General features: G+C 44.8%; 2 protein-coding genes across 4 annotated transcripts; one reads left to right on the forward strand and one right to left on the reverse strand.

The window, feature by feature from the left end:
* Positions 1-26,197: 26,197 nt before the first annotated feature.
* chst7 (carbohydrate (N-acetylglucosamine 6-O) sulfotransferase 7) lies at positions 26,198-29,640 on the forward strand. Its single transcript, XM_084307393.1, has 2 exons — positions 26,198-27,562; positions 28,983-29,640. Exon 1 carries the CDS (start codon positions 26,269-26,271, stop codon positions 27,535-27,537), a length of 1,269 nt encoding a protein of 422 aa, XP_084163519.1. The 5' UTR covers positions 26,198-26,268; the 3' UTR covers positions 27,538-27,562; positions 28,983-29,640.
* Positions 29,641-33,937: 4,297 nt separating this feature from the next.
* On the reverse strand, positions 33,938-113,050 carry slc9a7 (solute carrier family 9 member 7). 3 transcript variants are annotated; one of them, XM_084307971.1, is made up of 17 exons: positions 112,784-113,050; positions 109,257-109,459; positions 106,679-106,756; positions 81,636-81,712; positions 81,334-81,446; positions 80,988-81,093; positions 77,261-77,402; positions 76,122-76,227; positions 73,579-73,667; positions 70,771-70,884; positions 69,728-69,839; positions 68,180-68,333; positions 63,342-63,398; positions 52,605-52,668; positions 49,091-49,173; positions 45,584-45,689; positions 33,938-36,441 (listed from the first exon to the last, which is right to left on the reverse strand). In XM_084307971.1, the coding sequence occupies exons 1-17, from the start codon at positions 113,010-113,012 to the stop codon at positions 36,184-36,186; spliced, it is 2,091 nt and encodes a 696-aa protein (XP_084164097.1). In that variant the 5' UTR covers positions 113,013-113,050; the 3' UTR covers positions 33,938-36,183. The 3 variants fall into 3 exon arrangements, with proteins under 3 accessions (XP_084164097.1, XP_084164096.1, XP_084164098.1); XM_084307970.1 differs by having other exon boundaries at positions 63,333-63,398; XM_084307972.1 differs by lacking the exon at positions 63,342-63,398 and having other exon boundaries at positions 33,939-36,441.
* Positions 113,051-144,179: the final 31,129 nt, after the last annotated feature.

The raw sequence follows: 144,179 nt of genomic DNA on the forward strand, positions 1-144,179 counted from the left end.
GATTGAAAACTGAAAACCTTAATGCACAGTAACTGAATTCAATATTTTTAAGTTCTGGTAACTTATTATTATAATTTTTTTTACAGTGTAGTCTTGCGATCAATCAAAACATATTTACACGATATACCTCACATTCACCCTCCATTCACATCCTGGTGTTCTCCTGGTGTTCTCCATTAGGCCTGTAGGTGGAGCTATGACAGCACACGTACAGTACACACACCGATGGTGTGTGATGTGTCCAAAAATGAATGGGCAAATGTGAGTGAAATGGTCGCACTGTATGCAGCTGTTTGTCTGCATTGCATCCCCCCCCCCCCAACTCAGATTTAGGGTTGATACAACCATCATAATAATATTGTTAATAATAACAATAACAATAATGATGTAATAATGTAAAAATTATCATTAAAAATACCTGATTATGAGAAAAAAATATTACGATGCATGGAATATTGTTGAGGCACACTAGTTACAACTATATTTCAAACAGGCACTCCATGTCAAAAAGGTTGCTGACCCCTGGGTTAGAGAGTTCCCATGTTTGTAGTGGGCGGAGATGGAGCAATAAATACATGTAGTGAGCATATGTATAATTGCATACATGGTGACAGTAGGATCAGGGCCGCCTCAGGGGGTGTGCGAGCAGTGCGGTCGCACAGGGCCTCGCGGGAAGGGGGGCTTCGCACAAAAAGTAAAAAAAAAAAAATTGCGAGGCCCCCCTTCCCGCAAGGCCCTTTTTCATCACAGACCTAAAATCTAGTTTAGCTTATATGCTTATATATTTCACATTAGACACGTTTGTAGAATGTGTCTGACTTGTTCCTGGCTCTGCGGCTCTGCAGATACACTATTGGAGCTCTGGGGCTCTGCAGCAGACATACTATTGGTTTCAACGAAGGGAGGGCTTACATGTGTACAGTCGGCCGGCGTGCGTCAGCTGCGTCTGACTATTTTGCGCATGCAGCATTGGAGGTTATGCCAGCCAAGACGAAGAGGACGGTCGTTCGGCAGATGGACTGAAGATGAAAGTTGTTGCATGTTAGAAAGTTCAGTCAGGCTAGCCATGTCGGCTTAGCTAAAGGCAGGGACAGCTAGTTAGCTTTAGCTACGTTATAATATCGAGTGCTAACGTGTGGTTCAGTCGGGATAGCCATGTCGGATAGTAGCTTAGCTAAAGGCTAACTAGCGTTAGCTAACCTAGAGAGAGCGCGTGCAGCATTGTTATGCCAAGATGAAGAGGACGGTCGTTCGGCAGATGAACTTCGTCAACTCCACGCGGTTGTCTCCATCCTCTTGGACGTTTGGTGAGTTTTTAATGCACTCTATTCTATTCCCGCCGTGGAAATATCTCTCTCTCTCTCTCTCGGGCCGGCTAGCTATCGTGGCTAACGTTATGTTGGCTAACGTTATGTGGAGCCAGCGGGCCGGCTAGCTATCGTAGCTGACGTTCTGTTGGACCAGCGGGCTGGCTAGCTATCGTAGCTAACCTTATGTTGAGCTAGCGGGCCGGCTAGCTATCGTAGCTAATGTTATGTTGAGCTAGCGGGCCGGCTAGCTGTCGTAGACGTTATGTTGAGCCAAGCGGGCCGGCTAGCTATCGTAGCTAACGTTATATTGAGCCAAGCGGGCCGGCTAGCTGTCGTAGCTAACGTTTTATTGAGCCAAGCGGGCCGGCTAGCTGTCGTAGCTAACGTTATATTGAGCCAAGCGGGCCGGCTAGCTGTCGTAGCTAACGTTCTGTTGAGCTAGCGTCAGTACCTGGCCACTCTATTTGCAGTTAGCCTATTTAGCTGATGTCGGCCGTTGGCTCCTTGCTACTTTGTTTTCTCTGGTATAGACCCTCTTCTCTTTGGATTTAAGTGTTGATCTTTGTCCTTTTGGATCTATGTATATTCATGTTGCCTTTGTGAAGTTATCTTTTCCTTCTGTTTTGTTCTTCCATTAAAAGTTGAATATCCTTTAGGGGCTCATCTTAGCTGTCTTGCTTATTTCTCTCTCTCTCTGTCTGGACCACAGACCCATCTCTCTCTCTCTCTCTCTCTCTCTCTCTCTGTCTGTCTGGACCACAGACTCATCTCTCTCTCTCTCTGGACCACAGACTCTCTCTGTCTGGATCATCACAGACTCTTTCTCTCTCTCTCTCTCTCTCTCTCTCTCTCTCTCTCTCTCTCTCTCTCTCTCTGAGCATTGCATTGCTTATAGTTGTCAATTGTGTCGGTCAGTTCATTGCAATTTTTCCTTCAGTCACATTTAGTTTTATCCTGCACCTGGCCTAAAACAGGTTGGATGTGCACACAGCTGCTCTACTGTGTTTGTAGCAGAGCAACCATACCTGAAGCCTTGTAAACAAAGACATCAACACTAGAGTGTGTACTTCTATCTACACAGTACAGCTAAAGCATTCCCATTGCTAGGCAAAAACTCCACCTGTTTTCTACACTGCTTCTTCCCTTGCTGGATTTTCTGCATTACTGCCACTTGTACATGTGTGTTGTGGAGAAATTTGTACAGTGTTACAAAGTGATAACACTGTATATTGACTGTAGAACGGGAGCTCTCTCTCGCTCTCTCTCTCTCTTGCTATATGTTGACTGTATCATGCCCAGCCTCGGGCAGCGCTATTATTTAAGAATATGTTGACTGTATGAAAAAAAAAAAAAAAATTAACCTTTAGGGGGGGGGGGGGGGGGGGGGCATCACGTTTAAATCTCACACAGGGCCTCGCATTTCTCCCAGGCGGCCCTGAGTAGGATCATAGTATATAAGAAAATTGTGAAATAGAGTAATAGATAGAACTACTGCAAGCGTATGGATACAGAGTGAGATACAAGACAATAGCTCAGGGCTGTATGCCTGAGGAGTCACTCAGAAGGTTCAGCACTGCAGGCCAGACAGAAGGCGGTATGAAGCTGTTCCATGGGACCGGTTGAGACAGAGACAGAGGTTAAAAGGTTCTCCCATGTCTGCAAAAAAGCAGACATGGGAGAAAATAGACATCCTAACTAAACTATACAGATTAATCTAAAGGTCAGTCCCCGACCAGGTGAGATCAGTGTAGGTTGAAGGAGAGAGAGAGAAAAGATGGGTCTAAGCAGGGATTTAAAAGCTTCGACAGAGCAGGCGTCCCTGATGACGGCAGGTAATTTGTTCCACAGGAAGGGAGCGCGGTAGACAAAGGCTCTGTGGGCGGCGGATTTCTTTTTAACCCTAGGAATCGATAGAAGCACCGCATTTTGTGAGCGCAGAGCACGAGCGGGCGAGTATCAGGAGATGAGATCGGATAGATAGAGCGGTGCAAGCCCATTTAAAATTTTGTAGGTGAGGAGTAGCACTTTAAAGTCAGATCGGGCTTGAATAGGAAGCCAGTGTAGGGCGGACAAAACTGGTGTGATGTGATCAAATTTTCTAGTTCTAGTTAGTATCCGTGCAGCCGCATTTTGCACGAGTTGAAGATTTTTGATGCTTGAATTAGGTAGGCCTGAAAAAAGTGCATTACAGTCCAGACGTGATAAGACAAAAGCATGAATCAGGGTTTCAGCATCAGCCAGAGTTAAAAAGGGGGTGCATTTTTGCGATATTACAAAGATGGAAGAAGGCAATTTTGGTGACATTTTTTATATGTGCATTAAATGAGAGGGAGGAATAAAAAATTACTCCAAGGTTTTTTATGGTGGAGCTCTGGGATACATGACAAGTATCAAAGTTGAGGGAGATGTCCTGAAACAGGCCTCTGTGGTTTGGGGGGCCAACAATTAACATCTCAGTTTTATCTGCATTAAGGAGTCGAAAGTTTTGCGACATCCATTTTTTGACGGCAAGCAGGCAGGCCTTAAGATTTTGTAATTGGGAGGAATGATATAATTTGGCTGGGACACCACATTGCACTGGGAGGGTCTCAGATGTTAAATCATTATAGACCATGCAGTGTGTTCTATCAGTTAAATAAGATTTAAACCAAGCAAGTGCGTGACCCCGAATGGGGAACATGTGTAGCTGGACATCTGTGGGGAAATCCACGGCCGTGGTGTTCCCCACCACCAGCGATTCCTGGTGGTCATGTTACATGTTACTTGGAGTGGAGATCATACATGACTCATGTATGATCTCCACTCCAAGTGACCGGAGGTGGTGCCTGTGGGGACAGTGACGTCGCACGTCATGATCCGTATACTGGATGGCCTCTTTGCACACTGGGGGGTGCCTAACGATAGATAACGGCCCTCAGATGACGTCTGTGGAGTTCTCTGACTTTCTTGCCAGCAGGGGTGTCAAACACATCGGAACCGCTTTCTACAACCCACAGGACAATGGTGAAGTAGAGCGTTTCAACGCAACACTGAAGAACGGAATCCGTGCACACCTGGCCCAAGGCTGTGCATTCGAAGAGGCACTCAACCAGACCTTGCTGCACTACAGAGTGAGCCAACTGACGACTGCTGTCAAAGGGACAATGAAGATCCATCAGATCATGAGCACCTCACCAGGCAAAATAAAGTACAGAGACATAACCTGTCTCTGTCAAAAGTAGAATGGGGTTATGGATTGCCCATGCTTTCAGCTCAAAGAAGCAACTCTGTGGCTCCAGATGTCCCTACCACTGAACCCATGTGGCATCCAGAGGTTATTACCAGCGACCATGTTGGGAGGTGGTGTGTTACGAATGAATGAATGAATGAATGAATGAATGACTGAATGACTGACTGAATGAATGAATGAATGAATGAATGAAGGAATGAAAACTTTATTTAACAGATTGCAGAATGGGTACAATACAGTACGGCTCAATACACATAATTGTTAATGGGATGCAGACCAGAGAAAGACGTTTGTCTTGTTTACATTAGGGTCCCCCATTTTCAATTCATAATGACATTTATGACATACATCACAAAAAAGGGAGTACTCGAGGAAAGTCGTTGTTTTTATTTTAATATGCACAATTTGCACAAAACGTTTTCAGCCATCCGGCCTTCATCAGTGTGCAATGATAGTTGTGACAAACAAGCCTTAACTAGGCTGTACTTGACAACATGCAGGTGGGAACAATCAGCAATCAGCAAACAGGCTAGGTTGACGTCATGATCAGTAATTAGCAGGGCTAGATTGACAGGTAGATATTTCATCACAGTATCACATGAATGCGTAATGGCTATACTATGAAACACAATACACATTAATATATACATATTACAATACAATATTTACAATCTGTATGGAACAAAAAAACTGTAGTACATTGGGGGTATCAGGTTGTTTAGACCGTTCTTTAATCAGTGTACTATAGTTATTGTTATACAGTAAACAGCTTAGAATAGGCTCAACTTTCACCTAAAGGAATGGAGCCAAATTGAACTCTTCATTCATACCAGATGGATACATAGATTTGAGCCGATGAATCCATTCACATTCCTGTTGCAAAAGGAGTTGTTCATGGTTACTTACCACCCCTTCTATTAAGATCCTCGAGTGCGGTCCCTACTCCCTTTTTTGTGACCTAATTAATGTTGGACTACGCACCTGTCTGAGCGCAGTGGTTACCCCCTTTTTTTTTATCTACTTTTTCTCCCCATTTTTCAATTTTTCTCCCATCCCAATTTTCGTATTATCCAATTCTTCCCTCCCCTGTCTCGAACGTTGCTAGACCATGCCTCCCACTGGTCGGCTGCAATGTGGACGAAGCCTTGCATCACGTGTCCCCTCCGTAACACGAGGAGGCAGCCGTCGCATCTTTTCACCTGCACAGCGCGATCTCTGTGGCGAGGAGTAGCGCATGGAAGGCTCACGCTGCCCCCGATACTTCCTGATTCTGCTGTACAGGCGCACCAGCCGACCTGTAGGAGTCGCTGTCCACAACGTCCGATCCCCACCCACCGGCTTTCCCACCCCCTAATACTGCCAATTGTATTAGTATGAACGACCAGCCAAGCCGGAAGCAACGCCGAGAGCTGGGCTCGAACCCAGCATCTCCTGCGTTAGTGGCGAGCGCCTTGCCCACTGCGCCACTTAGCTGCCCTGGTTACCCCTTTTAGTCCATGGGCCAGAGGCCAAAATTTCACTTGTCGGTGCCACTCAGGGTGAATAAACTTGCATATCATTTTTTCAAAGATCTATGTCTGTAGATGATATTTTTGTATGATAGCCCTTCCAGAGTGGTAGCTTTATCATAATTATCAAGTCATGAAGTATACCTACCCCCTCAGGAAATTGCATTTCAGATGCTGGTGCATATCCTGCTTTAGACTTACGTAGAGGACATCTGTCAATGTTTCACAATATTGTGTTTCATATCATTTTAAAGGGGACTATGTAATATTTCATTCAAGCTAAGATGTGAATCTTTCTGACCAATATAGAGGTCACTGGAGCTCTTTGAACAGTCAACAACACACATTTCTACACGATTTTCGCCTAAATGATATATTGTCTTTTAGCCTTGTGTCATCTAGGAGCAACAGAGACACAAAATACAATATCTACAACACTCTCAGGACCATAAGGATTCAGGAAATGTATAATATGCCTATACTATTTCATTGTTACAGGTCATTGTGAGCCTTAAATTAGAAAAGCAGTATTAGGCTCCTATTAAACTATACAGAACAGCCACTATAGTCTAGAATGGAAACATACAGTAGGTCCACCTGCATAGGGTGGAATCTTTTCACCACCTGTTTTTTATTAATCCTTGAAGTGTCTATTTTAAGATTCTGACTGGTAACAGGTTGGAATAATGTCCCATGGGGTTTATTTTTTAACCCTTTATTACACCTATCCTGAACCAAAACCTGAAAAATAAGAAAAAGAAAACAGCATAACTTTTGAAGTTAACAACATATAGAGACAAATTAAAACATTTTCCCAAACAAGTTTGACCCAAGGAATTCAGTACAATTGTTATTTTTAAGATTCAAACATCATTAAATTTCAGGACAGAAAAAGCAAACACCTCTATTTTCCCTTTTTACTGAAATGTAGTGCATTGGACGAGATCGATTTAGGTTAATATTGGAAATAATATTGTAATAAAGATTGTCTCCATGCTGTTATGCCCTTAATATTATAGTTTTGCATAAACAATTATATAGAGACAAATTAACACATTTTCCCATGCGATTTTGATCAGTGATTTATTTATTGTTAAGGTTCAAACTATATGTTTTCATATGCACTGGATATCATGGACTGGATATGTTCTTTGTTGACACAACATTCAAGTCTTTTTTTCTATTTGTATTTTGTACCCTAAACTACTAATCATCATCATCACTAAAACAATTGTCAAAGTCTATCTCTTCGATCTCCATCTCTTCCTCCGCCTCATCCATGTTATTTTTTGCGTAATCTGCCTCCTTATCAAGATATTCTTTCTCTTCTGACTCCACTTTCTGGGCCAGTACCTCAACAAGAGAAGGACGGAGGATGGTCCAACCGTCCAGACAGGTTCTAACACCTCCTCATCCATTGTTTTTCCCAGTCCATAAATGATCATAGGCTTTGGGCCTCTTGAATATTGGCTGTTCTGCTCTTTTGTAGCAGGCGACTATGAAGTTGGCTCGCTGTACATGTGGGATGAGACAGACCTTGGGGGGAGGCAGGCGTTCAATGTCTACTTCTACTCATCTGTTAGACTGTTACCAGCGACAATGCGCCAAGCTGACTAAAAGCCTTCTGGAATCTAGGGTTCTTCTGCAGATTATTCAACGGATTCACCTGTCTCTTTTCTTTGAAAGCGCTGGCACAGTCATCCCCAGAAAAGTCATAGTATCCCAGCAGAGTGCTGCAGTACTCTGAGTCCAGAGACTCAGCCAGTTCGGACACATGTATTAGCTTGCAGTGCCAAGGTGCCAGTGCCGTGGTCCAGGTATATGGAGAGGTTGGTCATGCTGACATGGTAGAGGAGGATCATCAGTATATATGGAGGTTGGTCATGCTGACATGGTAGAGGAGGATCATCAGTATATAGAGGTTGGTCATGCTGACATGGTAGAGGAGGATCATCAGTATATAGAGGTTGGTCATGCTGGTAGAGGAGGATCATCATTGTTTGTCTTGGCAAAAAGCCATCGGGAGAGCCAAGTGCATGAGGCGAGAGGGGGTAATGCATGAGTTCTTGGAGGTTGATGGGCATATCCAGATCCAAAGTAGACCTTGAACACCTGCCTCCTCCCAAGGTCTGTCTCATCCCACATGTACAGCGAGTCAACTACCATGTCAGCATGACCAACCTCTCTACTATATACTGATGATCCTCCTCTACCAGCATGCCCATCCTCTCTATATACTGATGATCCTCCTCTACCATGTCAGCATGACCAACCTATCCATACACTGATGATCCTCCTCTACCATGTCAGCATGACCAACCTCTATATACTGATGATCCTCCTCTACCAGCATGACCAACCTCTCCATACACTGATGATCCTCCTATACCATGTCAGCATGACCAACCTCTATATACTGGTGATCCTCCTCTACCATGTCAGCATGACCAACCTCTCTATATACTGATGATCCTCCTCTACCATGTCAGCATGGCCAACCTCTATATACTGATGATCCTCCTCTACCATGTCAGCATGACCAACCTCTCTATATACTGATGATCCTCCTCTACCATGTCAGCATGGCCAACCTCTATATACTGATGATCCTCCTCTACCATGTCAGCATGACCAACCTCTCTATATACTGATGATCCTCCTCTACCATGTCAGCATGGCCAACCTCTATATACTGATGATCCTCCTCTACCATGTCAGCATGACCAACCTCTCTATATACTGATGATCCTCCTCTACCATGTCAGCATGACCAACCTCTATATACTGATGATCCTCCTCTACCATGTCAGCATGACCAACCTCTCCATACACTGATGATCCTCCTCTACCATGTCAGCATGACCAACCTCTCCATATACTGCTGATCCTCCTCTACCATGTCAGCATGACCAACTTCTCCAGATACCTGGACCACGGCACTGGCACCTTGGCACTGCAAGCTAATACATGTGTCTGAACTGGCTGAGTCTCTGGACTCAGAGTACTGCAGCACTCTGCTGGGATACTATGACTTTTCTGGGGATGACTGTGCCAGCACTTTCAAAGAAAAGAGACAGGTGAATCCGTTGAATAATCTGCAGAAGAACCCTAGATTCCAGAAGGCTTTTAGTCAGCTTGGCGCATTGTTGCTGGTAACAGATGAGCTCCAACAGGAGATGGAGTCCTTCACATGCATTATGGATGGCCATAGTCAGATGAAGTCAGTTGATGCTGTGTGAGCCAAGATGCTGCAGAAAATGATGGGTGCTGATAAAGTCTCGGATGCAAACTCCAAAGTAGACATTGAACGCCTGCCTCCCCCCAAGGTATGTCTCATCTCACATGTACAGCGAGCCAACTTCATAGTCGCCTGCTACAAAAGAGCAGAACAGCCCATATTCAAGAGGCCCAAAGCCTATGATCAAAGTATGGACTGGGAAAAACAATGGATGAGGAGGTGTTAGAACCTGTCTGGACGGTTGGACCAATCCTCTGTCCTTGTCTTGTTGAGGTACTGGCCCAGAAAGTGGAGTCAGAAGAGCAAGAAGCTCTTGATAAGGAGGCAGATTACGCAAAAAATAACATGGATGAGGAGGATGGAGAGTACGAGTGTGATGAGGCGGAGGAAGAGATGGTGATCGAAGAGATAGACTTTGACAATAGTTTTAGTGATGATAATGATTAGTAGTTTAGGGTACAAAATACAAATAGAAAAAAATACTTGAATGTTGTGTCAACAAAGAAGATATCCAGTCCATGATATCAAGTGCATATGAAAACATATAGTTTGAACCTTAACAATAAATAAATCACTGATCAAAATCGCATGGGAAGATTTGTTAATTTGTCTCTATATAATTGTTTATGCAAAACTATAATATTTAGGGCATAACAGCATGGAGACAATCTTTATTACAATATTATTTCCAATATTAACCTAAATCAATCTCGTCCAATGCACTACATTTCAGTAAAAAGGGAAAATAGAGATGTGATATACGTTTTTTTCAGCGTTTTTTGCTTTTTCTGTCCTGAAATTTAATCAAGATGTGTTTGAATCTTAAAAATAACAATTGTACTGAATTCCTTGGGTCAAACTTGTTTGGGAAAATGTTTTAATTTGTCTCCATATGTTGTTAACTTCAAAAGTGATGCTGTTTTCTTTTTCTTATTTTTCAGGTTTTGGTTCAGGATAGGTGTAATAAAGGGTTAAAAATAAACCCCATGGGACATTATTCCAACATGTTACCTGTCAGAATCTTAAAATAGACACTTCAAGGATTAATAAAAAAACAGGTGGAGAAAAAAAATCCAACCTATGCAGGTGGACCTATGTTTCCATTCTAGACTATAGTGGCTGTTCTGTATAGTTTAATAGGAGCCTAATACTGCTCTTCTAATTTAAGGCTCACAATGACCTGTAACAATGAAATACTATAGGCATATTATACATTTCCTGAATCCTTATGGTCCTGAGAGTGTTGTAGATATTGTATTTTGTGTCTCTGTTGCTCCTAGATGACACAAGGCTAAAAGATAGTATATCATTTAGGCGAAAATCGTGTAGAAATGTGTGTTGTTGACTGTTCAAAGAGGTCCAGTGACCTCTATATTGATCAGAAAGATTCACATATTAGCTTGAATGAAAGATTACATAGTCCCCTTTAAAATGATACCAAACACAATATTGTGAAACATTGACAGATGTCCTCTACGTGAGTCTAAAGCAGGATATGCACCAGCATCTGAAATGCAATTTTCTGAGGGGGCAGGTATACTTCATGACTTGATAATTATGATAAAGCTACCACTCTGGAAGGGCTATCATACAAAAATATCATCTACAGACATAGATCTTTGAAAAAATTATATGTAAGTTTATTCACCGATATCTGGTCTGGCCCATGGACTATTTTTCTACTTACAATACACAACATACATGACATCATGACAATTATGACAGGGACATACATGACATACTTATATAGTACTGTTACATTTGTGACTTATACGATATGCAAAATATATACATACGATGGGGAGGAGACTGTCCATTAGGAGGGGGTGGGTGGGAGGGGGGGTTTGGACATTTACGGTGGCCAGTTTCGAATTGGAGCCTCCCGTAGGTGCTCTTTGAGAGCGGTTTTGAATGTGGGTAGGGCGTTCCACATTGTTGTGGATAATTGCGAAATGTGTTTAGTCCCTTGTTTGTGCCGAATCTGGGTTGAACATGATTTGTGGAACTCCCTCTGGTGTTGTGGTCATGGTATTCACTGACCTTTGGGAAGTATTTCGACATGTACATGGGTACCTGAGTGGTGTAGTGTATCTTGTAGACCAGGCCCATTGCAAGTACGACGATGACTCCTACCATGGCATCATAATGGTCGTAGAGGAACAACATCAAGGTGAACTACATGCATCGGAATGGTGTCAACTAATTTTTCTGTCCTTGGCCTCACAGAGATCTCAGCTGGTATGTTGACAGTAAGGTACTGTGCCTGATTGAAGAGCCTCAAGCACTAAACAAAAAGTCGGTGCAATTGGATATAGCAACATGGATATACGTTGAAGAATCTATCTGGACAGTGTAGACAGAGGCGGACAGACAGGCAGAGAGATGAATGTAACGAAAACCTTAAATGGATACTTACCTAAAATGTAGTATTGCAATGAATTACAGTTATATATCAACTGGCTTCGCGTCTCGCTCTGCCTTCTGAGATAACCCATTATCGCCAGCACCTAGTGTGCTCCGGGGGAACAAAACAAATGCACCCACTTGCACGTGACCACGCCACTCCCATGCGTCCCCTATATTACGCCGGAAGTGGTCACGCCTCACCCTTCCTCATTCGTTTCCAACGTGGAAGCAGCTCAGATGCACTTCTGAACTGGCGATTGTTATGAAGCTTAAGGAGAAATTACACAATGTTGGGAATTTGCCAGAAGTTCGCCAGCCCCCGGAACAGCGCGGCGGTCCTGTCCTGTGTTTTCCTCGTCGCGTGACAGCGGACTGAGGGACTTCCCGCGACGGTCGGCAGTCGAGCCATGTCGCGCCCAGGTAGGGCCTGCGCTAGCAGGCATTGGTACTGGCATGTGTAATACTGCTCGTTGTCTTGTGAGACGACCGAGTGATGTATTGGTGCAGGGGGCGGGATATTTGGATAAACGTGGTCGTCATGACTCTCTTTTGGATGTTTTTCCAAGTATCCTAGCGCGCACAGCTAATGCTAATGCTAAGATGTTTGGGGCTCGTTCCCATGTGCCCCGCCGGGGTTGTCACCACTCTTCCCTCCTCTTAACCATTTCATTGCTGAAGGTCAATCGGTGTCTAATGTTGAGGGTTTTGCTGAGGCTTTTTGACCCTTTACACGAGTGGATGCGCTGACGACAGGGCTCAGGACAGGTGTGCCGTGCTTAGAAAGGGGAGCAGGTAGCATCGGTCCTTTGCCCTGGCATGGTTGAACGGTATCCCACTCGGAAGCCAACGCCGGAGGGCGAGTCGGCCCGGCAGGTGGCTGAGTGGGCTGATGAAGCTTATACCGCCGCGGGACGGAATTTAGCAGCAACCAATAACATTGCTCAATTGGCTGCTTTTCTGTCCAAAATGGTGTCGGGTGGTGGGGCCTTAGGGCCAGCCGACGTCAAAAACATCGCGCAAGTTTTTGAGGTTATACAGCTTTTGACCCAGCCGCAAGCTATAACCGCAGGGAGGGCTAGGATGCTGTCAACGCTTGTTCACAGGAATCTTTGGTTGGAGCAATCTCCCATTGAGGAGGAGAGGAGACTTCCCCTCCTCAGGACTCCCATCTCCGCAGATGGACTTTTTGGTCTGTCTGCAGGGGCGCGGGCGGTATTTGACCTGGGCTCCACACCGCCCCATACCGCGCAGCCAGAGGTGAGAGCACGGCCTTGCCAGTGGCTGCGGCGAGGCCCCCGGCCAGCGGCCATGTTTCCCCCGCCTGAGATACCCTGGGCACAAAGAAAACAGGTGATCACAAGGCCGACAGCCTCGGCGGCCGAGGGATCGGCTACATTAGATGGGCACGCCCTAAAAAAACGTTGCCATCTAGCTGTGTCTAGCACGCTCTCCAGTTACTCCCCTCCGCTACACTACGGAACACAGGGCTCTGATTTGTCCCCTTTGGCTGCGGGCCGCATTCTTCCAGTAAAGCGCAAGCGGCCCCACATTTCGCTTCTCATGGAGACAGGGGCTGACACCCAGTTGCTAGCTAGGCCTGGGTCTGTCTATGAGAATGCTGTGCTGTCAAGCGGCTCCCACACCACATGTCCTGCGTCTGTGTTTGGTGAGCCTGGTGTTGTGTCTGTCGACGGAGCAGGGTTCCCTTTATCAAAAATGTTTTGTCAGATGGGGAACTCTAGGCCCAGGAGGTCGCAGTGTGGGTTCCCCCAGCCCCGCCCTCGCCAGGCCGGGTATTATGTTAGTGCCTCCCCCAACCGGAAGACTATCGGGCAGCGTGGGGACCACACACCTTGCATGTCCAGCTGCAGAGCAGGCTGTCCTCAGCAGTCTATGCCGGGAAGATGCTCAGCGGGGGAGCCTATGTCACCAGGGGTGATGGCCGCTCTCCCCGTATCAGGCCGGCCCTTTCTGTCGGGGTCCCCCCTTGGGTGCGATTGCCTCGTTGGTAGAGTCAGGGTGCGATATCCCGGCTCCACGAGACACCCTGCTCACGCGGTTGGCGAGTCCAGGGTTGGCAACACACAGCGGGAGGGACCGGGCCTCCTATCTACGGTTCCTGGCGGACCAGCGCCAGTTGGCTGTGGGTGCGCTTTGGGATTATCATTACGTATGGTTACAGGAGTGCCATATGTCGAGGTGGATGGAGAGAACGCTGAGGGAGGGGCTTGTGTTACAGTTTGCACAACCCCACCCTCCGTTTTTGGGTTTGGTACAGACCCTTTTGTCAGGGTCCGCAGCAGTGGCAGTTCTGGCCGACGAGATCCAATCTCTGTTGGTGAAGCAGGCCATCGCCGTGGTCCCAAGGGAGGACGCGATGTGTGGCGTTTACTCCCGGTATTTTCTGGTGCCCAAGAAATCGGGAGGTGTCAGACCTATACTGGACCTGTCCACGTTCAATCGACTGATTGTGGCGAGAAAGTTCAGAATGTTGACCGTCAAACACCTTTTAAGCGCTGTCAGAGTGGAGACTGGTTCACCTCCATAGACCTGAAGGATGCGTATTTTCACATCCCGATCTTCCCTCCTCACAGGAAATTCCTAAGTGTCATGTACAAAGGTCTAAGGACCACACAGAATAATAACTGGAGCCGGCTGCACATGAACAAAAAACAGCCTCTCTCAGTAAATGCGTTTAAACTCAGGCAATGTCCCAGCGGATCACTTCTTTATCCATAGAAAGGATCGGACATCATCAGAGTCCGGTAAACAACGTGGAGGAGGTATTGCCTTCATGTTTAACAAAAATTGGAGTGATCCAACGAACGTGAAGGAATTATCCAACCACTGCTCCCCAGAACTGGAATATATAACCATCAAGTGTCGTCCTTTCTTCCTCCCGAGGGAGTTAACGGCGATCGTCCTGGTCGGAGTGTATATTCCACCGCAAGCCAGCAACAAGGTTGCGCTCTCCAGACTACACGACGAGGTAAATAGAATACAAGTGGCTAACGTTAACGCCGCCATTTTAGTACTGGGAGATTTCAATAGCGCCAATCTGAGAAAGGTATTGCCCGACTTCTATCAGCATGTGACTTGCAACACCAGAGGCGGTAACATCCTAGATCACTGTTACACGCAATTTAAAGGTGGCTACAAGGCTCATTCTGATAGTGGCTTTGGCAAGTCAGATCACGCATCCATTTTCCTTTCACCAAAGTACAGACAGAGAATTAAAAGTACTCCCGTAGTCTCGCGAGAGGTGCAGAAATGGGATCTGACGTCAGAAGAGACGATCCGGTCAGTGTTTCACCACACAGACTGGATTGTGTTCCGCGACACAGATAACATTAATGCCTACACGGAGACAGTGCTGGACTATGTCTGTACTAGGGTGAAAGAAACAATCCCCACTACCAAAATGAAAGTTTACCCAAATCAAAAACCCTGGGTAGACAAATCCGTCCGTGAAGCTCTGAGAGAGCGCACCAAAGCATACAATGACGGCCTAGTGGCAGGCAACATGAATGACCACAAGGTGGCGCGACACAACGTAAGGAGGACAGTGTCAGAGGCCAAACGGCGCTACAGGGATAAAATTGAACTCCAGTTTGAACAAGCTGACTCTAGAGCTATGTGGCAGGGGCTCAAAACGATGACAGACTACAAAGGCGCCTCCCTCAAACTGAACAGTGACATCTCCTTAGCAAACGACCTCAATACCTTCTATGCGAGGTTTGATGCTGGTAATAACAACACCAGCTCACAAGCCTCGGCAATGGGGGGGGGGGGTCGGCTGCTGATGGAGGCGCAGTGTTCAGGGTAACAGAGCATGAGGTGAGGCGGACCTTTAAAAAAGTGAATATCAGGAAGGCAGCAGGTCCGGACGGCATCCCCGGCCGCGTCCTAAAAGTCTGTGCCGACCAACTGGCCCCAGTATTCACTGACATATTTAACCTGTCCTTAGAACAGGCTGTCATCCCCACCTGCCTGAAGAAGTCCACTATTATCCCTGTACCCAAAAAATCCAAGCCTGCTTGCCTCAACGACTACCGCCCTGTAGCTCTCACCTCCATAGCCATGAAGTGCTTTGAGAAGCTAGTAAAGGGCTACATCTGCTCCTCCCTCCCCATCAACATGGACCCCCTGCAATTTGCATACCGCCCCAACAGGTCCACGGAGGACGCCATATCCCATGTGCTGCACACAGCAGCATCACACCTGGACAAGAGGCAGGGGAACTATGTGAGAATGCTATTCATCGACTACAGCTCGGCATTCAATACCATAGTCCCCTCCATACTCATAGCCAAGCTCAGGGACCTGGGCTTGGGCTATGACCTCTGCCAGTGGGTCTTGGACTTCCTGACTGGCAGACCCCAGGTGGTGAGAGCAGGCAACTGCACCTCCTCATCCATCACCCTCAACATAGGGGCCCCCCAGGGCTGTGTTCTGAGTCCCCTCCTCTACTCCCTGTACACACACGACTGTGTGGCTCAGCGGAGTAGCAATACAATCGTCAAATTTACTGACGACACAGTGGTGGTGGGCCTGATCTCTGCCAACGACGAGAGGGCCTACCTGGAAGAGGTCAAGGTCCTGGCGGGATGGTGCCAGGAAAACAGCCTCTCCCTGAACGTCAGCAAAACAAAGGAGATGATTGTGGACTTCAGGAGGTCGGGGGTCAAGGACTACAGCCCCCTCAGCATCGACGGGGCACCGGTTGAGAGAGTCAACAGCTTCAAGTACCTCGGAGCCTACATATCCGAGGACTTGACATGGACCACACACATTAACAGTGTGGTGAAGAAGGCACGACAACGCCTCTACTTCCTCAGGCGCCTAAGGAAGTTCCAAGTCAGCCAGAAGATCCTTAAGAACTTCTACTCATGTACAATAGAGAGCATCTTGACCGGCAACATCACCTCCTGGTTTGGGAATAGCACTGCAAAAGACCAAAGCAGACTACAAAGAGTGACACGTTCAGCCGAACGCACAATTGGAGGGGGGCTCCCCACCCTCCAGAACATTTACTACAAGCGTTGCAAGGGCAAGGCTAAGAGAATCATTAAAGACTCCAGTCACCCGAACAACTGCCTCTTCGAACTGCTGCGGTCAGGCAAGCGATACAGGAGTCTCAAGGCGAGCACAGAAAGACTCAGAAGTAGCTTCTATCCCCAGGCCATCAGGCTGCTAAACGAACAATGAATGAACACTACACAACAACAACCACCAAACGCACATAGCACACACATCCACACGCACACACCCACTTTAAACAAACACACTGTAGCACCCACTCCACACACTTTATAGCACACACCCACTTTAAACAAACACACTGTAGCACCCACTCCCCACACTTTATATTTATGGATGAAGGATTGCACTACAACTCGTACACCTTACTGTAAATTGTACCTAAAATTGTACCTCATCCCATTTCTGCTTTGCACTAGATAGTACTGTACATTAGTACACTGCATAGTATTGTGTATTGTATATTATATGGTAACTCAGAACATTGTACATATGTCTATACCGAACACTGTGACCTCATTTTCTTCTTCTAAATTCATGCTATATTATGTTATTATGTTATTTGATACTATCTTGTCTAGCACAGTCTCTGGAGCGTAACAGTAAGAAGCATTTTGTATGAAAGTATTCTGTACTTCTGTATGACAACTATTAAAGAACTTGAACTTGAACTTGAACTTGAACTTGAGGTAGGTAAGAAAGCCACAACACAAGATGTTTTACAAATAGTAAATTATATATTTATGGTGATAGGGATTGAAACCTCCACCATAATGCACAGGGGAAAAAGGTAGGGGAGAACAAACAAGACATACATATATATAAACAAACACTTAGTAAATAATATAAATGTAACTGTGCCAGTCATGGGACACAAAGAGAAAACCACACGATATCATTCCAAAGCTACAGCTAGGCGAGAAGGCAACCTCCTCACTCCACTCTGGAACGTGGCAGTGATTCAAATGAGGCGCCCCGTGTGTGTGTCATCTTCCAGACTATAACCACTCATTCCACTGACTGCCCACAGGTGCACCAAGCAGGTGCAATCAGCTCAATCAGGGGGATGAGTGGTATCTGGGGAAGGGAGAAAGAAAAACAGAATTAGAAGATGACACATCACACAAACAAAAATAACACAACCCATACTAATTATACTAACCTGATGTTCACATGGTCATCCAAATACAGTAACAATGATAATGACCAACCCACGTACGTCACACCTCCTGTTTCAGGGCATAGCGTACAAGTACCAGAGGCTGCCGTTCGGCTACTCTCTGGCTCCTCGCACATTCACCAAGTGCGTGGAGACCGCACTGGACCCTCTGCGTCGTCAGGGGATATGAATTTTATTCTACCTCGACGACATTCTGGTCCTCAGCCGGTCAGAGGAGATCACCAGGTTTCATACCAGGCTGGTGGTGGAATTCCTCGCCAGTCTGGGTTTTGCTGTGAACTGGAAGAAGAGTACTCCTCTTCCCAGTCAACAGGTGGAGTACTTGGGCTTGGTTCTAAGCTCAAGGCCCATGAGGGCAACCCTCTCAGAGCAGCGGCGGGAGGATATTCTCGGTGCGCTCAGGAGGTTCCGTCCTGGCAGGACGGTTACGGCGCTGTCCGTGATGCGCCTGCTCGGTATGATGGCATCTGCTCACTCTGTGGTCCCTCTTGGCCTCCTCTTCATGAGGAGGATACAGAGGTGGTTTTCCAGGATGAAAATAGACCCGGTGAGAGACAAGTGGAAGCGGCTGAAGGTTCCTGTGTCAGTACTGGGGGATCTCGACCACTGAGGGAGACCTGGTGCCCTCACCAGCGGGGTCCCCATGGGCAGCAGGCTATCACACGTCACGGTCTTCACCAACGCCTCCCTCACGGGATGGGGGGGGACGTGTCAGGCCCACATAGTAGGGGGCAGATCGCAGTACCATGCTGCCCGGTCTGCTCTACATATCAATGTGTTGGAATTGAAGGCAGTCCTTCTGGTCCTCAAGCGGCTCGGCCACCTTGTGGTGGACAAGCATGTTTTGATCAGGACGGACAACACGATGGCAGCGTCGTATATCAACAGACAGGTGGGAGTACGCTCCGCACCGGGTGGCGGTCGAGCTCTGGCTATGGGCGTCTCTCAATCTGCGCAGCCTGAGGGCTCTCCACATCCCCGGCAGGGAGAATGTGGGTGCAGATGTGATGTCGCGGGGCGGTCTTCACCCCGACGAGTGGGGACTACGTCCAGACATAGTCAGACAGGTCTGGGACCGATTCGGGGAGGCCGTGATGGACCTGTTTGCGAGCAGACAGTCCCACCAGTGCCCCTTGTGGTTCTCGGTCAGTCGGAAGGACAACCCCTCTCTGGGGGTAGATGCCTTCTCGATGTATCCGTGGCCGCCCGGGATTCTGTACGCGTTCCCCCCCATACACCTGATAGCTCAGCTGTTGGAGCGGGTACATCGGGAGCACAGGACTTTGATCCTGGCCGCGCCAGACCGGGCCACGGCTGTGTGGTTCCCGGCCCTGATTCAGCTCTTGGTGGCCCCGGCGTGGCCTGTTCCAAGGTCGTCGCAGGCCCTCTCCCAGGCTCACGGGGCGCTGTTTCTGCGTCCTGTTCTGGGGCAGCCATTGATGGTTTGGCTGCTGAAAGGGTGAATCTGGAGGAGATGTGTCTGAACCCTACTGTGGTTAACACCATCCGGAACGCACATGCTCCATCCACTACCACGGTTTACGCTGGGAAGTGGCGTATTTTTCAGGAGTGGTGTGAGGTTGGGGGCATGGACCCAGTGTCTTGCCCCTGGACTCTGTTCTTTCCTTCCTCCAGTCTATCCTGGATAGGCTGTCGGCCTCGACGGTGAGGGTATACGCCGCGGCTATATCCTCTTGTCACGTGGGCTTTGAGGGCGGTACGCTGTTCAGCCACCCTCTGGTGAAACGTTTCCTGCTTGGCGCTCGGCGTCTCAAGCCTGTGGAGCGTTCTCTGTCTCCGAGTTGGGACCTCCAACTGGTCCTGGGTCGGTTGTCGGAGGCCCCGTTTGAGCCTCTTGAGCAGGCGCCATTGGATCGGCTGTCTTTTAAGACCGCGTTCCTTTTGGCCATCACCTCCGCTAAACGCGTGGGTGAGCTGTGTGCTCTCTCGGTGCGGCCTGAGTGCCTGTCTATTGGGGCCGATAGCGGGGCGACTCTGAGGCCTAATCCGGTCTTCGTGCCAAAGAATATCCGGAGCTCTTTTCGCTCCAGGGATATTGTGATTCAGGTGTTTCATCCTCCTCCTCACGCTAGTGGGTTGGAGTCGAGCCTTCACCTGTCGTGTCCTGTCCGTGCACTGGGGGTTTACCTTAGTCGCACGCAGGGTCTCAGGGCTTCCGATCAACTGTTTGTTTGTTTTACGGTGGCCCTCGCGCAGGTGACACTCGCCTGTCACATTGGTTGTGCTAGGGCATTGCCCTATGCTACATGTTGGCTGGACAGGTTCCCCCAGGGGGCGTCAGGGCGCACTCCACTCGTGGTGTGGCGGCCTCTGCTGCCCTGTTAGGGGGGGCCTCGGTGGAGGACATTTGTGCTGTGGCCTCCTGGTCCTCCCCGAGTCCTTTCGTTAGGTTTTACCTCATGGACATGACTGGGGGTTCTGTCTCCCAGGCGGTCCTGAGGTCTGGGACCTCTCCTGTATCCCGCCATCAGCAGGGGTGTGTGGGTGTGGACCGCGGCCCGCGGTGCTGTGTCACACGTGGTCCCGCTTGCGCTGTGCGTTCGGAGGTGCCTGGTTCCCCTTTTTTCGCACTTTGGTGGAGTTGACTGCCTCCCCCCCTTCGTTAGGACGGGCGGGTGGACGGGACTCCCCTCCTCCCTGGCTGGGGTTTACGGGCCCTCAGGGGGTGCATTTGTCGGGGCCACATGTCCACTCTGCCCTTAATCTCAGAAGGCAGAGCGAGACGCGAAGCCAGTTGATATATATATATATAGCGGCGCGGTGGGTAGTGGTTAACACTGTCGCCTCACAGCAAGAAGGTCCAGGGTTCGATTCCCACTTGGGGACCAGGTTTCCATGATGCCAGTTACCCAGGTGGGGTATCTCCCAGGCCTTTCTGTGTGGAGTTTGCATGTTCTCCCCGTGCTCGCAAGGGTTTCCCCCCCGATAAGATAAACCCAATGGAAAAACATGCACAACAATAGATCACTAACGCTGTGGCGTCCTTGACGAAGACGGACAGGAGCACTTGGATTGGTCCCCTGGCGCGGCTCACGTTGACGCCTGTCTGCTCCCGGCTGCCCTTGGGGGGGAAGGACGACGGGATGGGTTAATCGCAGATACGAATTGCATGCATGCATCGCATGTGTGCCGATTGATGACCTCTGAGCAGGTCCTAAATTATTATTATTATTATTATTATTATTATTATATAACGTAAGGTTATCCTATAACCCTAGTTATATGATACTGGCTGAGCGTCTCGCTCTTTAGCGCCCTGAGGTCCCTTGGATGTTTTCCGCTTATGAAAATCAAACTGGGAAGGGTGAGGCGTGACCACTTACGGCGTAATATAGGGGACGCATGGGAGTGGCGTGGTCACGTGCAAGTGGGTGCATTTGTTTTGTTCTCCGGAGCACACTAGGTGCTGGAGATAATGGGTTATCTCAGAAGGCAGAAACAACGAAAACTCTGCGAGCAACGGGTCCAATGGTCTAACATGCTTTGCATCCTTGCCATTCCTGTATACCCATGTTGCACTAAAAACCTTAACTAATGTTAGCTGCTAACTCTAACCTGCTAATGCTAACTACTGTAAGCTATCCCTGGGAACGCTCGGAGGCTTCCAATAGTGAAGGAAGGGGGGGCTGAGAGTCTCTCTCTCTCTAACCTATTTCATTCCAAAGGACGATATTGCACTAAACAGGACTTTAGAGGGGCAGGTGCTCAAAGGCTGAAAAGGGCACTAGGCCTGTGTGCGTGCGAACCGAGCGTGTGCATCGCGCAAGCCGATTTTTGGGGGCCCTTTTTGGGCAGGGGGGCCCCCTTTTTATGCTTTTTGGGGGGTTTTGGTGATCAAATATTGAATATTGAACTATAATAATCAGTGCAGGAGCTCACTTATCCTTGAAAGACACTTTTATCACTGACTTAAGGCCCATACATCTCCATAAATGTTCAGGGGGGAGGGATTAAGTGCTTACCCTAAAGACCCCAAGAAGTGCTGTATATTCTTTATTGTTTAATATAAATGCATTTTTTATTCCAATCCCGATTTGTATTTGAGATTCCCAAGTCCTATCAGACTTGACTTCTTCGTGTCCCTCAGTGAGTGTAATACCAGCATTCAACTGTATGCGCCACAGCGGTGAGGGAAATCGGTGGTTTTTCAATGTATGTGATGTATAGATTGGGGGGAGATGACCACATCTAACGGTGCCGGGTTAGAGAGATCGAAATGTGCATGGTTTGCCTTAGAAGAGGGTGGTGGAAGAGGTGTTTCAGAGCGAGCAGGAGTCACTGAATAGCAGCACACTGACCGAGCAGGGTGTTTGTTTTGAATTCCGATCTAAGACACAACATGCTGATACCGTGGCAGGAGACACAGAGGCAGAGCGCGATGGAGGTTTTGACAGTAATGAAACGTTTAAAATGTGTGAAAGGTTATTAGCAGTTGTCATAACAGCACGTCGCATGACAACCAGAAGAGGGGCGGGCTATCGTTGCTATGACGAAGATCCTATAAAGCGGACAGTGGTTCCGGGTGTAAGCCAGACCAAGAGCGGCTAAGGGCAGACTAAAATCTGACTAGAGACTCTCTCCTCTCATCACGGAGAGGGGGGGGGGGGGGAAGGATGCCACATCATTATTAGCTTCGGCTACCACGAGGATGGTCTTGGCTAACGACCAGGCCTGACCACCATTGGACTGAATAGCAGAAGGACGATAGCAAGGACGATACAATTTGATAACATCTGATTATGAGGTTCTGTTTATTGAATAAACAACGCTCTTCCAAGAAAGGTATTACGCTGTGTCAAAGTGTCGAATTCTTACGAAGGTGGAGGATTATTATGGTTTGTGGATCGCACTAACGGGGAGAGATAAGGATTGTATCAGCCAGTGTATGAGACGTCAGAACCATTAAAAGTACACAACGCAGTTGGGGAGATGATTACACAAGCCAAACAGATGAAGACGTGATACTGGCCGATTGATCAGAATCTAACAGTGGTTTCTTTCATCATCATCATCACCACCCACGCTATGCATAAAATATATAGGTCTGCGGAGAGGCATGCTGAGGAGGCCGTGCAAACTGCAATGGAATACGGGGCATCTCTCTCTCTCTTTACCTAATATTTTGATTCTATCCTGACATTTTTCAGTTGGAAGGGCAGTATATGCGCAACAGTAAAAAAGAAAGAAAAAAAAAGTTCTGTCTCTAATGTGAGTTCTGTCTCTAATGTGAGTTCTGTCTCTAATGTGTTCTGTCTCTAATGTGTGTTCTGTCTCTTCTGTTCTGTCTCTAATGTGAGTTCTGTCTCTAATGTGTGTTCTGTGATGTCTCTACTGTTCTGTCTCTAATGTGAGTTCTGTCTCTAATGTGTGTTCTGTCACTACTGTGAGTTCTGTCTCTAATGTGAGTTCTGTCTCTAATGTGTGTTCTGTCTCTTCTGTTCTGTCAAAGCCACCTTTATGCGGATGACACAGTGCTCTATTGTACTGCTGATTCGGTGCAACTGGCCACTAAATATTTACCACTCTCCTTTGACGCCTTGCACGATGCACTTATTAGTCTAAAACCGGTGCTTAATGCCAGTAAAACTAAATTCATGTTGTTTTCCAAAGCCAACATTTTCTTTTGTAATTACTTGCATAATATATCTACTCTGAATGATCCTGATATCGAGAGAGTTTCAGAATACAAATACCTTGGTATTTGGATTGATGAAGGATTTACATTTAAATATCATGTGGGCGTTCTCGCCAGTAAATTACGGAAAATTATTGGCTTTTTGTATAGAAACACTCTGTGTCCGTGGTCCGACGTCTCCGTAGACTTCGTTACTGCCCTTCCCTTGGAAACACTGTTTTTGAATTGATTGAAAATGTTATTAACAGATTGCAGAATGGGTACAATACAGTACAGCTCAATACACACAATTGTTAAGGGGATGCAGACCAGAGAAAGACTTTCGTCTTGTTTACATAAGGGTCCCCCATTTTCAATTAATCATAACATATATGACATACATGACATACAGATACAGTACTGCTACATCTATACATTTATGACATACCAGATTTGAAACCATACTTGGTCCCAAGAAAAGGGTCTCGTGTATTATTGGGTTAGGACATTTACTGTACATTGAAGGGGGTTGGGTTAGGACATTTACAGGGGCCAGTTTCGAATTGCAGTCTCCCGTAGGTGTTCTTTGAGAGTGGTTTTGAAAGTGGGTAGTGATTCACATTCCTTTACAGCTGTGGGTAAGGCGTTCCACATTGATGTGGCATAATTGCTAAACGTGTTTAGTCCCTTGTTTGAGCCGAATCTGGGTTTAACATGATTTGTGGAGCTCCCTCTGGTGTTGTGGTCGTAGTATTCACTGACCTTTGGGAAGTATTTTGACATGTACATGGGTACCTTAGTCGTGTAGTGTATCTTGTAGACCAGGCCCATTGCAAGTTGCTGTACTCTGTCATCTATCCTAGGTTGTCAAAGTGGGCAGGGGTGAGGTGGGTTCTAGGAGTAAGGTCAAGCAGTAGTCTGACCAGTTTGTTTTGTGATGTTTGTAATTTTGTTTTAGCGCCTTTGAGGTGCTTTGGTACCATGAGGTGCAAGCATAGTCGTAGTACCCTTGAATGAGTGCTCCTGCCAGAGTCTTCAGGGTATTCTTGTTTACCAGAGAGGAGATCCGGTACAAGAATCTAGTTCGTTGGTTGACTTTTTTTATTACCTTGGATGCCATTTTGTCACAGGAAAGATTTGCCTCTAGGATGGAACCTAGGTATGTAATTTCATCTTTCCTTGTGACAATATTGTCACCCACTGTAACTGAGAAGCCGTCGGTCTTGCTGAGTTTGTTATTTGATCTGAAAAGAATGGACTCTGTTTTATCCAGGTGTAATGATAGTTTGTTATCAGCGAGCCAGGTGCAGATTCTGCCGAGTTCTGAGTTGAGGGTTTTTCCAACCTGTAACTTGTTCTTGTCAGAAGGTAATTTGGGGGATTTGTGTTTGTGTCTAGATTATAAACAATATTCAAGCATTTGTAACTATCTTGTAGAGGCCTTTTTTTATTCTCAAAATTACACTGTGCAGCTTTAACAAATATGAATCTATATATTTACCACAACATTTTCAAAGCATATAGGCATATGCTCGATTTGCTTTTGTGGATACAAAAGTTGTGCGACCCTTTTTTGCAGTCTGTTCCTATAATGACTGATTGATTCTGAATATGTATTCCAATGGACAGTGATGGAAATTAATTCAAATAATATACTTGTCGTTGAGAGGGAGGGGAAGAGAAGGAGAGAGAGGGAGGGGGGAAAGGGATGGGGGAGAGGGAGGGAGAAAGAGTGGGGGGGAGGAGAGAGAGGCGTGAAGGAAAGAGAGAAATAATAGGACCTCGTCCACGTTATTTTTTTATATATTATTCTTTACACTTCTGACTGATGTAGCAGATGTGATTACATATAATGTGTTGATATACTCCGTAATACGATTCAGGTACCCTGTTCTGACAACGACAGTAATGGGGAGGGTTGTGGGGGGAGGGAGAGGGTTTATTATTTGGGGGGAGGGGGGTCTGTTATAATTTACATTGTCGTAAATATTAATACTGTCATTGTTATTTTTCTTGTTGTTCTCCTCTGATGCAGAGGCCAAATGTTTATGCTCCAAACACTCCAATGGACTTGGAGGGGGGAGGGAGGGAGAAAAGAGGTGGAAAAAACCTATTCAACTGTTGAGAAATGCAAATAAAAATATATTGGAAAAAAAAGGGGAAAATTATCTGTTTTTGAATATGTCGATATATAGTTGGCAAAACAAAATGTACAAGCCATAGGATACTTAGACTAGGATACATATGTTGATATGTACAAGTGAGAAGTATGTTGGTATTATATTATGTATCCCAAAAGTCTCCCTCACATGCAAAACTTGGAAAATATAAGGAGGAGACACACGGTCACCACTGCGTTGACTGACTCCTCCTTGTTGTTCTTCCTTCGATGCATTGAACTATATAAGACGATCTTAAGTCGGCCATTTTTCCCTAGTAGAAAACCCCTACATTCTTCAATTTATATTATACCCTGATTTGTTTCAATAATTTCTCAAATGCTCCCACATACCTTTAGATCTAGTATGTTTTATATATAATAGATGGGGAAATGGTGATGTCTAATGTATTTTCAGATGTACGTGACAAATGGGGCGTGTCTCTCTCTCTCTCTCCCTCTCTCACTCATAACTTTACCGCTAGGGACAACACTGCTTGCAGAGCGGAGCGGCGCGAACCCCCCAGAGCAGAAGGAGAGCAAAGCCCCTTTTGACGAGAGGAAATGAAGAGGAGGCTACAGAAGAAATACTTGGTTCTAATATTAGGCTATTCTGGTTTACTTCTGCTCATTCCATACGTGTTGGATTACCGGAGCAGGACTGCACACGTTAAACATGGACAGCAACAACAACCCAGATGCCCTGATTTGGAGAACACCATGGCACTGTGGAATAACGGGGACAAGTTCATCAACACCACCGACACGGTGGAAGACAGTTTCAACAGGACCAGGCAGAACCAGTCTCGGATACACATCTACCTCCACGCCACCTGGAGAACGGGTTCTTCTTTTCTCGGGGAATTGTTCAATCAACACCCCGATGTGTTCTACCTCTATGAACCCATGTGGCATATCTGGCAGGCTCTCTATCCGGGGGACGCGGGGAGCCTCCAGGGAGCCGTGCGGGACATGATGAACGCTCTGTACCGCTGCGACTTCTCCGTTCTCAAACTTTACGCCGGGTCTCAAAACATCAGCACGAGTTTTATATTCGGCTGGAAGATGAACAAGGTGATCTGCTCGGAGCCTCTCTGCAGCGCGCACAAGAGGCACGAGATCGGACTGGTGAAAGAGGACGTGTGTGGAAAGTGCCAACGACGGGACATTAAAGACCTGGAGCGGGAGTGCAGAAAGTACCCGGTGATGGTGATCAAGGGCGTGCGCGTACTGGACCTGAGCATACTCGTCCCTCTCATGAAGGACCCCATTGTGAACCTCCAGGTCATTCAGCTGTTCAGAGACCCGCGGGCCGTGCACAACTCGCGGTTGAAGTCGAAACAGGCCCTGGTCAAGGAGAGCATCCAGGTCCTCAGGAGCAAGAAGCAGAGTGAGAAATACAAGCGGCTGCTGGTGCCGAACAGCCGGGTGAACCGCGCGGAGAACTACGTGTCGAGCGCCATGGAGCTGATCTGCGACAACTGGCTCAGCGACGTGGTGCTGGTCGCGCACGCGCCCCCGTGGCTGAGACGCAACTACATCCGAATCCGCTACGAGGACCTGGTCCTGCGGCCCATGGAGGAGCTGAAGAGGCTCTATCGCTTCTCGAACCTCTCCTCCTTCCCCGCGCTCGACAAGTTCGTGTTGAACATGACCCACGGCCAGGGGTACTCGTCGGACAAGCCGTTCCTCATATCGTCGAGGGACGCGAAGGAGGCGATATTCGCCTGGAGAGAACGATTGAACGTTGAGCAGATAAACCAAGTGGAAGCCTACTGCAGTGAAGTCATGCGACAGTTGGGTTATCCGAGACACAGTGGGGATAAAACATAGCCACGGGATCTGAGGAATAACTAAGGTGTGAGATTAGAGATGGTCAAGTATGGCAAAACGCTTCCCCCTTTTCTCACAGTACTAGTATTTTGGCTATCGTACTGCCTTGATCCTTCTCTCACTGTCACTGTATTGTAGGGCCCACAATCACCCAAAATACTAGTCTTTGTGAAACCGCCTCCCTCGTTGCTAGACTTCTTTCTGGAATTTAGCCTGAGAGACTGTACATCATGTACACATTAAGGGTAATACTCCACAGAAGAACATACAGTGCATTTCATATTTTACAGTGTCTCTCATGACATTCACCTGTTGAATATAACTTTATATAACAACGTTTCATCGCTGTTGCTTCATTGCTACATTAGGTGTCGACTGTCGAGTCGACTGATTACAGTGTCTTCAAAGTTTAAACTCTGTTAATTATGGACTCTGTTCTTTCTAGTAGATAGCAGATCTTCTGGAGTCCACATACTCTGTTAATATATCACAATATATTATAATGTGTTTGGGGTCAGTAGTCTTTCACTCTCTCATACACACAAACAAACAAACAACTGTCCTTTTTCCTTATCTCATTGTCTAATAAAACACTTGCTTATGTAAACGCAAGCGAAGGAACCAAGATACACTACTGGTACCGACGACCAAGGTTAGACAATGATGAGACGAGTTAGAATATGAAATAGGCATGTGTGCCAAGTCGACATGGCCATTTGAACACTAATGCCCCTCTATATCAGACTTCGTTGGCATCATCAGTGCCAACTGATGTTGTGGCATTAGAGAGCCTCTGATGGAAAATGGTAGGCAAATATTTTGTCCCACTTTTAATGAGTGACTTATCTGGTGTGTTAATAGAGGACTCATTGTGTTAATCCCTGGCAGCGACGGGCTCCTCATTGATAACTGGGGCTGGCAGTGAGTCACTAGACCTTAGGGCCGCACTGCAGAGAAGGGGATCATTGTATATGCCTGTCCATGAAGGGGTAGAGCTCCATGGGTTACGCCTGTCACCACCAGCCCTGACAAGCAGACCCTTTACTGCCAGGCTGCCTGCAAGCCGTCACAGTGGAGCAGGCAACAGGGTGTGTAGGCCTTGGGGGGGGTCTCTCTAAACGTGGCACACGTCCTGTAAATATCAGTGGTACACTGACAGAGCTGTTAATAGAGATATCTGAAATCCCGATGGAGCACTTTTGTCAGTCCGTTAGGAAACGCGTTAACTATATAGGAGCACGTAGGGTTTGTATCCCCCTGGGAACCCCCCCCCCCCCCCCCCCCCCTTACTAAAAATGTATGCACTCGTATTAGTGTGTTAATGTTTTGGATAAAAGTACCCACAGAATGGCACGTTTTTATCTGCTTCCATATCATGATTCCACAGGGCGTAGCCTTTGCTGAACTTGGAAACCACTGATTTAACACCTTTCTCTGCGTTACAGGGGCCTCGCGTTCACTGGCTTGATGGCAACAGGTGAAACAGTGGAAGGAGTTGCAAACTGGTCTACTGGGAATTCCTAAGCACGACTGCTGGGGGGGGGGGGGGGGGGGGGTCTCCTCAGCAAAGCGTGTGCAATGGACTGGAGGGAATTCGAGTGGATGGACCAACCACTCGGGAGAGACAGAAACTTCTTGAAATGGGGCGGGGAGAGACGGCAACATCTACTACAGTATTCCCTTTTTGTTTCACCTGTAAGGTCCTTGGATACAGAGAGACTAAAGACAAATGAGAGAGAGAGAGAGATCAGAATGGTTTGTGCTGCCATTCCACTGGGCCCTGTCCTGTCCTCTCATCAACACTAATCCCCCTTCAATCCCTCACAGGTCAGGGCCATAAGCCAGACACTGGTTTTGCCCTGGGAGAAGACTTGTCGCCCTGGATCCAGTTGGAGCACTGGTGGCATCAAGTTTAGCTTCACCTATGACCTCTTGCACAGACGGCAGCGGCGGCGTCCGTCCAGCCTATGACTGACTCTTGAGTGTGGCAGTAATCTTGAGCTACTACTGTTACTTAACCTGTACAGTCATTCTGCTCACTAACCGTGTTAATTTAGTTCTTTTTGAAATGCAAAACAGTTTCGAGAGAGAGGAGGCTTGAGTGGGGAGCGATTGTTCTACCACCCCCTCAACCCCCCCCCCCCCCCCCAGGAATCTAGAAGGCTGCAGCTCTCTACTGTTACTGACGAAATGCTCACATCGGTGTGACATTTTCTAACATCCCATGGAGATGTCTGCCGCACCCCCCCCCCCCCCCCCCCCCCCTTGCCAACTAGCAAACTAGCAATGGGAAAGTTCTCATAACAGATCACAAACTTGGCGCCTTAAAGGATGCATATTAATTTAAATGAACACCATGTTACCATTTGACACAGCAATTGTCATGGATTATTAAAAAAAAAAAAAAAAAGTCAGCCGTTATGTTCCTCTTGATCCAATGCAGTGCTGGAGGGTTTAAATGTCTGCAAGATTTTACATGTTCACATTTTGTCTTTGTTCTGGTGAGATGGATATACATGAAGAAGCCATTGTTTTTGTCAATGAAAGAAGAAGCTGGGAAACTAAAAAGACGTCATCATTTTTAAGAATTTATCAAATTCAACCTTGTCTGTGTGACGACACCTCGGAACAGAAATAAAGCAAAACAGGTGGCTCATAAAACATATTTTTAATTGACATATTGACATGCAAAACATTGCAGGTAAATCTTGGCAGCCAGTTGCTACTAGAGACATCAGGTGTACTTTATTTACAGTTAGCTACATCTTGTGTTTCTCGGGGACAGACGGCGTATGTATGGATAGCCAGCGAGATCTACAGACCTAGTGATTGCAAAACAGTCTGGAGAGAAGGGGTCGACACATGACGGTTATATATACGAGTCCCACCGGTCTCCTCAACTTGAGTTAAAGTGCCACAAACATCACTCCTTTGTCCGTCGCTGTCATTTCAGATATCCGTGACGTTGCTATCCATAAAGTGCTCTCATGTCTCGAATAATACTCAAAGAAAAGAAGGTGTTGTCGTCAGCATATCCTAGACATATCTACAACTGAAAGCTTGGGTTATTTTTTCCTTTATATTGAATTTCATTGATACAACAGGCATTGTAATGAGATCCTCATCCACAGACATGTGACACGTGGGCATTTTCACAGTTTTCACCTCTTGGTAATGTGTTTCACCACCCAGAGACACTGCAATGTCTGTGGTCAGTTATACGTGGGGGGTAATTTGAGGCATTGTGCACACTGGCCATAACACTGGATAGAGCTGGTGTAAGCGTCACACGGGAGATGAGAAAGCCGTTAGCACAGCTGCATGGGCACATATCCAGATACAACTCCAGCCTTATCACAACAGCTTTTTTTTGGGGGCAAAATGGCAATTAAGAATGAGTTGACAATAAAATTATTGTTTAAAAAAAAATGCATTGACACAAGGGTTTCAGATGCAGCCATGCCTCATCTTCGTCGAGTGCTATGCTTTTAACATTAGCTTCCACACTCTTCTTGGGAGTTGAAACACTCCCATTGCCCACTACAGTTGGCGGTGGATTGCATAACTACATTAATTTTCCCATTGATTCCCCACAAAAAACACTTCTACAGCCTTTTCTCCATCATGTGTCGTCCGTCTCGGATCCTAGCCGAGATAAATCCTTATACAGACTGCAACACTGTCTCTCACACCACAGCTCATGTACTCATACATTATGCACAGGGTTCCTGCGAGTTTCAACAAGTTGGATTAAAGCCTTTTTTTAAGACCACTTTGAATATAATTTAATACATATTTCACAGCCATACTACAAAAACACACAAAGGATAATTATTATGAAATAAGTTGGGAGGGGGGGGATTGGGTTTAATTATATTTAAACGCAATATAGTTATCACAAGTAACTTCCTGTTCCAATACATGTTTAAGACCTATCAAAATCATATTTAAGGCATGGAATTCCGATCATTGAATGTAAAGGCCCCACAGGAACCCTGTATGCAGGAGCTGAAGCTTTTGTACATTCCAAAGACAAAACACACGTATCATGGAGTGCATTTTCTTTTTTTCCCCTTCTTTAACTTCGTTTTCAAAGCTGAGGCTATATTTATGGATTACGCATTGTGGTAAATGGAACACAGAATGTGCCAGTCTGGAATATAGAACCCACCCGCCCAGAGCATGTCTGGTCAAACTACAGCTCGATTGAGCTAAAGTGCTTGGGTACATTTCCTGTAGTGCACACACAGCTGGCACCCCTCCTACTCTGCACCATAGATCCGGAGGAGGTAAACATGGCTGCCTGATATCTTGCATGGCGACTATTTACAGTTGGGACAGGAAATAATAAAAAAAATAAAAGTCATTCCAGAAATAATATATGGGAGACCATATATTTATTTTCATAATAATAAAGGCCAAGATGAATTCCAAAGGGTGCTCTACATACATACTATACACACACCGGGAGAAAACTCTGCTCAGACGGTCTGGCAACATCAATAATCACTGCAGTATAAATCATTAAAGCTTTCTATAGTTCACATTGCGTCGCGATCTGTAGAGTTGAGTAAATCAATCGGTATTGTTTAGGGAATGGAAACTGTTGTAGCGAGTGGCTTTGGTGAGCTTTAAGTCAAGAGGTCATCGTTTTAGAGCTGAAGAAGAACCTTTTTTTTTTTCTTGAGGTAAAGCAAGGATAGTCAACTTAGCGGTGGTAGGGGCCAAAAAGAGAACATCTGGTTCCCCTTCTCTGGATTACGAAACGGCTTTTTCATAGGGAAGAAAAATCTGGTTACATGTAATTGAGCCTTTAGGGAAGTTGTTTAAGTACCATTATTTGTGTGAAGTAACCATGAGAAATGTTGGACTTGCATAAGGATCGCAGTAGAAATTTAAAATGATTATTTATTCTTATATTTAAAATTTTATTTCAGTCGATATTTGAGTTTTATGAGCCTGCTGATCTTCAAAAGATACGTTTCTGGTGATGCAGTATGATATATAAAAGTACCTTATTTCGCCCATTTTAAATAGTTTCTAATGGTTCTCTTACCTTCAAAAAAGCTAATGTTTGAGAACAAATTATAGGAAGTAATCATAAAGGGAAATGGGTGTGGTAATATTGGATACCTGAACATTGAAGGTACATAAATTACTTGCTGGCATATTGACTTGCTGCAAATCCGAGTAATAGTGAAGTTGTGTTTCTATGAGGAGTTGCATTTTTTAATACCCTTGCTGGAAATATACAGTGGTTTTTTCCTACTTTCTTTGAGGAATATTAGCTTGGGATGATGCATCGGTTAGATAATGGAGCTATTTCAGGGCAGCTAACTGTTATCCCTTCAAATAATGGGTAAGCAAGTCATGGGGGGGGGAAAGCATGGAAAGGTTTTGACTGCTCAACAAGTTATTTTGAAGGTAAGAGAACTTGTTGTAAAACAATGTTAAGTTGAGGCGGTTGGGTGGCGTAGCGGAGATTGCGCTCGTCACCAATGCAAGAGGCTGCGGTCTCGACTCCCGGAGTCAGCATTGTCTGCGGCTTGGGCCGATCGTCATACTAACTCGTTTGGCTGAGTTAGCGGGAGGGAAGTCGTGGGTGGTAATCTGGCGTTGTGGACAGCGACACCTACAGGTCAGGTCTGGGCGCCTGCTCAGCGAAAGGCAGGAAGTGGTGAAGGCAGCGTGACCTCCCACGCGTTACACTTCACCAATGAGAGTCCTCGCTGCCAGGTGAAAAGAGAGCCGCTGGCTGTCTCCGCATGTGTCGGAGGAAGCATGTGGTAGACTTCAGGGTTCCCTTGTACTGACCAGTAGGGGGAACATGCGCACAACGACCAGGTAGGGGAGGGGGGAATTGGCATAACGACTAAATTGGGATGGGAGGAAAACGGAAAAAGAAGGGGGGAAAAGATATATATATAAAAAAAAAGTAGGTTCTCTTTCATTTTAAAAGTGAAAATAAAAATGTAGGTCAGGAGGTACACTTTAGGTCGGTGTTCATAAACAGGCATGGCTCAAACCTACTTAACATGTAAGGACGTTATATTATACACGTTTATATATATAATTCTATGCTTTTGAAGCATTTGGGCTCTGAAAGTATCCCACAGCTGTATTTTTTGATATTACTGAAAGCCAAAAGGAGACTATTGTTTTAGGCAAGTCAACGTATTTCTAAGACCTACAAAAAGACATCTGTGATAGATCCCACTACATAAATATTGGAGAATTATAAGATTTCTCCACATTTATGTTAAATTTGGTTTGAGCTATAGCAAGTATAACTGCAGGTCATAGAGGTTAGTTATTGATCTGGGCGGCATACTGAGGGAGGGGGGGGTCAAGGGAACCGCCAGTTGGCTATCACTGAGGTCGATTCTATACTAGCCCTTATTGACCTCATACTGTATCGACGAGAAGATGGGGAAGACTTTTCACACTCTAATGTTTATAGGGCTTCAGGATTTACATGCAGCTGTTCTAACATGACATGAGACGGGTGATTACCCCCGTGTAATGTAATTTGCGTCCATTCGAAATGAGTACTTCATATCCAATCATCTCGGATGAATGAATATAACTGTTTGGCAATTCAATCATTGTGCTTTGTTATGATATAACCTGCTGTTCCGAATTTAGAAGGTTTTCAGTAGGTTGAAAAAAAACGTTGGTTCTCCTTTAAATCTCAAGCTGTACTAATGCTCAAGCTGTACTCATAACTCATGCAGAGGTTCGCAGACTGTTTTTAACGCCCCAAACACTGAACCCCGTGCTGTCCTCCTGTTGAAATATATAGAATAAAGCAACTGTTGTAAAAGGGTTTGATCACACCAGTCCCTTAATTGAATTACCTTAAAGGGGAACTATTTTACTATTTCTTTCACTATTTGGGCACTTTTACACAATTCCTGAGAGTCTATGGAACACCTCTGTAATATATATATATTTTTTTTATTCATTGTTTTGTATTTCTAATCAAGTCCTCAAAAACAGCATTTTTCTACCTCAAGATCTCGAGCTGTTTTGAGCCTGGGCTCCTAAACCACTGCGCCGGGCCGGCCCCCCTGAACATTAACATGCAGCGGTGACTATATGACATCACATATAGGGCACATTTTCAAATGACTCAGTTCAGTGAGGGTGAATATTGTGAGAGGAGAATTGGAAGAATGCGCCAATATGAGAATTTTGAGACATAGATCATATTAATATAAGTTCACATAGCTAGGAAACAATGCTAAACACTCAAAAAGGCCATTTATAAGATAGTTCCCCTTTAAAATCCTTATCCTTCGACCTTCTAGCCCAGCATTTTTACAGCCCCCCATTCATTTTATTACAGTGCGTTTGCTGGGCACACTTCAGGTCAAACGGCCAATGGGTCTGGAGGCTTTAATAGGGAAGTACACTTTATCTTTAAAAAAGAAAAAAAAAGTACAATAAATGTCAAGAAAGTAATTGTGTTGCTTTTGGCATCTGCCCAGAGTACCAGCGCACATTATACCACATAGCATGAGAAGGAGGTTTTTAAGATCTGAAGAAATCCAAGACACCCCCAGACGACTTGTGTGTCACATACCGCACGCAAAAAAGCTATACATGTCACGACTCACGAGATGTAATTAATTGAAAGGGGCGATTCTGGTCGGGAAGGAAACAAAAGGCGGCGTTGTTTTAACACACTCACTCAAACCCACGTCGATCCGTCTTTCACGGACTACGATGGTAATTTAAGGGGCCAAACATTCTCCAGCCCCCTCCACACATCTCCTATAACCAATCCCCCTTCACTGTTGTGTCTGTCTCCACTACACACAAGCTTTTGTGTGAATGAAAGGAGATCTTCACAACGACGTTCACTCAGCCCCACTCGGCAGCAGTCTCGAGGTGTATATGGTACAACTCGAGAACAGAGTTCCGATTCTTTAACCGATGAATTTGAGTGTATAGAGTATAGACTATTGCAATATTTTACAGTCGCTGTGGTCTGTCGACGGGTTTGTAGAAAGCAAGCGATGGAGGCCATGCAGCATTCTTCTCAGTGGCAACAGATACACCATGGAAAAAAGACACACAGATTGATCCAGACACACAATGATAGAGCACTGACTGGCATAATCTCATTTTCAACTCTCCTCAACTCAAAATTGAATACACAAAAATATTAACATGTTCAAAAAAAGTGCATTGATAAATTGCATCTTCCGGGAAGGTAAGATTGTCCCTAGAATCCTGAACGAGGATTAAGCCCTCCCGTTTCTGCAGAGGAGAAGAGAATCAGTACGATTGAGTCACAGTATAACAGCATGGAGTGTTCCTTTTCTCTCAGAGGCTAGGGGACACTGGGGGGGGGACACATATCCCCACGACCCTCTGATACAGTTCAGTAATGACAATGAAATGCTCCTTTTTAAGCTCTGCTCTTGGGCCCTGGAGCTCACAGTCTGAACCCTTCCCTTCACCCCCCCCTCAGTCTATTCCCATTACTCATTACTCATCTTCTTTGATCTCTTTCAAGGACTGTACTCCCTGCCTGCGGGAGTACGTGGGGCGGGGTGGGGGGGTAGAGGGGCAAGGCGGTTTTGGGGTTGGGGGGTGAGTGGGGGGGAAGGGAGTCAGCAGAGGCTATGGCGCAGAGGGTCAGATGTGGTCCTCGATTGGGAAGACGAGGCGCGTGCCGCGGCTCAGCAGCTCCTGCTCACGGGAGTCGAGCTCGCGCTCCAGCGCCTCCTCGGAGGTGCTGCCGCTCCTCTTCCCGCTGACGCTCCAGCCCGAGCCCCCCGCCGCGTCCGTGCCGGACGCCCCGTTAGCCGTGATGGCCGTGTCGCCGTACGTGAGGGTCAGGTCCCCGTCGTTGAGGATGAGGTCTGAGTCATTGTCCCTCAGCTGCTCGTGGTTCTGCAAACACATGCATAGTGAAACATGAAGGGAAGGGAGGGAATAATATTCCACTGAATCACATATTATGTGATTCAGACACACAAATATACTGTGTATATACACACACAAATATACTGTATATATATATACACACACAGAAACAGAGGGGTCACAAGGGACATCACAGACTGACAAAGGTTCATAAGGGACACTGGATTTACATAAATGCAAAGGGAGGAAAGAGACCTCCGCTTTAGTTCTCCATGTCATAGTGCTGTGAATGAAACACAGTTAGAACATCAGGATTAACCGTGCAAAGCTGCAACAGATGTACAGTAAACACACTCAGCACCCATACAGCGGAAAAGTAAGTGGCATCTGTGTTGCACTACCAAAACCTGTGCCTATATGGAGCGGATTCGGATTCGGAATCCCCCCCCCCCCCCCCCCCCCCTTGGTATAAAAACGGACACACCGTTGGGAGTGCATGTAATGAATGTTACTTTTGCATAAGGGGTAAATGGTTGTCCGACACTAGCGAGAGGTTTCACAGCTCTAATTGGGTTTGACCGGAAAATAATCAATAAGCAGCCCGAGTGCCCCAGGCAGATAAGTTAGTGCACATGATGAGTTTATGCAGGGTCAACATGGGGATTACCCGGATGAACGGATCAAACAAAGTAATCGTGATTACATAAACAGTCCACCCCCTACATTTATTTGAAACAGAAATGTGAGGGGAGGTGGTTTGTTGGAATAAAATGGAAAATCCAATTAAAATACATGTAGGCTTTGTAAGTTGATGATAAGGCTACGGCTGCTTTATCTGAATGAACAGCGTCTGAATGTTTTATGCTACTACTACACAAGCCTATTCTAAGTATGTTTTCATAGCAAACTGAACAGAACATCCTATAACATTTATGCAAACATTTAGAAGAAAAAAATGTAACTGCCAAAAGCGTGGGCTATCTTTCCCGTGTTAGCAATCCCCTAAATTCACAGCTCGTCTGGTTGCCAGGCCTAATGTTGGCAGTGGCACACTCAAAGAGAGAAACCCACACAATCACCGTAAGAGGATCAACCAAATGAGTCACGAGAGAGGAGATTTAGAGAGAAGGACTGAGAGAGCGAATCTGATGGATCGACGTTAGGAACACATGCAAAATGTATGAAAATTAGATAAGATAACATCTATAAATGACACTATTTATCTCCTTCCAGCGTTAACCCTTTCACTACCACACTACCAAGCGGTTAACCCTTTCACTGTGACAATACAGAAGGTTAACCCTTTCACTGCCACACGACAAATGGTTAACCCTTTCACTACCCCACTACAGAATGTTAACCCTTTCACTACCACACTACAGCCGGTTGTAGTGTGTCTGTAGTGTGGTAGTGAAAGGTTAACCTTCTGTAGTGTGGTAGTGAAAGGGATAAAGCCGGGGAAATGACTGGAGTCATTACGTCCACGGTCTCCGGAACGCCCCGTGAGACCGAGATGTGCTCCTACTTGAACCTCCAAATGTCACTTTTCTCCTTGGCCTTGGACCAAATTGTATTCTTGCTTAGATTTCATGCCTGTGTTTTGTCTTTGTGTGTCATGCATGTGGAGCATGTGCGTGTGTTGCAGGGGAAGAGGGCGTTCTTTCTTTGTGGCATCTATTCTTCTAATTATATAAATATGCACCGTTTTGGAATGTTTGCATGTCTTTCTATTTCATGGTTTGTTAACTCCAGCTTATATAACCCACATTTGATTTAGCTTCAGACTGAAGGATGAAAGGTTCTCTAGCAAGACTGCAGGCTCTCTCGGATACCGTGACTATAAGGACAGTGTGGCAGCGAAAATGTGGACCTCGACCTCCATGCGACAGTGTTTCGAGTTAAATGAATGAGGGAACTCGCCACCGTGAATCTAAGCTGCGACCGCCCAGTGAATAGACGTTATTCTTTCTTCTTGAAATATTGGAACACAATGTCCTTCAGTACAGTGCTGATCATTGAGGTGCTGCTGAATGGGCCTTTTGTAACCCACTAAAAGCTTCTTCTTCCACTTGCTCCCTGGCTAAAAGCCTCGGCGCTTTGTGTTTTTCCGAACAGGCATTCAAAAAAATCCTGTCACTGTAATGACTTGCAATTCGTGGGGCGACATGACCCTTTAGAACTCTGAGGAAATGGGACGAGGACGATTAGCATCATTGTACACCAAGTACAGTGTGCACGGACGGAAATAGCCCTTGCACATCCATTTATCTTTCACATCAATGCGTTGCAAATGGATATGCAAATGTTGTAGCTTTTGTGTGTAATGTCGTTTTTTTGACGTGATGAATGTTTTTTTTATGATGAAACAAGTGTGATGACGATTCTATGAGGAGCGCTAATGTATAAGAGTAGCAGCAACAGTCAAACGTCCAGGACAATGACCTATCTCAAACCCGCCCTCTTTTCTTTCTTGTGGCAAATGATTGGCTACTTGTGTAGGAACAGAGCCAGCTTCACTATGATCAGCAGAAGCAGTTTTCCTGTTGGACTACAGAGATGTCATTTATAGAAATGCGGTGGCTTTCACTCTTAAGCCCTTTGATATACAGAGTCTTTCAGCCATTAGATTTATCAAACGTACGCCCAACGTAATTGGAAATCTGGGCTTGCCCTCAATGGATTTTCGAGTTGAAATAAAGATTGAATGAATGATCCTCCAATCACAACTGTTTGAAGCTTCGAAGCAATGGTTGCGATTGGAGGATCAAGAAAAGAGGGCGGGGTTTGAGATAGGTAAATTCTTCACCAAATCTTATCTTAAATAGCTGCATGTTTAGCTGCATGTTCTTTTTTTTTTTTTTTTTTACTGGCCTCAAGATAGACTGGGGGGCGACAGTGGTCTGGTAATCTGGAGGTTCCCGGTTCGATTCCCGCTCCTCCTGGGCACAGTGGGCAGCGCCAGCGTGTCAAAGTGTCCCAGAGCAAGACACTTAACCCCTAATTGCTCGTGATGAGCAGGTTGGCACCTTGCATGGTTGCCTCTGCCGTCGGTGTGTGAATGTATGAGTGAATGGGTCAAATGTGAGGAACAAATTGTAAAGCGTTTTGGATAAAAGCACTATATAAATGCAGCCATTTACCATTTCTAGACAGAATAAACCATCAAGGTTCAGAGTAATATCAGAATAAACCATCAAGGTTCAGAGTAGGGATGTCCGATATTATCGGCCTACCGATATTATCGGGCGATATTGGCATTAAAATGTGATATCGGAAAATATCGGTATCGGTTTTCAAAAAAAAGAAAAAAATCTTTTTTTCCCCCCATTTCTATAACATTTATTTACCCAGGCAAGCAAGTAAGAACAAATTCTGATTTGATTTATTGTCAAAAGTATGCATAATGTTGTGTTAATTACACAACAAGAGATATGTAATGTTAATTACCTGACATTTTTCCGTTTTGGAGGTGGGGGGGACCCTGCATATATCGGTATCGGTTGATATCGGTATCGGAAATTAAGAGTTGGACAATACCGGTATATAGGTATCGGTAAAAAAGCCAATATCGAGCATCCCTAGTTCAGAGTAATATCAGAATAAACCATCAAGGTTCAGAGTAATATCAGAATAAACCATCAACGTTCAGAGTAATATCAGAATAAACCATCAATGTTCAGAGTAATATCAGAATAAACCATCAACGTTCAGAGCAGTGGAGGTTATTGCATGACTACTAGTGAGGCAGTGCTTCACTAGTATACAGACAAAAACATATATATATATATAAACTAGAGGTGGGCATAGATTTTTTTTAATCTAGATTAATCTATCTGCAATCCTGGATTTAATCTAGATTAATCTAGATTAAAATGGCTAAAAAATTAAAAAAAAATAAACTGCCGAAGGCATTCAAAATATGTGTGTTCTACCCAAATAATGACCAGAAGTAAGTCCTTACTTTTTCTTTCCTCCTTATGTTTCTCAGGCCAGGTGGCCCATTACACCATGAGCCCATCTCCCGTTTCCAAAATGCATTACAGACTGTTTGAAAAAGCTGTTTTGCTTTGATAATTGGTAATGAAATATCAAAATAATGTTCAATAAGATGTACTTGTGTTTAATAAGTTGTTTTATTCAGAAGTTAACACAAATAAATAATATTACCAGTACAGTACAGTATCTAGCACACTCTCAGGAGCAAAACAGAAAGAATAATTTCAAACTTGAACTATGTGACATGGCTTGAATCAACTGCTCCAGTGGAGTTGCTCAGTGGCCAATGGTGTTTGTGGTTGTACTGGGCAGCTCCCAGGTGTGAATGGAACTGTGTGAATGTGAAGCAGGGCGTTCCTGAAAAAGAGCATCTGTAACGGCCCAGCTCTAATATAAACATATATATATATTATTATTAACACTTTCAGTGCCACTCACGGCTAATCTCGGGTTTACGATAGTTACGTTGAAAGCCACTCACGAGATTTCTCTGATTTTTTTATTTTTATTTTTTTTAGCGATCTGAAATCATATTGCATCACGCAAGCCTACCCTAGCCTACCCAAGGGCCACCGGCGATCATATGTGAAAAAAGCGCCCCCTATCGTCTCCCAGATGACATCAGGGATTTTGGAATAGACTCAATGAAAATGGATGGGGGAAAAAAAATATTCCAGTCCACATTTTCCAGTCCACTGATGCAGCCGGGGTTACCAGAGTTCATTCTGGATCCTCTGAGCGCCGCGGATCATGAGTTCTACTGTATACACGTTAGATCTATACACTTATCGATTTTTTCGAATGGTGATCAGGAATTGGAATATACCAGTTGGATACCATCTGATGTCAGGTAAGGAATCTATGTTATCAGTGTTAGGATAATCAGACTCGTTTTGATGAAGATAAGCTTTTTTCTGATATGTGCTCCAGCCGTTTCACTGTAAAATCCATGAGGAAATGAAAACGGCTATTATCAGCGCGCGCCTCGAATGTGCGTGCATGCACGTATACTATTGATCATCTAGCGTTTATTTGAAAACGATTCATAAATAGGCCGACAAATATCAACGTTCTGGAATATTCCAGTAAAAGGCGATTATCACAGAATGGGCTGTTTTTTACCTCAAAACGGGTGCTTTTCAAAATGCTCTCAAACGGAAATGAAGCGATAAAAAACCAATCTGCCTTGACAGCACTGACTGGAAAATGATTCTTTGATAAGCGACGGGCAGATTAGACACATAGCCATAATTCATCTCTATCAACAACTGCAAATCCCCCACTGCCCCCATCACTCATGGTGTCCCCCAAGGCTCAGTACTTGGTCCCCTGCTCTTCATCCTCTACATCCTTCCACTTGGTCTGATTCTCTGCCAACATGGCCTGCGTTTTCACTGTTATGCAGACGACACTCCGCTCTACCTCTCCACCAAGACTATCACTCCAGCCACTCTCTCCACCCTCAGCACCTGCCTCACAGACATCAAAACATGGATGGAAAATAACTTTCTCAAATTAAACTGCAATAAATCAGAAATCATCATTATCGGTCCAAAATCCCTCACCAGCCACACCCAGGATTTCACCCTAAATATTGATGGTACCATTGTCACCCCCTCCACTCACGTCCGTAACCTTGGCATCATCCTGGACTCCACCCTTTCTTTCCTCCCCCATGTGAACCACATAACCAAATCGGCCTTCTATCACCTCCGGAACATTGCTCGTCTTCGCCCCTCCCCATCACTCTCCGCTGCTGAAACACTGGTTCATGCATTCATATCATCAAGACTAGATTACTGCAACAGCATCCTCTACGGCTCACCAAACACTATTCTCAATAAACTCCAATATGTCCAAAACTCTGCTGCCCGCATGCTCACCTCCACCCGTCGCTCTGATCACATCACCCCTGTCCTCCACGACCTCCACTGGCTTCCAATCAAATACAGGATACATTTTAAAATACTACTCATCACATTTAAAGCCCTCAACAACCTTGCCCCTCCCTACCTGTCCGACCTCCTCCACCGTCACACGCCCACCCGTCGCCTTATGTCTGCAGATGCCAACCTCCTAACACCTCCCACGACCAAGCTCCGGACCTGGGGCGACAGGGCCTTTGCTGCTGCTGCCCCCTCCCTCTGGAATGCCCTCCCCAGCCATATCCGTGATGCAAACACCCTGACATCTTTTAAATCAGCCCTCAAAACTCACCTTTTCAATCTTGCTTTTGACCTCTAATTCTGTCGGTTTTATTTTATTTTATTTTGTCATGTATTATTTTGTTCTGTTTTGTTCTGTTTTTTGTTTTGCCATAGTTTGTCTCTCCTGCCCATGTAAAGCGTCTTTGAGCACCTGGAAAAGCGCTATATAAAATAGATGTATTATTATTATTATTAATTTAAAACATAGATTAGGCGATATTAACGTTAACATTGGCGCCGATGGTGGCATTCAAGCACTAAGTCGTGCGCCCCCTGGTGGCACTGAAAGTGTTAATATACATATATATTTTTTTTTTTTTTTTTTTTTTTAATTTAATATTGTGGGAACGCAAGAAAGGATGAAACGGGAGACGGTAGTCGAGTCTTTCCTTTTACTTCCCAACATAAATTACATACATCCAACAGAGTGCAGAGACATTAACGTTACTACTCGAAAGTGACAGCAGCCAGTTGACAGCTGACAGCTGACATAATATGGGTTACCAAATACCCACCCCGTTCCCAGAATCCCCAGGCTTAAAGGAGCACTTACTCCGCTCCTCAAGTCCAGTGAATGTCTGCACCAATTGTGCGTGATAAGTGAGTCACCACACAGGCCCCCCCAGAATTCACAATAACCCCCCAAAAGATCATCCAGTCAACGAGGCGGGGGGCGGATCAGGCGCCCAAAACGACTCCGTATCACCCGTACCTTTGTAGCCTCACTAGCTAATGTAAGTGAATGGCAGCGAAATAGGACCTTTGATTGGACAGTAACTGGCTAAACCTCACTCATACATTTGAATGGGGCTTGAATGATTGACAGTTCTGACTTTTTTTTTTTTTTACACCAATCAGAGAACACCATTTCCTATTTCCTATTTCCTGCTTTGAGAGGGCTTGGAGAGCCCAGTCAGTAACATTACTGTGTAGGCAGTAGCACTGTAGGCTAAATGAAACTTTGCACCAAAGGACCAAAGTATAAATCAGCAACATGGAGAGGACTTATGCGGATGAAAAAGTAAGTACAGTGTTTGTAAAAGCTTGTATGCTAACAGTAGCTAGCCAATTTGTTAGCTACCTTTAGCTTAGCTTATATTACATCACAATGATGATCACCAAGCTAATTTACTGTACACAGTAGGTCTGGGCAATTAATCGAAACAAAATCGCGATATCGATTCATAGACCTATGCAATCTCATTTCTAAGTTATGACGATTTTTCTTTTATAAAGAAAGTTATAATTTTTTTTTTACTTTTTTTTTTTTACTTTTTAAATGATTTTATCTGGGTTGAACATGATTTGTGGAACTCCCTCTGGTGTTGTGGTCGTGGTATTCACTGACCTTTGGGAAGTATTTCGACATGCACATGGGTATCTTAGTGTCGTGGTGTAGTGTATCTTGTAGACCAGGCCCATTGCAAGTTGCTGTACTCTGGTTGTCAAAATGGGCAGGGGTGAGGTGGGTTTTAGGAGTAAGGTCAAGCAGTAGTCTGACCAGTTTGTTTTGTGATGTTTGTAATCTTGTTTTTGAGGTGCTTTGGTACCATGAGGTGCAGGTAGTGAAAACAACACAAGCAGTGTAAACAAATGTCAATATAATTTACTATCTAACTAACTGAAATATATATTCACAGTATTCACAGTATCCACATAAGGTGCAGTATTCATAAGGTAGTGTTATTGTCCTACTTGGGTTCCTATTAGTTCTAGGTCTATGTGTGGCAGCAGTCCCTGCCCACTGTTGTGGAGCCTGATGGCCGCTGGTATGAAGGACTGTCCGAGGCGGTTAGTTGAGTGTCGGGGGGGTATGAGTCTGTGCTTCCTTGTCACCTTCACTTAATATGTTTTGATCTGGTCAGGTGCGCTGTCACCTAATATGTTTTGATCTGGTCAGGTGTGCTGTCACCTAATATGTTTTGATCTGGTCAGGTGCGCTGTCACCCAATATGTTTTGATCTGGTCAGGTGCGCTGTCACCTAATATGTTTTGATGTGGTCAGGTGAGCTGTCACCTAATATGTTTTGATCTGTGTCTGGTTAGGTGTGCCGTCACGCGTCACCTAATATGTTTTCATCTGTCTGGTCAGGTGTGCCGTCACCGAATGTCATTTTTTGCATCTGTGTCTGGTCAGGTGCGCCGTCACCTAATGTTAATATGTTTTCATCTGTGTCCACTGACACACACAGTGGGGGATGTTTTAAAAATATAATTTAATATATAATATAATATAATAATTTGTGCTTCACCAAAAAATGTGGTCAGCAGCCGCCACTGGTTCAGAGTGATATCAGAATAAACCATCAACGTTCAGAGTAATATCAGAATACACCATCAATGTTCAGAGTAATATCAGAATGAATGGTGCAATTTCAGCTGCAGCTGTGTTGCTAAATTTGCAAAACAACTTTCATCATTGCACTTCAAAACCAGCATTGTCATTTAAATCACAAGAGATGTTTTGTGCAGTTCTATACACTAGGGAACTAGGGCAAGTGACTTCTTAGAATGTTCCAGTTTTGTAGCAGTCTTTGTCTCTAGATCAACCACTTATCGCTGCTGGCGGGACAAAACCTTGTAACTCCAAAAACCCAACTTTTCAGCAGATGAAAAAAACGAACACAGATTTGAGGGCGAATAGAGTTACGAGGTTTAGACAGATGATTGGTTTAATGCTTTCCCATTGTGTAGACTTTGTAAAACCACACACACATGGAGGATGATCTACTGAGTTGAAATGGAGTTACGAGGTTTTGTCCCACCAGCAGCGTTATATTAATTTCACCACTACCAGACGGAGTAAAACTAATTTCCTGTATGCTTTATGAAAGATCCAGGCAAAGGATGAAGTGCAGTTAGTATGAAATGAACAGGCCTTTTTTCAGGGTCAGCGAGAGAGGGAGAGAGAGGAATAGAGTGAGAGGAATAGAGAGAAAGTGAGTGAGTGAGTTTACAGTCCTCACCTCGTAGGCCTGTGGGCTGGTCAGACAGCGTGCAAGAGGCCCACACCAGCTGGGCAGAGTGGTGGTGAGGGGGGGGCCGCTGTGAGTCAGGATGGGCTTCATGTAACTGGACAAACATTAAGGAAGCTAAATCTGTTCCAACATGTACCTAAAATACAGAGATAATTCTTTTTTATAATAATAATAGTTTAAATTAATAAAATAAAATTCTGTCAGGAAGAATCCAAAGGGAAATTCTGGTGTTTGCTTTGATTCAAAAGCTGCTTACTCAGGAACTTGCTGTGTGTTAGGTGACGTTTTTAAATTAAAAGAAATAGGTACAGTCAGTCTTTCAACGTTTTACCTAGTTTCGAATTGTATGGGATCTTAGTAGCAGACATCCTGTTTACAGCAGGGTGACTAGATATACTGATATGATGGGACTAGGCCAGAGGCAAGGCAGCACACCTGCAAAAGAACCAGGCAACTGTGTCTTCCTGTTTCTGACGCATAATCTAAGTTTTTGCATTTTGAGAAAGGCCTATGCAGACGATTAGGTTACCAACTCCTCTAGCTAGGGGAGGAGGGCAGTGTGGTCTTTGTCAGAACATACAGTTCCGAGTTGAAGTTCCAGACTGAAGCAAAAGACCTCAGCAGGACTCGAGTGGTAGAGTGGATTACCCTGCATACTACAAGGGCGGCGTGGCAAGCTAACCTAAGGGATTTAAGGCCCACACTCTGATACCCAAGGACAAAGAGGCCTCACAGAAGCAGCCAAACGTTCCACCGGTGGCCTCCCTGTGGCATCCATTTACCTCACCCACTCGTGGGCTTCAGACGCAAGGCAACTCAACACTAATCCCCACCAGCGCACCCCAGCTGTATCTAGCATGCCCCTGCCACCCTCCCCCACAGGACAACTCAGCTGTCCTCTTCGACACTAGCTAGACAAATCAGCCACCTGGGGGGAGGCAGACGATTGTTGCGCTGCGGAGGAAGGGGAGGAGGTGAGAGGATGAGCTGTAAAACACTCTTCTCCCTGGAGAGTGTTATTCTCAGCCAAATTAAAGTGGAGCATCATCCAACTCTGTCCTAAAAGGGCCCAATCAGTGTTTGTCAGCATGAACAACTCCCCCCTAGAGCTAGGAACCAGAGGGGGGGGGGGGGTCCATGTTGTGTGGTGTCATGCTTATGTAAAACCCATAAGGCTGCTTTGAGGCACTGAATGGGAAAGTAACTTTGTGGGTTCCTATGGTGGTTTGTCCTGAAAAAAGAAGTTAATCTAAGTCATCTAAGTCATTATAGTAACACCCACCATGTCCTAACCAGAAATTAATCCCAAATTCCTAGAAAATCCTCCCAGATGAGGTCACATTTTCCATTGTTTTGCGACAGGTTCCCTAATGAGTTTTACATCACAAATGAGGAAGGAAATAAAAACTCAGGGAGACAATAGGGAAACAACGCAGGCCAAACTGTCCCTAGGGTCAAGGAACAACATACAACAAGACCAGACCTAAGATCAGCCAATAGCAGATTGCAAAAGAAATAGCATGCATTTAAGATGGTGTTTAGGTGTTTTCCCTACAGATTCATTTTTGGCGTGTAGTTTAAAAGCTTAAACTCTGGTATCCCCCTTTAAAAAAAGGTGCAGCCTGGAAGCCATTTTATAATGAGAAAGGTTATTTCAGTGAAACATACACGTAACAAAGTCGGAGACGTCTGTTAAACCCCTGTCCTTTGAGCAAATCAAGAGTGCGCTTTTGTGATTTAGCTACAGATCAGTAGCGCTGCCACCTTTCATGCGTTTCGAAAATCAGGTGGAAGTGCAGGTTTCCGCCCAGGAGAGGAAGTGGAGGTTCTTGCTAGCATGAACGACACCTCCAATACACACAAATAGGGTCATAGATGGTATCGAGATGCATAGCAAGCAAGCAATAGTAGTAACACACACTGCAGGTTAGAACTGAGACTACAAACTACACAGAATTTATCCATCTCTTTCTCCATTATGTGACAGGTGTAAAGTTGCAGAGGGCTCTTTAACACATCTCTTTTGGCTCTGTCCTCATTTACAAAATTATTCTAACAGATTGGAAATCACCTACACCCCCGTGTTTACAGAAATGGCTCAATGAAATGATCACAATCATACAGATGGAGAGGATCCGCTATTACAGATCCAAAGAGCACAACAGGTTTTCAGACATATGGAGCCCATTCATTGACTATCTGAAGGACAAATAACTGCAGTCTGCAGAGACTCACCCCTGTATATCTCATGTTTGACCTGCACCTTGTAACACCTTGCTATACAACACACTGTAATGCTTTGTTTTAGTTAAGTCACACTGTTATTTTATTTTCCTGTCTGGCAGTCTTTTTAGTTTTTTAGTTTTGTTCTCGCTCCTTTTTGTTTGTCTGTTCTTGTCTATAGTAAACTGAGAAATAAAGTATTTAAAAAAATAACTGAGATTCTACAAAAATCATGGTAGTTACGGTAATTAAAACAAGCGCAAATTCACAATAGCTGTGACTGTTATGAAGGCCATAAGTATCGTAATGGACTTCCCCTACGCACCCCTATTTTCACTCACGGTGGACTGCCCTGTGTCGGCCAATCAGGGCTCAGCTCATTACCTCCTGCTTCCACACACTTTTAATTTTGTGTGTGAAGAAGACAAGAGCATCACAGACTGAAATTCTCCTCTCAAAGTCATCAAAAGTCAGTTTACCTGTTTTGCGTTCATGACTAAAAACCAAACATTCATAATGTCGACCTCAGTCAATAAAATACATTATACTGTTCTGACTGGCAGCCTGTGGTGATTCACCTGATCCTAGATCAGCAAACTAGCTCCAACTCAGTTTCCTTCCTTACAGCAACCTTTTTGTGATAGGCCACTTCACACTCCTTGGCATGAACACACACACACACACACACCGTACCAAATTTCAGCCTCCTAGGGTGGCTAGTGGGTGGAGACATTTTTGAGAGACCTATATTTCTTTACCTGGTCACAGCTCAAATATATTTTTCCATATCTATAAATATTAGGGATGTCAGATATTATCGGCCTACCGATATTGGCATTAAAATGTAATATCGGAAAGTATCCGTTTAAAATTTTTTTTATTTATTTTTTTTACATTTATTTAAACTTTATTTACCCAGGCAAGCAAGTAAGAACAAATTCTTATTTTATTTATTGTCAAAAGTATGCATAATGTTGTGTTAATTCCACAACAAGATATATGTAATGTTAATTACCTGAAATTATTCAGTTTTTTGGGGGGGGAAACCCTGCATATATCGGTATCGGTTGATATCGGTATCGGAAATTAAGAGTTGGACAATATCGGTATATCGGTAAAAAAGCCAATATCGAACATCTCTAATAAATATCTATATCTACACATATCAAAAAGGATGAAACCATACAACTGGTGATACGACCAATGTTTTTGCCACATTCAATGTTTTTGTTTTTCTTCTTCAGCACAGCAAGTGGGACAGAGAAAGGATACTTGTGATCGAAGGTGTACCACAACCGGAAGAGCCAGGCACTCTCTTGTTTGGTCTTACTTTGTCCCTCACCCTGGATCCCGTCCTAAATACAAACACAAGGAGAAGCAAAAGTAGTCATATTCTCACCTTCAACACTTGCCACCTACATTTAGAGGTAAATAAATAAAAAACAATAATAATGGCTAGATATTTGACACAAAAAGTAGTAACATCACTAACAAATTAAGAGTTTTTGTCCAGAAAATTACTAATGTAAAATAACACTAAAAAAAGACCTCAAGTACTTCCCAATGTGTAAGACTTTGTGCATGATTCCCCCAAAATTAACATTAATAATAATAACTTTATTTGTATAGCACTTTTCATACAGAGGTTGCAGTTCAAAGTGCTTACAACATTAACTCGTTAAAGTCCATGATTTGTGGAAAGTCCCTCTTTGGGTTCATCTGTAAATTACATATTTATCATCGTACTCGAAGCTATTATGACCAAAAATTAAATATACTCAAGTAAAAAAAACGAAACAGAAAATAACCCTGGTAGAGGTAACAGTACAGGCTTTTAAAAAATCTACTCAATTACAGTAATTCGATTAATTGTAATTAGTTCCTCTCATCTCTGTCTATACATCAATAGAGTTACTCAGTCATACATCCAGTTTCACACACTCTTGGAGGTAATCTGTGTTTTACATAACAATGCCCCTGGGAGGCAACAGACCACCCAGAGTCAGAGGTTTCACGGCAGGGAAGAGTTTAGCAGCGGGTAAATAATTATAACACAGAGGGGAGAGGAATGACAGCCACTGTAGTAAACAGCCCATTATTATAATAGCTCTCTGGCACCTCGCAACATGGTGATTGGTAACAGCACTCCATGGCTACATTCACACTGCAAGCCTCAGGGCTCAATTCGGATTTAGATCAGATTGTTTTTATTTGGCTGTTCACATTATTATTAATAATAATATAAAAAAAATATATATATATTTTTTAATTTTGCCAATATTGGTGCGGCGTAGACCTAGTGTAGAGGTCTAAGCACTCACCTACCACCGCAGAGACTCTGGGTTTGAGTCAGCGGTACCTCTGGCAGTCAGTCATCCCTAAGAATAGAATTGGTAGTGTTCGTGGGTGGGAAGCCGGTGGCGTGGGGTACAAGTCCTGTCAGGTGAAAAGAAGCGGCTGGCGACTCCACATGTATCGGAGGAGGCATGCGATAGTCTACACCATCCCCAGGCCGGCAGTAGGGCAGCGCAATGACCAGGAGGGAATTGGCATAATGACTAAATTGGGGGATGGGATAAAAAATATATATAATAATAATTTGTGACCAATATCAGATTCTAGTGTGAACAGGCCACTGAAGGCAGCGTCTACAGTATGTTTTCATTTATATGCTGATGTGCAGTGGAAGCCAGGGAATCCGTGGATTCGTGACGTGACCGGCTTCACACACACCACTGAGGATAAACGGGGCTACCGTGGACAGGGTGAGCAGCTTCAAGTACCTGGGGGTCCACATCTCAGAGGATCTGACATGGACAACACACATAGACTCAGTCGTAAAAAAGGCGAAGCAGCGCCTCTACCACCCGAGACAGTTAAGGAAGTTCAGAGTATCTGGGAAGATACTCCAGTCCTTCTACTCCGGAGCTGTAGAGAGCATCTTGACTGGAAACATCACTGCCTGGTATGGAAACAGCACGGCACAGGACAAGAAGGCCCTACAGAGAGTGGTACGCTCAGCCGAGCATACCACGGGTATTGCACTACCACCCCTGCAGGTCCTATATAACAAGAGGTGCAAATCCAGAGCCTGCAGAATAATGAAAGACCCTCACCACCCCAACAACAGCCTGTTCCAGCTGCTGCGGTCAGGCAAACGCCTGCGAACACCAGCAACTAGGACAGAGAGACTTCGGCTCAGCTTCTTCCCCCAGGCCATCAGAGCCTTGAACACTGAACTCTCCACACACAAGCACACACACACAACACACACACTTGTACACGCTCACACACTAGCAGCCACTTTAACATGAGCACACATACACTCATGCTGTACACGCTCACACTTATGGTCACTTTACAAAAGGAAAGGTCACTTTAAGAATAGTATAACTTGAGATTGTATAATATAGCATTGTATAGCAGTGTACATAAAGACCCAGTGCCTCATCCGTAGCTACCACAGGACCTAGCATGTCCTACCATGCTCTGTAAAAACTCATGTACATATACCGATATGCCCTACTTTGATTACTTGTATTATTGCACAACGTCGTTCTATTGGATTATTATTATATTATTATTATTGTATTATGCACAATCGCTGCGGGCAAGACCCCCCGCATTTCATTGTATACTTGTATGCCGTGACAATTAAAACTCTTGACTTTCACAAATGGATTTCATAGCCGTCTTCCGTGTTTGTATTCATAGAGTCACTCCCGCCAGTGAAGAATTGTGACGAGTGTTAGAGCGACGATATGACCTTCAAATATTAATTTTTTTTTTACATATAAAAAAAATATATATATAATAATAATCAGACCTGCATCTGATTTAGGACATGTGAAAGTGGCCCAAATCAAAATTGAAAAGATCAGATTCCATGAGATTTGTACCGTTCACACTGTTAAAAACTGATCAGAGTTGCATTATGAGCAAAAGAAAGAAATCCTATTTGCAGCCTGCAGTCTGAATGTGGCCAGAAGCACATTCTGTACAGCAGGGAGGGCTGAACCTGGGCTCATGGCAGCAGCCGTGGAGACAGCATGGGTCACCGGAGGTGTGGAAGAAGACAGAGCTCAACAGGCCCGACCAATATCGTTCAGCTGCATGCAGAATGCACGAAAGTCCGTCCCCCATTCTGATATTTAGATGGAAGTTACTCAAGCTTTTCAGTAGCCTGCCAGATGATTGTAGACCGTGTTTTTAGCTAATGCAAAAATTATTTGACAGGAAATGCACTTGGGTCCAAACTGTTCCCTAGCAACAGAATTCTAGTGAAACGGTCTATAAATTACTAATTGCGGGGCTGCGTAATTATAGCCTACAGCAGACACCTATATATAACCCAAACATTGCATTTCCTAACTTGACTCAGCCGATTCACTTCCATTGTTCTTATTTTTCGAGACACTGAAACACTTTCACAAATTCTGATTAAATGTGTTCCAGTTACTAGTACAAAGCAGACACACAACACAAATTGGACGACTGACCTTGAATTTTCAATAGGGCTGGGCGATAAATCAAAAGGATTTACAGTTTATATCATATCTTCTCATTAAATAATGTAAAATAATCAAATTAATGTAAAAGTGTGACATCTAACCAAAATAAATTTAAATCTCGAGTAAATATGTATTTTGTTACCATCAATTTAGAACAAAATCGTGTATCACATGATATCACAATACCATATCATCGTAACCATATGATGATAAAACGATAGAGTTACTGCCAAGTGCTACTTTTAAAATCACAAACGGCCACTTTAGGTCCTCACCCCATGCAGGACCTGGAAGTTATCCCCTGAAGGCTCCAGGTCTTGATCTGGATCCACACCAACCCTACAGAAGAGAAAAACAGGTAAGTATGCGTGTGTGTGTGTGCGTGTGCGTGTGCGTGTGCGTGTGCGTGTGCGTGTGCGTGTGTGTGTGTGTGTGTGTGTGTGTGTGTGTGTGTGTGTGTGTGTGTGTGTGTGTGTGTGTGTGTGTGTGTGTGTGTGTGAGAGATCAGATATACTTATCTGTGCCCACATACACCAAAAGCACCAACTGTAAACACAAGCCACATTGGCTCCCAGATACAGCTTTTTTTCTTTTAAACTTTATTTACCCAGGCAAGCAATTAAGAACAAATTCTTATATACAAAAGCAGCCTGTCCAAAAAGCAAAGGCATTTTGAGGGAAGGGGGTGGGGGGAGGGGGGAGTGCTGTAACAAAAACAAGGTTATGTACATGCATACAAGGAAATAAAATACAAAATTACAGTAGCATAGTATACAAGGACAACAATAAATAAGGAGGAGAGAGAAGGAAAGGGAGAGAGGGAAAAAGAGAAAGGGAGATCCAGAGGGAGAGAGAGAGAAGAAAGGAGGTAGGTGAGGGGGCTTAGAGGGAGGAGACATATAGAAATGGATGGATAGTTTGAGCATGCAATAACCAGAGAAGGAAATGACATGCATACTAAATTAGGCCTACGTGGTTCCCATGCTTTCATACACACTAAAAGAGATTTACCAGAGATACTGAAATGATTCATAGCGTTCCTGATTTTTCATAAATCCTATAGATTTACAACAGAGATACAGTGGTATTCACGATTCACCACAATGTTTCAGAGGGATATTATAGAAATCTGAATCACTGTAGTATTCATGTGGTATTATTATATACTACATACTACGGTATAGGATTTGGCATCTCTAAAAAAACACAAAAAAATAAGGTTGGGTGTTTCTACCGGATGTGTGCACAGAACTGTCAAACCATTAGCTTATGATACACTATGATATATATATATATATTTTTTTTTTCTTTTTTTTTTATCTTTCTTCCCCTCCTTTTTTCCCCGATTTTCTCCCATCCCACCCTTCCTGGTTGTTGCGTACTTTCCCCTACTGTTGGTCCGGGAGACCGGAGACTGTCACATGCTTTCCTCCGACGCATGTGCAGCCTGGGGCAGGCCAACCTGGCCGCGCAGGTTCTCACCGGGGAGAGTGTAGCGTGTGGGAGGCCACACTATCTCTCCTTAGTTCCAACCCTTGCTGAGCAGGCGCCCCGACCGAACTGTAGGGGTCGCTGTCCACAACGCCCAGGACCCACCCTTCAGCTTTCCCACCCCCTGATACAGCCAATTGTATCAGTGTGAGAGGCCAGCCAAGCTGATAGCAACGCCGGGAGCTGGATTCGAACAGGCGAATCCAGTGTCTCCCGGTGTTGGTGACGAACGTAATCTCCGTGCGCCACCTGCCCCCCACTATGATATATATTGACCACCCCTACTCGGTACCATCAAATAGTGGTTGTTTTCTTTTGCCTAAAAGCAATACACAGGTTATGCCAACATAAAACCAAAAGACTAAAACATTTAAATGTAGTACAGCAGCAGCTATTAACAATCATCGCTGTGTTGCACTTTCTAATTCACTTTCCCCCAAACAGGGGGGATTAGAGTAGAACACAAACTGAAAGGCTAAAACAGTTCGGTTACACCGTACTTTCAAAATCGCTGACTGTACAGGGTGGTCTATTTTGGGCAAAGTGGCGAGTGGGTTCTGAAATCTAAAAACAGGAGCATATGGATCAAGGCCAAGGTAGGAGAGTGTAGCATATCATGCCTGTATTTGAAACACGTAACTATGATTAGCACCGAGGGTTTAACCGGTACCTAGGAGTAGAAAGCTAGGAGAGGTCACTGAGGGTTTAACTATTACCTAGGAGTAGAAAGCGAGGAGAGGTTTACGGCGGCGTCATGATGAAAGTACGCTTGTGAATGTAAACAAAGTGATGGGACCGGGATCTGCTGGGGGAGATCAACATTGGGAATTTATGATAACAGGTGATAAACCAAGTGTCAAGGTGGCTGTAGATGTTTCTGAACCGCTAAAGTTAACAAAATAGTCAAGATATATCGCTTTTATCCGAATGCCTCGCATTCACCCATTCACTCACACACCGGCGGAGGAGACTAGGCAAGGTGTCAACCTGCTCATCGGGAGCAGTTAGGGGGTTAAGTGTCTTGCTTAAGGACACTTTGACACGCTGCCGGGAGGAGCTGGAATCAAACCGGGAACCTTCCTAACTCCTGAGCATCTGTTACCCGTTTAGATACCTCGACTACCCCCGACCTGGGCTGTCCGACACAAGATGCACCCTGGTCCGGCAGAACAGTCTCCATACAATTAGTTGTTTTTCTAAACACCGCTTCTAAGAAAGCCGATACAGAGAATCTATTGTTTCTATTTAAAAAGCTAAATTAAACAAACTAATCATACTTTCTCTCCCTCGAGTTTCCAGCCGTAAGAGGGGGAGTAAGAGGGAAATGCGGGGGCCACCCCATGCAGATCCTCGGGAGGTGAGGTCGTATGGAGGTCAGAGGCCCTGGCAAAACAAAGGGGTACAAAGCATGCTGGGATACCTCCCTCAGGAAGGATCTGGAGAAATGACCTCAAGATTAGGCCCATCCACGGCGTGGGAGCGTCAGTGGAGGAGAACAGGGCAACACAAGCTTCCTCCGATAACAAGACAGTTGGACCAGACGCGCCCATACGTGCACCCGTGAGAGTACACCCATGTATATGTAATAACATCATCATACATTCATTCCATAACTCCCGAGTCGAACTATTAAACAACAACAACTAACAAACTAACACATTGGTCGCCAAAAACGGCTTACGACGTGTTTGCCCGCCATGCGTTGAACGCCAACAACGTCGTACGCTGTTTTTGAAATCAATATTTAATTTTTTCGCTGTGGCATTCATAATTCATCCGGCCAACGGGACCCTGAATGAGATTGCAACGCCTCAATACCGCCGCCTGGTGGATGGTCGGGCGAGTTACACTCTCAAAACCGGAAGTTGTGATCGGTGCGTAGAGGAAATCCCTCCGGCAGTAATACCTTGCTACGAGACTACAGACAAACACTGGCGTGCATTTGGATCGCTTCCATAACACAATAATCGATATGATTTCGGCGTTTATTGCGCCATACAAACCGGAAATGGATCTAGGCGATCGGCGTCAAATAATTGGGATATTTTTCTTCCAGTCTCATCGGCAAACGGTAAGAGGACAGTAACGTTATTTTCAGCCAGATTGTGCGTTTCTTTGTTTGCAAACAGTCTGATCAATATATCAACCCATACTACATAAAGCCGTTACTGACAATAAAGGAATTATAGACGACCCCCGCCCCCCCTTTCCTCCACGCATGATGAAGCATAATGTATACGATCATATACATTTGAATTTTTTTAATATAGTGTGTATAGGAAAGAAACGCCAATCGATAAGCTATCATATGCGTTTGGGCCTATAACTAGCGTTTTTGGAATTACAGCAGAAAAGCTTATAAACATACTTATATTCAAGACGGTATTAACCCATTCATTGCCGGAGCTTATATCCATCCTTGTAGCCTCTCTGCCAGCTCTATTTGTCTATGGAGATGTTCACCTTCTTTGCAGGGCTATAACTTTTTAAATTGTATTGCTAAATTGACATTACTATGGCCCATTCAACATCAATTATCTATCGTTCAGGATGTAGGAACGTTTTACTTTTTCATTCACACAATAATACGGTCTAGAGTATAAATATGTTTTTATCGTTTTCTGCAGTATTTCATAGAACGTGAGTTATAGCCATAAATGCATTAGATCATCAAATGCAATACCTATCGACGCCAGATTAAGAATTTCAACTGTACACGGTCCTAGACGTTATGACTCTTCATCTGCGGTTGACCGGAGGGGGGGGGGGGGGGGGGGGGGGGGGGGGGTCGTTTATAATTCAATGACAGACGTTAAATCATTTATGTAGTATGGGTGATATACAGTGGTGCAGTCGTAATATGGGAACTGGTTACACGCCACGTGCACACGCGCTCCCGCTCCCGCGCATACATGTTCCCTCAGTTGCGCACAGAACAGATGATTATTATGCACAATGGAGATCAAGCAGCCCCCCACCTTCTCGTAGGTTCCTATTATTATGCAAAGTCTAGGTGAGAAGTGCCGGCCGCCGGCCGGGTAGCTTTCTACAACGGCCGGGTACTTATCATTGCGCGCACTTCTGCCATGAGTGACCTACTAATAACACGCCGTGTAACCGCGTCTGTGCACGACTGCACCCCTGGTGATATATAGATCAGAGCAGTTTGTATCGAAAATGGTAAAGAAAAACGCTGAAACTCACCCCAGTCTCCTCTTACCGTTGGGTGATGAGCGTGGAGCAAAAAGATCGCTATTATGGGATGTTGATCTAGGTGATCCAGTTCCGGTTTGTATAATACTAATACACGTCCAATCATGTTGTTTATTGAGTTATGGCAACGGATCGATATGCACGGTGTCTGGATAGAGTCCCGCGAGCGATAGCGAGTGGCCGGACAGAATAGGGGACGGACTAAGCACTTCTGGTGACTTCCGGTTTTGGCAACTCGCCGATCGGCCACCAGGTGGCGGTATTGAAGCGTTGGAGAGTTGAACCGAGTCCTACAACACCAGAAAAGACTCCGTGGGCGAAATGTAAATACCATGACGAAAATATGAAATATTGATCTCAAAGACGCTGTAAGACGTCATTGGCAGATTACGCATGGCGGAGAATGACGTCTTAACACGTCATCGGCGGAGAAAGGGTTAACACAACAATGTATGAATGAAAAAATATAACGTTCCAACATCCGGAACGATAGATAATCGATGTTGAATGGGCCATAGTAATGTCAATATAGCAATAAAACTTAAAAAGTGATAGCCCTGCAAAGAAGGTAAACATCGCCATAGGCTTTCAACGGTGGCAGACTGGGTACTTTGATGGATACAATGGTTGGCAGTCAATGTGTTAACGTTTCATTATAAACCTAAGAACAAAATGGAGATCCCGCCTTGAACGGCCCTTCTAAGGTTTCTCCCCTCCACATTGCCTGTGGTGCTTTTTTCCTATTGCTAGGTTTTTAGTGAGTTTTTCCTTACCTTCGCGTGGGGTATGTCTGGGAGTGTTGCATTAATTTATTAATAAATTAATTTTACATTTTATTTTGGACTTCATGGTGTTTTTGTTTTGTTCTTGATTTATTGTGATGTTTCTTCTTGACTTATTTAAAGAAGACGTGTCCGGCCCATGGGGACATTAACACATTGACCGCCAGCAGCAGGGGGCGCTGATCCCCCTTCATCGCCAGGTCTTTATTCAATGGATAGTTTTAGACTGAGACATTTGCGAGTGCTTAAAATATATCTTATATTATATCTATGGGTCTAATAACGCTGTCGAGTCTCAGTGAGTTGCTTCCAGTCAACATGCCCGAGACAGATTGTTTTTTCATCCGTACATTTCCGTTTTGAATAGAGTATGGTTTGGGTGCTTTTCAGTAATTCCAGGAAAAAGACGAGAAGAAGGCATTTTACTGTAATCCAGTCATCATGTTGTAATTGTTCGGCTAATTATCTAATCATCCTGAAATCAACACTAGATTATCATTATTATATCTTCGATGCCATCGTTGAACTGGCTTGCCTGAGTATTTAAACCCTGCCCGCCCGGCTCAGATCGGCTCCTAAAACACACCAGCCCATTTTCAATGAGATGCCAGCTCAGACGGTGTCTGAAGGGTATACCAGAGGCTGCAGCTATGAATTATGAATAGATATAGCGAATAAAACGAAATAACGATCCCAAAAACGAGTTAACTAGTTTCTGGCGCTGAACGCATGGCGGGCAATAACGAGTTAACTCATTTCTGGCGCAGATTGTGTTAACGTGTGTTGTCGGGCCTTACGAATACATTTGATTTGATTTGTTTTAGACTGGAGCGACTGTCAGAGCCACTTCGAGCTGTGCCTCCCAGTCAGTTGAACTCAAACTAGAAAGAAACAGACTAAGAAATGACGTAAACTCCATGATCAAAACTGCTAAAAAAAATTTCATCAATGACAAAACCGAGGAAAACAAAAATAAACCACGTGAACTTTGGAAATTACTCAACAATCAACTAGGCTGCAGTAAAAAACTCAAAACCAGGTTCTCAAACATAAACATAAAGACGGACAACACGCTCATCACAGACAAGCTGGATGTAGCCAATTACTTAAACACTTTCTTCACAAACATAGCCACAACACTGGTAAACAAACTACCCTCCCACTCAGGGCAGTATGGGGTAGAACACATAGTAGCATACTACAAGAACCTAGGCGTCCACAAAGACGACTTCAAACTGGAAATAGTAACTACAGATGAGGTACTCAAAAAACTGAGCGCCCTCCAACCAAACAAGGCCACTGGCCATGACAACATCCCCTCCAAATTCCTCAGAGACTCAGCAGCAGCCATCACCCCAGTCATCACACACATAATAAACCTCTCCATAAAACAGGGACACGTCCCCAAGGACTTCAAAATTGCGAGAGTAACACCCCTGCACAAAAAGGGCAGCAAATTAGACCCGGGTAACTACCGCCCTGTTTCTATCCTTACATCCATCTCGAAAGTCATGGAAAAAAATAGTATACGAACAGATCGAAAAGTACCTTGCGGAAAAAAATCTAATCTACGAATTCCAATCTGGCTTCAGAACATCCCACTCCACTGACACATGCCTTCTCTACTTGAACGACCACATCAAACAAGAGGTGGACGCGGGCAAATACTGCGGCATGGTCATGCTGGACCTACAAAAGGCCTTCGACACTGTCAATCACACCATTCTGATTGACAAGCTAAAAGCAATTGGTTTTGATAGTTTATCAGTGAGCTGGATACAATCCTACCTGGAGGGGAGGGAACAGATGGTGGAAGTAAACGGTACCCTATCCCCCCCCCTCACAGTGAGCTGTGGTGTTCCACAAGGAAGCATACTAGGACCGCTACTATTCCTAATTTATGCAAATGACATGTCGTCAGCTTGTGACTGCAACTTGTTCCTGTTTGCGGACGACTCAGCCCTGCTGGTCTCTGACAAGAACAAGTTACAGGTTGAAAAAGCCCTCAGCTCGGAACTAGGCAAAATCTGCATATGGCTCGCCGACAACAAGCTATCATTACACATGGGCAAAACAGAGTCCATTCTCTTCGGTTCAAATAACAAACTCAGCAAGACCGACGGCTTCTCGGTTACAGTGGGTGACAATATTATCACAAGGAAAGATGAAATTACCTACCTGGGTTCCATCCTAGAGGCTAATCTTTCCTGTGACAAAATGGCATCCAATGTAATAAAAAAAGTCAACCAACGAAAGCGTTTCTTGTACCGGATCTCCTCTCTGGTAAACAAGAATACCCTGAAGACTCTAGCAGGAGCACTCATTCAAGGGTACTACAACTATGCTTGCACCTCATGGTACCAAAGCACCTCAAAGGCACTAAAAAACAAATTACAAACATCTCAAAACAAGCTAGTCAGACTACTACTTGACCTGACTCCTAGAACCCACCTCACCCCTGCCCACTTTGACAACCTAGGATGGCTTAGAGTAGACGAGTACAGCAACTTGCAATGGGCCTGGTCTACAAGATACACTACGCGACCAAGGTACCCATGTACATGTCAAAATACTTCCCAAAGGTCAGTGAATACCACGATCACAACACCAGAGGGAGCTCCACAAATCATGTAAAACCCAGATTCGGCTCAAACAAGGGACTAAACACGTTTCGCAATTATGCCACATCAATGTGGAACGCCCTGCCTAAAGCTGTAAAGGAATGTGAATCACTACCCACCTTCAAAAACACTCTCAAAAAACACCTACGTGAGACTGCAATTCGAAACTGGCCCCTACAAATGTCCTAACCTAGTTGTACAGTAAATGACCAAGTAAGGCTTTGTCAATATTCCAATGTACAGTGTAAAATGTGTGTGTGTCCCCTTCCCAACCCCCCCCCCCCCCCCACCTCCAATGTACAGCCCTCACCCAACCCACCCACCCCACCCCACCCAACCAACCTCCTCCAATGTACAGTTTCTATGCCAAATGTATATACACTCCTTTTCTGGACACTTTTGTATCACAAACAGTACTGTATTTGCAAATCTGATATGTCATAATGTATAGATGTAGCAGTACTGTCTATCTGTATGTCATGTATGTCATATATGTTATGATGAATGAAAATGGGGACCCTGATGTAAACAAGACGAAAGTCTTTCTCTGGTCTGCATCACCTTAACAATTGTATGTATTGAGCTGTACTGTACTGTACCCATTCTGCAATCTGTAATAAAACTTTTCAATCAATCAATCAATCAATCAATCAGAGCTGCTGTCCTCCTGACCGGTGAGCCGACGAACCAGAGGAATCAATGAAACTTTAAGAAAATAACTTGTGATTTTTGTATAGTATAGTTATAACAGCAAGTATAGCATAGGGACATAGAAGAAAAACTGCACATTGTATAGGTATGTACATAGGATCCAGTGCCTTTAAGCGATTTATTAACATGTCTAATCTAGTATCTTTTTTATTATTATATATGTAAAGTACTGAAATAAGTGACAATAAAGGAATCTGAATCTGAATCTGAAAATGCTGGCGTCGTCATGCTGTCCTGCATGGAGGATCATATGGATATGGTTCATAAGCTCAGAGGCAGCATGATGGGCCAGGCTGCCCTGTTCCAGATCCTGTGCTCCAAAAACACCTTTCCTCTTCTCCCTCCTGCTTGTGCTGCTCGGATCAGTTCACACTAGACTGTTGAGCAGCTTCCAGAGAACACAGTGTGATTTGTTCTTCACACTCCTGCATGAAATTCAAAGGACAGGGCCACGGAACCCAGAGGAAAGCAGGCGCAGGCCGTCATACAGTCTCCACATTGGCCCCCTTCAGGTACAAACCGGTTGTGCCCTTTTCTACCTTTTTCTCCCAATAGTATTTATAAATGAGTATATTATACCCAACCTGGGACTGTTCACCTGCCTGCGGGGCATGCTAACCGCAGCCTCCCAGGCAGAACCAACAGGACCACAAATAGCTTCTTCCCCTCAGCTGTCAGACTACTGAATCAAAACATACTATAGCCCACTGCACCTCACTGTATATCCTGTGTATATAGCCCATAGCTTGTGTAGATTTATTTTCTTCTTACCATTGCACATGTGCTAACCATTGCACGTTACTGTACAGATTATATTGTGTTTATTGCAACTGATTGTTGATTGTCACATCCTGGAATTATACAATTTCGTTGCACTCGTCTGTACTGTGTAATGACAATAAAGTGAATCTAATCTAATCTAATTAAAAGACAGTCATTCCCTGTGTGTATCACAGCTATCCTCTGACGTCTAGGGAGGGTGTAGACTACCACATCGTTCCTCTGATAGATGTGTAGTCGCCAGACGCTTTTTTTCCCACCTGGCAGCGGGGTGTTTCACTGGGAGAATGTAACACACAGAAGTTCCCCCCCCCCCCCCCCCCCCCCCCCCCCAGATCTGCTCCCTGCGGAACAAGGGGACCGTCCAGTAGGAGTCGCTGTTGCAACGACCAGGACTAACACTCCATCGGCTTCCCGCCTGCGAACACTGCCAATTGAGTTTGTTGGAACATCTGACCAAGCCAGAGGTACCGCTACCGGGAATTTAACCCGGGTCTCTGCGGTACCTCTACACTACCCAGATGCCCGCAGACACAAAACAGTCTTAATAAGCACTTTAACATGTTATGGTAACGCACTAGCGGTAATGCCATAACACCTCCATCCTGGTTAGGCTGTTTTTAGGCCGGCCTACTAGTCTTCCAATGTTTTGTTCAGCCTATCATACATTGCAGGAACACAGTAATGTTACGGCTTCCTGACACAGCCAATGTCGACACAAAAGTAAACATTTGCAGTCAAAATCCATCAGTGGTTTCACCCTAGTAGCCACATCTTACAGTAACCCAACTTTGGGTCCAAATCCATTCTCTGAAAAACACCATTTGTTGCATTTTGTCTCACTGCATTTTCCAAACACACAGCCTTTGAATCATGCTGGGACCAGACCAGTCCAGTCAGACCAGTCCAGTCAGACCAGTCCAATCAGACCAGTCCAATCCTGAATCCTCACTCAAACCACACTCATGATAAGTGCAGAAGCTGTGCATACATCCCCAGCACCAGAGAACAGACTAGTGAAGGAGTATAGCGTGGCATCATAACCCACCATATAGAAGAGACCTGTACAACATCATAACCACCATATAGAAGAGAAGTGTACAACATCATAACCCACCATATAGAAGAGACCTGTACAACATCATAACCACCATATAGAAGAGACCTGTACAACATCATAACCCACCATATAGAAGAGAAGTGTACAACATCATAACCCACCATATAGAAGAGAAGTGTACAACATCATAACCACCATATAGAAGAGAAGTGTACAACATCATAACCACCATATAGAAGAGACCTGTACAACATCATAACCACCATATAGAAGAGAAGTGTACAACATCATAACCCACCACCACCACCACAGAGAAGAGACCTGTACGTTATTCATATACAGCACCTGTTGTACCGGTAAGGCTGTGTTTTAGGTCGCTGCTCCTGCAGTGTTGTGTAGTTGTCCCCAACTCTGTCATGTATCACAAAGAAGGACATTTAGTGGAGATATAAAATTTGAAAAGAGTACTGGGTTGAGAAAGTTATCAGAAAGCAGCTCTCATTGTTTAGGAATGTAGCCAATAATTACTTGATAATTAGATGGGATACTAATAGTAACTGGTTAGTTAATGTAAAAAAGAAAAATTGCAATGACTATGAGTGCTATTAGTGTATAATGCGTGTGGTTTTAAGCCATTTATTTAACTCCCATAAAAGTAATTGCCTTATAATACGATATTCATACAGATGGAAGTCATTGCTACAATGTTGATTGTGCCAGTATTAACCATGCAACACAACGTGACCATGTCCATATTTGACATTCATCATCAGGAAACAGATGGGGATTGCGTCACATGGTCAGAGTTTACCAACGTTCATCTTTCACATAAAATATTATTACAGACCGATGCACAGTGTGTCCTTTCACGCAAATTAAAATAAGATAAAATTACAATGAGACAGTTCAGGAGGCCGAATGAGGACCTGGGATAAGAACAATATTAAAAAAGGACATTGACGTCGGCTGAGAGATAGAAATAACCACTCAAGGATTAAAAACACTAACTGGCAACAGTCTCAGCCAAAATATGATTTGGGGGACGTGTGGTGACTTGGCAGGGAGACCGAGCAGATGTTCAAGGTTAAACACATATATATTTTTTTAAGTTAGACTTTTACACGCCTGGGTAGTGTAGAGGTCCAAGCACTCGCCTACCACCACAGAGACCCGGGTTCAACTCCCAGCAGTGGTACTCCTGGATTGGTTAGTCGTCCCTACAAACTGGCAGTGTTCGTGGGCAGGGGTTAAAGGTGGGGGAACCCTAAATTCTGGTGTAGCAGTGCAGTGGGGGAAAATGACTCCCCTCCCAGTCCTGACTCCTTACCCTTGAAAACAACACATGGGTGAACGGTTCATATGACAGTTTTGAGAAAAAATTCTATTTCTAATTCAAATAGTATTTGGTAAAACAATTTAAGATTCAATGCATTAGCTGAAAGCATAAGGAACACATACTTGTATATTATCAATTATTTGTTAATAATAGGTGCCTCTCATAAGGTGGCTTGTCAGAAGGTGTATGTGGGCAGGCTGGATGTCAGATATTCTGCCTTGCATCTAGATGTGCCAGGTTTGCTGCACTCACCACCTTGCCTGGACAAAGCCAGTTATATATTTATTTCTTTGCCAAAGCGAAGGTGCCGGTGTTCTGGTCATTGCAACAGCGACTCCTACGGATTCAACAGGGAGACCGCTTGAACCTCCATGTGCGATAATTATGCTCTGCCAGTGAAACTCCTCGACATGCATCAGAGGAAGCATGTTAGTCTATACCCTCCCCAGACCAACAGTAGGGCAGCGCAACCACTAGGAAGGGAATTGGCATAATGACTCAAATTAGGATAATTTGCAAATGATAAAAGCAACAAAAAAAAATCGTGGCTATCAAGTATTAAGGTTTAGTTATTAACTGACATTTTAAAAAGCAATGTTTGTACATAAACCAAATTTTTCAAAAGGTAAATAAACTGTATATGAATGATCAAAAACCTCAGAATTAGCTAATTAATTCGTTTGTCCTTTTCCCACGGCAAGTACCACTAAATATACTACACCTGCATCATTACCTGCATGCATGCCCGTCACAACATTTAAAACAGTTCTACACAGATCTAGAATTATAAGCAATTGAGCTCATGGCTCAACGAGGGATTAGCGGTTCTTTCCTGAGCTGAAGCCCGCTGTGCTGCCACTGCAGGATTTGGGAGAGAGGAGCTCTTCCTCCCTGGTTGACTACTGTCAAAGACGCCGTGATGAGACGCAGGCCTGCCTCTGTCCAGAGACCACCAGCCCAAACCCAACAAGAGCAGGCCCTCCAATCACATACACCAACTGCATGCTTCCAGATCTCTCCGACCCAAGTCGCCTTTCTCACTTCAGATTCCGATTTTATTGTTACATCTTCCGATTACTGTTGCAGCATGATGGAGTGAAATCGTTTAATTCTCTGCTCTTCTGCCTAGCAGCAGCATCTAGCAGCAGCATCAACGTAAGTACATTTTTATTTTTTAACACTAAAGAAAAATAGCCCTACCGCCCCAAACCACATTCTAGCACATTTTCACTGGTATTTTGAGGGTAAAGACAATTGATACGTTTGAAAACAGTCACATCAATTACATTACTTTGTCTTACAAAAATGCTATTTAGAATTAAGGTATCATTCTATAGTCGATAGTAATAATGACATGTCATTGGCTGGCTGCTTGTTAGTAAAAGACCTCTTTTAAAGAGAGTATACAGTAACTGAGTATAGACTACTCTCGGAGGATAATGAGCACAGCTGTTATCTGCGTGCCACACCCTCCAACATCCTCTTGGTCCCCATGGAGACGGGTTCATGCTGAGTTTTTGGCGTGAGTTTTTGGCTCTTTAGCAGCGGGCAGCTGCTGTCATATCATCATGAGCCCATAATCCTATTTTTTTTTACTTTGATAAATAGCAGCTCTGGATGTGACCATCCTGGTTGGACTACAGTACACTGATGTAGCCCATAATCGGCTCCACCCAGACAGATACCGGTTTAGGCAAGCTCCAAAAAACCCTGATAACAACAACAACATCACTGTCATAATAATATGGGTGTCGCCTCTTATCAGAGGGATGGCTCACGCTAGGGTAGTCTACCTATAAACACTTATTTTACAGCAGAATTCACCGTTTGCTCAGTGGCAGATGGATCTTCACCTCAAGAGGACGTGCTGAAGGGCTCAGGGGGTGGAATGGAAGAACCAGCAGTTCCCATGGTGACAGGCGGAGGGAGCCAATTAACGTTTCATAGGAGTAGAGGGAAGGGTACAGGCAGGGGAGATCTCTTGCGCCATCTCCTGGACAACATCAGGCAGTGAAATAAATTAAAATCTGAATGTATTTTTGTGTTTGTCACCATGTAAGTTATTAGACCCCAGGAAGAATAGCTGCTGCTATGCAAAAGCGTATGTGGATCTTAATAAAACAAACAATCGTTAAAGATTAAATAAAGCTGTGTGTAGCATTTTTTTTATATAAAAATTGTACACAGTCCCTGTGTCACATCCACAAGGACAAACTCAGCTCTTACTACAGTTTGAAAGGAGGTGGACACACAAAAAAAATGTGTGCGGAGAGAAACGGAATTCAAAAGGGGAACTACGCCCAGTTTAAGAATTCATACATGTTGGGCGGCTACGTGGCGTAGTGGGCAAGGCGCTCGCCACGGAATCTGGAGACGCTGGGCTCGCCTGTTCGAGCCCAGCGCTCCACATTTGCTTTCAGTTTAGCTGGTCGTCCGTACTAATACACATTGGCCGTATTAGGGGGTGGGAAACTGATGGGTGGGGATCGGGCGTTGTGGACAGCGACTCCTACAGGTCGGTTGGTGCGCCTGCGCAGTGGAATCAGGAAGTGTCGGGGGCAGCGACCACTAATCACCACTGAGAGATCGAGCTGCGCAGGTGAAAAGATGCGACTGCTGTTACCTCAAGTACCGGAGGGGACTTGTGCTATGTATGACTTAGTCCACATTGCAGCCGGCTTGTGGGAGGCAAGAAACAGCGTTCGTGACAGGGGAGGGTTGAATTGGATGATACGAAATTGGGATGGGAGAAAAATATAGGAAAAATGGGAGAAAAAGTGGATACAAAAAAAATTCATACATGTTATTCCTCTGGTCTAATATGGTCCAAAAATATCAGTGAACACAAAAACAACTCTCTCCCTAATCCAGAAACGACACAGTGCTAAAACTCAAACTTGTGATCAAGTATAATGTCTGAAGCTGCTCAATGAATTTGGAGAGATAATGTGACAGAGCATACAGATACACTTTCAGGACTAAGAACACTACTATAGAATAAAGCTCATTTGGGATCCAACCAAACATTCTGCGGGGTCCACAAAATCAAGTCTCCCATTCATCGTCTATGCCGGGGAAAAGCTCCCGACATTCTACTTGATGCCATAACAAGTTTGAGTCATGTGATCCTCTTTACGCCGCCCCCATACCTCAAATGGATCCGTCATCAGCTCTAATTTCAATCTTTCAAAATGTTCTTATGTACCCCAGTTGCTATTGCATGTACCGGTACTTATTTGTGTTTCATTACAATTATGTACATGCTTACCAACTGTTTCGCCTGTTTTATAGCAACACTACTATCACCGACATCTAAGAAGGGAGATCCCCCCTTGAACGGCCCTTCTAAGGTTTCTCCCCTCCACATTGCCTGTGGTGCTTTTTTCATATTTCTAGGTTTTGTAGTGAGTTTTTCCTTACCTTCGCATGGGGTATGTCTGGGAGTGTTGCATTCATTTATTTATTTTACATTTTATTTTGGATTTCATGGTGTTTTTGTTTTGTTCTTGATTCGAGTCTTACTTCTCTGGTTTACGGCTTCGAGAGAGTAGCTCATGCTCACAAATATTGATTGAACTTTCCTAGGCCATGGAAATAACATATTGGAATTCTTCATTTGGGTGTTTTTAACCCTTTCACTACCACACTACAGAAGGTTAACCTTTCACTACCATACTACAGACGGTTAACCGTCTGTAGTGTGGTAGTGAAAGGTTAACCTTCTCTAGTGTGGTAGTGAAAGGGTTAACCCTTTGTCGTGTGGCAGTGAAAGGGTTATCCTTCTGTGGTGTTGTCGCAGTGAAAGGGTTAACCCTTTGTTAGAGTGGTAGTGAAAGGGTTAAGAAGCGTACGTCACCTGATGTGCAGCCAGGACAGCATGGGGGTGGTGCCGCCTCCGAACACCCAGACGGTGAAGAAGACGACCAGCAGCGTCGTGGTGAACATCATCTGCCGGGCGTAGGTGGCCGTGTCCCGGATGGCCAAGGCGAACGCCATCGCCCCCCGTAGGCCTGCGGGGCGGAACAGCCATGGTCATATCTTGTCTCATAGCATGTTATGCTTCACTGCCTGCATGTTTCGTTTTTATGCTTTGTGTGGGGACTGCGGATGAAAATTAGCATCCTTGCTAAATCCGGTGTATTTACACTGCATTTATTTGTAGTGTCCAGTAATATGCTCTGTCCAGTCTAAATAAACAAATACAATATCGGGGGGTGTGTCTTGGATGGGGATGTGGTGGGGATTGATGTGTGGGGTGTTTGGGGGACTGACTGTTCCGGGGGGGGGGGGGGGGGGGGGGGGGGGGGGTTCACATGCCTTCGAGCGTCATTGTAGTTATTTTATGCCTATTCTTAAGTCTGCACATTTACATTGCACTACTTTTATTGTCTTTTATGCCTATTCTTATGTCTGCGATTTATGCATTGTTTTTTTATCCTGTCAATTGTGTGCTGATTTTATGCCTATGTTCATTTTATACTAATTGCTATGGGGCACTCTGAACTGCGGTTCAATCCACGTGTGAAAAAAAAGTACTATATAGATAGTTAATATTTATTGTTATATTGTAGAAATGTGTGCATTGAAATGTCTGTAAAGTCTCGACGACATTGAAAATGAGGGTGACCTCAATTGTCCGAGAATAAATAAAGGTTTGAATATTAAAGAGAGCAATCCCCGCCCACAACTCCTTCTCATTGGGTTTGTGTAATTAGTCATATATATATATATATATATATATATATATATATATATATATATTATATATTTTTTTTAAAAGAGGCTTTTTTACATTTTGAAATTATTATTTTTCTTCACTTCTCTCACTGGAGGAAAAAGTACACATATGTCCTTCTGTTTCCCAGAAACGGCATGTTAGCTTTATTAGCATTCCTCATTGAAACCAAGCTAGTATTGCCCCTTGGTTTCAACGAGGAATGCTAATAAAGCTAGCATGCTATTTCTGGAAAACTGAAGGACATTAAGTGTACAGTGAGACAACATGTTAAAATGAACACGCCAACATTTTGGGAAATTATCTTATCGTCTTCTCCAGAGAGAGACAAGAAGATACCAGTTTCTTCTCTGTCAGTAGAAAGCTATCTGGCTGCATGTTAGCCTAGCTTAGCACAATGAATGGAAGCGGACATGACCGGTTAGCCTTCGGGAGAGGTGTTAGTTGGACCGGTCATGTCCGCTTCCATTCATTGTGCTAAGCTAGGCTAACATGCAGCCAGATTTCTACTGAACGCACAGAGAGGAAACCGGTATCCATCTTCTTGTCTCTTGGTGTGTTCCTTTAAGAAGTACTGGTCTAAGACCTTCACTGACACACTGATTCACTAACTGCCCCTAGTGGACCAGTTAACTCCGTAGATCTACGACAGTCTTTGCTTCCCCATACCTGAAAACATCATCATGTTCTGGATGTTTCCTTTGATCTTGTGCCTGCGACCAAGGTTGAGAAGGAAGGAGAGTGGGTAGATGTTGCAGGCTCTGCCAATAAAGATGGCAAGCTGACGGGCAGGATATGGTTAAGGAATGGAGCGTTCTTCTATACAATTCTATGGAATGGAGCATATTCAAGTGGTCCAGTGTCTCACTTACACTGGGGAGATTTCAATGGGCTCCCTGACTCAGGGGAGTGAGCTACCAAGTAGGGCTGCATGCTATGGACAAAATATCCTATTGCAATTCTTTGAGCATATATTGCAATTGCGATATGACTTGCTATATCTTTTTTTTCAAATTGAATCACAAGTTTCCAGTGTACTTTTGCTCATTTTCTATTGCCTTATCCAATGGCAATTACACCTGTACTGGATTGACCTATTATGACCAATTGTCTTGTATTATAAGCACATAGTATTTCACATCTGCTCGACTCACTCTCGCCATTTATCCATGAAAATACCCATACTGCAACCGTTGAGATGTAGATTTAGCATTCTTTCTTATTGCAATTATCAATATTAATCAAATGTATAGTTCAGCAGACCTACTACAAAGGCTTCAGAGTGACATGGTACCACACGTTCCCAGAATGCACTAATATGTAGTTTGTGGAGGCTGTAACAGTAAGATGGGGGGTAAAAAAAGAGTAGGGGACTCAGCCAAGGGATTTAAGAGGACCTTGACTTAAAGCTTAAGTGCTAAATGTAACTATAGACCAGTAGGGTGCGATAGACACGAGGCTCGGTGTAATCCAGGCAAATCATAGTAGTCCAAAGAGTCAACTTTGGCCCAATTCCACAGCTGTGGAGAAATCACCACAAGGTCACCACACTCATGACTGACCAATGTGCTAAGGTGGCATTCGCACAGACCTAAGTGTGCACAGCTGTGTTGAGGAACAATATCACTAAAAGATTATTGCAGAAGAAGGGTCTGAAAATTAGGAACTGAAAATGTTATGTTGTCGTTTTTTTTACTAGACCAAAAGGATACAAAAGCCCCTAAAATGAAGATAGGGCTAAAAATATGGTTCTGGAAGGTGAAGAGAGCCAAGCCCATGTAGGAGAAGATGAAGTTCTCAGCCAGGAAGTGCAGCACCTCAAATAGCTGTGGAAAACAAGAGAAGAATATGAAAAAAATACATATATATTTTTGATATAATATAAAAAACATGAAAAACATTGAATAACAACAGCAATAACAGCAAAGATTTATTGGGAAAGAAACAACAGCGTTCCACAATGCTCAGCCCCTCCAGGATGTTTCTCTATGGCTGTAACCTTCTCTGTTGCATACAACAATTATTTTGGCTAATCTTAATTTGTGACACTATGGCCATAGTCTCTCAAGCCAGTTTATCTCTTCCACCATCTTCAAATGCCCCCAGAGACTAGTCTGTAATTCAGCAGCTCTGAAAGTGAGTAATAAATAAGGCGGATATCCAGTCAATTCCACACTTCCGTCTCAGTCCGTTGCAAAGTTCCTGGAAGATTATTATTGCTTATGTCTTTCTACTATTACCCTGCCAAAAAATATATTTTTGAATGTCCATTTCTGCTCAGCAGCTAGCTAGCTAGGCTTCGACTAATTGCTTTTCCAGTAAGAGGTATTTAAGCGACTGCACAGGGGGCACGGAAGTGTGGGAATGACCGGATACCTGCCTCATTTACTACTCACTTCCAGAACAGCCGAATCACAGACTGGTAGGCGGACGTGCGGGAGACGACACGTCCGTCTTAAGTAGTGGTGGAAGAAGTACACCGTTCTTTACTTAAGTAAAAGTAGAAATACCCAAATAAATTAGTACTCTGTATAAATGTACTTAAGTATCAAAAGTAAAAGTATGCATTCTACATGACGTTTGTGTATTGCAGTGCTTGGAAGCATTCAAGCCTCTATCCAGCGACCTCTAAAAGGTTCTGTTTAAGCTGTATGTGGTCCAGTTATGCTGCTCTGATTCTTGAAGTTGACCGGCTTCAAATGTGAAAGTATATAATCTTCATACATTTATGCCATGTTTTCTATGCAAATTTTTTTCCTTCAAAGTAACTGATGGCTTCAGATAAATGTAGTAGAGTAAAAAGTAGCTAAAAGTTTTACTTAAGTATAGTACTTGAGTAAAAATACTTTCCCCCACTGGCCTTGAGAGACTACTACGGAGAGGACATTCTTCACGAACCAGAGGGGATGGGAACACAAAATAAACGCTTACTCCCCTTCACACCTTTCAATGTCATTCTAAAAGGCTTTTGAACAGTAAATCAGAACTCGACCTTGAGATTCTGCCCTTTTCATGTGGCCTATTGAAGATGCAGAGTTAATTGCCTCTCTGAACAACACGTCTGACTGCCAAAGTCCTCATGTATTTTCTCAGAAGCTAGAGGAGGCTTTAATATTGGTTCATTTATTTTCGCTTCCCCAGCGCTGAGGGAGAGACAGGCTCCCTGGTTCATTGGATTAATGTTTTTGCAGGACATCAGATGTTCCTTTAACCGCCATCGGAGCGTGTGTGTGTGTGTGCGTGCCGTTGGCGCCGACCAATGCACGGATAAGCGATTTTTCAGCCCGCTTCTGTATCGTGCATGAGGACACATATACTATCGATAATCTAGCGTTTATTTGAAAACTATTCATAAATCAGCCGAAAAATTACAACGTGTGTTTTGTGTATTCCACTAAAGGGCTATTATCGCGTCTTTCTCTGGAATTACTAGAAATCACCAAAACTATACTCGTATTCAGAACGGTATAAAACGGATATGTACAGATCAAAAAACAATCTGTTTTGTACATGTTGACTGCAAGCAACTCATTGATAAGCGACAGGGTGTATTAGACCCATAGCCATCATTTAAGATATATTTTAAGCACTCGCAAATCTCCCCGTCCTACCATTGATTAAAGCAGCGACCATCTAGGGCGCTCCAGTAGCACACCACATAGCGCGCTGAGTCGCGAAGCGGTCGCCCCGGGCTCGATTCCCCGACCCGGTGGCCATATGCTGCATGTCTTCCCCTCTTCTCCTCCCGTTTCACCCTCTCTCCTCCTGTCGGCCCTGCGTGGCCAAAAGGTCCTGCGTTGACCAAAAAAGCTGAAAATGCTATAAATAAAATCTGGGGCCATGTTTTACAAAACCTCTCAAAGTGGGAGTACTTATCTATCAACAGTCAGCTTAGGTCCGTTAGATTGAACAAGTCAGGAGGGCAAACGTTCCTGGTCACTGACCCTAGATAAGTACCCCTACTCTTTAAAGAGGGAGAGGGGGGGGGGGGGACTATCAGGAGCTTCAACCACAGGGCTGCTCAGCATCTCAAGACAAGCAGCCTGCTATCTGAAGCTTATCTGGGGCCTCTGCCTCAGCAGTGACCCTTTGATAAGAAACACGACAACTCAGGACAGGATGGGTGTCCTCTGACAGACCCGGTTAAGGTCACAACAGGCTGATAATTTGGGCCGTCTGCTACTGCATACAGGTTCTTTGTTATTGTTGTTTTCTTAAAAAAAATTACTGCAGAGGAAAAAAAAACTATAAAAAAAAATAAAAGGCAGTGCCTAGAGTTGGTGTAGTGGTTAAGACCTCTGTGTAATCCTGCTGGCCTGGGATTTAACTTCACTAGAACCTTCTCTCCTGCGTCTCCCCTACTCTGTGTCTCCCTCTCAGCCTTACAACTGTCACAATGAAGAACAACACACTGAGGGGAGTGGACATCCCACTGTCAAGCAGTCAATGAAAACAGTGACATCAAAAGTGGTTCAGGAGTCTAGTAGAGAAAGTGGCTGCGTCTTCATCCACCGTTTTACCTGCTTGGTGCGTTTTGTGGACTCTTCCGAGAGGTTGTTGTAGGTGTAGTGAGCCTGCGTGATTCCGCAGAACAGAACAGCCACGACACCTGTAAGAACACGCCCACAGGTGTCTAAATATAGCCACTCCAACACGCGCAACAGAGTGCACACAGCATAGGGTTTATAATTAGATACATTATGACACAATGCAGCTGACATAGTGAGCCCCTGAGGTAGACACAACACAATGTAAGATTAGTGTAAAATCCTCTTATTGATTTGCTGCTACTTATTCTTATTTAAACGTCTCTTCTATATTTGGCCATGGTCGTGCAGACATTTTGGGGGGCAGAGGGTCAAGCAAAAAATTACTTCGATAGGTCATTACTCATCTGTGGCCAAGAGCTAAACTGGAGCAGGGCTCTTTTAAAGAGGGGAGCAGGTGTGTTTCACCATAGGGGCTGGAGTCGGCCGAAGACCAAAGCACCCAAGATCAAACAGCCCAAACGCTCTTCATCTCCTTCATAATGAGGCCATGCTCGCCACACACCCCAACTCTGCCCACGTGGACTTGGAGAGCGGAGTTTAAAAATTTATATGGTGCCTTTTTTATGGATACTACTATACATTTCCCTCTTCATTAGAGATGTCCGATATTGGCATTAAAATGTAATATCGGGAATTATCGGTATTGTTTTTTTTTAACCTTTATTTACCCAGGCAAGCAAGTAAGAACAAATTCTTATATACAAAAGCCTGACCAAAAAATCAAAAGCTGTTTGAGGGCAGGGGGGAGGCTGCAACAAATACAAGGTTATGTGTACATGCATACAACAAAATAAAATAAAAAAATACTGTAGCAATAGTATACAAGGACAATTACAATAAATAAGGGAGAGAGAAGGAAAGAGAGAGAGGGAAAAAGAGGGGGGGGGGGGTATCGGTTGATATCGGTATCGGAAATTAAGAGTTGGACAATATCGGTATATCGGATCTCGGTTAAAAAGCCAATATCGAACATCCCTACTCTTCATATATGTTAGAATTTCAATAAAAAATTAAGAAAATATTTAATACAATTAACACCAGCCAAGAAAAGGGGCACTTTGTGACTCTGAGGGTAAAAGGGCGGGGGCTCAAGCCCCCTTTGGGCCCCATCTGTGCACGTGCCTGTATTTGGTACATAATCTATATTCCAATTCCTCCATCATATTCTATCTGCACTGCAGATGTGTAAAATTCAATGAGTGTGATATATAGTATCTCAAACTACAGTGTGTGACACTGTAGATATTATACTATGATATTATACTGTGATAGTGAAGTGAAGTGCTGACGAGTATAGATGGGAAAATGCATAATAATATATCTCAATTTAACTGGTCGTCATCATTTTGAAAATGCAGGACTGCTGTAGCTCCACCTTTTTAACAGGCACCCAGCAAAGTGGCAATTTTTTTTACTTGAACTTGAGGACCGCATACTTTTTTTGCAAAGCTTAGCTTTATACTTATAGCACATGCATGAGCCTGGTCTCTTTTGAAAGATAACATTATGAAGTTATTGCAAAGGAAAATCACTTTTAGTGCTAATGAAATAGAGCTGAAATAGGTCTGAACTTGAACTTGTGTACTCAAATTTTTCTGTAGTGGTTGCAAGATTCCATATTCCAATATTCCAGCATAGAGGTATAAGCTGGAAAACACTGCGGTTCCATAGCCTGAAGTCTTATGTAGTACAGGTCCAGATTTGATAAAGGTCCGTTCAGAAATGAGTCTTTGAGAGACGTCAAAGACCGGCGACAAAAAAAAAAAGCTCTCCAAAATCCATTTCCTCATCCACCACCGTTCATTCTGAAGCGATTCACTTCTCGTTTTCGCTCGTCAACTTTCACCTACTTCCCGTATTTGCACCCCTCGTTGGAAACCTACACTCGTTGGCTACAGCGCTGACCAATTACTTTCGCCATCTGGAACATCTGGAGTCCGGGGTGGTCATCTGACACCCGCCGTCATGTAACATGAAAACCGAGGCACGGATTTGGTCGAGTGAAGTGGCGTTCGAACGGCAACAAATAGATATTCCAAACGGAATATCTATGTTCAGCGGAAAATGCAGCCCAGAGCCGCTAGACGCTCGCAAAGTGCCGTGACTTGCGCGCAAGTGCTCGCTAGGACGTATACGTCCCCCCCACCACACAACAGCCGGTTAACCCTTTCACTGCCACACGACAGGTTAACCCTTTACTATCACACAACCAACGGTCGCCGTCGGTTGTGTGATAGTAAAGGGTTAACCTTCTGTGAATTGTCGCAGTGAAAGGGTTAACCGTTTTCGTAGTGTGGCAGTGAAAGGGTTAAGAGGTTTGAAGAGTGCTGAACACACATCTCTATTGGCTAGTCTCAAAATTCTGACACATCTTTCGATTCAACGGGGCACCGTTTAGAAAACGCAGAGCTAGTACCCGCACCTCTTAGATACGAGTGTGCCGACCATCATGCTGATGCATCTCTTATTGACTAGTTTCAAAGTTCTGATACCCTCTTCTCTCTCTCTCTGACCTGTAAAGCCGCAGGACTCAGCCAGGAGGAAGGTGCTCCAGGACATGAGGAAGAAGAGAGCCGTCTCCAGCAGCGGGAAGCAGTGCAGTTTGGTAAACTTGGTGACGTGAGAGAGAGGCGTTAAGAGAAACACCACCTTCTGGATCTAGAGTAACAAAAACAACAACAACTAGAAGCATATCCACAGTTATAAACCTCCACCCCTTTAAACCTCCACCCCTTTCAGGACCACAGAACCTCCACACCACTTTCAGGACCACAGGTCCTCCACCCCACTTTCAGGACCACAGGTTCCTCCACCCCACTTTCAGGACCACAGGTCCTCCACCCCACTTTTCGGACCACAGGTCCTCCACCCCACTTTCAGGACCACAGAACCTCCACCCCACTTTCAGGACCACAGGTCCTCCACCCCACTTTCAGGACCACAGGTCCTCCACCCCACTTTCAGGACCACAGGTCCTCCACCCCACTTTCAGGACCACAGGTCCTCCACCCCACTTTCAGGACCACAGGTCCTCCATCCCACTTTTTTTTTTTTAACTTTATTTTTTAGCGTTTATCGCTTTTCTGGTCAAGCATGACCGACAGAAACAGGTTGAAAATTGGATGTAGAGCAGGGGAAGACATTCTGAGAAATGACGGCGGGTCCGGGAATCGAACTCATGTCCCCCAGATCCGTGACGAGCACGGTTTTCCCCGACGCAGAAATAGCGCAGAGATATGCGGTGAGCTACGGGAGCTCCCCCCTCCATCCCACTTTCAGGACCACAGAACCGGCTCCACCCCACTTTCAGGACCACAGGTCCTCCACCCCACTTTCAGGACCACAGGTCCTCCACCCCACTTTCAGGACCACAGAACCTCCACCCCACTTTCAAGACCACAGAACCTCCACCCCACTTTCAGGACCACAGGTCCTCCACCCCACTTTCAGGACCACAGGTCCTCCACCCCACTTTCAGGACCACAGGGGAAATAAGCTTTGAAGAGTTATTGTGTTATCCTTTGTCTGTAGTCACCATGTAGTTCAATCAATCAATGAAATTTCTTGAAAACACTGCTAAATGACAAACTCTACTTTTCAGAATACTGGTGTTTTCAGTTCAAATGATATTCAAAAGGGGAAACAAGGATATGAGAGCAGTGACCACGCCGATGACCGCACCCATGGCAAAGGAGCCGCTGAAGATCCCCAGGAAAACACCCACAGACTTGAAGAACGCAGCGGCATCAAACATGTGAGTGTTGGCTCCACTGGGTTGGTACGCCATGATAGACCTGAAAACATACATAAAACACAATATTCAACATTCACATTTCAATATTCATCACAAGTACCCGGTAATTCATAGATTTGAAATATACATGTGAAGTGTCGTGTCTTTATCCAACTGCAACCAATTTATACCTACAGTACCTACTGCTTTCACCGTCTAAAACTGCCTTACACTGTAATCATAGTAATCTTAACTACCTACCTCATACTATAGTCTACCCATACAACTCTGAATGATAGCATGTACAATAATGCTGTATATACAATATATATGAATTATTACCATATATATATATATATATATCCACATCTGTCTGTACACACCTGCACACAAACCATTTACATATCTGTAGATACTATAACTATATCTGTACATATCCATTACAAGTTACGCTGATGGTGAGTATGACTACTACCAAACTGTGTCTACATATTAATACTACAACTCTGTACATACATCTGATTAGCACTACACTCAGTAGTACTAATCTATATATATTGTTTACCCAGTTTAATAACCTGTTGTACATTGTAATAATAATGCAGGACTTAGGAAGTCTTTATTTGGCATGCAAACGACACACACATGCGATGGGCGGGCGGCACACACACACAGGAACACACATGCAATTTCTTGGGTCGCCGATGTGATTGAGTCTCTGCACTTGACCCATCCCGTCGTCCTTCCCCCCAAGGGCAGCCGGGAGCAGATGTACATTGTAAATTACTATTGCACTTTACTGTTATATTTGCACTCTGGTTGGATGCCAAACTTATTTTCATTGTACTGTACTTGTGCTGTATAATGACAATCCCTCCCATCACCCCAGTCATCACACACATAATAAACCTCTCTATAAAACAGGGGCACGTCCCCAAGGACTTCAAAATTGCGAGAGTGACCCCTCTACACAAAAAGGGCAGCAAATTAGACCCAGGCAACTACCGCCCTGTTTCTATTCTTACCTCCATCTCGAAAGTCATGGAGAAAATAGTCTATGAACAGGTCGAAAAGTACTTGGCGGAAAAAAATCTAATCTACGAATTCCAATCTGGCTTCAGAACGTCCCACTCCACTGACACATGCCTCCTCTATTTGAACGACCACATCAAACAAGAGGTGGACGCGGGCAAATACTGCGGCATGGTCATGCTGGACCTACAAAAGGCCTTCGACACTGTCAATCACTCCATTCTAATGGACAAGCTAAAAGCAATTGGTTTTGATAGCTTATCAGTGAGCTGGATGCAATCCTACCTGGAGGGGAGGGAACAGATGGTAGAGGTAAACTGTACTCTATCCCCCCCCCTCACAGTGAGCTGTGGTGTTCCACAAGGAAGCATACTAGGACCGCTACTCTTCCTAATTTATGCAAATGACATGTCGTCAGCCTGTGACTGCAACTTGTTCCTGTTTGCGGACGACTCAGCCCTGCTGGTCTCTGACAAGAACAAATTGCAGGTTGAAAAAACCCTCAGCACGGAACTAGGCAAAATCTGCATATGGCTCGCTGATAACAAACTATCATTACACATGGGCAAAACAGAGTCCATTCTCTTCGGTTCAAATAACAAACTCAGCAAGACCGACGGTTTCTCAGTTACAGTGGGTGACAATATTGTCACAAGGAAAGACGAAATTACCTACCTGGGTTCCATCCTAGAGGCAAATCTTTCCTGTGACAAAATGGCATCCAATGTAATAAAAAAAGTCAACCAACGAACTAGATTCTTGTACCGGATCTCCTCTCTGGTAAACAAGAATACCCTGAAGACTCTGGCAGGAGCACTCATTCAAGGGTACTATGACTATGCGTGCACCTCATGGTACCAAAGCACCTCAAAGGCGCTTAAAACAAAATTACAAACATCACAAAACAAACTGGTCAGACTACTACTTGACCTGAACCCCAGAACCCACCTCACCCCTGCCCACTTTGCCAACCTAGGATGGCTTAGAGTAGACGACAGAGTACAGCAACTTGCAATGGGCCTGGTCTACAAGATACACTATACGACCGGGGTGCCCATGTACATGTCAAAATACTTCCCAAAGGTCAGTGAATACCACAACCACTACACCAGAGGAAGCGCAACAAATCATGTTAAACCCAGATTCGGCTCAAACAAGGGGCTAAACACGTTTCGCAATTATGCCACAACAATGTGGAACGCCCTACCCAAAGCTGTAAAGGAATGTGAATCCCTGCCCACATTCAAAACCGCTCTTAAAGAGCACCTACGGGAGGCTGCAATTCGAAACTGGCCACCGTAAATGCCCAAAACCCCCACCACCTCCTAATAGACAGTCTCCTCACCACCGCATGTATATATTCCCTCCCCGCCGTATGTATATTTCCCTCCCACCCACCCACCCCCTCCTAATGTACAGTCCCCTCCCCATCATATGTATATACTCTGTCAGGATCTAGGGGTAACAGTACTGTATATTTGAATACCGTTATGTCACAAATGTATCAGTACTAAATACCTATATGTCCCTATGCCATAAATGTCATGTATGTTGTGTATGTCATAAATGTCTATATGAATTGAAAATGGGGGACCCTGATGGAAACAAGACAAACGTCTTTCTCAGGTCTGCATCCCCTTAACAATTGTATGTATTGAGCCGTACTGTATTGTACCCATTCTGCAATCTGTTAAATAAAGTTTTCATTCATTCATTCATTCATGGGGTCGATCATCTCGGCCTGAAATAGCTGCTGCTGCGATCCCATTCATTTCATTCTCTGGGTCTGTTCTCGCTCGGCCTCATTCAGCAAGAAGAGCTGCCACTGTCTGTCTCCCATTCATGAAGAGGACCATGCTATCTGATCTTCTCTGGCCCCCCGTCAGTTTACAGATTGACGTCTTAGTTGAGCCTACAGTAGGCCTATACCCTGGACCATTGTCTCATGCATCTTATTATAATAGTCTTTACCCAACCCCACCCCACCTACGACCTACCCAACCTCCTCCAATGTACAGTTTCTATGTCAAATGTATATACTCTCTTCTCTCAGGACTCTTTTTGTATCACAAACACACTGTATTTGCAAATCTGGTATGTCATAAATGTATAGATGTAGCAGTACTGTCTATCTGTATGTCATGTATGTCATAATGTTATGATGAATTGAAAATGGGGGACCCTGATGTAAACAAGACGAAAGTCTTTCTCTGGTCTGCAACCCCTTAACAATTGTGTGTATTGAGCCGTACTGTATTGTACCCATTCTGCAATCTGTTAAATAAAGTTTTCATTCATTCATTCATTCATTCATTCATTCATTCATTCATTCAACCTTTTAATCTAATCATAGTTTCCACTAGAAAGTAATTTGTAAGGTGTCCAGTAGGGGGCGGCAGAGCACTGCTTCTCAAAAGGGAGCAAGTGAACAGGATCTTTGTGATGCAATGCTATGCTTGTTCTGTCTCACACCTCTGTGCAGAATTTCAAAATCCCAAGGGAAAAGGGGAATGAATTGGACTCTCTCCCAGAAACCCAGAGAAGTTTCTCTGGCACGACGAGACAGCGGTGGTTTCTGCAGATGTGGGTTTGATAAAGGAGAGCTGTGACTTACGAGGAAAGCACGATGGCCACCGCATCGTTCATGACGCTTTCTCCAAACAGCAGAGCGTACAGATCCACATCTGCATGGAGCTCGTTAAAGATGGCCAGCACAGTCACTACAGGCACACAGAAAGACAAGACACGCAGACAAGAGGGGTACACACGCGCACACACAGAGATACAGACAGAATAGTACACACATTAGATATGATGTAGCGAGACAATACAATTATAGGATTTATTATAGAATTTCTTCTTCTACTAATAAGAATAATAAAATATTCACACACAAAAAACAATAGCCGATTGTATAGTTGTATAGGTTATTGTTTTCTCTCCGTGTTTGTGGAGTATACCTGGGTCTGTGGCTGAGATGATAGCTCCAAAGAAAAGACAGTCAGTGTAGTAGAACTTGTCAGTCAGCTGGCCTACAAACTGCATCAGCTTCACAACACCATACATGAGGTTCCTGAAAGAGGAGGAGGTCCAGGTGCGAAGACGACAAATTGAAAGGTATTATTATGGGATGGAACAGCATATAAGCCAATGTCATAGTGGATGGTTTAGATCACCGGGACAAATGGGGAGTTTTCCAGGTTCTGACTCCTTGGTTTCAAGGGCAGATTAAAATCACAACATCGATACTGTGCAAACTCACCCAATGACAAAACATGAGATGGCGGTGCCCAGAAACGCATAGGTAATGATGGAACCGAGATTCCTGAAGAAGTGTCTCTGGAAGAGGAAGCAGAAAGAGGGCACACATTATTAAGATTCTTATTATTAAGATAAAAATTTGCTGTATTTTTACAGCCATCACTGATATAGAGGTTTGCGCAGTAACATGGGGCTCCCAGTCGGTCGGTCGGTCGGTCGGTCGGTCCCCCCCCCCCCCCCCAACCAATCTTACCAAGCCGGGGCGGCTAGGTGGTGTAGTGGGCAAGGCGCTCGCCACCAATGCAGGAGACGCTGGGTTCGAGCCCAGCTCTCCGCATTGCTATCAGCTTGGCTGGTCGTTCATACTAACACAATTGGCAGTGTTAGGGGGTGGGAAAGCTGATGGGTGGGGATCGGACGTTGTGGACAGCGACTCCTACAGGTCGGTTGGTGCGCCTGCGCAGCAGAATCAGGAAGCGGCAGGGGCGGCCCCCTCCTGGCTCCCCTCCAACCCAATACCTGGCCCTCCAACCCAATACCTGGCCCATCCTACCCACAACCCCCTTCTCTCTACTATAAAGACCTATGTTTTACTGGATTCTGGAGCTCTTTGGGGGGATACTAGGCCGGTGTCACCCCTGGAGTCATCCAGCAATAACTCTCGATCCATTAAGTACTTGATACTCAGAGTTAAATAAACCTGTGTTAACTAAGTATACATCTGACTGAGTACATCCTTACTCATGGTAAATTCCTCAACAGTAGTCCCATTCTTTACCCCACCCACACTCAAGTGCCATGCTGTGCCATTATTTCCTCTTACACAACAAAAACACATTTACTCTCCCCTGGGTCCCTTTTAGCCAGGCGTGAGCAAGTGACTCCCTCTAAAACACAGCTAATAACACAAACACACATTCAGTCCCATGGGATGGTGACTGTAGAATAATCAATGACTCATGACGGACTCTCTGTTCCCATCGCTTCTATGACCGAGGCACCCTCTTCTCTGCTTTGTTGCAACAGACATACATATCTCGTTTTGGTAGGGGTGTGATTTCTTCTTTGGGAAACCTGCCTCGAAACACAAACAGCAAATCATTAGGATTCCTGGAAAGGGTTGCTGTTACCTCCGACCACTGCAGCCTTCAAAACTCAATAGGTCATGGGTGATAATAAATAAGTAAAAGTCTTTTATAGATTGTAAGGTCAGAAATCTATCATAATCAATGATAACCCTAACCTATTATAATCTTTTTATTTTACCTGTATCATATCATGTCTTCTACTACCTGTACCTCCCCCATGCTGCTATGATGCCTGACTTTCACCAAGGGGATCAATAAAGGAATATCTTATTTATTTATTTCACTGTGTCCTTTATGAGAAGGTTGGTTGGTCCTTGCTGATGGAGAGGCGCAACAAACACTGGTATTTGTTCATTTATAAACTTAACTTTATTAACTTATTGGTAAGCTACCTCCTTATACTACATCATTATTTGGAATTTGGTACCTATGGAACCCGTTCTAGTGACTGGCTGGTCCTTACTTAAAACCTCTTAGCCAGCGTTGCGTTGTTATTATGGGCTGAGCCGCCACGCAGGATAATGACGCCGCGCGCACACGCACGCGCGGCCCCGCGCGCATGCGCATATGTTCCCTCGCGCACAATAATACACTTTGTTTGTATAGCCTTTCATACAGAAACTGCAGCTCAAAGTGCTTCACAACAGAATTAAGACAGGCATAAAATGAGCACATAAAGTGCAGACATATAAAATCAGTTTTTCACATTAGGATCTAACATCCCAACAGGCAACCTTGTTTATGGTTTGATTCAGTTTTAATATAAATAATAAAAATAAAGAGAAGATTAATTAATTATCTACTCAGTCCCGAAGTTTGTGATGTAGATATGGAATGTCCCGGGTTGCTGCTGTTTGCAGAGTGTGTTGTTGTCCGGGGGTGAGTGGTGGTGGGTGGGGGGTTGAACAAAGAGTCCCAGACTGGTTGAAGACACCAGCCTATAGCGGCTATTGTTATGATAATGCGAGGTAGCGCCGCAGGTAAACACAACGATCCGAGCCGAGCGCAGCGCGTTCTCGCGAGCGCGTGCATGTGCGTGCACGCGCTTCTGCTCAAATCTTTAATACTCAGTGAGGTACCACTGAGTGGTACCCCGTGCCATGAACAACGCATGCCTGCTCTTAGCATGCGACAGCCCATATCAGGGAAGTTTTTCGGACTTTTTGCAAACGGCACTTTGGTGACCCCTAGTGGCTCGGGTGTGCATATCTTTTTATATTTTTTTGTATCTACTTTTTCTCCCCATTTTCGTATTGTCCAATTCTACCCTCCCCTGTCTCGAACGTTGGTAGGCCATGCCTCCCACAAGCCGGCTGCAATGTGGACAAAGCCTTGCATCACGTGTCCCCTCCGGTACTCGAGGAGGCAGCCATCGCATCTTTTCACCTGCACAGCGCAATCTCTCAGCGGTGAGGGTCTGTGTGGGAGGGACACGCCGCCCCCGTTGCTTCCTGATTCTACTGCGCAGGCGCACCAACCGACCTGTAGGAGTCGCTGTCCACAACGTCCGATCCCCACCCACCAGCTTCCCACCCCCTAATACTGCCAATTGTATTAGTATGAACGACCAGCCAAGCTGGTAGCAACGCCGAGAGCTGGGCTCGAACCCAGCATGTCCTGCGTTGGTGGCGAGCGCCTTGCCCACTGCGCCACCTAGCAGTGTTAATTTTGGCAGCTATTTTCATTTTAGTTTTAGTCTTAGTCATGTGTCAAGTGCTCCTTTTTCGTTTATCATATTTAGTCATCTTCATTTATTTTTCGTTTAGTCAGTTTTAGTCAACTAAATGTCTGAGCATTTTAGTCTTAGTCAGTTTGTCTCAATTTTGTCTTTTTTGTTTTAGTCTAGATTTAGTCGACGAAAACGGATGACATTTTTGTCTATTGTTAGTTAATGGAAAAAAACTTGTCAGAAGTCAGAAATAGTCAACATGGAACATTTTCTGATTTAAATTGCGTATTTATTTTTTAACCTAGGGGAATCTGAGTCGGCGGCACAAGTGATACACAGGAAGTATATGTTGGTGTAGACATGGTCCAATGTATTGTTGCTCCTACAGTATATGTTGGTGTAGACATGGTCCAATGTATTGTTGCTCCTACAGTATATGTTGGTGTAGACATGGTCCAATGTATTGTTGCTCCTACAGTATATGTTGGTGTAGACATGGTCCAATGTATTGTTGCACCTACAGTATATGTTGGTGTAGACATGGTCCAATGTATTGTTGCACCTACAGTATATGTTGGTGTAGACATGGTCCAATGTATGCATCTAAGAGAGCATTACGGATGTGGTGACGTTGTTTCTGACCAGAGAGACGACGCTGAACTCTGTCAGTCTTCTGTTTGCTGTGTCTTTCCTTTCTCTCTGCCATGTCTGTCCTCTCTCTGCTGTGTCTGTCCTCTGTCATGTCTGTCCTCTCTCTCTCCGCTGTGTCTGGCAGCGGTTTATTCTATAACAGGATACTGTAAACTAAGTAAACAGAACACATAGTAGTAGTACACACTGATTGCAATCTGCTTGCATAAAAACATTATATAAAAATCACATTCTGAGGTCAGTGTTAAAGTGCCACATGGAAGAGGTCTGGTTAGTGGTTAGAGTTAGAGGTGGTCTAGGTCTGGTTAGGGTAACTTAGGGGTAGTTAAGCATTCATTATAATTTATTATTATTATTTAGATAGATGGATGTAAAGGGCTAGACCAACTCTTAACCCCTATCCGGACCTAGACCACCTCTAAGTCACAACCCTAACTTAGGGGTTAAAGTTAGAGGTGGTCTAGGTCTGGTTAGGGGTTAGAGTTAGAGGTGGTCTAGGTCTGGTTATACTGATCGGATACCAGTGCATACATAAAAAAATATATATATTATATTATATAAATTATAAAACTTTTTTTCTTTTCTTTTTTACAGCTAATGTTTTATATATACTGTTTTTTAGTAATAACTAGAAAGTAATGGTATTTATTCAACAACAGGTGATTGTATAGATTAGTATTAGTATCATTAAATGACAACTATGCTCAACTATGCTTCACCCACGGAAAGGTTGTTGGCACATTGGTTCCACACGGACGTTAAACGTTGTTGCGCACTTCCTATCCAGTCGGCTCCCGTTCAGTTAGCTCCTAGCAGAGGCACTGTTGTGATTTTTAATGCAAAATAAATATTCAACATTCTCTTTTGAGACTCCGCCTCAGACTCCATTTGGCACTAAAAGCTAAACATTGTCACCGGTATGGCTGTCTGCATTATGTCATTAATTGTGTGCAGTTAGCCACATTAGCGTGAGCTAGCTTAGCCACTAGCTAACGCGATCTAGATGGAAATACAAACAATGTAACGTTACTGGTGACAAAGTGATTTACCTTTGGAATACTCCTTTTTTTTTATCCACTTTTTCTCCCATTTTCTATATTTTCTCCCATCCCAATTTCGTATCATCCAATTCAACCCTCCCCTGTCACGAACGCCGTTTCTTGCCTCCCACAAGCCGGCTGCAATGTGGACTAAGTCATACATAGCACAAGTCCCCTCCGGTACTTGAGGTAACAGCAGTCGCATCTTTTCACCTGCGCAGCTCGATCTCTCAGTGGTGAGGAGTAACGCGTGGGAGGCTCACGCTGCCCCCGACACTTCCTGATTCTACTGCGCAGGCGCACCAACCGACCTGTAGGAGTCGCTGTCCACACCGCCCGATCCCCACCCATCAGTTTCCCACCCCCTAATACGGCCAATGTGTATTAGTATGAACGACCAGCTAAACTGAAAGCAATGTGGAGCGCTGGGCTCGAACAGGCAAGCCCAGCGTCTCCGTCATTCGTGGCGAGCGCCTTGCCCACCAGGCCACGTAGCCGCCCACCTTTGGAATACTCCTTTGCCAACTTGCTGTACTTTGCTTGCAGGTCTGCAGCTGGATTATGAATAGTCCCAACTTTAACCAAGGTAACGTTCAGCTAAAACTAGCTTTTCAAATAGCTTCAGCTAATGCTAATAACACAGAGCTCCCGTCAGCTGTCACACTGTTCTGTCGGGACGAGGGCATTAAGAAAAGTTATTAGTTTGTCTCGTCTTGTTTTAGTCAACAATATCAACATACATGAAGAGAAATTTCGTCCTGGTTTTGGTAAATTAAATTTTTGTGTCGTCAGTTGTGGTCAACGATATTTAATAAACTATTTAGTCTCGTTAGCGCCACATGGTATTCAATAACGTGACGTCACGTCTCGTTGTCGTCATGAAAAAAACCTTTGTTGACGAACATCTTTCGTCATCAATTTAGTCAACAAAATTAACATTGCCACCTAGCCGCCCAGGTGTGCATATTTTGTAATACAATATATATATATCGAATTGAAGGCTTATCTGTTGCCTGTCGATAGCGACAAAATCCGTTCAGGGTCAGGGTCACCAACGACCTTCTGATAGCGGCGGATGCTGGAACCCCATCCATTCTGGTCCTTCTCGACCTATCGGCAGCCTTCGACACGGTGCAGACCCGGCGCCATGGGCGGGCTTTAGGGGGCCTGGCCCGCCCACTGAGTCAGCTGTGCCCGCCCTGGCGAAATGACTAACCTCGTTCCCAGTTTTATCTCCTCAGTGAGATAAAGCCTGGTAAAGAACTCCGTATGGGGCTGCGGCACTGCAGATATACCCTACTCTAAGAACTACGAAATGACCCGCCCTACTCTGCCTGTGATTGGCTTACACTGATTCCTAGTTTCCTACTACCCAGTCGGAGCTCTGCTACTACCTAGCCAATGTAACGTACTAGCCAATCACAGGAAGAGTAGTGTGTACTGTACTCATACCGGCGTCCCCATCTTTGAAAAGTTAGCGTAGCTAAATATGATGAATAATTATGGACATCAGACTTTTTATTTTTTTTAAGTACGACAGCTGGGTCGGAGAATCATGAGAAAACGGGCAGCGCGTGAGGATGTGCCAGTTCGGGCCACAGCAGCACTGTCACTGATCTGATCATCTGAATAATAACACGACTACAAGCAGTGCCACTCCCCCTAGTAGCGTGGGCTCTGATGTCAACAACAACACTGCTAGCATTCATGCTAGGAGCAGCTACAGGCCATTGCAGGCTACTACAGCGCCAAGAGATTTTGGTACTGAGAAGCCCAACAACAGAATAAAGCAAGACATTTCCTACACGCCTTTTCTCTGGGAAAAAAATGTCATTCTGCAGTGCACTCTGCAGCTCCTGGTATGGAAGATTTGACTGGCTGGAATACTCAATTCAGGCAGATGCTGCATTTTGCTTCCCATGCAGGTACAGTACTGTATATCTGTATGTTGTGTATGTCATAAATGTCATGATGAATTGAAAATGGGGGACACTGATGTAAACAAGACGAAAGTCTTTCTCTGGTCTGCATCCCCTTAACAATTGTGTGTATTGAGCCGTACTGTATTGTACCCATTCTGCAATCTGTTAATAAAGTTTTCAATCAATCAGGATGTTTCAGCACATACAGGTTTAGTCTCAGCAGCACATACAGTAGGTGTTTAGTCTCAGCAGCACATACAGTAGGTGTTTAGTCTCAGCAGCACATACAGTAGGTGTTTAGTTTCAGCAGCACATACAGTAGGTGTTTAGTCTCAGCAGCACATACAGTAGGTGTTTAGTCTCAGCAGCACATACAGTAGGTGTTTAGTTTGAGAAGGACTTAACAAAAAAGTTCAGGAATGAGTGGAGGGACAGTGTTTTAACTGCCGCTCGGCTCTACTAATAATGGGCGAGTAGCCTGTGGAGGAATTTTGTTTGCTTTTTTATGCACCTTATTTTTGTCAGTTCAGTTCAGTTTGTCCGTGAATTCAAAAGTGTTTAATAAATGGAGACCCTCCAAAGATATATATCCGTTCAGTCTGTTTTTGTATAAGTGAATGTTCTTAAGAGAGAGAGAAATTAGATTTCTCAGTTGCCTCCCTGCTGTTTAGTTCAGCACTGTGGGCAGCACCAAGCAAGCCACAGCGCCGCTGTCCCAGCTGAAACAGATGAAAGGGAACCCGTTATGTTGAAAAATCATTGCCCCCCCACTCATTTGTTTCTGCAGCCTGGTCTGACACGGTGGATCATTCCATCCTACTGGACTGTCTCCATTCAAACTTCAGACTCCGCGACCTAGCCCATGGCCTGTTCCAGTCCCTCTTGGCTGGTCGGACTGAGTGTGTCTCCCTTGGAGGCGCAACATCCTCCAACCACCCGTCACCTGTGGTGTCCCCCAGGGATCCGTCCTCGGTCCCCTGCTCTTCACCCTATACATCAGGGGTCTCAAACTCGCGGCCCAATTGCGGCCCGCGGGATGATATTTTGCGGCCCCCTACTTGACATCAAAGTTTAGTGTTAATGCGGCCCGCGCGCAACTTGTTGCCGAGTCGTTGCGCGAGTTGGAAGTTTTATTTATTTGATCACTTGTAGGCTACCATAGCGCAGGCTCATGACAGCAACGTTACGTTAGTGACTTGGTTGAAACGTGATTCCGGAGTGATACCAAGTAAAGTGGAAGGCAAATGCATCCTCGCTATCTCTCTCCTCTGCGAGCAGTGCTCTGCATGTCTGGCTGCACTGCCACTGTCTGTGTCTGTGTCAGTGTACGGGTCTGGTCCAATCACATTCAGCGTCCCGTCAGAGTTTCTCCCCCCCCCACCCACAGTCTGCGAATCAGAGGCAGAGTAGGGGAGTAGGGCGGGTCTTCACGGAATGCGTGTCGTCTCTTTCAGTCCAAGTCAGAGCAGAGAGTTGACAGCACATCTACAGTAGCCTTGCTCCCAGTTTTATCTCTGTGAGATAAATGTAGTTAGTTTCGCCAGCAGGCAGGCAGCAGAAAAATATGGGATCTTCAAAGATGGCCAGTAAAAGAAAAGTCGACTGCAATTCAAAGGTGAATGGACTGAAAAATATGCGTTCATCCTGAGTCCAGCACCAAACCAATGTGACTAATATGCCAAGAAACGGTAGCTCTTGTGAAGAGTGGCAATATGAAACGCCACTACGAAACAAAAGTTATTTTAAAAAATTTAGTGCTAAGAACCACACAAATAAATGGAATGAAATCATCATATCAAGCTGCAAGCAGAATTATTGTTAAATCTATGTCACAACGAGAAAAAGCAACCATGGGTGGCATGGGTGTTTGCTAAACACAAGAAGCCATTCTCTTTCTCTGATGCATACATAATAAAATAATGTATGACTGAAGTGATGGAGACCATGTTTGAAGGCAAACAAAAGCAAATCCCCCTCAGATCGCACAGCAACCAGAATAACTGAAATACTGGCTGGTGATTTGATTAAACAGCTTTGTGATAGAATACAAAAAAATGCACAGTGCATTTCCATAGCTGCATGTGGATGAGTCCACTGACACCACTGAGAGGCCTATGTTCTGAAGAACCGTTCATGTTCTGAAGAACTGTTCATGTTCTGAAATGTTATTGCTAAATATTGAGAAGATTGGATCAGTTGTACTTTTTTTTTGAATACTTGAAACCCTTTTTTTGTGGAATATTTGATGCGGCCCAGCCTCACCCAGACTCTACCTCCAGCGGCCCCCAGGTAAATTGAGTTTGAGACCCCTGCTATACATGCTCCCCCTCGGCCGTATCATCAGCCGGCACGGTGTGTCGTTCCACTGTTACGCTGACGACACCCAGCTGTATATCCGGATTACACCATCATCACCTTCATTACCCCCCACACTGACCACTTGCCTGGAGGAGACTAAGGCGTGGATGAACCACAGGTTTCTCCAGGTCAACAGCTCCAAAACTGAAGCCATGCTGATCGGTACCCCACACCAGGTCCGGTCATCCACCATCACCACCATCTCCTTCTCCGGTCAGGACATTCCCCTCTCCACCCTTGTCACCAACATGGGCGTGAAAATGGACCCCCACCTCACATACGAAACTCGCATCAAACACCTCTGCAAGACCTCTTTCTTTCACCTCAGAAACATCACTAAACTCCGTTCCTCACTCACCCTGGCAGATTCTGAGAAACTCGTCCACGCCTTTGTTTCCTCCAGGCTGGACTATTGCAATGCACTCCTCATCGGGATTCCTAGTAAAAGCATTGAAAAACTGCAAACCATCCAGAATAGCGCTGCTAGGATCCTGATGAGGGTGCGCAAATATGATCACATCACCCCCACCCTCAGATCACTTCACTGGCTCCCCGTGGAACACAGGATCGAGTACAAGGTCTCCCTCCTCACTCACCAGTGCGTACACGGTGGTGCCCCTGCCTACCTCAAGGAACTCCTCACCCCCCCAGTCCTCCTCACGCTCCGGCACAGCCTACCTCCTCAAAGCCCCCAGGACTAAGCTGCACACCATGGGCGATCGAGCCTTCTGCTCTGCCGCACCCAGACTGTGGAATGCTCATCCCCATTTTAACAAGGCTTTTGCCTTTTTCTTTTATTCTTTTTTTTTCATTATTTTAATCTATTTTATTTTTATGTTCTTCCATTTCATTGGTTGTTTTATTAATTTTAATTGTTTTATTCATTTAACTTTTTGTCTTTATCTCCTGTAGCACTTTGAGATTTTTACAAATGTAAAGTGCGGTACAAATTGAATTTATTATTATTCTCGAGTTACATGCCGGTATTTGAGGCTTGTGCAAAGTACATGGTATTGCGCAAAATACCACTCCCGACTCAGGCTGCAGTAGTTCCGTCAATCTAGATCCGATCTGGAAAATGATTGTGGATCGTTGTAGCCAATGAGTGTGGCTTCCAATGATACCCCATGTGGGGATGTGTGAATCGGGGGTCTAGGTGAATAACTAAATTATTTAACAGGAAGCCAAATGAATTGAAGTCTATGAGAAAACAGAGTTTTTCTTTGTACACAGTTTACCAAAATCACTCCTAATCACTAATTTCTGAATGGATCTCTATGAACTTTGGATATCTACTATATAAGGCTTCGGGCTATGGCTCCGTCTGGATTTGTAAGTCATACCACCTTCTGGGGAAATACTACCTCTGGACTACTAACTACTACAGAAAAACGAACACGTTTTTTTACAACTCAAGTTCAGACCTATGTAACTCTATTACGTTAGCACTAAAAGTGATTTTTTTTTCTGGAAACTTCAGAATGTCATCTTTCAAAAGAGACCAGTTTCATGCATGTGCTATAAGTAGAAAGTATGTTGTTTTGGTTTGCAAAAAAAGTATGCAGTCCTCAAACTAAAACTAAAATGGCCAGGGTTAACGGTCCCTCGAGTTTGCAGGTCCCCTCTCTTGCAGAGTTTAAAACCTTGATCTCCAACCTTTGTATATTTATTGGTAAAGAGATTTGCACTACAATTCATACCTCATTGCACCTTAACCTAGTTGTACCTCATCCCATTTCTGCATTGTACTGTATTGTATTGTAAGTTAAAAAAAAACTACTCTGTATTGTTTATATGTATATTGACGTACTTTTGACTTTCTATTTTATACTTTATCTATTTTTATCTAGCACACTCTCAGGAGCATAACAGAAAAAAGTATTTCATATAAAAGTATTCTGTATGACAACTAATAAAGAAACTTGAAACTTGGTCAATTATCCTTACTTGTCTAATTGTTATGATTTTATGTGCCTATTTTTGCTCAACTCCATATGTTTTGCTTAACTCTGTATGTACACTTGACATGACTGTAAATGAGGTAAACCTCAGTTGCCTTTAAACTTTAAATAAAGGTTTGAAATTATTATTTGATTAATAGATTTTAATTACTTATAATGAATGATTTATTAAACCTTTTCCAGGAGGTTATAATATAAATTCTCTGCTCATTTTATGCACGTCTATAATTATGGCAATTTTATGCCTTATGTCTATTTTGTGTACATCACTGCTGTGAAGCACTTTGGGCTGCAATTCTTGTATGAGAGGTGCTATAGAAATAAAGTTTATTATTATTAAAAGAGACAGATTTTCATACAAACACATAGGAGAAGGTGCAGGCCAGATAGCCTAAATATAAGACCAAATTTGACAAAAGAACCCATCAGTTCAATTGACCCATCTCAAGCTCTGCTCTCTTTTCTTGATTACAAGTAATTCTGCTGCACAGAATCTTCTCTCCTGTGTCTCCCCTACTCTGTCCCCCTCTCAGCCTTCCAACTGTCACAATGAAAAACAAAAATACTAAGGGGAGTGGACTTCCCGCTTTCCTTAACACTTTGAGTGCCAACGATGAGATTTCTCGTTAGTTCATGCCAACCGTTCAGTGCCAGAGACGAGAGATCTCGATTTCCATTCATATTTCATCAATCTAGCCTCACGTTACCACTGGAACTCTCTCTGAGCTCCATTGGGAAAATACCGCCCCCTATCGTCTCTCCGGATGGTACTGCACCCCTTTGGATTGGATTGAATGAAACGGATGGATAAAATAAAGTCCTGCTTCCACATTTTACTTGTCAGACAAGTAACCCGAGACGATCGAAGTCATTGCCGAGCCGCAGAACAGCGGAGAATGTGTGTTTCCAGTACCCAGCGTTGGATCAATAAACACGATCGATATTTGGAATGGCGATCAGGAATTGGAATAATCTTTTTGGAGAACATCTGATCCGAGCCAAGGAATCTATTTTACGAGTCTTGGGATAATCAGAGCTTTTTTCACAGATATATCAACGTGGGCCCTATGTGTGTGTGTGCGCGTGTGTGTGCTGATCAGGAAATGGATAATCGATTTTTCAGCCCGCTTCTATAGCGTGCATAAGTACACATATACTATCGATAATCTAGCGCTTATTTGAAAACGATTCATAAATAGGCAGAAAAATTACAATGTTTTTTGTGTATTCCAGTAAAGGGCGATTATCACAGAATATTTTTTCTGGAACTTTCATAAAACGACCGTTTTTCAAAATGGTATGAACCGATTAAAAAAACAATCCATTTCGACAATGTTGACTGCAAACAAGTCATTGATAAGCGACGGCCATATTATACACAGCCATAATTTAAGATATAGTTTATGCGTTCGCAGGGCGGCTACGTGGCGTAGTGGGCAAGGCACTCGCCACGAAATGCTGGAGACGCTGGGCTCGTCAGTTCGAGCCCAGCGCTCCACATTAGCTTTCAGTTTAGCTGGTCGTCCGTACTAATACACATTGGCCGTATTAGGGGGTGGGAAACTGATGGGTGGGGATCGGGCGTTGTGGACAGCGACTCCTACAGGTCGGTTGGTGCGCCTGCGCAGTAGAATCAGGAAGTGTCGGGGGCAGCGTGAGCCTCCCACGCGTTACTCCTCGCCACTGAGAGATCGAGCTGCGCAGGTGAAAAGATGCGACTGCTGTTACCTCAAGTACCGGAGGGGACTTGTGCTATGTATGACTTAGTCCACATTGCAGCCGGCTTGTGGGAGGCAAGAAACAGCGTCCGTGACAGGGGAGGGTTGAATTGGATGATACGAAATTGGGATGGGAGAAAATATAGAAAAATGGGATAAAAAGTGAATAAAAAAAAAAGTTTATGCGTTCGCAAATATGAGAGCTCTATCATTGAAGTGGGTGGTGGCACGCAACAGGGTTCCGAGGCACCGCATGGCTGGCACTGAAAGTGTTAAAAGAAAAAAAAAACTGTCAATGAAAACAGTGAAATCAAATGTGGCAATTGTGATTAGAGGACCACGAAAAGAGGGCGGTGTTTGACATAAGTCAATTAAATGAAAAACAGAAAAAGGATGCCAGCGTACTTGTTGCACAACATTAACTGTCCCGATTGTGTTTCCAATATCAGATGACCTACGACATAACTGTCACCTCTGCATCTGCAACTGATCAGTCAATGAAATTTAACTTTTTTCACTCTCATTGTCGCTTTCTCTTGCTCTCCAAAAAAGCAATGCTCACAATGATTTAAAGTACACTCTGTGCAGCAGAGGAAAAAATACAACGGTGTAGCTTTCAAGCAGACGTGTGCTTCCCGTTTCCTGTGGCCTCTTGTTTGACTCAGCAAAATGTGTGGCAATTCCACTGGACATCTAGGGAAATCACAAGCCCCTCAGCGGTTATTTCAACACATAGCCGTACAACCACTAAAGAGAACCACAAGGCCAGCTGTAGGCATCTAGTTCCACCACTCACCATCAAATGACAAACGGTGACTATTCTGTTGTTTCTTTTAATTCCATTTCTTACAGTGAGATAGTGTATGAAACAGTGTTTCATAAAAAGAGACCCAGAGAATGTAAAATTGCTTGACCACTACCTAGTATGTATAGAGACTGTGACAGGTTGCAGCAAAGCACTGAGCCAATTCACCTCTCCCTGCTTTCTGTGTTCCATTAATGTATAATGAAGAAGGTTTGAGGATAGGTCTGACACGAATACTTGTTATTGTTGTCTTTGTTGTTTTGCCACTCCAAAAATATCAGCATAAAAGATTGCTTCTAGAAATAACTAGACAGTTGTTGACTGTGGCCGACAGCGGGTAAATCCCTCAAACGGTCAGAATTCTCAGTCCACCTTTTGACCACGCCCCTAATCCACGTCATTGAGGAGTAGTTGATGTTTTTAGTTTAACGAGAATAGTCCCCGTCCCCCATTAGACGAGATGACTCAGGGCTTCACAGGCTTCCTTGCTATTGTTTAAGGCAGACATATCCTTCACGTTTGGTGGAAGTCGGACAGTGTTTTCACAAGTAAACAATTAACTTCTGGTTTATTACATTCGTAAACAAAATTGTTTGTCTCAGTCTTCCATCAAATTCCAGTAATGCGGAAAACATCTAAAAACAAAACTCAACTAAGACAGGAGTCCCACAGGGCACGGTTTTATTCCCACTCTACACCGCTGACTATAGGCGTAGTCAGGTGACTTGGCAAATCCAATGGTCAGATTACACTGCCCTAGTGGGTCTACTTAACCAAGGCAAAGAGCTGGCCTACAAAAGAGAGGTCCAATCATTTGTCAGGTGATTTAATTTCTTCATATTATTTTAATTGAATGTTGGAAAGACCAAACCGTTAATGATTGATTTCAAAAGGAAGAAGTGGGAGCCCAGTGTCAACCAATGGAAATAAACAAAGTAAATTTGGGACCCTCTCGAAAACAAGAGACTGTATCTCAATGTGGTTAACCCAATAAAAAAAATTCAATAATAAATTAAACTGGAAAAGGAACACAGAGGTTGTATTCAGTAAGGTTCAGTCGAGACTATTATTATTATAATTTTTTTTTAAATCAGGGAATCTTAACTAGGTGTCCTCTTTTATGCTGTGCTCTGCTAGGGGGGGGCAGCTGCGGATGATAAAAACAGGATCAATAATACGATCAGAAAGGCTGTCTCCGGGCGCCCCAGTGGCGAACCAAATAGCGTGCTCAGCCGCGACACGGCCGACCCGGGTTCGACTCCCGAACCCGTCGTTATTTGCCGAATGTCTTCCCCCCACTCTTGTCTCCCATTCCTCCTCTGTCTCTCCCTACTGGACTGCCCAGTAGAAATAAAGCGATAAAACGCCAAAAGATTTAAATCTTTAAAAAAAAAAAAAAGGCCGTCTCCGTGATTGGTTTTACCCCAGACTTGAAATCGCTGTAGAAAAGGGAACAAGGACCAAGCTATTTCCAATTAATCCCGGTCTGAACGCGCCAGCCGGTGCAAGATTACGTTCGGGAACCGGCTCCAGCACGGAGCCTGGCCGGTCTAAAAGGGATATGAGAGTCGTCTGTGCTCAGAGAGGGTGACCTATAACAAAACAAACTATACACCTGAAGCAGGAGAAATTATACAAGACATTAACATTTCACAATAAGCAATTTATGACCAAATTAGAATTGTACTGGACCTTTAAGCTTCAAACATTAACAGGACAGCCCTAATTGAATAATGCCTTCTCACTGAGCCACTGAATTAGATGTAATGGGGGGAGTTACAACAACACCATTCTCTAACCTCAGGGACAAGATGGTACTTGATGGTCTCTTGCACACCTGAATAAGGGTATTTGTGACAGTGTGAGTCAGACGAATAAAACAGACTATGAGGAATAAGGACATCACACACACGGTCATCACTGAACTAGTAGTATTTAATGTGAGGTTTCCATCTGGGACCTTCTTCTTCTTCTTCAGGCACAAGGTCCCAGACTGAAACATTGCATTAAACAAGCGCAAATGTGCAATAGGCCACACCCTTATCAATGCCCCCTTTTAGTCAGTTGGCATGAACACACACACATTTGACCTCCTAGGGCGAAATCTACAGCCACTAGAACGTGGAGAAATGTTTGTGAACCAACCAACCAACCGACAGAGTGACATATAAAGCTGCTGGTCACAGCTAATAATATTGAGCAAGTCTAGGGGTCCTGGGGTGGGAGTGGGGGAGGAATCGTCTTTTGTGGTGTCTATTGTGGTGTCTGTAATAGTACAAGTTGATTTTTTATGTTATGTTCTGTGTTTATTATTTTTGTTATTGCTAATGTCATTGTTGTTATTATGATTGTGGTATTGTGAGGTCTCGTTACTGTATTGTGTTTGTCTTGTTTTGTGTATAAAAAGAAATAAAAATATTTGATCCAAAAAAATATATATATAATAATATTATATTAAGTGTTTTAGGGTGCTGCCCGTGCTCCTCAAAAGACAGTTTTATGGTGCTGCCTGTGCTCCTCAAAAGACACTGTTTTAGGGTGCCGTGCTCCTCAAAAGACACTGTTTTATGGTACCGTGCTCCTCAAGATACACTGTTTTAGGGTGCTGCCCGTGCTCCTCAAAAGACACAGTTTTAGGCCCATGCTCCTCAAAAGACACTGTTTTAGGATGCTGTGCTCCTCAAGAGACACTGTTTTAGGATGCTGTGCTCCTCAAGAGACACTGTTTTAGGGTGCTGTGCTCCTCAAGAGACACTGTTTTAGGGTGCCGTGCTCCTCAAAAGACACTATTTTAGGGTGCTGCGGCTGCCTGTGCTCCTCAAAAGACACCGTTTTAGGATGCTGTGCTCCTTAAAAGACACTGTTTTAGGGTGCCGTGCTCCTCAAAAGACACTGTTTTAGGGTGCTGCCCGTACTCCTCAAGAGACACTGTTCTATTACGTGTTAGCTCCGCTCAGCGTCTATTGCACATGCTTCGCTCCAGTACATGTGCACTGAATAAAAACTCACAAATGTACCTTTACCTACCAACATCCGTCTGGCCACACCCCCATCCGCCACCTATATAAGCAGGGGTGTGGCCACACACTCACCTCCTTCGCTTTCACCACAAAAAAGTGCCTGTCTACCAATCACTTTGACAAGGTTTATTAGCTGAAGAAAGGAGAACAGAAGAGCAAGGAGATACGTTGACGTTATATCTTTGTTTTCTCTCTCACTATTTGAGAAAACACTGCGATAATGTTTTAGTCACTGGGGTGTCTGGAAGATGATGATCATTCTGACCTCCACCGGCTTTTTCGTATTAGGGGCTCGCGTCGGTGGTCTAATCCCCACCTGCAGTGCTCCAAAGCTGCGGCTGGATAGGTATTGAACCTCCAGTTCTACAGCTGGACTGTGCAGGAGGCGCCGGCTGTTTGTGAGAAACTGCCTGCCTCTGGGGTGAGTGATGTTTGGCTATACGAGCACCGGTTGTGTTTCTAATGCTATGGGGGTTAGCTGCACAATTTTACGAAGGCCGGCCCCAGACTGGGTCCTTTGTTCGGCCTCTTAGGCGGCGGACGGAGGATCCTGGGCCCTCATGCATCAACGTGTTCTACGCACAGATCTGTGCTTACCCTGTGCGTACGATCATTTCTAAGCAAAGAGTGGGATTCATCAATTTCAACTTGAACTTGACTTCGTGCGTACATCTACGCACAGGTCAGACCTGGCGTACCTAGCTCCCAGTGGTAGAATATCGTTACTACGCATAAGCACTCCTCAGTCCTGCATTAGTTCCAAGGCGGAAATAAGCTTCCGTGCATTAGTGTTCAACTTCTGTATGACCCGTAATTCATTATAGTTCATTGTAAAATAGCGACAGTAGTGTAATTATAACGGGCTCACACGCGAACAAGAGGTTGGCCTGCTTGTTTGGCACGGGGGGGGCAGACGCAAAACACCAACCTCCAAACGCGATTAGATATTGTTTCAAATAAAAAGCAAATTATTTTGTGTGTCATGTTTCCAAATAAGATTGGTCACGAAATGCTTTCTACTTCAATTTGTTGGTTAGAATAGATGACCTCCGTTGAAACTTCACTGAGACTAACAGTCTATTTGTGAGCTCCCGCACAGATGTGATGATAATAATAATAATAATAATAATAATAATAGCTTCATTTTATATAGCGCCTTTCAAGAGACCCAAGGTCGCTTTACATAGATAGGGGGGGGGGGAATAACAAAGTAACAAACATAGTGGACAGACACACAACATATATGATGATGGAATTCATTCAAGATCCTCTCCACCCTCGGGTACGTCTTTGCCACCGCGGCACGGTCCATCGTGATATTGGAGATGGATCGACCAATAGACTGTTACTGTAGCTGTCAAAGCTCCATCACAAATGCAGTTATGTGAATAGAAAGGGATTCCACTCAGTCAATGTTGCGATGCGCATTTGCCTGATACATGTTATTGCTGGATGCCGGGAGGAAGGCGATGCTGAATGTTTTAAATTCATTAAATAAAACGGATACTTTTTGCAAGGGTTTACTGACTGTTATACAAATGATCAACCAACTACATACTGTAACTTTTCAGTGCACGTTCTTATTTACATTGTGACAACAGCCTTGTGAGTTCCCGCAGTGACCCGCACACAGACATGATGGAATTCAAGTTCATGTTTGTATTGATCACATATAGGCAGGCTATACATGGCAGTAAGATTCATTGTTCTTGTATAGCTCGTATTATTGTTTATGTAGGCTACCCAATACTGACATCAAAATGGATTGTAGTATGCCTCTAGAAATCATATGCAGCAGGTAGAAAATTGACGGGAGATCCATCGCGATTTGGAATCAAATTGAGGAGAACTTTAATCCCTGGGGTATTAATCAAACAACACGGGAAAAGGCAGTCATATTCCAGCACGGTCTTTATTAGCCGACAACAAAATAGATGCATCTAAGAATCATATAGCCAATCGAACACAACTAATAAAGGCATTCATATTACAGCACGGTTATAATGACACACAACCAACGCCAAACAGTGGTCAACGAACGGTCTTTATTAGTATTTTGAGCTGTCCAGGCAGAATTGCAGCAATGGTCTTAGGGAGCCGTTGATATCTGACATCACCGTTTACGAGTCCGCCTTTTATTTATCCCACAATACGCGATAGTGTCTTCTTGGTTCGACAGCAGTGAACAATCTTCGTGGAGTTTCTCAGGGTTCCGCTCGGGTCCGTCCATTATTTCACATCCCATGGGGGGTGTTTCCTCATTTTCATGACCATATATGGATAATCATGCACAAGCATTGACGGTAGAACAAAGTGGTATTCATCAACACGGAGGACCATAGAGCCTGCGTACGCACGTGTGATGAATGCCGACTTCCCTGTGCGTACGCTAGTTCTACATTCCGTGCTTACGTGTGGAAGTAGGTCAAGTTCTACGTCCACGTTGATGAATGAGGGCCCTGGTCTGAAGCCCATGATGTCAAACTAGTGGGCCGCGACCGAGATCTGGTTTAAACCCGGGGTCTCTGGACGAGCGGATTCTTCTCTGTCCCGTGTAGGCCCCGTCTTTCAAATGACTGAAAGTTTAAACCCTAATCACGAGGAAAAGTGGGTCTTGATCTTCGTTATCGGAAGCTCCCTGCTCAAGTCGGCTGCAGCCCTTAAGGGAATTGTGCCGACTCCGCTGTATGTCTGGTAAATCACCGTTGATATCTGGAGGTCGGCCCGGGTGTCACAGGGTTTGGCGTTATGGAGATGTTCGTGGTTGTACTACGTTTTACCCCTCACTGTTGCTTGGTCCATGTTGTACCTTGCGCTGCGCTAAAGGGGCCTGGTCCTTCTCCATTCTTTTCGCCCCTCTCTTCTCCCGCCTACGCATGGCTGAGAGGGGGTTGTTGAGGTGGTTCTTATGGAACTCCTCTGGCATCCCTGTGTACGTCCCGGTCCGCAGACGGCGGCCTGTCTGAAGTGTGGCTAATTATGTTCTTGTGTACAGTTCAGGTGATAGCTGCTTAGCTTGCGTGCTAGTTGTGTGGCCTACCTGTTAGCCAGTTAGCTGTTAGCTGCGGTGCTAGCTTGTTTCGTTCATTAGGCTAGGAACGTTAGCTTGTTGCTATCAGTCGGGAGTGGCTGTTAGCTTAATGCTACACTGTTGAACGTTACTGTGAGAATAACAAGCCTTAACACTCCGACTACGACGTCATCTTTGACAGAGGATGTTAGTCGACCCTACACCGGGTGCCCTGCCAGCGAGGACTTCGTCAACATGGAGAACGGCGGCTGGGTGGCGCGTCGGGCATTGCCCTCGTCACCAACGCAGGAGACGCCGGGTTCGACTTCGGCTGTCCCCGTTAACCTGTGTTTGCAGTCCTCTCAGCCTGCACTCAGGGTGTAGGTAGGAGTCTTGCTGGACTTAACACTTCTTCTTTCCTTCCCTTCTAAATGTTTTGTAATAACGATGTTTTCCAAAACGTATGTTGCTGCAATACATTGAGGATACGACGCGTGTTGTGTGTGAATTGTCTTGCCGCTGGTATAGGTTCTCTCTACCTAGAAAATCAGCGTTGTTTTTTACGTTAGTAAAAATGAACTGGTTTAGTTGTGATGAGAACTTGTGGGTTCATGTAACGTTAGTAACGTGGTTGAACTCACAACTAAATGGGTTGTTTACCGTGCAAAGCTATGCTTAGTGACATGTGATCGAGGAGTAAGTCCTTCTCTCAGCCTGTGATGACAATGAACAGGTAGCGTGTTCACATATTAACAGGGGTACCTGTTCAACCTGGTCGTATCAAAGGTAAGGTGGGAAGGGGTGACCCCCCCCGGTTTCCCTGGGGTTTCCCCCCCCTCCTCTCAAACATGTTTTGTTTACAATATATTGCGTCACTATGTTTGTGGGGATACGGTGTAATCCCTCAGCTTAAACTGCTGGGGTTGTGCTCCTGCTTGAGAAGACGATTTTTTTCCTAGGGAAAAGATTGTTTTGGTTGCTGTCATGTGTGCTTAGCAAGGCCTGTGGCCAATACATAATCGAGGACTTGGGTCTTCTCTCGTTATGAAAAACGGCGTTCCTCTGTAGTGAGAGTGTACTTTTGCCTTTTTTGTTGTGATGAAGGGTTGTGTGTGTCGCTAAGATCCACAACTGGGGGGGCGGCTACGTGGCGTAGTGGGCAAGGCACTCGCCACGAAATGCTGGAGACGCTGGGCTCGTCAGTTCGAGCCCAGCGCTCCACATTTGCTTTCAGTTTAGCTGGTCGTCCGTACTAATACACATTGGCCGTATTAGGGGGTGGGAAACTGATGGGTGGGGATCGGGCGTTGTGGACAGCGACTCCTACAGGTCGGTTGGTGCGCCTGCGCAGTAGAATCAGGAAGTGTCGGGGGCAGCGTGAGCCTCCCACGCGTTACTCCTCGCCACTGAGAGATCGAGCTGCGCAGGTGAAAAGATGCGACTGCTGTTACCTCAAGTACCGGAGGGGACTTGTGCTATGTATGACTTAGTCCACATTGCAGCCGGCTTGTGGGAGGCAAGAAACAGCGTCCGTGACAGGGGAGGGTTGAATTGGATGATACGAAATTGGGATGGGAGAAAAATATAGAAAAAATGGGAGAAAAAGTGAATAAAAAAAAATAAAAAATCCACAACTGGGTTGAGTGTTGGTCTACAGAAGCACATGTGTAAGTCTGGTACCGGGGCTCTTAAGGGGGCCCTCTCTTGGTCTGTGTTTTTTATTTAAAGAAATCAGGTGGCTGTTTTCTCTGGGTCTGTTTTTTCTTTGTAAAAATCAGAATGGCAGGTTTCGCACATGAATCTATGTGAAGCTGTTAAACGCTTCATGTAGTATGCTATGACTGGTGTCATGGCTCTACTTTGTCATTACATCGTATCAGGGGTGAGGGGTCGTAAAGGGGTGAACTGGTCCTCCCCTTTTTTCTGATTGGTCAGGGGTTAAAACCCCCTGTCCTACGGGCTTCCTGTCACGTTGCTGGTTCGGCACGTTACAGGGTAGGGGTGGGGGCGGGGAGTTTTCTGGTCCCACGCCCTGAAAGATTGGGCGTGTGGACCGCGGAAATTCCCCCGCCATAGAGTACGTCACTGGGCGCGTTTCTATTGGTAAGACTTCCGTGGGTTATTCAGGCTCCATGTTATGGACCTCTGTTACAGGGAGTTTCAGAGCCTCCTCCTCAGGGAGTTCAGAGCCTCCTCCTCAGGGAGTTTCAGAGCCTCCTGTGAGTTCAGACCCTCCCTCCCAGTGAGGGAGCCTCCTCAGAGTTTCAGAGCCTCCTCCTCAGATTGTCAAGGTGAGTAGAACTTAAGAAGAAGTTCTGCTCTGTTCTCTGTCTTTTCAGTCTATTGCTCACGTGGGAAGTCTCTCTGGGGGTTCCCAGTCCTCTCCTTTTTGGAGTAGGTGGACGGGGTATTGTTTAGGGTTTCCCTGACTCCTCGCCTTACAGGTCTGTTGAGTCATGGGTTTCCCCCCGTCATAGGGGTACGTCGCTCACCGTCCCCTCTTATGAAGTGTGGTTGACGGGGTGGTGTTTCCCTCAGCCGCGTCGCATGGGACCCATGTCCGTATTATTTTTTCTTTTTTCTGTAAAAATGTAAAATTAAAAAAGCTGCTTCTTGTCGTTCCCCCAGGCGGCTTGGAGGAACGGTATCTGGTGTCTTGTTAGACTATCCATTGATGTGTTTTGGGTCTCGACGTGTACATAGTGCTGGCCCTGGGTGTTTCTGTTTGCGGACGACTCAGCCCTGCTGGTCTCTGACAAGAACAAGTTACAGGTTGAAAAAACCCTCAGCTCAGAACTAGGCAAAATCTGCATATGGCTCGCTGATAACAAACTATCATTACACATGGGCAAAACAGAGTCCATTCTCTTCGGTTCAAATAACAAACTCAGCAAGACCGACGGCTTCTCAGTTACAGTGGGTGACAATATTGTCACAAGGAAAGAAGATATTACCTACCTGGGTTCCATCCTAGAGGCAAATCTTTCCTGTGACGGGGAGCTCCAGTAGCTCACTGCGTATCTCGGCGCTATTTCGGCGTCGGGGACAACCGTGCGCGTCACGGATCTGGGGTACACGAGTTCGACTCCCGGACTCGCCGTATTTTCTCAGAGTGTCTTCCCCTACTCTATATCCCATTCAACCTGTTTCTGTCGGTCATGCTTGACCAGAAAAAGCGATAAACGCTAAAAAGAACCAGCTGTCTGGTCAAAGTTTAAAAAAAAAATCTTTCCTGTGACAAAATGGCATCCAATGTAATAAAAAAAAGTCAACCAACGAACTCGATTCTTGTACCGGATCTCCTCACTGGTAAACAAGAATACCCTGAAGACTCTGGCAGGAGCACTCATTCAAGGGTACTACAACTATGCTTGCACCTCATGGTACCAAAGCACCTCAAAGGCGCTAAAAACTAAATTACAAACATCTCAAAACAAACTGGTCAGACTACTGCTTGACCTTACTCCTAGAACCCACCTCACCCCTGCCCACTTTGACAACCTAGGATGGCTTAGAGTAGACGACAGAGTACAGCAACTTGCAATGGGCCTGGTCTACAAGATACACTACACGACCAAGGTACCCATGTACATGTCAAAATACTTCCCAAAGGTCAGTGAATACCACGATCACAACACCAGAGGGAGCTCCACAAATCATGTTAAACCCAGATTCGGCTCAAACAAGGGACTAAACACGTTTCGCAATTATGCCACATCAATGTGGAACACCCTACCCAAAGCTGTAAAGGAATGTGAATCACTACCCACTTTCAAAAACACTCAAAAAACACCTAAGGGAGACTGCAACTCGAAACTGGCCCCTGTAAATGTCCGAACACAACCCCCTCCAATGTACAGTAAATTACCAAGTATGGTCTTGTCAATATTCCAATGTACAGTTTTGTTTGTACAGTTGTACAGTGTCCCCCACCCACCCCTCCTACCCAACCTCCCCCCCCCCCCACTCCTACCCAACCCCCCCCCCCACCTCCAAGGTACAGTCCCCCCCCACCCCCCCCCACCTACCCAATCCAATGTACAGTTTCTACGTCAAATGTATATACTCTTTTTTCTGGACTCTTTTTGTATCACAAACAGTACTGTATTTGCAAATCTGGTATGTCATAAATGTATAGATGTAGCAGTACTGTCTATCTGTATGTCATGTATGTCATATATGTTACGATGAATTTAAAATGGGGGACCAGGATGTAAACAAGACGAAAGTCTTTCTCTGGTCTGCATCCCCTTAACAATTGTATGTATTGAGCTGTACTGTACTGTACCCATTCTGCAATCTGTTAATAAACTTTTCAATCAATCAATCAATCAATCTGATAGGAATCACGCATGAGGCTTGCGCGCCTTGGTTGCTCATCATTAAAACGGCGTTTTTATGGGGCAACTGGGATGGAGTTTGTCTCTTCCGAGCGCCAGTTTACTAGGTTTGTCTCAACGAATTCTCGTTCACATCTGGGGGATGTTAACGGAATAGATCAAAGCATAGGTAGAGGGGTCTCACGCCCTTGGGGAGGGCCACTGAGCGCGGTACGAACGGGACCGTCTGAGTGGCGCCCTCTATAATGTTTTGGATCGACACGCGTACCTGCCCCCCTCCTAGAGTTGGGGATGTCGGCGCCTGGATTGAGGGATCGGCCTCTTCTGGAGGTCGTCTCCCCGGTGCGCTGCCTGCTCCCGCTGTAGTGTAACCTCTTGAGTGCTTCGAGTTACAGCCATGCTGACTGCCTGAGTATGCCAGGGTCAGTGAGCCTGGCGGCGTGCTATTGGGGGGAAGGGCCTGCTCTTGGATGGGCCCTGTCCGAATACGCTGGCGATGTGGGGGGCGGTGTCACTAGTGACCACCTATGTTTTAGGGTGCCGTGCTCCTCAAAAGACACTGTTTTAGGGTGCCGTGCTTCTCAAGATGTTTTAGGGTGCTGCCCATGCTCCTCAAAAGACACTGAACATACAATGTGCACAGAGGGCTTGCAAACCACAGTTCTGATACAGCTGTGGAAAAAGGTTGTATGGGAAATTATAACTTGAAATGGGTTCAACAGGGAGACATTGGCCCTGAGGACGCCTGAAGGATGTCCTGATCATAACAAAAGTGAGAAACTGCTAAGAGTAAAGACCAAAAGTGCATTACTGTATAACAATTGCACAGCTATCTTGGAGAAACGGTTCATGTTAGGGTAACCTCAGAGAGGAAATGAAAGACATCTGGTCTTGACTCAAAATTAGCTAGACTCATCTGGTCTGGTCTCAACAGGGCAATTTATTTTCAGTTAAGTCAATGCTCTCGCAGCCTGACCAATGAGAGCTCGTCAGTCTTCCATCTGTCCAATAAGACAGCCGTTTGTGGCAGCAGATGCAGCTGGCTCGACCCCACTATGCACAGCACACAGCCAGGCTCAGGTTACGATGCATGCATCATGCTAGTTAACCCTTTGTCCCAAAGAATTCTCGAAAAGGCTTCACTGCGGAATGGATTAAAGTGTCAAATTCTCAAACGATCCAACACAGCACACCCCTGCCCACACACCTAAATCAAAACATTTCAATGGCCGAAGAACACAACCTGCTATCTGAAAAATGCACATTTGTGAGAAAGTGATGTTTTCGTGTCGTTTTCTTGCAGAATGCCATTTTTGTTAAGGATACCCAATACAATACAGTTTACTGACTGACCAGGTATTAGCGCCTCGCAAAGTGCAGATAGGAGGTTTCCCCCCACATTTTTTATGCAGATAGGAGGTTTTGTTCTTCGGCTATCGATTTGATATGGAATACAACTTACCTTTTTCAGACTGTATCCAGCATGGAATATGATTGGAGGCAGCAATATATTGAAGAATACTTCAGGATCAAATGTAACCTATAAAATCAGAAGAACATTTTGAAAATAAAATTTGTATTGCAAAACTGAGAAAGGAATGAGTCTTAATCTGTAGCTGTCCCATGTGAAAATGAGCTATAGTAAACCTATAGTATCCATGTGTTTCTTTTGTATGCACCAAACACTATAGTAATACTATTGTGATTCACCTTAACACATTGGTTGAGCGCCAAAGACGAGTAAACTCATTTTTAGATCCTTTTTTCTTTTATTCGATTTTTTTATTCATTACAGGTTCACGGACCTCTGTGTTACCATAGGAAATCATTCTGAGATCCCTAGAGTGCAGTACCGGCCAGATCCTGCTAGGTGGATAGTATCGCCCACCCTTTGAAACCCTGTTCCAGACTGTGTGTTACATCTAATGTCCTCCGGGCAGACTATTTTGGTCCAGGAAAGTCTAGCGGTTCACCCGATCACATTGGAACGCATCCATGGCCCCTCGATGCATGTGTTGTGCCGGATTATGTCGGGGACCCGATGGACATCAATACTGGAAATCGCGATCAGACAATTGGAATATTCTTTTTGGAATAACCCCGATCAAAGGTAAGGACTATCTGACGTCAATTCCACCTTGATCCTACAATGATTTCATATCGATCCAGCTGATCAGCGTGTGTGGTGTTGCCAAATGCCGTTACTAGCGATCAGAGCATCAAACAACGAAACATAATACCTATTATATACATTTGATTTGGAAATAGTAGCATGTCCAGGCGAGAAACGCCAACAACTTTAGTCAAATTCACATAGCGCCCTATAACTGAGCTTTTCAGGAATTAGCCCAGATCACTCGTAAACTATACAATATTCACCACGGGATAAAGCACGAACGTATACATGAAAAGATTATCTCTTTTTTGCATGTGTGACGGGAAAAAGTGACTGTGAAATGACCATAGTATTGTCTCCATAGCTATAATATAGAATATAGATATAGCTCTCCAAACATAGTGACGCACAGTGAAAATAGGCCATGGAAAGCTGGCGCATTAGCTACAGGGATAAGGGTAATGGCTGGTGTTAAAGGGCCCTATTGTAAAAATGGTATTTTCCTGTGTTTTGTTTTGTTGAGAAAATGTGAATACAGTTCAGCGTTGACAAGAACCCTACCTATTGAAAGATGCATGTGTACAAAATGTAAAACTTCTCTTTTCTACCTAAAGTTGAACCTAAAATGTGTTTCTAAAATTTTTCTGCTCCGATGCTTCCCAAGATGGGGCCTGCGCCAAAGTTTAACTATTATATATTCATTTCTATATAATATATTATATTGTCATTTGTAAAAATAAACACTGTTTGTGTTGCAAAGTCTCTGTTAAGTTGAATTTGATCTACAATGCCTACTTGACAGTTTTATTTGATGGTACAGGCTTGTGCACTTGCTAGATCTACGATACTTTTGATACTACGATTGTATTTGTATGATAAAAGCGGCTCACTCGATACAGGCACAGAAATAGCCTGTTGAGAACAGGACAGAAACAGAAGGGTATAAAGGCTGCTAGAATGCATAATATGAGTTGGTTTTTTTAGCCCAAAATAAGACATGTTTAGGGGACCTCAAATACCTATATTAACTTGTTGTAAAGGACTAAAATATGGGACCCATAATATTCCACTATAGAAATACCGTACTAGGCGGTCAGGTGGCGTAGCGGAGATTGCGCTCGTCACCAATGCAAGAGGCTGCGGTCTCGACTCCCGGAGTCAGCATTGCTTGGGGCTTGGGCTGATCGCTATACTAACCCGTTTGGCTGGGTTAGGGGGAGGGCAAGTCATGGGTGGGAATCTGGCGTTGTGGACAGCGACGCCTACAGGTCTGGGCTTCTGCTCAGCAGAGGCAGGACTTGATGAAGGCAGCGTGACCTCCCACGCATTACACTTCACCAATGAGAGTCCTCGCTGCCAGGTGAAAAAAGAGTCACTGGCTGTCGCCGTGCGTGTCGGAGGAAGCGTGCGGATGACTTCAGGGTTCCCTTGTATCGACCAGTGGGAGAACATGCGCACAACAACCAGGTAGGGGAGGGGGGGAATTGGCACAACGACTAAATTGGGACGGGGAGAAAACGGAGACAAATCTGAGAAAGAGAGGATTAAAAAAAAAAATAATAAATAAATACTGTACTATGGTGAATCACTACAGTATTTCTACATCTATAGACAACAGTCACATTCTAAATAGGCCCCTTTGTATTTCCTGTTGCAATTTGCGGCAGGAAATAAACAGGGGCCAAAGCTGTTCCCCTTCCTTTGTTGACAGGAAACACATTTGGGTCCAAACTGTTCCCTAGCAACATAATTCCAGTAGACGGTTTCACTGGAATTGTACCAATAGGGAACAGTTTGGACCCATAAAGTATTTCTGTGGTGAATCTCTATGGTGGTGTGTATGAAAATAAACAACACAGGAATACCATAGGTTTTACGAGAGTTCATATTCATATGGAATGACAAAAAGGATCATCATCGTTACCTTGCGCAGCATGTCATTCTGTTCCACGTTGTGGATCTCCCGCGAGTTGATCTCTCCTTTCAGAGTGTACTCAAAGAACTTGCCACTGACGTTGAGCAGCAGGGTGCTGACGGGTCCCTCCTTCAGCGAGCAGCTCGGGGGGGTCTTGTTGTGGTAGCTGGTGGCGGGGATGCCGTAACGCAGAATCACACCGACTAACAACCCTGAGAGAGAGAGAGACAGTGTTGTTATTGCATAGTTTAACCCTTTCACTGCCACACGACAGAAGGTTAACCTTTACTATCACACAACCAACGGTCGAGGGTTAACCGGCTGTCGTGTGGCAGTGAAAGGGTTAACCTTCTGTGAATTGTCACAGTGAAAGGGTTAACCATTTGGTAGTGCGGCAGTGAAAGGGATAATCAGCGCGTCAGCACTAAGGGTCAACGCTGGACAGTACCGGAGCAGTCCTTACTAGTATAAGACGGTATTTCAAATTCAGAACTCAGTATCAGCAGTGAAAAAGCCCTATCGGGGCGTCCATGATCAACACTACACCTGAAATACATACTGCAGCTTACATCTCAGATTTCTTATTGCCATTTCTCTATCCTCATTCAGTTTAGACCCGTAAGCTCTACATACAAACTACAGTACATCAGTTTAGAGTGACCCATAAATCCTCTACACACAAACTATGGTACGTCATCATCCATCATTATGTTCCTGTAATCTACTGCAAGCTTCTTCAGCCAACCAACACATGCTATTTCTCTAAATGGTAATGAGTAATAACCGGAAACAGGGTGTGACCAATTCAATGAATTACTATACATATATACTATATGTGTGTGAGTGTGTGTGTGTGTGTGTGGGGGGGGGGGGGTTCTGATCCTGATCCTCTAAAACCCAAATTACAACAGTGTAGAGTTCAGTGAGGCAATTACTGAGAAATATTTTCCTAATCAGTTTGCCTTACAAGACAACAGGACGTGGCAGCGAGGCATAGAGAGAGAGGGAGAGATAGTGACAGGAAGTTGAAAGGGAAGTGAAGCTAGGAAGAAGGGAAGAGAGGCAGGCAGTCGTCCTTTGGTAATGCAGTAGTTATTAGGGATGGGAGAAATAATCCATTCACGTCAGGAATCACAATTCTACATTTTGCTTTTCTGCATCGATGCACAAAATAAGATTTTTTTAATCCATTTCTCTGTTTTTAATGTGTTCTTTTTCAATTCAATTCATTTTTAATCATTATGTGGAACCATTAGATTTAAAGATGTATTATGCAGCGAAACAAGGTACTGAATGGGATTGCATAAAAAGATGTGATGCATCTTGAAAGGTTTGATCGTCAAATCAACATAGCTGTAGTAATCATAAAGGCCCCTAATGTCTCCCACCCCCAAGTTATTACCTGCAGGAGACGGGGCAAAGCTGCCAGCACTGCATTCACTATAAATAAAGTACCAGCGGGTTAACTAGAGAAACTGCATGCTGTCAACAAAACATTTATGTAAATAAGCACACAAACAATCAATACAAGATAGGCGACTACTAGAAAAATGCTGACCTAGGTTGGAATCTGAATAATGAGGGATTGAGAAATTAAGTGTGCCATGTAGATTTGTTGGAAAATTACTTCACTTCTCGCAAAGTACAACATTTGCCATCCTTCCAGTAGATAAGTTGTTGCTGCATCTGAACTGATCTGAGCATCTTTACTGTTAATTTTGTTTTCCCTTAAGGTATTTCAACAGTATATATTTTCATCTCTCCGTCCTAGGTCAATTCCATGCACACTGTTTATCTGCCGATTCAAATGCTTCACGTGTGCTATATAGCATGTCTGTAATGATGACTGACATATTGATACCTAAGATGGCATCTTGTTATGCAAGTGTCATCCCATTACATTAAAAGAACAGATGTCTCAAGTCCCCCACCATCAACATCTCATAGAAACAAAGATTCTATGAGACCACAGTCAGTCACTAATTCAATGTTAAAGGATAAACGGGATAGGCGCTCACCGTCTTCTCCAGAGTCAGACAAGATAGATATAAATTGCCTCCCTGTGCGTTCAGTAGAAAGCTATCCGACTGCAAGCTAGCCTAGCTTAAGACAAATGACTGGAAGAGAATATGGACCAGCTAGCCTAGCTGTTGGCCAAAAACACCTCTCCCGGAGTATTAAGTTAGGCTAGTGGTCCGTATCTGCTGCCATTCATTTGAGCTAAGCTAGGCTAGCTTTCAGCCAAATAGCCTTCAACTGAATCTGAGCAGTGAACAAGGTAAATAACAAAGAGCAACTTCAAGGTAGACCTCCCAGGTGCTGGTTGCTGACTCGCTGTACCACACAGCTTGTTTGCAATGGAAAAGATTTAAATGGACACAATCAGCATTTGGGAGAACAATGGAGAATAGTCACTGTTGGTGCACACACAAAATTAGGTAATAACCAAACTATACTATCCACATTGCTCAAGGAGCATACCACGGTGTGTAAAAGTAATAACATTGATCGCTGACCAGAGCTGGACCAAAATACCTATATTGATGAGTCCTGGAAGTACAGACATCCCTGAATATAGATAATAACTTAACCAAAATATCAATCCTGAATCTAATCTAAAACCAGCTATTTGAACTGTTGCCTACAACTTGTCCCAAATAAACAGTCGAAACTCTGCAGGAAGGAAACCCCATTGAAAAGGGAAAGCAAAGTCTAACTTTGTGATCAGAATGCTCTGGTTAATGAGTGATGTTGACAGCGCAGGGGAATTGGATCATTCTGAATAGGCATGGTGAAGAACACAATAGTTATTTTTATTTTCCCTTATGTTTTGTATTAATCTAGAATTCCCTTGTATTCATTGTTCAAGTGTTTCTTTTTTGAGGGGGGCAAGGACCATATTGTTAGTCTGTTTTTGATCATGATGCAGTAAGATATGTTTTGTGGAGAGGTTAAGAATACATTACAGATCCACAATCCGACATGCACATGTAATGTCTAGAATCCTCTGAAGACACAGCATGGATTGGTGAATGTGACTGACTGCCCATGATGCATTTGATCTGTTGGTAGGCCTAATGTTTGTTTTGCCCGTTTGCTGTGGACCTTGTTGTGTTGTGTGTTTTTTTTTTTTTTTTTTTTTTGCAACGTATTGAGCAACCGGTTCACTCACACAAGAAGGTAAACATAGGTCTACATGAAATGAAAAACTACAAAAGAGCATTAGTTAGTCAAGTTTCCAATATTATAATATGCGCCCATTTATCTCATGCGCGGCAGTGACCACATAAATAAACCTACAGTACAGAGGCAGTAGTTTGATCGAGACAAGGTAGGTAGAGCTGCCAATAAACGCACATTCTATAAATTGTCACTGCTTCGAGGGGGGAAAAAATTGTTGAATGTGACAAATCATCGTGGCGCATCGATGAATCTAATAATAATTATTTTATTGATCATCGTTTATGTGTAGACTACCAGGACGCATGCAAAGCCTGCAGCAGGGAGACTGGGGGTTAGTCTTTAAACCGTCTCACCATATATCATTGCCAATCCGGTCTCGTGAAGGAAACGGACTCGTCTGTGTTTGAAGAGCCAAATAGTGAGAATTGTTAAGGTCAGCAGTAAAATGAATGTCAATAAATTAACGCTGTCCTGGCGATGACTTTCTTCAGCCTCTTTCTCGGTAGCAAGTTCCTCCATTCCGCTATCCTCTGCGTTCATTCTAGAGACCGTATTTAAAAGCAGAATTAAAATGGGCATCATCTTCTCAACAGCACAGACTCCCCGCAGCTTTGGTTCTCGAAAAGCGTCCATGGTGCAGGATGCTGATAGTAGTCTGCCTCTATGCCATGGCACTGCGCAAGGTAGATAGATGACTGAGAAAACAAATTAGTGCTAAGGAATCGTAGGCTGTAGTTCAACCTTTTAAAGGTACACTGCGCAATATATGAGGACTTCCGTCCACTTGAGGTTGCACTGCCCCTCTGGAACAGAGACCAAATGACAGTGTTTCCGCGATGCAGAAACGGCAAATGTTAGGCTTTCTTTCTGTGGCATTGTTGCTCATGTTGCCTCGTCCAAGATTTTGCTGATTTTGCAGTTCAAGACCACCACGTGTCAGGACAGGATATTCGCATAATATCCTCTCAAGCTCTCCTTGAGGATTCTAATTCATATTAGCAAGAAAACATTGTGTGAAATAGACTCCACAGTACTGGGCCCTCACAACATTGTTAAGGGGTTGCAGACCAGAGAAAGACGTTTGTCTTGTTTACATCAGGGTCCCCCATTTTCAATTCATAGTGACATTTATGACATACTTCACAACATACATGACATCATGACATTTATGACATAGGGGGACATACATGACATATAGGTATACATTTGTGACATATACGATATGCAAATATACAGTAGGCTACTGTTACCCAGAGATCCTAACAGAAAATATATACATATGATGGGGAGGAGACTGTACATTAGGAGGGGGTGGGTGGGTGGGAGAAAATATATACATACGGTGGGGAGGAGACTGTCTATTAGGAGGGGGGGGGGGGGGGGGTTGGACATTTACGGTGGCCAGTTTAGAATAGCAGCCTCCCATATAGGTACTCTTTAAGAGTGGTTTTGAATGTGGGTAGGGATTCACATCTTTTTACGGCTCTGGGTAAGGCGTTCCACATTGATGTGGCATAATTGCAAAACGTGTTTAGTCCCTTGTTTGTGCCGAATCTGGGTTGCACATGATTTGTGGAACTCCCTCTGGTGTTGTGGGTGTGGTATTCACTGACCTTTGGGAAGTATTTCGACATGTACATGGGTACCTGTGTGGTGTAGTGTATCTTGTAGATCAGGCCCATTGCAAGTTGCTGTACTCTGTGGTCTCTAAGCCATCCTAGGTAGTCAAAGTGGGCAGGGGTGAGGTGGATTTTAGGAGTAAGGTCAAGTAGTAGTCTGACCAGTTTGTTTTGTAATCTTGTTTTAAGCGCCTTTGAGGTGCTTTGGTACCATGAGGTGCAAGCATAGTCGTAGTACCCTTGAATGAGTGCTCCTGCCAGAGTCTTCAGGGTATTCTTGTTTATCAGAGAGGAGATCCGGTACAAGAATCTAGTTCATTGGTTGACTTTTTTTTTATTACATTGGATGCCATTTTGTCACAGGAAAGATTTGCCTCTAGGATGGAACCCAGGTATGTAATTTCATCTTTCCTTGTGACAATATTGTCACCCACTGTAACTGAGAAGCCGTCGGTCTTGCTGAGTTTGTTATTTGATCCGAAGAGAATGGACTCTGTTTTTTTTTTGTATCTAGCTCCTCCTTCATGCCAGTCTCTTCCTCACCTGTCCTTTGCCAGCCCAACGTCGCACCAGCTCCCCCTGGCGACAGTCCAGCACCATGTCCCACTACTAAATGTCAATATTAGGATATGGAGAATCAAGACGGGTCAACGAGTTACACAACGTTATCATGAACACAGTAGAGTACAAGGAATTAGAGTTAGACACATTGAATTATTGTTAGACATATTCAGGTGTCTACATATGTCTTTCCATTTGGCTTCATAATTCACATTGCACCAGCATGCTACTGTTCTAAGCTGTGCTGCATAGTAATAGTCTTCTAAACTGGGTACTGCCATTCCTCCTTTCTCCTTTGGTAGTTGTAGAGTCACATATCTGATCCTTGGCCTTTCCCCCCCCCCCAAATTAATCTTGATATCTGTCTATCCCATTCTCTGAATTGTTTTTGTGGTATTAATATAGGTAAAGAAAAAGACTGAAATAGGTATAATCATTTTATGTTCATTTTAATGATTTCGATCCCTGAGCTGAAATCTAGGGGCATTACTGTCCATCTTTCTAGGTCTCTCTTGATTTTCTGATTAATCTGTGTATAGTTTGCATCGTATAACCCCTCCACCCCTCTTGTAATGTTCACCTTGATCCTGTCCATGTCCCATTTAATTTTGTATTTTTCTTTGATCTCTATCGTTGGAGTGTAGTTCAGTGTTAAAGTCTGTGTCTTCGTCAAGTTGAGTCTATACCCTGAGTAATGTCCATATTCTGTCAGTAAATCCATCAGTATCGGAAAGCTTGTGTCTGGTTGTCTCATATATACTATCACGTCGTCTGCGAACAGTCCCAATTTATGTTCTGTTCCCCTTATCTCCACCCCTTTGATGTATTTGGTCTGTCTAATTAGTTGAGCCAGTGGTTCGATGAATACATCGAAGAGCGTCGGCGAAAGACAACAACCCTGTTTGGTATCTCTCTCTAGTTTAATCCGGTCCGTCAGACTGCCATTTACTTTAATCCTTGCCGTCGGTTCTTGATATAATGCCCTAATTGTTTTCATACCGTTTTTGTCTAATCCAAATTTCTCCAATACTTTATATAGAAATATCCAGCTTACACTGTCGAATGCTTTTTCTGCATCTAGGCTAACTAATACTGCACTTCCTCCTTCCTTTTGTATCTTCCTCTCCTCTACTATCTACACTCACTTCCGGCTTCAACATGGACGGTCGCATTTTACGTAGCTCCCGTAAACAACGCAACAGAGCAACGACAAAAAAGTACTTTGCGCATTTTCTACTTTCCCTCCTGTGGATTATGGATTTGTACCTGAATTCACAACTCAAGCAGCAACTCCAGACAGAAGTGGAGGGTAGCGAAAACGTAAATGAGCAGTCCCATTGCGACTTCTACTTGTTAACCGGCACGGAGAGGAAACATCCAGCCTTCGGAGCCACGGCGATCCACGCAGTACTTACTGCAAATCCGGAACGAAAGAAATTACCCCCGGCAGGCAAGTGTAATAAGAGATCAATGTTTTTATTATATCTGCTCATGTCGGGTGACATACATCAGAACCCTGGTCCCGTAATGACACGGAACCAGAGACTACAGCAAGAAGCGATGGAGGTTCCCATCGCGACCAACAGCATCAACAACGCAACCTGTGGCTACTTCCACAGCGCGGGCGGCGAAGCTCCCCCAATGACGCCACAGCAGACGAGCACACGTGAGGCAGTGACGAGAGGAGGTGAACCGAGGGTCGAAACCATGACGACCAGCTCGACGCGGGATGTAAACATCTCGACGCCCGATAGCCGGCTAGCTAGCAGAGCTAACAACGAAAACAACCAGGAACGAGTCCTTTGTTGTTCCAGCACGGCGCGGGACCCGACCCCCCCCCTCCCCCCTTCTTTGTTGTTCCAGCACGGCGCGGGACCCGACCCCCCCTCCCCCCTTCCCACCCACAACAACACAGAGGAACAGATCACAAACGGACAATACTTCGAACCTGCCAACATCAATGAAATAACCAACGCCAATGGACTGAACATTTTTCACATTAACATTAACAGCTTAAAAAACAAATTGGATGAAATCAAACAAATATTCATAAATGGTAAGGCAAACATACTGTGCTTCTCAGAAACTAAGCTCGACGATTCTGTAAAAGATCCAGAGATAGAGATTGAGAACTACTCAATAATCAGGAATGATAGGAACAAACATGGAGGTGGTGTCTGTATGTACATACACAAGGACACCAAATTCATCAACAGAAATGACCTGAATCATAAATCAATTGAAACTGTATGGGTGGAAATCCTATTCGAAAGGGCGAAATCCCTACTGGTTGGCACAGTCTACAGGCCGCCAGATCATAGTGGCTTTTATGATACAATGGATGGGTGTTTAGCTGGAGTTGAGGATGTAGACAAAATTCTTATTGGAGACTGGAACACGGATATGCAACGAAAAGATGCACCCGTCTTCAAGGCCTTCAGTAGGTTTTGTGATCTGCATGGCCTCAGCCAGCTAATCACCCAACCCACACGTGTATGTGAATCAACTCAGACTACCATTGACCTCATTCTGACCTCCGACAAGTCCAAGATCTCAAATAAAGGGGTTATAGCATGTGGGTTAAGTGATCATTATATGATATTCTGTACCCGAAAAAAACTAAAACAAAAGGCTGGCTGCCACAAAACAGTCACATCTAGAGACCTCAAAACCTACTCTAGCGAGGCCTTCAACCTTGAACTGGAGAGTCTGGACTGGTCAGATGAACTCAATGGTACACTGGTTGACGAAACATGGCTTGGTTTCAAAACCAAATTCTCAGCAATACTAAACGACATGGCCCCCCTAAGAACCACCAGGGTAAAAAATCGCGCTGAGCCGTGGATGCACTCCGAAATACTGGCCGCTATGAAAACCAGAGACAAAAAATGCTCTGAGTTTCGTAAAAGTCAGTCAAAGCTTACTAAAAGCACGAGCAGTGAACTCCAAGCCCACGTGACTGAACTCAAACTAGAAAGAAACAGACTAAGAAACGACGTAAACTCCATGATCAAAACTGCAAAAAAGAATTTCATCAATGACAAAACTGAGGAAAACAAAAACAAACCACGTGAACTTTGGAAATTACTCAATAATCAACTAGGATGCAGTAAAAAACTTAAAACCAGATTCTCAAACATAAACATAAAAACGGACAACACGCTCATCACAGACAAGCTGGATGTAGCCAATTACTTAAACATTTTCTTCACAAACATAGCCACAACACTGGTAAACAAACTACCCTCCCACTCAGGGCTTTATGGGGTAGAACACATAGTAGCTTACTACAAAAACCTAGGGGTCCGCAAGGACGACTTCAAGCTGGAAATGGTAACAACAGATGAGGTACTCAATAAACTGAGCGCCCTCCAACCTAACAAGGCCACTGGCCATGACAACATCCCCTCCAAATTCCTCAGAGACTCAGCAGCCGCCATCACACCAATCATCACACACATAATAAACCTCTCCATAAAACAGGGACACGTCCCCAAGGACTTCAAAATTGCGAGGGTGACCCCTCTGCACAAAAAGGGCAGCAAATTAGACCCAGGCAACTACCGCCCTGTTTCTATTCTCACCTCCATCTCGAAAGTCATGGAAAAAATAGTCTACGAACAGGTCGAAAAGTACCTAGCGGAAAAAAATCTAATCTACGAATTCCAATCTGGCTTCAGAACATCCCACTCCACTGACACATGCCTTCTCTATTTGAATGACCACATCAAACAAGAGGTGGACGCAGGCAAATACTGCGGCATGGTCATGCTGGACCTACAAAAGGCCTTTGACACGGTCAATCACTCCATTCTGACTGACAAGCTAAAAGCAATTGGTTTTGATAGTCTATCAGTGAGCTGGATGCAATCCTACCTTGAGGGGAGGGAACAGATGGTGGAGGTAAACGGTACCCTATCCCCCCCCCTCACAGTGAGCTGTGGTGTTCCACAAGGAAGCATACTAGGACCGCTACTGTTCCTAATTTATGCAAATGACATGTCGTCAGCTTGTGACTGCAACTTGTTCCTGTTTGCGGACGACTCAGCCCTGCTGGTCTCTGACAAGAACAAGTTACAGGTTGAAAAAACCCTCAGCTCGGAACTAGGCAGAATCTGCATATGGCTCGCTGATAACAAACTATCATTACACATGGGCAAAACAGAGTCCATTCTCTTCGGTTCAAATAACAAACTCAGCAAGACCGACGGCTTCTCAGTTACAGTGGGTGACAATATTGTCACAAGGAAAGATGAAATTACCTACCTGGGTTCCATCCTAGAGGCTAATCTCTCCTGTGACAAAATGGCATCCAATGTAATAAAAAAAGTCAACCAACGAACTCGATTCTTGTACCGGATCTCCTCTCTGGTAAACAAGAACACCCTGAAGACTCTGGCAGGAGCACTCATTCAGGGGTACTACGACTATGCTTGCACCTCATGGTACCAAAGCACCTCAAAGGCGCTAAAAACAAAATTACAAACATCTCAAAACAAACTGGTCAGACTACTGCTTGACCTTACTCCTAGAACCCACCTCACCCCTGCCCACTTTGACAACCTAGGATGGCTTAGAGTAGACGACAGAGTACAACAACTTGCAATGGGCCTGGTCTACAAGATACACTACACGACCAAGGTACCCATGTACATGTCAAAATACTTCCCAAAGGTCAGTGAATACCACGATCACAACACCAGAGGGAGCTCCACAAATCATGTTAAACCCAGATTCGGCTCAAATAAGGGACTAAACACGTTTCGCAATTATGCCACATCAATGTGGAACGCCCTACCCAAAGCTGTAAAGGAATGTGGATCACTACCCACTTTCAAAACCTCTCTAAAGGGACACCTACGGGAGACTGCAATTCAACACTGGCCCCTGTAAATATCCTAACCCAACCCCCTCCAATGTACAGTCAGTTACCTAGTATGGTTTTGTCAATAGTTCAATGTACAATTGTGTTTGTTTGTACAGTGTCTCCTCCCCCCCCCCCCCTCAATGTACAGTGTTACTTGTTTATACAGTGTGCCCCCCGCCCCCCCCCCCCCCCCAACCACCTCCAATGTAAATTACCCAGTATGGTTGTCAATATCCCAATGTACCCAACCCCCCCCACCCAACCTCCTCCAATGTACAGTTTCTACGTCAAATGTATATACTCCCTTTTCTTGACTCCTTCTGTATCACAAACAGTACTGTATTTGCAAATCTGGTATGTCATAAATGTATAGATGTAGCAGTACTGACTATCTGTATGTCATGTATGTCATATATGTCTATATGAATTGAAAATGGGGGACCCTGATGGAAACAAGACAAACGTCTTTCTCAGGTCTGCATCCCCTTAACAATTGTATGTATTGAGCCGTACTGTATTGTACCCATTCTGCAATCTGTTAAATAAAGTTTTCATTCATTCATTCATTCATTCATTCATTCACTGTCTTCCTTATGTTATCCTGTCTGTCTGAATCCGGTCTGGTCTTCGTCTATAATATCTGTCATAAATGTCTCAAATCTTTTGGATATTATTGATGTATACATCTTGTAATCTACATTAAGTATGGACACTGGTCTGAAACTGCTACATAGTTCTCTATCTTTCCCTTCTTTTGGAATTGTAGTAATTATGGCTTCTTTCCATGAAGGTGGCATTGTGCCTTCTTTCATCGTGTGTCTGAATGCTGCTTCTAATATGGGGCTCAGTTCCTGTCTAAATGTTTTGTAGAATTCAGAGGGGAATCCGTCGCTACCCGGTGATTTACTGTTCTTTGCTTTACTGATCGCATTCCCGACTTCCTGTTCTGTAATCTCTGCGTTTAATATTTCGTTCTGTTCCTTCCCTATCGATGGTAGATCTAATTTTTCTAAAAATGTCTCTATCTCCTCTTCTCCTGTCGCTATCGGTTGTGTGTATAGTTTCTTATAGTATTCTTCAAATGTCTTCTCTATTTCAGCTGGTTCTCTTAGTATTTTGTTTGTGTTTGTGTATGGACTCTGTTTTACCCAGGTGTAATGATAGTTTGTTATCAGCGAGCCAGGTGCAGATTCTGCCAAGTAGGCTAAAAGTGACTAGATTAGGGATGTTTTCTTGGGTTAAGAGAGTACTGTCAATATCCCATTCATTGTCTATAGGAGCAGCTCTAGGTTTATATAACTTATTGCACAACAGTTTGTTTCAAGTTGTAGTTCTTTTTGGAAATGAGTTGTTCTATAGTCAAGACTACTGAGCGGGTTTCCACTAGGAGGGTCCCCAGATACATGGGGAATAGTTTAATTTCACTATTATTTAATTGGCTAGAAGTTAGCTCAATTAGGGAATGTATAAGAATGCCTGATCTAATCATAACGTTTCACTCTCTCCACTGTCCTATCCCCACCTACAATATAGACAGTTATGTAATTCTAGACTTAGATCTTATCAAATAGGGGGTCCCTGAGACAGGATTTCATCAAATGGGGCTCCACAGTAATGTGAATATGTGTGGTCCTCAACGTGAAAGAGGTTGAGAACCATGGTCAAGACGATAGAATTAACGTGTATTCATTATTATTCATTATTGACATAATCTCACACACATCCAAAAACCCAAACAGTTTTGCACACATTCATTTAGTTTGACAGTTATTGAGGGTAAATTAGTTTGAATATGGCCACCAGTGATGTGATCGGGGACATTGAATCCTTGTGTTGTGTTAATTACAGCTCCATAAATGTAAATAAATGGTAAAGCACTTTTATCCAAAGACCTTTACAATTTTGTTCCTCACATTCACCCATTCACTCACAGACAGCGGAAGCAACCATGCAAGGTGCCAGCCTGATCATCGGGAGCAATTAGGGGTTAAGTGTCTTCCTCAAGGACACTTCGACACGCTGCCCTGGAGGAGTGGAAATTGAAGTGGGAATCGAACCGGGAACCTTACGATTATCAGACGACCACTCTACCTCCTGAGCCACTGTCGCCCATGAAATGATGTAGATGAAAAAATAGCAATACCTTATAATTTCATGGAGCTGTACAACACAAGGATTCAGTGTCAACTAAATGAATGTGTGCAAAGCGGTTTCGAGTTTTGGGATGTGTGTGAGATTATGTTAAAAATAAATCAGCATTGTTTTTGGTGAAGTGCTCCTTTAATTTGAACTGCCTCATACTGTTACTTGCCACTGTGAGGATGGGGTTCTTGCGGAGCCCAATAGCAAAACACAGGAGGAGAGAATGGAGCGGTTTTAGGGTTCTTTAATTATTCTTCCCAACCAAGCAGAGTATAACAGGAATGTGAACAACACGGAGGTTATAATGTTCTTGGGGGGGAGAAGAATGAGAGCAGGTGCACTTCAGTGCAGCTGTCGGCAGCGAGAGAGAGAGGACACAGGTCTTGCGCTTGAGAGCGAGCAGGAGTCCTCTTTGCTTGGCTCGAGACGTCAGGATGGAAGGACGCTGGGTCTCGAGACGTCAGGGTGGAAGGGTGCTGGAGCGAAGTCCTGGGGCACAAGAAACAGAAGGTTAGGGAAAGCATAAACAGGGGTAGTTACAGCTGGTCTTCAGGTAGCGTCGTCGTACCTCGGTAGGCAGTTTAACACTGCGACGTCGGATGACGGGATCTGCCAGTTGAAGTAGGGAACGCTTGATGAGGTGATCTCTTGCAACCGTGCTGATTGCTCCTCATCTGGCAGACTCGAGCTCCGATCGTGACAGCCACTTAGAAAGGTACACCTTAATTAGCTCTCAATTGCTCTATAATTGGTTTGATTGATTGATTGGACATTTTATTAACAGATTGCAGAATGGGTACAATACAGTACAGCTCAATACACACAATTGTTAAGGGGATGCAGACCAGAGAAAGACTTTCGTCTTGTTTACATCAGGGTCCCCCATTTTCAATTCATCATAACATATATGACATACATGACATACAGCTAGACAGTACTGTTACATTCTAGACATTTATAACATACCAGATCTACAAATATACAGTACTGTTTATGAGTACAAAAAGAGTAAATTAGTATGGTCAATAATAATATCTTGTAACATGACTGTGTGGCACAGCGGAACCACAGTAGTGGTGGGCCTGATCTCTGGAAACGATAAGAGGGCCTACCTGGAAGAGGTAGAGGATCTGGCGCGGTGGTGTCAGGAGAACTGCCTCTCCCTGAACGTCAGCAAAACAAAAGAGATGATTGTGGACTTTAGGAGGTCAGGGGTCTGGTTGAGAGAGTGAACAGTTTTAAGTACCTCGGAGTCCACATATCCGAGGACTTGACATGGACCACACACATGGACAGTGTAGTCAAGAAGGCACGGCAACGCCTCTACTTCCTTAGGCGCCTAAGGAAGTTCAAAGTGAGTCAGAAGATCCTTAACTCATTCAGCGGCAGTCACGAGAAAAGTCGGGTTAACTCGCCAACCGTTCAGCGGCAATCAGTTTTAATCGTTATTTCTTTTATTAGCTATATCCATTCATTTTTCATCCATCCAGCCTGATGTCATGCTTGGGAATGGGTCTGAGCTCGCAAAAGGGCAAATACCGCCGCCTACGCCTTCCAGCCGGTATTGCACTCCATTAGAAATGATGTAGTTTCTTTTCTGGGCCGATCTGAGCCGTGCGGGCGGGGTTTAAATACTCCGGCAGGACGAGCGTTTACAACGATACATCTGCGAGGCTGCCCCCCCCCTTCATATGCAATGCCGGACAACGTGGGACGGACCTCCACGAGCAGTATTTGGGATGGCGATCAGATAATTGGATTAGTCTTTTTGCATTACATCAGAGACAAGGTAAGAACACTATATATCAAATCTTGTGTTGATCTGATATTTCTTTCTCCCGCAATCGAAGCTTGTTTTGCTTTTTACCGTTGGCTGCGGTGGGGGGGGGGCGAGCGGTCCGCTACAAGCCATATTTCATGTATGCACAAGGAGACATAATAATGATAATCTAGCGTTGATTTCAGGAAGATTCGATAATCAGGCGAAAAATTACAACGTGATAACTGGATTCCACTCAAACGCTATTATCACGTCTTTTCCTGGGATTACTAATAATCACCAAAACTATACTCATATTCAAAACGGTATAAAACGGAAATGTACAGATGAAAAAACAATCCGTTTTTTGCATGTTGACCAGAAGCAACTCACTGACAATCGACGGTGTTATTAGACCCATAGCTATAATATAAGATAATATTTTTTTTTTATCCACTTTTTCTCCCATTTTCTATATTTTCTCCCATCCCAATTTCGTATCATCCAATTCAACCCTCCCCTGTCACGAACGCTGTTTCTTGCCTCCCACAAGCCGGCTGCAATGTGGACTAAGTCATACATAGCACAAGTCCCCTCCGGTACTTGAGGTAACAGCAGTCGCATCTTTTCACCTGCGCAGCTCGATCTCTCAGTGGCGAGGAGTAACGCGTGGGAGGCTCACGCTGCCCCCGACACTTCCTGATTCTACTGCGTAGGCGCACCAACCGACCTGTAGGAGTCGCTGTCCACAACGCCCGATCCCCACCCATCAGTTTCCCACCCTCTAATACTGCCAATTGTATTAGTACGGACGACCAGCCAAACTGAAAACAATGTGGAGAGCTGGATTCGAACACGCGAACCCAGCGCCTCCACATTGGTGGCGAGTGCCTTGCCCACTACACCACCTAGCCGCCCATATAAGATAATATTTTAAGCACTCGCAAATTTCGCAGTCTCCCCATTGATTAAAGCCCTGGCGTTCTAGCCAGAAGGTAGACAGCGACCCCTGGCGCTGGATGAGTTAAGCACTTCTACTCATGCACAATAGAGAGCATCCTGACTGCCTGGTAACATCACCTCCTGGTTTGGGAATAGCACCGCACAAGACCGTAGCAGACTACAGAGAGTGGCCCGTTCAGCCGAACGCACAATTGGAGGTAGGCTTCCTACTCTCCAAGACATTTACAACAAGCGTTGTAGGGGTAAGGCTAAGAGAATAATCAAAGACTCTAGTCACCCAAACAACTGCCTCTTTGAACTGCTGCAGTCAGGCAAGCGATACCGGAGTCTCATGGCCAGTACAGAGAGACTCAGAAGGAGCTTCTATCCCCAGGCCATCAGGATGCTCAACGACAATAACACTATGTAACAAACCATCAAATACACTCCCAGCACACACATCCACACGTACACACTCACTTTAAATAAACAACTCACTGTAGCTAGAGCTGCCGCGATTACCGCATTACCGCGCCCGCGGTATCGCTGTTACATCACGGCCACCGCAGAGTAGGCTGAATACCGCGTCACCGCTGTTTTTTATAATAATAATAATAATTTACCCTCCTCTCGTTGGGCTTGCGGCTCTGCAGATATACCCTACTCGTCTATCGAGGTTCCAAGCGACCCTATTGGGTACCAGAAAAGTCACGTGAAACATTGCAGACCACTGATTGGTCAGAAGAGAGACGCGTCACACGTTTTTACGTCCTGAATGTCAGTTCATCACAACAGCTAATAACGTTAGCTTTAACTCTCCGCCGGAGTGGACTATCATCGCTCTTCAGGAGTACTAAACGAGACATAATGATTTTACTGTCTGCAACGAATGTTATAATAAAAGCCCTTCGTTCTATACACTTGTCTGATTGAAAACTTTATTAACAGACCGCAGAATGGGACAACTCGGCACGCTCTGAGCAAAGAAAGGAACTGAGATATGAATAGAGTATTGCTTGCTATGGTCCGGTAAATACGCTGATGTTATTGAACGCATAACTATATAATGTCAATGCCACAAAACGAATGCCTTTATTATAAAGTAGTAACTTTATAGTAATAATAATAAGAAAGGGTTGGGGGGGTGCCCGCGACACCGAGTGAACTGCGCATCCGTGTTTCACTTTCAATAACTAATGCGTGCTTGCCGAATCCCAAACAATATTCATGCTGCAAAGTCATCCTCTAAAGATAGACATTTAGACTAGAGGCAGGCTATATGCTATAAAGAGTAGACTACTACTAAAAAAAAAATGCATTAAAACTTTTTTTTAAATTTTTTGTGTGCGTGCGGTAAAAACCGCGGCGGTAGGAAATATTTTGCAAATTTGTGCGATAAGGAAATAATCAATACCGCGGCAGCTCTAACTGTAGCACCCACTTTAGACACTTTAACACACTTTATATTTATTGGTAAAGAGATTTGCACTACAATTCATACCTCATTGCACCTTACCCTAAGTTGTACCTCATCCCATTTCTGCATTGTACTGTGTATACTGTATTGTATTGTAACTCAGTTAGTGGTTAACAGATAAAAGCATTTCATATAAAAGTATTCTGTATTTTTGTATGACAACTAATAAAGAACTTGAACTTGAAACTTAACGCTGTATGCTATTGGGATTGGAATACACCTGTGTAATATAACGTACGGTTATTCTATAACCATAGTTATATGAGTATAGCGAGCGCTCTGCTCTTAGTGGAACTGTCCCTTTATCCAGTCTAATAATGAATAATTTTCTCCACATGCACACACCCATCCGCCTGGCCACACCCATATCCGCTCCTCTACATAAGCGGGGTCGTGGCCACACCATCAGCTCCTTCCCAAGTCTTTCACCACCGAAGGCGAAGACCACGGGGTCCTCAGTGAGTCAGAGCAGAGCGCTCGCTATACTCATATAACTATGGTTATAGAATAACCGTACGTTATATATCGTCTAGCTTACGCTCTGCTCTTAGTGGAACACAGGAGCTGAGCAGAGCGGAAGCTCGACAAATGTACCCGCTGAGGCCCCCCACAACCATCAGAACCAGGGAGGACCCGAGCCCCCTGGACCCCCCTAGAGGAGGACGGGAGGGAATCGGATCCGACTGTGCGAAGAGGGTTTAGCACCTCAAAACGCACAGGGTGAGCAGACCGTGGGACTTACCTTCACACAGAAGGACCCGCAACCTGTGCGGCTAAGTGGCGCAGTGGGCAAGACGCTCGCCACTAACGCAGGAGATGCTGGGTTCGAGCCCAGCTCTCGGCGTTGCTTCCGGCTTGGCTGGTCGTTCATACTAATACAATTGGCAGTATTAGGGGGTGGGAAATAGTGGTCTGCAAGGGCCTTGAAATTAAGCCCGTGCCCAGCCCGAGCCCATGACGTTCAGGCCCTGCCCGACAATAAGCCTGACTGTAATGCAACATTTGAAGCCCTAGCCCGAATGAAAACCTGAATTTTTATTTTATTTTTAGACTTAAATTCTTTAAATTTTTTTTATTTGTTTTAAATATTCAAAACACGTTTTATATGAACTTAATAAATAAACAAAAACGAAAATGTCCAATAGGTCTGCCTAAATAACAGATAGGTGCATATCGCGCTGAAAACTAACAAGCATTATATTATAGCCAAATATACATTTTTGTTTTTGTTTTAGATATTCGAAACACTGTTTATATATTAACACTATGGTCGGCGAAAACGAGTTTTCACGTCATTCCGAGCCATGCTCATTCTGCCGAAGACGCCGTAACTCGTCTTTGATGTCAATATTTCAAAAATCTGTCATCGAAATCATATTTCCTTTCCGGAGCCCTGAGACACAGTGCTGATCTCCTCTCAACTCTCTAGCGGTTCAAGAGCGCCATCTGGTGGCCGATCGGCAGATCGCCAACCGGATATTAACCTTTGAACCGGTAGTACTCATCCAAATGTGGTCCGGCCACTCGCTATAGCTCCCGCGACTCCATCTTGAAACACTGGATAATAGATCGCTCGCCCTAACTCAATAAACAACGTTATTTGGACGTATATACTATTATACAACCTGGAAATGGATCGGGCATTTCTACATCCCATAATAGAAAAAAATCAGTTCCACGCTCATCTGCCAGCGGCGCGAGGAAGCCACGGTAAGATTCAGCGTTATTTTCTAACGTATTCTATACTAACTGATCTGATGAACATATGACCCACTCTGGATGAATCATCTAACGCTGCCCACGGAATTATAAACGATCCCCCGCCCATCCGGTCAACATCAGATGATGCGTAGAAACTTCTAGAAGTACGTCCAGTTGAAACTTTTTATCTCGCACAGATTCCTACCAAACTGTATTTGATCATCAATATAATGCATTTAGGGCTATAAATCACGTTCTGAAGAAAGCTGCAGAAAACGATAAAAACATACTTATACTTTAGACCATATTTTAGTATGAATATGTGAATGAAAAAGTTTAACGTTGCTACACCCTGAACAATACATATAGGACATTGAATGGGCCATAATAATGGCAATGTAGCAATAGAATTAAAAAAGTTATAGCCCTGCAAAGAAGGGGAACTTCTCCATAGACAAATAGAGCTGGCGGAGGATGGTATATTAAGAATTTAACCCATGGCGATTAAAGTGTTAACTTAATAAATAAACAAAAACAAAAATGTCCAATAGGTCTGCCTAAATAACGCATATCACGCTGAAAACTAAGAAGCATTTACATAGCCTGTTTCGCTCTTATTAGAATGCCGTTGCAGTGCTCACTTAGACTGATTCACACGGCAGCCTCGTAAAACGTATTGAAGGCTATATGGAATCTTCTTTGACACACACACACACACACACACACGACACAATAGCCTACTCAGTCACTATACAAACAAACAGAAAGCAGAAATCAGATTTCGAGCAGAGCAACATTTATATTATATAATGAAAGCACAACAGAACAGGGCAGCGGCGACCCACAGCAGCAAATAATAATACATCACTCACCACTTCGCTGTTGATGTCAGCAACGCGTTGAACAACGTTAACAAAACTTCGCCAACTGGCTACATACATCCAAGAACAAATTAAAACATTCGCCAACTGGCTATATATAGCTCTCCCTTTCCCTAATTCCATATCTGTTAACTTATCCATCGCGACTCAGAGAGACACGAGTCTCTGACTCTCTGATCTGTGATGACAGCTGGCGCAAAACTGAAACAGAAACGTAAGGTTATCCTATAACCCTAGTTATATGAGTATAGCGAGCGCGGAATAAAAAGAAAGAGGGCGCTGCCCGGCCCGGCTGAGCCCGAATTATTTATTTAAAAACAAAGCCCTACCCAGCCCGAACCCGTCGTGTCGGGTAGGGCCCCGTCGGGCTCGGGCAGGGTTGCAGTGCACTAGTGGGAAAGCCGGTGGGTGGGGATCGGACGTTGTGGACAGCGACTCCTACAGGTCGTTTGTGTACAAAACAGGCTTTTATACAAGGCTTAGGCTCATGTGCAAAAAAACTTGCCACCCGCATTTTTACACCTTTACCAAGTAAAGAAAAAACAACAGATGTTAACCCATTGCTCGCCAATGACTTGTTAACACGTCATTCTCCGCCATGCATAATCTGCCAATGACGCGGTAAGGCGTCTTTGAGATCAATATTTCATATTTTCGTCATGGTATTCACATTTCACCCACGGAGTCTTGGCTGATGCTGTAGAACTCCGCTCAACTCTGCAACGCTTCAATACCGCCACCTCATGGCCGATCGTCGAGTTGCCAAACCGGAAGTGGCCGGAAGTGCTTGGTCCGTCCCCTATTTTTGTCCGGCCACTCGGTGATCGTCCCGGGGCTCAATACAGACACCGTGGATATGGATCTTTGCCATAACTCAATAATCAACATTATTTGGACGTGTATTAGTAATATACAACCCGGCAATGGATCACATCGATCAACATCCCATAATAGCGATTTTTTTGCTCCACTCTCATCACCCAACGCTACGAGGAGACTGGGGTGAGTTTCAGCGTTTTTCTTTACCATTTTCGATACAAACTGCTCTGATCAATATATCACCCATACTACATGAATCATTTAACGTCGGTCATGGAATTATAAACGACCCCCCCCCCCCTCCGTTCATCCGCGCATGATGAGTCATAACGTCTAGGACCGTGTACAGTTGACATTTTTTATCTGGCGTCGATCGGTATCAAACTGCATTTGATGGTCTAATATATGCATTTATGGCTATATCTCACGTTTTATGAAATACTGCAGAAAACGATAAAAACATATTTATACTCTATCTAGACCATAGGTGTCAAACTCATGGCCCGCGGGCCAAATGTGGCCCGCCACGTCATTTGATGTGGCCCCCCAAGAGCTCTGGTAAAAAAAATTAAAATCTTTTTCTTTTTTTAAACATTAATCTTGGGTTAAAAAATAGCGGCGTTAAAATAATTGTGGGTTAATGCGTTAATAAAGCTTTAACTTTGACAGCCTTAGTTATTACACATTCTTACACATACATGTATGTTGAACATCTGAGGTATTGATGAAGTAACAAAGGAAAAAAGCCAAAAGCACTTACTCCTCAGACATTCTTTGACAATTTTACAGCCCAAAATACAAAAAAGATCCAGGCGGAATAGGTAACAAAGGGTTGAAGAAATATTGTCTGAACTGTCAGATGCAAACTGGCTGTGTGACATAACCGAGCATCTCGCTCAATTGAATAAGAAGCTGTAGGGACGCAAACAAGTCCCACCCAAAACTTGACCAATATAGTTGTGAACTGAAACAACCCTTATTTTGTTATTTTTGAGTACAGTTACAGTTGTGTGTTCATGCAGACACATAATAGCAATTTCATTACGAATTGAAAATGGTGGACCCTGATGTAAACAAGTCGAAAGTCTTTCTCTGGTCTGCATCCCCTTAACAATTGTGTGTATTGGGGCGGCTACGTGGCGTAGTGGGCAAGGCGCTCGCCACGAGTGCTGGAGACGCTGGGCTCGCCTGTTCGAGCCCAGCGCTCCACATTGCTTTCAGTTTAGCTGGTCGTTCATACTAATACACATTGGCCGTATTAGGGGGTGGGAAACTGATGGGTGGGGATCGGGCGTTGTGGACAGCGACTCCTACAGGTCGGTTGGTGCGCCTGCGCAGTAGAATCAGGAAGTGTCGGGGGCAGCGTGAGCCTCCCACGCGTTACTCCTCGCCACTGAGAGATCGAGCTGCGCAGGTGAAAAGATGCGACTGCTGTTACCTCAAGTACCGGAGGGGACTTGTGCTATGTATGACTTAGTCCACATTGCAGCCGGCTTGTGGGAGGCAAGAAACAGCGTTCGTGACAGGGGAGGAATTGGATGAATTGGATGATACGAAATTGGGATGGGAGAAAATATAGAAAATGGGAGAAAAATTGGATAAAAAAAAACAATTGTGGGGGGGGCAGGTAGCGCACGGAGATTACGTTCGTCACCAACACCGGGAGACACTGGATTCGCCTGTTCGAATCCAGCTCCCGGCGTTGCTATCAGCCTGGCTGGCCTCTCACACTGATACAATTGGCTGTATCAGAGGGTGGGAAAGCTGAAGGGTGGGTCCTGGGCGTTGTGGACAGCGACCCCTACAGTTCGGTCGGGGCGCCTGCTCAGCAAGGGTTGGAACTAAGGAGAGATAGTGTGGCCTCCCACACGCTACACTCTCCCCGGTGAGAACCTGCGCGGCCAGGTTGGCCTGCCGGCAGGCTGCACATGCGTCGGAGGAAAGCATGTGACAGTCTCCGGTCTCCCGGACCAACAGTAGGGGAAAGTACGCAACAACCAGGAAGGGTGGGATGGGAGAAAAAAATCGGGAAAAAGAGGGGAAGAAAGATAATAATAAAAAAAGAAAAAAAGAAAAAAAAATTGTGTGTATTGAGCTGTACTGTACTGTACCCATTCTGCAATCTGTTAATTAAAGTTAATTAAACTATCTTCCATTAGTTGGATGTATGGCCTCTGCAAGGTTGTGTGCAGCAATTTTTTTTTTTTTGGTCTTTTTGGTCTTTTTTCCCCCTCCATTTTCCTCCGATTTTCTCCCATCCCAATGTTAGTCGTATGCCAATTCCCAGTCCCTTCCTGGTCGCTGCGCACTTACCCCCCACAGTCAGATCATCTGGGAGAGTGGAGGCTACCACGTGCTTCCTCCGACACACGTCCAGCCAATCACCGCTTCTTTTCACCTGGCAGCGCGGATTCTCATCGAGAGGGCGTAGCGTGTGGGAGGACCACACTATCCCCCTCGAGTCCTATCCGCGCTTAGCAGGCGCCCCGACCGAACTGTAGGAGTCGCTGTTTACAACGACCCGGACCCACCCCGCCAGCTTCTCCCACCCTCTAATACAGCCAATTGTATTAGTGCAGACGGCCAGCCAAGCTGGTGACAACCCCGGAGCTGTGAGCTGGATTCGAATAGGCGAATCCAGCTCACAGCTCCGGGGCTGGTGACGAACGCAATCTCCGCTCGGCCACCTAACCGCCAGCCATTTGTTTTTGTAACATCTGCTACATCTGTCCCACGTGTTCTTTGCAGCTCAGTTGTTAGTTCTGCCCCTCTTGACTGTGAAAAAAAGGTTTTGAACAAACTTAATGTCATAGCTTGTATTTGATGATCTTCTTCTTTGTTATTTACTTGAATGGTTTGATCATTGATTAATGGAGTAATATGGGGTTCTGATAAACAATTTTTTTTTGTTAAAATAACATAAGGTAACATATATTTTTACATCTATGCAAATGCATATGCAATATGTATAACTTGAATAAGTAATAAATACAGAAACAACATGTTTAACAATATGTAAATGAGTAGCTACATTTATTTTACATTACATTAACATTTATACGGTCTTTGGCCCTTTGAGGGCAACCATAATGCTGATGTGGCCCTCTGTGAAAATGAGTTTGACACCCCTGCTCTAGACCGTATTTTTGTATGAATGTGTGAATGAAAAAGTAAAACGTTCCTACATCCTGAACGATAGATAATTAATGTTGAATGGGCCATAGTAATGTCAATTTAGCAATACAATTAAAAAAGTTATAGCCCTGCAAAGAAGGTGAACATCTCCATAGACAAATAGAGCTGGCAGAGGATGGTTTAGGATGGGTACAATGCCCGGCGGAGAATGGGTTAAAGAGAGGGTCCAAAGACCTCGGTACAATAGCTACATATGTGACCACTTCTGTAGGCTAACACTCAACCTAGTTGTGGACTCGATGCCACGTTTCCTAAATGTAACATGAACACACACAACTCCCTCAGATAATAAAAAAGGTAAAGTTCACTCTTACTACTGCAAGAAGAACGCCGTCTTTTATGACGAGAGAAGACAAGTCTTTCGACCGAGTGCTAGCCACAGGCCTTGCTAAGCACACATATATAGCGACCAAAAAACAATTTTCAAAGAAAACTGCCCCACTCCCTAAGCAAGCACACAACAAGTCAAGTCAAGTCAAGTCAAGAGTTTTATTTGTCACGGCATACAAGTATACAATGAAATGCGGGTGGTCTTGCCCGCAACGATGTGCATTACAGTGGTACAACATATATAGAATCCAATAAAAAACAACATTGTGCAATAAACAGGTAACAGGTAACAGGTTAGGGTAACCCACAGTAGGTGAGGGTTTTACATCGTATCCCCAATATATAGTGAGTAAACACGTTTTGTAACAAAAAATAGTCCCTCACCAGGAGGGACTTTTTATTTAATAACAAAATTATATGTTGGGGGGGGGGGGGCAAACAGTGGAGTCACTAGCGCCGCCTGCCGCGTGCAGAGCACCGTTTGCCCCCACGGGGAGCCGGCCCAGAGGGACGGTGCTGGGGAGCCTCATGGTCACGTTGATCCCTACCATTCCCTCCGGGTGTGGGACGACTGGCTGCAGCGGTCGCGGCACTCCCTCCACTCGTGGCTTTCTTGGCGGAAGGCCCAGCAGCGGCAGCGGTGATGGTGGCAACGGCCGCAGGCCTCTGCCGGCGTTGCTTCCTCCGGACATCACCAGTGGCCTCGGGTCGGGGGAAATGGGGCTGGAGCACGGAGTGCTCCTCCTCCATCTCCCTGCAGGCTGCCGTCATCTGCTGCATGGCCGACCCGAATAGTCCCGCATCGGAGAGGGGGGCCGTGAGCAGCGGAATCCTCCTCTGGTCCGGCACCCGCGCCTGCTCCAGCCAAAGGTGGCGCTGGATGAGAGTGGCCAGGGCGCGCTCCTTCCCGGCGGCTATGGCCTGCAGCTGGGTTAGGTGCAGGATGGCTCCAGCCGCCTGGGCGTGAAGGTACCGTTGATGGTCATCTAGTACCGTCCCGCCCGCCATCAGCCCCGACATGTAGCGCGCCAGCTGCGCGATGTTGGAGGTCGCAGCCAGGCTCGGTGTCGAGGCCATGTACACCTGGTCACTCCACGTCGTCAACTGCCTAGCCGACTTTCCCTGGGGAACCGGCTTTCTTAACGGCTCCCACACCATTTCGGGGCAAAGTATGGCTGCCATCGGGCTATCAAGCCGAGGCACCCCGTCCTTTAGCCCCTGGACCAAACCCACCACCCGCGTGACTGGCACGTAGGCGGGGGTAAGGCCAACGATGCGGGATATTACCTGTCCCTGTTCCACGTAAGCCTCTATTGCTGGGAAGAATGGGCAGACAACGCCCGTCTCTCTCACAGGACGACGTTGCCAGAGATGACCTATCATGTCATCAGGAACAGGTGCCGGCAGTGGCTGCGGCAACGCCACGCCATTAGCGGCTGCGGCGGCCGCCATGAGCTCGGGGAACAAGGCAAGCAACTCCCCTTGCATACCTTCCTCCACGTCACTTGCGTCCCTCGCGTACGGGAGGCTGCACCGGGCGCCATCGTCCGACGCGGCAGATAGCTGGGCATCTCGTCTCGGGGTTGGAGGTTTTAACCCAGTCCCAGAGTACAAGGAACCCCAGGGAGACGTAGCACTCCATGCCACTCCCCGAGGTTACAAATTCTTATTTACAATGGTTACCTGGCAAAATACACAGCCTATTGAGGGATAGGGGGCAGGGGGTAAAAGAAATAAAGTTAAAACAGAACGAGATTAAAACAAGTTAAAACATGGTAAGACAAACAGGGCTAAACAAAACAGCCACAGCAGGCAGGCAGATACAGTTAGTATCTGCACAAATGAAGGTGCTAGTTTAGGAGCAGTTGCAAGTGTCAGTATACATGTCCATGATTGTATCCTTGAAAGCTGATTTGGAGCTGAAATTGTCCAGTTTTAGACTTTTTTGTATGATTAAAAGGAAGAACTTGAAAACAGTTCAGTTGTAACACAGACCAATAAAGAGTGCAGTATATTTTACCTTGCACACACAGTAACAAATGCAGTTGATTGTAATATTGATATTACCGACTGATTGGTCACAACACAGCCAGTTGTTGGAGGGACCTATGTGTTCAGTTGTTGAACTTTTGTTTTGTCCTCTGGTGCCAACAAATCACTCAACTATATTATTCACCCTCACTCTGGCCTACCGGTACTGCCAGTTTCATTCCGCCTCTAGACTATACCTCTGTCTCCCTGATAGCTTTGGCCAACACTGTTTCCCATGACCTTTCCAGGGTTCACTCAAACAAACCAAAAAATAAAATGAAAACAGTCAATCAAATCTACAATTATCAGTCAAGTTTGAAATAGGCCACCATGTATGCATTTCAAATGGCTTGGAGATGGTGAGGTGCATATCCTTACAATAAAACCTAAACCTTTACAACTGTATGAGCTTATCTTATTGTGGAAGTATTTCATTTTTGGGTGCTATGTGGCTACAAAAAGTGATAGCGCGGATCGGCTAGGTGACTGAATAAGTTTCACCGGGCATTGATTGATTGAAAACTTTATTAACAGAGTGCAGAATGGGTACTATACAGTAGTGCTCAATACACACAATTGTTAACACATTAACTGCCACGCTTCTATCCATCAATGTATGATCACTGCCACCAGTCTAAGCCTATGGAGATGTTCACCTTCTTTGCAGGGCTATAACTTTGTAAATTGTATTGCTAAATTGACATTACTATGGCCCATTCAACATCGATTATCTATCGTTCAGGATGTAGGAACATTATACTTTTTCATTCATAGATTCATACGAAAATACCGTCTAGAATATAAATATGTTTTTATCGTTTTCTGCAGTAATTCCTAGAACGTGAGTTATAGGCATAAACCCATATATAGATTATCAACTGCCGTTTGTTGCCGATACACGTTATATTAAAAATGTCAACTGTACATGATCCTAAACGTTATGACTGATCATGCGCGGATGAACGGGGGGGGGGGGGGGGTTGTTTATAATTCCGTGATCGTCAGTAAATGCTTTATGTAGTATGGGTGATATATTGATCAGAGCAGTTTGCATTATTAATAATAAACACTCACGCTGAAAATGACGTCAGCGTCCTCTTACCGTTCGCCGATGAGATCCCACTTATTTGACGGTGATCTACTTGATCCATTTCCGGTTTGTATAATAATAAACGCTCAAATCATATCGATTATTGAGTTATGGCAGCACTCCATATACACGATGTGTGTCTAGAGTCCCGCAACAATATGTGAGTGCCGGACGCATTTGCCCGGTGCACCGAGATCACCAGAGATCCATTTCCGGTTGTAACTCGCCGATCATCCACCAGGCGGCAGTATTGAAGCGTTGCAGAGTTGTGCAGGCTCCCACTGCATCAGACCAGGCTCCGTGAGGGCATTCTGAATACCATGGCGAAAAAATGAAATAGGCCCTGTACCAATTGGTGGGGGGTTGCTTGATCTGTGGTCCCGACTGGAAGGATGAGACATTAAGTTGTGCTTCAGTCTGAAGGAAACTGTCCTTCTGTAAACTAACTCTAAGTTACATTGTTAATTTAGTTTGTATTTACTTTTCTAGTTTAAGTTAATTCAATTAAAGAAATTGTAACTACAATTACATTTAAAACATTGTTATGCATAATAATCATCTGTTCTGTGCGCAACCGAGGGAACATGTATGCGCGTGCACATGGCGTTTGGGCAGTTCCCATATTACGACTGCACCACTGGGCCATAGTAATGTCAATTTAGCAATACAATTTAAAAAGTTATAGCCCTGCAAAGAAGGTGAACATCTCCATAGACTTACAGTGCTGGCAGAGAATGGTATAAGATGATCAAACTCTGTGGCAGTTAATGTGTTAAGGGGATGCAGACCAGAGAAAGACTTTCGTCTTGTTTACATCAGGGTCCCCCATTTTCAATTCATAGTGACATTTATGACATACACAACATATGATATACAGATATATTATATATCATGACATTTATGACATACAGATATACAGCACTGATACATTTGTGACATACAAGATATGCAAATATACAGTACTCTTAAACAGAGATCCTAACAGAAGATATATATAGGGGAGAAAACTGTACATTAGGAGGGGGTGGGAGGGAGGGTTTGGACATTTACAGGGGCCAGTTTCGAATTGCAGCCTCCCGTAGGTGCTCTTTGAGAGTGGTTTTGAAGGTGGGCGTTCCACATTGATGTGGCATAATTGCGAAACTTGTTTAGTCTCCCTTGTTTGAGCCGAATCTAGGTTGTTGTGGTTGTGGTATTCACTGACCTTTAGGAAGTATTTCGATATGTACATGGATACCTTAGTGGTGTAGTGTATCTTGTAGACCAGGCCCATTGCAAGTTGCTGTACTCTGTTGTCTACTCTAAGCCATCCTAGGTTGTCAAAATGGGCAGGGGTGATGTAACTGAGGGGTACAATTCCCTGACTGTATTGATAAGTATGGTATCATTAAACCACTACCGCTTTATGTACTTTAATTACTGGCCATACAGTACACGATATCTAAGTATGATGAACACTTTCCCACATATGAAATCAGGTCCACACAAAGGTAATAGTCAAATATTTAATATATAGCAAAAGGTACATATAATAATTACTTATTACATTTATGATTTGAATTGAATGCTCTTGTAAGGCAAATGAGTACTTGTATATAAATCAACACTGAATGTCCAATCTCTGGTTACACAGGAAGCAAGTATACAACCTGGCTCTTAAGGGATTATAGCGATGGTCACTTAATGATTATAGCTAGATAATATACTGAAGGGGTCCCGCCGGTTGTAAGCCAGTAGGGGGGGTAGGAGAGCCGTCGGCTGTATCCCGTCTGGTCAACGATTTCCAGGGAGAATTCAGGTACAGAAAACAGTGCCCGTGGAACCTTGATCCACAGATGAATACACTTGGGCTCTCTTGTAGACGATAGCTGTAGCTGTCGCTGTCGGTCCACAACGAAGAAGAAGCGAGGCGACCTCAGTCTGGTCTGAGCGCCGTCTCACCTTGGCTCCTCTCGGGGTAAATCCAACACTCACCGGTGTTGGCGATTATCCGCTCCACAAATCAAAGCACCAAAGCAAATAGATATTCCATGCCGTATAGGGCTCAGCAGTCGTCGGGGTAGGTAATCCAATGTGCAGGTCCACTCGTCCTCGCCCAGAACTCCTCGGATGAAAGCACCACGCGTGGTCTGCCCAGCCTGGTTAAGACTCTAGATAACGCGAGGAAACGATGGGGGTGCTACTCACTTTAGAACTCTAACCGAACGATGCACCATACATAATAGACTATTATTACTTAATAGAAATACGGTGCCAAACTCTGGCAATTCAGCTATTAATTCGCACGAGGTCTCACTGCTATTCTAAGGCCAAACAGGCCGTACTACACCGCACGCGGTATCGTGGGGTGAGGCTTCACGTCTTGTTACTTAGTTGGGTAGAAGGGTAAAGGACTAAGAGGAATTCTACATTTCTTGCGCCATATTTATATGCACAGTGGACAAGTAGTGCCGCTCTGCTTTCGGTAGCCGTATTCCTGCGCGGAGCTGAGGCTAGTAAAGGCATGTCTCGTCGGTACCTTTGAACTTGAACGCCAGGGGCTTGTCCCTGGCGCCTGGTCCTTTTGTCCAATAAGAGAATGAACTATTATGGGCTGTAGTAGAATAAAGGGATATTCAGTGTATATGTACAAGGAATATACAAGGGATATCAAACGATATACAAATACTATTAAATATATATCCATAAATAAATATATATATTCGGTTTAATCTGATCCTTCACAACAGCCGCCCCCTAATTAGTCCCACCTAATTAGCTGAGCAGAGACAGATTAACCGCACTGTCCACTACTCAATGTCCGCTGTAAGGGTCAGTCAACTCACAAAGTCATAGGGTCATGGTCGTCATCAATAGCATCAGGGAGCCTTGGCAGTTCTATTAGCCTCGCCACGGGTCGGGTGTAAATCCGTCCTTGGACGAGCACTTCAGCTGCTCGGACCTTTCCATCGGCACCGGTGATCACTTTGCTTACGCGGCCAGCCGGCCACATAGCTCTGGGTAGTGACTGGTCGATGATCATGACGACTGTTCCTTCTGTCAAATTGTCTCTCTCTTTTACCCACTTCTGGCGGGTCTGTAGAGACGGTAGGTAGTGGAGTAGGAAGCTGTTCCAAAACTTATCAGCCAGTACTTGACTGTACCTCCACATTCTTCGGCCGTTCGCTTCTTCAGGCCTGTACATTGTCTGTGGTAGCGCGGGGTCCAGCCGCACCATCAAGAGGGTGTTGGGGGTGACTGGGTCGACATCTGCTACATCACTTGAGACGTAACCGAGGGGCTTTGAGTTCAATACTCCCTCGATCTCCGTGAGGACTGTCATTAGGACTTCTTCCGCCACAGTCTGGGCCCCAAGCACGGCGTACCGGGCTGTCTTTATGGAACGTACTTCTCGTTCCCAGGTTCCACCGAAGTGAGGTGCGTTCGGGGGATTAAACTGGAAGTCAATCTGGGATGGAGCGAGGTGGGTCTTAAGTTCTGGGCCCATAGCTTGGAAGCTCTCTCTCAGCTCTCTTTCTCCGCCTTTGAAGTTTGTCCCGTGATCGGACAACAATGTAGACGGTTTTCCTTTCCGTGATGTGAATCTTCGGAAGGCCATAAGGAATGAGTCTGTGCTCATGGTTGGAAGGAGTTCGATATGTATCGCTCTGGTGGTCATGCATTTGAATACAATACCCCACCGCTTCTCGGTTCCTCTTCCTCTCTTTATATACAGCGGGCCAAAACAGTCCATACCGGTGGAGTGGAAGGGCTTGTCGCCGAGTCGGAGGCGACAGGGAGGTAGGTCAGCCATCCGGGGTATACTGGGCTGCGCGCGCCACTTACGGCAGTCTAGACAGGTTCGCTGGAAGCGCCGCACTGCTTCTCTCCCTTGCAGTATCCAATAACGACGTCTGATCTCCGCGAAGACTCTCTCTGCCCCTGCGTGGTGCACATCCTCGTCGTATTTCTTTATGATCAGCTCTGTGACCTTGTGTCGGCTGTTCAAGACTATCGGGTACTTAACGTCATCCGGTAGGTCTGGGGCTCTCCGCAGACGACCACCCACTCTGATGAGATTATGGGCGTCGCTCTCGGGGGCCAGGTGAAGCAGTCTGCTGTCTGATGGGACAGGCTTTGCTCCCTGTAGACAAGCTAGCTCATCGGGGAACGAGTCTTTCTGGGCTCGTTGTAGTAGAAGGAGTTCTGCTTCTTCGTAGTCAGCTGCTGAAATGTCAGTTGTGGGCTGAACCTCTGGGTGGTGCCACAGAAATGTCTTTAGCTGCGCACCCTCTAGGGTGAGGCAATCGTCTAGAACCGGGTCTGTGGGGACGAGTGTGTGTGTCAACCCACAGAACATAGGTTTCTTGTTCTCTGCCTCCTCTTTGCTCGCCTCCCGTGGGGTGGGTGTAGGCCACTCTTCTTCGGGGAGCTTGAGGAACTCTGGCCCGTCACTGTAGAGGTTGGGACGGGTGAGGTCATCCAGGGACATTCCCCGGGTGATGACGTCAGCTGGGTTGTGTTTGGTGTCCACATACCGCCAGCTGGTTACTTCTGTTAACTCTTGAATCTCGGTGACTCTGACTCCCACGAAGACCTTGTATCTGCACGAATCAGACCGGATCCATGTGAGTACGGTCGTGGAGTCTGACCACAAGATTGTTCTTTGCACCGGAATGGTGAGTTCACGTTGGATTAACGTGGCGAGCTGCGCTCCTGCTAGGGCTGCGCATAGCTCTAGGCGCGGGATAGATTGTTGCTTGCGTGGGGCTATTCTTGAGCGAGCCAGGATGAAAGCAGTATGTATTTCTCCTCCCTCCTCTTGGGCACGCAAGTAAGCCACCGAACCGTAGGCTACTTCGGAGGCGTCGCTGAATACGTGCAGGTCGATCTTGCATGTCTCTGGCCTCACTGTGGGTGGGAAGTAGCTGCGGCGTATATTAACACCGGGGAGTGAGCGGAGTTCCGTCTCCCACTCTCTCCATGTGGATGCAAGGTGTCCGGGTATGGGATCGTCCCAGCCCTGGTCTTTGTCCCATAGCGCTCTTACAATCATCTTTGCCCGGGTGGTGTAAGGTAGAATACATCCCAACGGGTCATATTGTCTGGCGAGTGTTCTGTATACACTCCGTCTGGTGGTCGGTATTGCCGTCGACCTTCCCTGCTCCTTGATCAGGGGTTTGTGTCTATAATGGAGCGAGTCTGTTTTGAAGCGCCAGACTAGTCCTAGTGTCATTTCTTGGGCTTCTCCTGGGATGGTCGCCATCCAAGTATCGCTGCTCGCGGCCTTGTCCTCGGGGGAGAGGCGGCGCAGTACTTGCGGGTCGCTGCTGGCCCACTGCCTGAGATCAAAGCCGCCTTTGATCAGGGAGGCGCGGAGCTTGAGTAGGAGAGCCTCGGCTTCTTCTGGCGTCGAGACGCTTTGTAAACAGTTGTCCACGTAGAAACTATTTGTCACACTTTGTTGGACCTCTTCATCTGCTGCTGGGTCCTCTGCGACGTGCTTTTGCAGTGCAAACGTAGCACAGCATGGGCTGCATGTGGTTCCGAAAGGGAGGACTTCCCATTGATAGATGGTTGGGTTGGGTGCTCATCTCCGATCCTCTCTCTCCATAGGAACCGCAGTAGGGGCTTGTCCTCCTCCACTAGCCTCACCTGCAGGAACATCCCTTTGATGTCGCCGCTGATAGCCACCTTGTCCTGGCGGAAGCGTAATAGCACGCCTAGTAGGGAGGGGCCGAGTGTTGGGCCGGCCAAGAGTTCTTTATTCAGATTTTGTGATCCGATCTGGTAGCTGCAGTTAAACACAATGCGATCCTTGCCGTTGTGGTGGACCTTGTGGTGCGGCACGTACCATGATTCGGTCGTCTGATCGGCCTCTTTAATGTCAATTTTCTTTATGTGTCCCGCTGTGATTAATTTGTTAATCTCAGCGCGGTACACAGCTTCTTGAGCGGGGTCTTTGGCTAGGCGCCGCTCTGTGTTCAATAGATACCGCTCCGTCGCCTCTTTTGTAGCACGAAAGGTGGGCATTCCCTCTCGCCTCAGGAGTGGGGTTGCGTATCTCATCACTCCGCTGACGTTGACTCTCTTTGTCCCGTGCTCGAGGAGGGCTATAGCGTAGATATCTTCCTTAGAACAAATGTCTTTCTTTTCGTTCTTAAAGGGCATTGTCTCTAGTGTCCATAGCCTCTCTACATGCTGCAGGAGTGTGGTGCCTCCTTCTGTCGCTCTGGAGTGGAGGCAGCCAGTGGCTGCTGTTCGGTTAAGAGACTTGGCGAGGGGGCCTTGTAACGTCCATCCTAGGCGGGTCTCGACTGCTGCAGGACAACCTCTGGGTCCTGTATGGACCCGGTCTATCGGGACTATGAGGTCTGCATGGTCGGAGCCTATCAGCAGGGTCGGGGTGGCGCCGTCTATGAGCGGGATAGGAAGTTGACGCAGGTGCACATATTTCTCCATCAGCTTGGCGATGGGGTAGGTGTACTGCGATAGTCCTATTTCTTGGCTGGTGAAAGCATTAGTAATCCTGTACCGTCTCTCTGGCTGCCCGCTTGCTGCGATAGTGAAGGAGACATTCTCGCCCTTTATCGTCTTTAGATCTCGTCTTATTGTCCGAATAGTCATCTGGTTCTCGCTCCCCCGTAGCCCCAGCTGGGCCGCAGCGGACGCGAGGAGAAGGGTCTTCTCTGACCCGTCATCAAGGACGGCGTAAGTGTCCATGATCTTGTCTTGGTAACTCAGGGTTACACGGACCACCTTTAAGAGCACCTGGGCGCCGCTGCTGCTAGCGGGGTCAATGTACATAACACTTGCCTTTGTGCTGTTGGATGGTGCAGGCTTTCTTTTGTTACTGTCGTGTAGGACATCCAGATGGGCTCCGTCACACCGACTACACTTCTTCTTTAGGCGGCACTCGGCTGCCATGTGACTGCGCGCACATCGGTAACAGCGCCTGTAGGTGCCTAAATGCCTAGTCTGGTAATTAAGAGTAATTTCAGTTAATAGCAGTTAATAGAAAAGCATTTTTGCCTTGTATTTCATAGGATAAATAGATGGATATTATTATTATAGAAGTTAAAATGTTTTCTTTGTTGTTAGTTTGTTTCTTACAGGATATTTGGCTGATAGGCCGAGGGACTTTTAGTTTGACAGGATAACGGTGATGTCATTGATTACTGTCAGCTGCGGCAAGGTGACAGCTTTTGGTTTAGAAAGAAAACAACGCAGATTTTACCGGTGTTCAGGCCAAGTGATGAGAGAGTGGAGCCAGACAGTTTTTAGACCTCTCTCTGGATAAACTTTGTTAATCTCGCTGCTCTATATATAATTAGGAAACAAGAACGTGTAAACCCGAGTTGGACATTAAATAGTTGATACTACTTCGTGGTCGGTGCTTTTCTTGTGCGTGGATATGGAACGGGAGGATTCAAAGACTGAGAGCGTCTGAAGCTTACGGCATCAACAAGTTTCGGATACTACATTTGTCTAAAAACTTGCTCATTAAAAACGGAACTTGGATTTGGACAGGCCTGACTGGAAAAAGGAACTTTTCGCGGAACGAAAGAAAAAAGAAGACGTCAACAAGTAAGATGTATCTTGTATGATTTGCCTGAAAGAAGACGTCAAACAGTAAGCTGTACTATGCTGTATCTTGTATAATTTGCCCAAAAGTGGCGTATCCCATTGGAGCTATAACTAACGTTACAGAATATGATCAATGGAAAAAAGCATAACACTAACAGCTTGCGGTCTGGATTGAAAGTAAAAGTAATTAAACGCGCGTCTGGCTTGCGCGCTCTCCGCAGGTGACTGACATTTTACTAATTGTGGAAAGCGACTGCCGACCGGTGATTCAATAACTGTATCAATATGGAAGGAATTGAAGTCGGTGGCAAAAGGATAGTAAAATTGACGGAGAAAGCCATGCAGGAGCAAGCTGCTAAACGTGAAAAGGCACGCAAACACAAATTATCAACGCTAAATAACATGATGAAAGAAATATTGACATTAAAGGAAGATGATGCAAACGTCAGCATTGTCAATAATAAAATGCGTGTTGATTTCAGTAATTTGCAACAAGAGCTAATACAAGTCAACACTGAACTGGGTCGTTTTGTGTCAGAGGAAGAATATGAAGCTGATCAGAAGAATTTTGAGCCTAAAATTGAATCACTGAATTTATTCTTCTGGAAATGTGAGGAATGGATGAAAGAGGTCACAAAACGTTCTGAACCGGCTGAAGATGGTAACAATCAGGAAAAACCTATGGATACCAAATCTAAGTCTGGAACAGTAACAAGTAGATGCTCATCAGGCTCTCGCTCAACAAATACAATCAGACTGACTGCACAGA

The sequence above is a fragment of the Notolepis coatsorum genome (assembly GCF_963971535.1).
Source record: "Notolepis coatsorum genome assembly, chromosome: 2".
Lineage (NCBI taxonomy): Eukaryota > Metazoa > Chordata > Actinopteri > Aulopiformes > Paralepididae > Notolepis > Notolepis coatsorum.

Bases quoted from the DNA above. Each gene is read 5' to 3' on its own strand.
- chst7 (XM_084307393.1), top strand. From the start codon at position 26,269: ATGAAGAGGAGGCTACAGAAGAAATACTTGGTTCTAATATTAGGCTAT.
- slc9a7 (XM_084307970.1), bottom strand. From the start codon at position 113,012: ATGATGCCCATTTTAATTCTGCTTTTAAATACGGTCTCTAGAATGAAC. The intron at 81,094-81,333 runs GTATACTCCACA...GTGTGCCTGTAG, and splicing joins CATCTCAGCCACAGACCCAG to TGACTGTGCTGGCCATCTTT. The intron at 36,442-45,583 runs GTGAGGACTGTA...ATGTGTTTGCAG, and splicing joins CCAGCCCACAGGCCTACGAG to AACCACGAGCAGCTGAGGGA.